We start from the raw sequence: 144,179 nt of genomic DNA, 5'->3' as shown, positions 1-144,179 counted from the left end.
TAGGCAACCATTACAGTTTTTCATGATTTGGAGCATAAAACAGGAACATATAAATATTCTAAATTTTATTTTCATAGAATTTCAATCCTGTACAGTGAATAAGAAGGGTCTCTGTTGGGTCTGTTCTACTGATCAACAAAAGACCCTAGACTCAGAAGTACATTCTCAGAGGCAGGTCTTTCTCAAGTGATACCAGATGTAATGTAATAGTAGCTACTTAATCTGGTCACATTCCTTTGCACTGAAAATTCGGATCAAGCAATCAGTTTCTATAATATGACTAGACTCTGATCTTTTAAATACTTTCTCTTTCAGTGTTTAAGCACATTACTTCTGTCATTTCAAACAACTAAAAAACACACACACAGGAAACAAGCATTTAATGTTTATTGTTGGCACTGTGCTTTTATTTGGGGATAAGATCAACAGTTTCTGCTGTGAAGACAGCTGCTAACCAGAGATGTGCCAAAATCAAAGAGCTCTCAGAGAGCAATTGTTCAATTTAAACTCCATTTCCTCTGAAGTCTGACATGGAAAAGGATCAGCCAGCCACACTTCCATGTTAAATTAGCAAAACACATTTGCATCATACTTTAAACAACTTTTAGCATAAATGAAGAGTTGTGTGCCTGCAACAATAGGAAACTTATATAGATTCATTGGTTTATTAAAACCTTTTCAAGTTCACTGGTACTAGCCTGAAGGGAAAAACCCAGTTAGGCACCAAGCTAGAAACAAGGAAACTGTGAGTTCTAGTCCCGCCTTAGGCACAAAGCCAAATGGGTGACCCTGGGCCAGTCACTCTCTCTTAGACCTGGGAAGGAGGCAATGGCAAACCGCTTCCAAAACTGCTGTCAAGAAAACTGCAGGGACTTGTCTGGACTGTCATCAGGAATCCAGACTGACTCAAAGGTACTTTACACACACACACATGCACACGCACACACACACAGTTATAGGTGTGTGTGTATGTGCATGTGCATGCCTTTCTTTCTCTCTATATAGATATTATTTTAAAAACAGCCAATAGAAGTTACACAAAAACAACAGAATAAGAGTTTGGGAGTTCCTGAAAATGCACTTGTTATTGTAAGGAGAGATATACAGGCAGTGCTTTTCAGGTTGGTTGCCTGCAGCTATTTTCTCTGCTGGAGATGCAAGAAGTTTTTCAGTTCAGATCTTACAGTGCTTGAATTAAACTAATGCTAAGCTGTGATTTCCATGCACAATGAAAACATCAAAGAAATGACTGCTGTTTTCCATGAATCACTTGAAAGTTAAAGTTAGGAGAATTTATCTTATTTATATAGTCATCCTTCTTCAGCCTTTCCATACCTATCCGTCATAGTTGTCCATACATAGTTTTACTTTCTCAGCATAAGTTGTCTTCAGACATTTACCACAGAGACATGTTGAAGCTTCAAACTAATAGTGAGAAAATGCTAGCCATGCACCTTTCTCTCTAGACTTCCATGCATTCATCTTGGAGATCTGAAGAAGAGGTACACTTGCATTGGCTTCAATGTGTGTACCACTCTGAGAAATGAATGAATGAATGAATGAATGAATGAATGAATCTAGCTCTTGGATCATAAGGAGAGCAGTGTTCTGTATGATCCATGTACTTGTGAAACATTAGGGTTGGAGTGCTAGCATTTCATAGAGAAAGTGAAGAAGAGCTGTTTCCTTTTCTGTGGCATCAATCTCCACTCACTGAAAGCTTCTGTTATGTGCCTATTTTTCATGTATAATGCTTTTACCATTGTCCATCTGTACATGACTGAAAATGCCAGATGGTAATCTTGCACTGACAGTAAGAACATAAAAAAAAAATCTTAGAAGTCTAGAATGTTCCATTTTTCTGATTCTTACATACCTCACAGTTTGAAAAACCTAAAGCTAAAGAGACAGAATAAATGTTCCAATCGTTTAACCTAAAATAGTTTCTAAAGCCCTATCTATTTTTGTCAGAGCAATTTGTTCCTGACCTCAAAGGCTGAATAAATGTGGCAACAGATTGTGTAGCAGATTGTAAAGAGAAAGCGGCCTTTCAACTGTAGTGATTAGGATTCTGCGAGAGTTTTTAAAGTTCACTAAACCTAGAGGTAAGCTATACATTTGCATTCTAGGGCCATACTGAATTTTCTTTAGAATGCATACTTCATATTTCTGCATATTTCTGATTCCACACATTTGCCAAAGATCTAATTTTTCCTGTGGTCCATTGGGATCCACACAAAAATCAACATATCAAGATGTGAACCTGAACTTTTTCTCATGCCAGAAACACACTGCAGCTATTTAAACACATACACTTCACCCAGACTTTCATTCACTGACAGCTAAGTGATGCTATAAAGATGCTGGAAATCACTAGTGAGGAGATGGACTCTGCGTCATGTCATTACACAAAGACCAACATCCTCAAGTGTTCTCAGGTGACACTAAGGAGCAAGATATTAATTTGTAGGTTTTAAGGTTAAACATTTCAACCAAACAATTGTGTGCACTATTGGAAAGTAGCACTTATAAATAGCCCACACTTCTCATTCCAAAACTTACTTCAAGAAGCAATGAATTCAACTTATTTACTATATCCCAATGTATCCCAATTTAGAAAAAAAGATTTTCTATTTTTTTAAAAAATCAGTGATCATAAAATGAGCTGTGCTCTAGCTCTTGAAAACCTGTTGTAGCAACATGTTCAATATTTATGGGTGGATTTTCAATATGGTATCTTCTGTATATGGCATTAATATATAGGACAAGACTGAATTGGCATGGCTCCAGTACTGCCTTTGGTCTATTGTGTAATATTGTATACAGATATAATGCTGAAAAAGATATATCTGTGCATTTTGCCTGGACTGCCTATTTGCCCTTATTTAATATGCTTTGGTTGAAAGAGAGCTATTATTCTTTTAATAGTACTTGTATTTACCTTCTGATGGTTCCTTAATCCATTTTAATTGTTTTTGTTCAGTTCATACAACTAGGTGCGCTTGCTCTAGGTGGAAAGTCACAAATTACAGAATACGTTCTCAGAAATTGCTTGTAAGAAGCAAATTCTTCACTAGGTCGAAAATGAACAGTTTTACTGCCCATTACATGGTTAATCTGATTGAAAGTCATACAGCAGCTTCAATGGAATACTGCATTTTGCATACTATCCTCCCTAAAAACGATTGACTTCTATTTCAGACATATGCATGCAAAGTGGGTTTTAAAATTGGATCGTGTGGACACGGGAAAAAGTTCTTTGGATATACACAATTAAAGATTGGGTAGACATTTTAGAGTAAAACTAGCAATAATTCATCCCTCAAAATGCTAACAATGTTGTCTCTACAAACAATGACCATAAACCATCTAAATGTATGCATTTAGTTCAATCATATATCAATAGCTGTTGACATCTGAGAATCTCTTAGTTACTAGAGATAAGCATGATTGAATCAGAAAATTGATTTACAATAGTACTCAATATAATTAAGATTCCAGTCTCACTTATATAGATGTAAGGCCAGTTGAACTCAATAGGGCTTACTTTAAAATTAAATGTTCTTTTCATAAATGAATAAATGTTGACAGTTTAATTAGTTTATTGAATATGTATATATTACAAGAGAAGAAGAAACAGAAATAGTTTCAAAATGATGTGGGTCATCTTTTATTGAATATTATTATCCAAATAACAAATTAAACATGCAATCTTTTATATGCCTAACTAGAAGTATCGCTGATCAGTTCAATAGGATTTTCTCCTAGTAAAAAAATATAGGAGGCTAAAGTGCCCCAAGGATCACAGCCTCTCCAGTGTTGAAGAAGCTCTGGTCCTTAGCCTATGTAGTGTCACAACTTCTAGGGGACATAGCTACTCCATTGTTGAAGCTCTGATCTGGATAGAAGCAAAATTTCATTAGGTGTACTTGGGATAGGTTAGGGGAAACTGCATCACTACATGATATATTACCTTCATAATAATCTCATAGAAAGTTAGTAAACCTGATTTCTTCCTAATGTAACTAATGATAGGATGCTATTCCATCTCCCGTTCTCCCTATTTTGAACACAGCAGCTCCCAATCTATCCTCCCATCCTCCCATTTGTAGCACTGTGCTGGAATCTAGTATATATTGAATGGAGGGTAGAAACTTGACGGCAGTGAAGTGTATTTGCAAGTAGCTATTGTCCAACTGCATTGTAAAAGACTTGTGTTTTTTCTATATAAAACATGGTATAAAGTAGTAAAATTGGGATTTTCTAATAAAGATCAGAAAAGCATGCTTCAGTTCATGGTTATAATACATTTGTGTGTCTGTGTGTGTGTGTGCATGTGCGTGTGTGTGTGTGTGTTTGAGTCAGTGTTGACTCCTGGCAACTGCCTGGACTAGTCCCTGAAGGTTTTTTAGCAAGATTCTCAGAAGTGGTTTGCCATTGCCTTCTTCTCCCTAGAGTTGAGAAAGAGTGACTGGCCCAGGGTCATCCAGCTGGCTTTGTATCTAAGGCAGGATTACAACTCATGGTCTCCTGGTTTCTAGCCTGATGCTGTAACCACTACACCAAACTGGCTCTCTATAATATGTATATTTATATTTAATGATACTGTAAATATAGTGTTATTTATTAAATATGTTAAATGTGCTATAGGAATTGTTTATTTCCACCACCAACTATTTTTACTGACTCATTTTGGAGGACCAATGTTCTTCAAGACACTAGTTTTGCAAAAGGTTTAGGGATGTTGGTACAGGAAGGAAAGATATTTATGCTGAAATTTAAAGGATGTAGATGCAGATTAATACAAGGAATTGTACCAGTTATCTTAAACCACTGCTTTCCCCCAAACAATCTGATTTTGCTGCATGCTTGTTTTACTTCTAAATCACAGCAATCAAAGGAGAAGTAATCAGTCAAGCTAATTATTTACCTCCCTCTGGGTTCTTCCATTATTTTTTGGCCCCAAGGCTTGTATACATCTGTGACAACATCAAAATATTTTCTGAAGAACTGGCATAAGATTTAAAAGAAAAATAGGAAACAAAAACCAAGCAAACACTGAATGGCAAACCTCCCAAGGGCACAATCTAAAAAAACTTAACCAGTAACTCAACTGTATTTTCTTTGTCATAGGATGCTGAGTGTTGTTTTCCCTATGATAAAAGAACTTTAATGAAGAGTTTATACAAGATTGCATAGCTCTCACTTATAAGAGAAATTAATTTATTGATGGAGGGCAAACCACTTGGCAAAAGATTGTCTGGTTGGAATCTTTAATAGCAAACTTTCATCAGACTGATTTTATTCAATTTCTTTTTTGTTTGTTTCTGTTTAGATATCTAAACAGAATGGACCACATGCCCCATTTTCCCCAATAACTTTCTTTAAACTAGACATGCAAGAGGGCTTATTTTTAGCATTCTAAATTAGGGTTTGAATCCAGGAATGAGTCAATAATCTACTGTAGACTATCATATCATCATCAACAACAACATTTCTAAGAGAACATTAATAAGTTGTATATTTACATGAACATCTCTCCAAATATTATCTTCACAATGACAAACCTGTGAGCTGAGGAAAGGATGATAGACAGACAGACAGATCACCTCTGAGTCAGACTCCTGGCGACTGTATGCACTAGTCTGCAGTTTTCTTGGCAAGATTTAGGAGGAGGTTTGCCATTGCATTCTTCCTAGGACTGAGAGAGTGTGACTGGACCAAAGTCTCATTCATATATATATACATACACATACATACATACATACATACATACATACATACACATACACATATATATACACACATACATACATACATACATACATATATACATATACATATACATACATACACATACACACACACACACATACACACACACACATACATACACACACACTCACACATACACACAAACACATACATACACATGCACACACATACATATTCTCAAAATTTGATCAAATTGCTTGAAAACTCTCTTCTTTGACTCCTCCCACAAAAAAGCTGATTTTGACAAAACAGCACATATCAACAATCAGTTGCTATACATCAGATAACTCTAACCAAATGTATTTATCCAGTTGATAAAGTAAACAGACAGGATACCAAATTTATATATTAGCAAAATCACATGAGAAGTTTCTAATTTATCTATAAAACATATAACATGCACACACAGAAGAGTACTAGAATCCTTCCCTAGCAAAATCCCTTTTATAGCTTCAGACCTTCTCATGGTGCAGCCAAGAAGTTATAAAGTCAACTTAGAAAAAAAAAAGAGAAACAAGGCATCCTCGATATTTTCTACAACATAAATGTAACCAAGGGGAAGCACAAAATTATCAATCACATATGATTCAGGGATAGAATAAACATGTTCATCCATGGCTTAAAACTTTGGGGAAATTTCCAGTGAATCATGACCCACTTCAGAATGTTTCAAGGAACAGTATCAAAAGTTTTCTCAGCCTACAAAGAAATAATAGGTGCTGGATGCTATTGTATCTATTTTGAATTAAAACAATTAAACAATTAAATATCAATGGCTGGTTTAACTATGCCTTTTATTAGGCACAGTTGTTGTTTGAATTAAAACAATTAAAGAATTAAATATTATCAATGGCTGGTTTAACTATGCCTTTTATCATAGTTAAGGCTGTATGAATTCAGTTTGAGTGGAAGACACAACTGGCAAAAGAACAAGCTGTAACCTATGGGCCAAGATAGCTGTTCATATGTTGGCACTTATATTGATCAAGGATGTGGGGCTATAACTGGAAAATGTGGGGAAATTCTTGCTAGGTTTAGGAAGGACTGTTATTTAAGCCTCACTGAAACTATGGGGTAGGAATCTAATTCAATAGGCTTCAGCACATGCCTCTAATAAAATAGGGGATTAAAAATCCAATATACCAGTATACTGGGAAGCCATCCATTTACTGAAAGTCACAGTTCAAGAAAGAGGTAAAGAGAAACTGGTAATATAGTTACCTACCTTGATACCTCACTTACTGTGAAAAAGAAAAGAAAATACCACATCATCTGTTGATGAGAAATTGGAGCTACTGTATAAAGTAATAAAACTGTAAAAAGCTGCTGATTAATCAGTGGGGGATTAGTACATACTTTCCTGAACGTATCATAATGAGAGGGTAAGGTATTATATTGTTTAATGTGTTTAAATTGAAAACCCAGCAGTTTACAGGGTTTCTCTCCCCTTTTCCAGTATTATTGCCTCGTAGAATGTAATAGAAATTCTAGTTCATGAATATGAAGAAGTCGAATTCGTATTTTGCAGAACTCAGGAGATAAGTATCATTCAGGAGACAGGCTGTATGTCTAACTTTCTTTCTTAGGAATTTCTGTGGGGGAGGGAGGTACTCTGCCTCTCAAGCCTAAAGGGATGAGAGCAAAAGATCTTAGTAACTGAGGCTAAAACAGCATTAGCCACATGGGAGCAGTCTTCCAGTAAATCCAAACCAGGAAACATCTCCAAAGAATAACTAACTGCCTAGCTGTTTATTAAAATTCAGTTTACCTAATTTACCACTTATGGCAAATTATGCTGCAGTAAAAAACAAAAACACATAAAAAACTTTAAAGTAGTCTGTTTTCATTTCCCTGGCTCTCTGTGTGGACTAAGTGTAGATCAGGATTGAGGAGACTTTGAATTATTTTTTTTTTGACTTTCTGTACTTGTCTTTGCTGGACAATCTTTTTACACACTCTCTACATCTTGAACCCTCTCCATGGCATATGGAGAAGTCCAGACACATGTTCCACAAGAAGGGTTTAAAGAGGAAAAAAATCCAGGCTGGTGTTGTGATCTTGGCTGGCTGTTGTGGTGGTCATTTATTAACTGGAGTTTCTCAGTATTTGTTACCTGTTTGATTCCACTGTGAAGAATTACTAAGCTTTCAGTGAAACCTGAAATGACCAGCTGTGTCATTTAAGGACGGCAGAGAGGGCAGTCTAGTTTCTGTTCCCCACTTTTCAGTTATAATTTATTCCCTAGAAGTGCCTGTTTAATCCTCCTCCTCCTCCTCCTCCTCCTCACATTTCATAATGTAAAACAAAAAGCAGAGACATTTTTTTCTTAGCATCACTTTATTGGAATTACCCAGTCAATTCACACATACACATATACACACCCCATTGGTTGTTAATAGTTAAAACAAATAAGGACCAAGAATATAGGAACAGTAGTGTCCATAGACAGGGGAAGTCTAATGGGGTCAGTTAAAGCATTGTTGTACCATTATGATCCAAGCCATGCCCCTTTTGTACATGTGTCATGACATTACATACATGTCCCAAAGGGGTGGAGTTTGTGGCATAACAGTGTAACAACGCTTTTATCATTTTGATGAAAGTAGCAAGAAACTGTGGATTCTCATATATAGAAAGCTGGTTGCACCCTTCCAAATATTGTGCAGCCTTACCTCCCATCAATTGTGTTTGATTGCAAACAGGCAGACTGGACATTCACTGTAAGGCTATCAGTTATGGCATAAATATGCACGGATATGAACGATTTCACCTTCAGAATGTCTTGTCACCCCAGGCCACATCGACACCTGGGTCTGATTTAAGGAAGTTCTTTATCACTCAACTAAATGGCCATTGAAATGCAACAGAAGAGAAGTATCTTTTTTTCTCTCACTCTTCTGAGCCCTGATGATGGCAAGAGTGAGAGGAACATGTCAGAGATTGCTGGAAAACGTTTGGCCCGAGAGATCAGAAAAATCACCAGGCATTTCTATAAAAATAAATGTATTTACAGAAAGGACAAAAACATATTTACAAGCCCATACTGAGCTGCACTGGATGGAGGCTACAGAAGGGAAGCTGAAACTAGTCCAGGGAAGCTTCCTCTAGGCAAAGCAGGAGCTTTACCTTATATGGTCATGCCTTTTCACCCCCAAAACTGAGGATACTTAAGTTTGACCTGTTGACCCTGCCTGAGTGATTTGTTACCATAGCAACCTTACTCCTTAATAACAACCTGAAATGTCCTAACAGCCAGGAACCACGCTGAGACAAGGAACTGGCCTCTAATGTTTTATTGCTTGTACATAACAGGAATCCTAACAAACTGAAGAAGCATGGGAAAAACCCAGACATATAAACCCCAAAGGTTAAGGCGGTCCCGATCTGTGTCTCTTTGAATGGCTGCCCATGCACATCTCTGGCATTCTCCCACGTGCGCTCTTCCTCAGGGTACCCTTTCCAGTGTATGAAATATTGGATGCCCCTTCACCTCCTCCTAGAGTCCAGAATTTCCTCGACTTCGTATTCCTCCTCCCCCTCCACAATTACTGGAGGGGGGGGGGCATTTGGCTAGCAAGGCTCTGTGAAAGACTGGATGAATTTTCATGGATGCTGGCAGCTTTAAGCGATAAGCCACTGGATTTATCTGCTGTACCACAGTGAAAGGGCCCACAAACTTAGAGTCCAATTTCTTGGAGGGTCTGGTAGAGTTCAAAAACTTGGTAGAGAGCCACATTTTGTCTCCTACCACAATCGCTGGCCCCTCTTGTCTGTGAGCATCTGCAGCCCTCTTGTAAGCACTCTTTGCCCTGTTCAGCTGCTCCTTTAACAACTCCTGTGCAGCTTGTTGCTCTTTAAGAAAATCAGCCACGGCTGGAACAGTTCCCTGCTGGGAGGAGGTGGGCAACACCTGAGGGTTAACCCCGTAGAGCGCTTGGAACAGAGACATCTGGGTAGATGACTGCACAGAGTTGTTATAAGTAAATTCTGCCATGGGCAGCAGGGCTGGCCAATTGTCTTGCTGATAAGTGGTGTAACACCTGAGATACTGCTGTAACCATTGGTTAATTTTCTCGGCTTGCCCATTACTGGCAGGATGATGCACTGATGACAGGTGGATCTGGACCCCTAATGACTGGAAAAGGGCCCTCCAGAACCTGGAAGTGAACTGTGGGCTTCTGTCACTCACCAAGTGATTCACCATGCCCCTATACCTAAAAACGTGGTCCATGAACAACTGCGCTGTGGCTGGTGCAGATGGGAGGCCCTTGCAAGGAATAAAATGCGCCATCTTTGTGAAAAGGTCCACCACCACTAGTATGGAAGTCAGCCCCTGGACCAGGGGTAAATCAGTGATAAAATCCATGGAGATTGTATCCCAAGGCCTACTGGGGGTGGGTAGGGGTTGCAAGAGTCCTGTGGGCTTCCCTGGGAGAGGCTTGGCTCATCTGCAGGTGTGACAAGAAGCAACGTAGCCCTTTATGTCTGCAGCCATCTTAGGCCACCAGTAGTCTCTCAGAGCTCTATGGAGAGTTTTGAAAACACCTCCGTGGCCTGCCGTTTGGTGGTCATGGCAAAGTCTCAGTACTTCTTCCCTCAATGAAGGGTGAATATATAATTGCCCACTATGCCAGAGGATTCCTGCCTCCACATTGAATGGTGAGGCAGTGTCTTGCGGGGCCCTCTGGAGGTCATCCATCCTGGCCCTGGCATATGAGTCCTGTTGCTGCTGAGCTCTGACTCTTGTAAATAGGTCCTCTGCTTGTCTGCCTGCTGCTAAAATCTCTGTTTGGCTCCCCCTCATAGACTGATCAAAGTTGTGAGGTTGTAATATAGTAGCCTGTACCTCCTGGTGAGTGGCGGGGGTTGCCTGAAAGGATCGAGACAGGGCGTCTGCCAAGCAGTTTTGCGCCCCGGGCACATAAGAAATAACACAATTGAAACGGGAGAAAAACTGGCTCCATCTGATTTGGCGTGGGGTGAGGGATCTGGCGTTTTGTAGAAGCTGTAAATTCTTGTGATCGGTGCAAACTTTCACAGGAAGGGCTGCACCTTCCAGCCAGTGCCTCCACTCTTGGAATGCTGCTTTAATTGCCAGCAACTCCTTGTTAAAAATATCATAGTTTCTCTCTGCTGGTGAGAGCAGGCGTGAAAAAAAGGCACAAGGAAGCAATGTACTCTTGGTTTTGTTTGTATATTGCAATAACACTGCCCCAATGGCAATATCTGAAGCATCTGAATGCATTATAAATTGCTTTGTGGGATCAGGGTGTCTTAACAGCAGCTGGGATGCAAAGAGTTGTTTAAATTCTTGGAAGGCTGCTTGCTGTCTCTCCCCCCAAATGAATTTTGATCCTTTCTTCAAAAGCTGTCTGAGGGGTCTAGCCTTATCACTGTAATTTTTTGTAAACCGCCTATAGAAATTGCAAAATCCTAAAATCCTTTGTACCTCTTTAACATTTCGGGGAGGTGGCCAAGTGTCATGTTCATCGTTCCAATGGTTTGCATACATCGTAACGTTTCGCATGTCATGTTTCTGATCCGTGTCTATCACCTGCGGGGTGGAGAATTCCAGCCCTGCCAGGCTGTTATCTTTCTGTTACTCTGAAGGAATGTGTGTTTGGGTTATGACATGTATTCAAGGTTACTTTCCCAGGCAGATGTGTGACGCTTGCCAATGCTGGGAGGGGGTGGTTGCGATGTTGGGGGGGGGCGGGATCGGCTTGGAGGCGAGGGTTTTTAGTTTGTATTTGGCGCGCTTTTGCTTATTCTCAGCTTTCTTCGTATTTGCATACTATCCTTTCAATAAATCAGTTTTATTCACTAAACTCTGGTGAGACTGACTTCATTGGGATAAGGCAATCATTACACCAAGAGAGAATTGCCTGGACCTTAGAAGGATCCATGGATATGCCTTCTGTTGATACTTTATAGCCCAGGAAATGTAATTCAGTTAAATCAAAGGCACACTTCTCTAGTTTGGTGAATAGTCTGTTCTCTCTCAGTCTTTGCAAGACATTACGTACATGGGTTACATGAGTTGTAGCATCCTCAGAGAAAATTAATATGTCATCTAGATAAATGACCAGATACTTATCTAGTAAATCAGAGAAAACTTGATTCATAAATCTGGAAAATATGGCTCCTGCGTTAGACAAGCCAAAGGGCATAACAAGGTACTCAAATTTACCAAACCTGGTGTCGAAGGCAGTCAGATATTCGTGCCCCTCTTTCATCCGGATCAGATTGTACGCACTCCTGAGATCCAACCTGGTAAAAATGCGTGCCTTCTGTAAGCGATCTAGCAGATTCGAAATTAGGGGCAAAGGATAGGATTCTCTTTTCGTTTGTTTATTTAAAAAACTGAAATCGTGGACCACTCTCATGGGTGTCTCCTGGGTTGCAGGTGCCAACGGGTCAGGCTTCTTTGGTACGAAGAAGGTAGGAGCAGACGCTGGGGAAGTAGATGGTCGGATGAATCCCTTTTGGAGATTTGAGTCCAAGTAATCCTTTAAGGTGGCTAGTTCCTTGGGAGACATGGGATATTGTTTCCTTGCTGGAACCCTGGCTCCTGGTATCAACTCAATGGTGCAATCACAGTCCCTATGGGGGGGTAGTGCTGTGGCCTCTTGTTCGCTGAAAATGTCTGCAAAATCTGCATACTTGGCTGGCAACTGGACCCCCCCCTGCTTCCGTGACTGCATTGGTTGCTGGAGAGCATAGAGCGGCTTGAATCTTGTGGTGCTGGCATTCCTTAGCTGGGAAGGAGATTGCTCCTGTAGTCCAGTTCAGCAACGGGTTGTGGATCCTCAGCCAAGGCGTGCCTAGGATTACCGGCACATTAAGCGATGCAGTAACATAAAGCTGGATCCATTCAGTGTGGTCTCCCGTTGTCAGTTGCACCGGTTCTGTGAACCTTCTAATCGGCCCTGCCTTGAGGGGCTGGCCGTCAATGGTCTCCACTTCTATGGGGCATGGCAATTCTCTGGTCAGGATGTTGAAGTCCTGTACAGTCTGCACATCAATAAAATTGGTTGAAGCTCCAGAATCCACGATGGCCTCTAGCTTGATCTGGTGCTCTGGGCTGACGTGCATGATTACGGGTAAGTAGTAAAAGGCTTGCCTGGAATCCTCGGAATGAGCCCTCCTTAATTGATTGATGGTCTCCCTGCTGAGCTCTGTGGAGGGAGACTGATGGAGTTTCCCTGGTTGGAAGCAGAGGCGGAGATGGCTCCTGTTTCAGCTGCTTGCCTTGGGGGTCTTACTGAAGTTGCTTGGCCTCTCGCTGGGCAAGCTCTCACCATGTGCTCCTGGGCTCCGCAGTAGAAACAAAGGGCTCTCTCTCTCCTTCTCTGCCACTCAGCCTTGGAATTCAGCCTCCTGCTCACCCCAATCTGCATCGGCTCCTCTGGTGCTGAGTGAGTGGATGCTACAGAGAGAGCTGGAAATCCTGGAAATGCTCTGAGGGTCCTGTTTCTCCCCGGCTGCATCTGTCTGAGCTCTTCTAGCCTGGCATCTATGACCACCGGCAACTGATATAAGGCTTCTAGGGTAGCTGGTGTTCCCTGGTGCACTAATTCATTCTTAATTTCCTCATCTAGCCCCTGTTTGAATTGGTCTTTTAATGCACTCTCATTCCAGTCCAGATCTCCTGCTAACAACTTGAAATCAGCAATGTAGATTCCCACCCTCTTGTTACCTTGCTTGAGCTTCCAAATTTCACGGCTGGCAGTGGCCTCTCTGATCGGGTCATCAAAGTGTGCTCGGAACCCCGCCAAAAAGTTCTGGTAGTCGTTGAGAATCGGGTCGTTGTTCTCCACCATGGGAATAGCCCATTTGGCTGCTGGTCCCTTTAGCAGGCTTAGGATGAAGGTGACTCTGGTTCTGTCTGTGGGGAACTCTGCCGGTCTGCTGTTGAAAAACATAGTGCACTGTGTGAGAAACATTCTCAACTGTCCTGCTTCTCCTCCAAACTTCTCTGGTAGACTGCCCTGGGATCTCAAGACTACTGGTGGAGGTGCTGCTGCTGCTGCTGGCGCCGGTTGTGGGTTAATCGGAACTGGTTGTTGTAACTGCTGTAGCATGGCAGCTTGTAATGTGTTGATCTGGAGATCTACTTGTTGGTGGTGTTGTTGCAGGGCTGCTGCCAATTGTTGGATGGCGAGCTGCATTTCTTGGTTTTCTGAAGACATTTCCAAATGTCTCTCCCTAATTTCTTGTTCCTCCCTCTTTCGATGGGAGTATGAGTTTGTTAGGATTGATGTCCTAACAGCCAGGAAACACGCTGAGACAAGGAACTGGTCTCTAATGTTTTATTCGCTAGTACATAACAGGAATCCTAACAAACTGAAGAAGTGTGGGAAAAACCCAGACATATAAACCCCAAAGGTTAAGGTGGTCCCGATCCGTGTCTCTTTGAATGGCTGACCAATTCCTCAGTGCTACGCATGCGCTTAACAGCCTGGATGGGAGCCCCCTGCTCGCCATCCTTACTCATGACATGAAATACCAACAGAACATCCAAGTGGTGAACTTACTGAGACTGACACAGATACTTTTACTATGAACCAGTTAGCTCTGTATGACAATTAGTATGACAATTAGTATGACATAGTATGACAATTACACAAGCAGCGTATCAGGATGGACTTGGAATACAAGGAGCAGTCTATGAAACGTTTCACGTTTCAATTCACTCAAGGGTTTTATTGGATGTTCATCAATTTTGTCTGGAGTAGAAGCAAGCATGTGAAAAAGAATGCAAATAAATATAAAGCAGAATAAACCCTTAGTTAAAATTTACTGCCTGAAGCATCATGAATAATTATTCATTATAACAAGATGCAGGAGTTCTCAGAGAACTGCTGTGAGAGATTTATGAGATCCTTTGAAGACAAAATCTCCCATCTTCATACCAACTTGAATGCTGCATTTGAAATGGTGCACACAGGTATCCAGTGCAACAGTCGACCTGGTCTGATTGTTTGGGAACACTTTCAGTGAAGGAGACCTGAAAACATGGAAAAGATATTTGTGGCTGATTGGCCTAATACATGCTTTCTGGACTGAGTGGGTACAGGGAATGATAAATGCATTATTTGCATAAAGGAGGCAGTTGTCCAGCCACTACTAAAGGACCCCTCTCTACTGCCAGAGGTTTTGCCCATGAGTGTCAGCAGAACGGACAAGGGAGTTCTGGGGGGTGGGGGAGATAACAGGTATGTCACAATATAAACTATGCCCCTTTTGTACTTATGTCATGACATTATACTATAATAATGCTGTGACACCAGCATGTCATGTTTTGTCAGCTGGACAAAATCTCAGTTTGCTGCAAGCACATCTCGTTTGCCAACAATCACCCAGACACAAATCTAAATGCTCCATTTTTAGGCAAGGTGCTTCAGAAGGCAGTGGCTGTGAAGCTACAGGCATTTTCAGAGGGTATCAATTATCTCAATTCTTTTCAATCTGGGTTTAGACTTGGCAGTGGGACAGAATCAACCATAGCCATTGTAACAAAATGCCACCTGGGGTACTCCCTTTTTGGAAGCCTGCCATATTTCAGCAGTTTTTGATACTGTTAAACACAGTATCCTCCCGTCCTGGAACATCTCAGCAAACTGGGAGCTGAAAACACTGTATTACACCGATGTCAACTCTACTTAAGAGGAGAGTTTTAGAGACTGGTACTGGCTGACAATGTTTTTGCACCTTGGCAGCTATGCTTCAGGGTACCACAAGGCATAATGTTGTCCCTATTAATATCTATGTGCAGCCACTGAGGGTGGCCAATAGGAATTTTGGAGCTAAATATCATCATTCAGCTTTATGTCCTCACAATATCTGAAACAGAAGAGGATATGCTTATTCTAAATTAGTGCCTAGATGCTGTGCCAGGCTGGAAGAGGGTCAATAAACTGAAATCTTGAATCCTTACAACATAGACACTTTGTGGATAGGTGTTTACTGGGTTCAGGAATGGTGTAATTTGCCTGTTCTGAATGGGCTGCACTGTCAGTAGAAACCTACTACCACCTACAATGTATAACTTTCCCTTTCCCAAGACAGGAATAACCTAACTACAATAGTGCCTAAACAGGTAACCTCATATTTATGTATGGGAATGCATTCTACAATGATCCACCCTTGTACCTGTTCTGGAAGCTACAGCACTAGCTAGACTGCAGGTGGCCATACGGAGTCCTCACTTCATGACTAGTGAGGGTTCAGACTTACGATGGTGCTGAAAAAACTGACTGACAACCAGTGCTCACACTTACAATCAGTGCTGCATCCTCACAGTCAAGTGATCATGATTTAGGCACTTGGCAACTGGTTTGCATTTATGACTGTTGCAGCATCCCATGGTCATGTGATTGCCATTTTTGACCTTCCCAGCTGGCTTCTGGCAAGCAAAATCAATGGGGAACCATGTGATTCACTTAATAACTACATGGTTTGCCTACTGACCACAGTGATTCACTTAATGACCAAGGCAAAAAGGTCATAAAATTGGGTCAGATTCACTTAATGACTGCTTCATGTAGCAACCGAAATTCTGGTCTCAATTGTGGTCATTAAGCGAGGACTACCTGTACATGACACAGTATTGCTAAGTAACTGTACATACTGCCAATTAGCTCCTTAGCCAAGGTTTAAGGCCTTGTTTAATTTATTTAAACTATTTAAGAATACAGAGAGAGATGAGGAAAGATATTTAAGAAAAAGAAATAAAGAAACAAAAGCATATTGTTAATACATATTAAGAAACACAACTTGGCTTTTAAACACAGCATCAACCCCTCAAAATTATATTGATTAATCTTTCCATTACATTAATAAAGAGCTAGCTAAGTAGTAGAGAATGAACATACATTGTCAATCAAGATAGTAAATCTGAAGTGGCTTTGTCTTTCATCATAAAATAATTATGTTTTTTTGCTATGTCCCATGCTTGAGAAATTCATAGGGGAAAGCTACATCTGTCCCCATTGTCATGGTCAGATCATGCCCTGGTGGCCTTGAGATTCTCCTATGCTGCCCCACTCTGCAGGGAGGCAGGACCCATTTGATTGGTCCACCCCCAGCGACTGGTAGACCTGCTAGGGTTCCAAAGGGACCTGGGGGTTATACCTGAGGACCTGCTGCACAGTCCAGCAGAGGCCCTGGCTGCAGCCTGGAATAGGGAGGTGGCCAGAGCCTTGGACAGGATCGTCCCTGTGTGACCTCTCTTGTCCCACCCAACCCAACACTCCCTGTGGTTTATGGAGGAGCTGAGGTTTTTGAAGAGGACTAAGAGACATCTAGAGCACCGCTGGAGGAAGACATAGACTGAATCAGACTGAACACAAGCTAGAGCCACTATTAGGCCCTACCCTGTGGCAATAAGAGTGGTGAAATGTCAATATTTCTTCACTCTTATTGCATCTGCAGAATGCCACCTGACAGCCCTGTTTAAGATCACTCAATCTCTTTTGGGGAAGGTGGGCCCAGTCACCCACCTACAGGGCCATGCAGAGGAATTTTATGAGCATTTGCAGGATAAAATCACTCAGATCTGTTCCAAGTTGGACTCCAAGCAAGAGGCATGGAATGTGGAGATGCCAAGGGAACATACTTATCTAGTTATCGGGGAACAGTTTAATCCTGTTGGACCTGAGGAAGTGGATAGGATCCTCCGGACTGTAAATGCCACCACTTGTCATCTAGATCCATGCCCCTCCTGGCTGGTGAAGGCAGACTGGGAGGTGGCATGTGGTTGGGTCCAGGTGATGGTTAATACATCCTTAAGAGATGGGCTGTTTCCAGCTGCCTTTAAGGAGGTGCTGGTGCATCCCTTCCTCAAGAAACCACCACTGGACCCTACTGTGCTGTACAATTTTCATTCAGTCTCCTACCTCCCCTTTTTGTAGAAGGTGGTGGCATTGCAGTTCCAGAGGGTTCTGGAGGAAAGGGATTATCTAGATCCCTTCCAGTCAGGTTTCAGGCCCAGATATGGGACAGAAACTGCATTGGTCACTCTTATGGATGATCTCTGGTGAGATCAGGATGGGGGCACTGCCTCAGGTGAGATCGGGATGGGGGCACCCTTGATCTTCTTGACCTCTCAGCGGCTTTCGATACCATCAACCATGGTATACTTTTGGGGAGGCTCAGGGAGTTGGGGGTGGGCAGCCTGGTTTTGCACTGGTTCACATTCTTCCTCCAGGGCCAGTCCCAATTGGTGGTGATAGGGAACAAGAGATATGACCCTTGGCCCCTCCTTTGTGGGGTGCCGCAGGTTTCGGTTCTCTCCCTTCTCCTATTTAACATCTACATGAAACCACTGGGTAAGATCATCCATCACCATGGGATAAGGTATCATCAATATGCTGATAATACCCAATTATACATCTCCATCCCGGGTGAGGTAAGTGATGTGGTGACTGCCCTCTCTCGGTGCCTGGGGCTGTGGGGGCCTGGACGGGGAACAACAGGCTTCGGCTGAACCCTGGTAAGATGGAGTGGCTGTGGGTTAATGGCTCCTCTGTATCTGGGAAATTGTCATCTTTAGTTCTGGATGGGGTTGCACTGCCCCAGAAGACCTGGTACGGAATCTGGGGGTTCTTCTGGACTCACGACTCCTGCTCAAAGAGCAGGTGGCACTCACAGCCAGGAGGGCCTTTGTACAACTTTGTGTTGTGCACCAGTTACACCCTTTCCTGGATCAATAAGCCCTCTGAACAGTCACTCATGCCCTGGTCATCTCCCATATAGACTATTGCAATGTGCTCTACATGGGGCTACCCTTGAAGAATATCCAGAAGCTTCAGCTGGTCCAGAATGCATCTGCGTGCACAATTCTTGGTGCCCCAAGATCAGCACATGTGACACCATTGCTGCACAAGCTGCATTGGGTCCCAGTTTGCTTCCGGGTCCAATCAAGGTGTTGGTTATGACCTTTAAAGCCCTACATGGCATGGGGCCAGGTTACCTGAGGGACCGCCTCTTACCCATGACATTGACCCATCCCACCCGGTCATGCATAGAGGGCATGCTACGAACCCCGCTGGTAAGGGAATTTCACCTGGCGGGGTCCAGGAGGCGGGCCTTCTCTGCAGTGGCCCCCACCCTCTGAAACATTCTGCCCCCCGAGGTGAGGCAGAAGCCCCATCACTCCTGACCTTCCAGAAAGAACCTGAAGACTTGGCTCTGCCTCCTCACTTGGGGTGGGAAGGGGTGCAGTTACTCCTGGGGTGGCTGGCACCTTCGAGCTGTCTTCACTGAATTATATCCCTTATGGCCACTTGGATTTTATATTTATTTTTATATTTACAGTATATTTATATCTGATAATTGTATTTATATTTTAAATGTTATTTATGGTTATTGTTTTAATGTGATAGTTTTATTTTAAACTGCCCAGAGTCCCTCTCTTCAGGGGAGATAGGTGGTGGCAAAATTTGAAAAACAAACAAATAAATAAATAGTTCCTCATAAATTAAGAAATTCCACAATACAGGTATAGAATTCAAAATTACATGCACATCTTTAAACCATATTACTCTTCTCAAACCATATTACTATATTTAAGGATATCAAACCAAAATTAGATGATAGGGGAGCAAGATAATATTATAACACGCCATTTCTAATCCCAAGTTAGGTACCTAGAGAGTTGAATGCCACTGAGAGTTGGCTGATTGGAGCAATCTATGGGTCATGTAGGGAGACAGTTCAGTGTAGTGGTTAAGGTACCAGGCCAGAAACTGGGGAGTTCTAGTCCCATCTTAAGCACCAAGCCAGCTGGGTGACCTTGGGCCAGTCACTCTCACTCAGCCCAAGAAGCAGGCAATGGCAAATCACTCCTGAAATTCTTGCCCAGAAAATTGCAGGGACTTGTTGAGGCAGTTGTCCAGAGTCAACACTGACTCAAAGACACACACACACACAGACACACACAAACAAAAGGGGGGGGGGAGGTGGGCCTTATAAATAAATAAATATATGTAAATGTTCTCTCCTTCATTTTCTACTTCCAGCATAATAAAATTCATAGTAAATCATTTAAATATTGTTTAATAACATTAATTTGTTAGTATGGAGCATTCCAAATCTCTATTCCAAAGTTCCTGTAAATAACTAATGTTCATCTTAACAATATTCTTTAATTGTTTAAAAATATACCATAGATTGAGAATCATCCAAAACACATTTCAATGCTGATAATAATTCAAGAGTTTTAGATGATATAGTACAATTGGATCTGGATCAAACTGAAATCAGAAGGTGTTATAACTGGATATCCTTCCATTCTGTAGTTTAACACTATCCATTTTCTTCCTGCAGTAACTCAAATAGCTTAAAAACTTCACTGATAATGGACTTCTGGTGGAGGCATGGTGAGCTAAACATGCCCCTGTGGAAAGTAGAGATGACAACTGTGGCAAAGACTGAAGAATTGGTGACAGATTTTCGTGGGAACCAGAATTATTTTGTCTACTGAAGTCATAACAGAGATTAGAGACCTTATGATTTAAATTGGAAACTAGATGGGACTAAAGATTTCAGGCAAAAGGGGGAGAAAAAAATCCTTGCCTTTGGGATTTACAAAATGACACAAAGCACTATATCATTTGAAATATTAATCTTAAGAAAAATGGGGCCAGAAATTAGTAGCCACAATATCAGCAATACCAGTAATGTTGTCTGCTTCTATGGATAGACTATATTTAAAGGATATAGTTAATGTTAGTGAAGGAATGACAGATATGAAACAACACTTGCTTCATGCAGAAATACTGGAATCAGAAATATTGGATAGAAAAAAGTGTGGATTACAAGACAGAAAAGGCATTTAAAGTGGAAATACAAGTGACAGGCCAAGGGAATGACCCAGATAAGGACTCTTCACTGGATAATCAAAAGAAGCTGCCTGAAGTTTCAAAAATTAAAGGAGAAATGCAAATGATAAACCTAGAGAATGACCTGGTCTTTTTATTGGATTTACTTATTAAAGCCTCGAAGAAGCCTATGCAATGGGACAAAGAAGAACTGAAGAGAGATCAAATCTACGACAATGTTTTAATGAACTAAAGGTTAAGATTTTCAGAGGAAGGAAGGAATATAAAGTTGGTTTATTTGTTCAAGGTTAAAGTAAGACATACTTTTATGAAATACCCAGTTGGGTGATGGTGCCTAGTTTTGTAATGGCATCTAGTTGGGTAATGAAGCATCTGCAAACAACCAAATTCAGAGAGCACCAAGGACTCCACTATATAGAGTTTGCCTCTATTACCTTTTTTTTCCTTCCACTTTTTTAAATTGAATATGTCATTTTATGCTGTTCACATTTCATATTTTAACTGTTTGTAAACCAAGATTTATAATAATTGGAAGCAGTAAATAAACGTATTAAGCATATAATCAATAAATCATCATGTCACATTATGCCTGCCTCCAATCCTTCTGAGATGCTTCAAACTTTTATTTTGGAAGAAAAAACAAAGTCTTCTATATTTATATATTACCAGCAGATTTCTCGCAGCCAGATCTAAGGGCCGGTGAGGGCAGAACCCTCTTAATAAATGTATGAAACAAAAGCAAATTCATGTCAAACCTTCATACTCAATAAGGATGAAGACCCTGACATTTTCATCCAGAACAGATCCATCCCGTAGCCATTAGATCACTGTGTGGCCTAGAGAAAAAGGTTAGTGAATGTATTATGGCATTTATTCAGAAACAGTTTTGTCATCACTACTTCCTGAAAGTAAATAAGATGACCGTGCTCTGTCATCTTCGCTGTCAAATTTATCTGATCTGTGTTCCATAGTTCCCCTGGAGTGTTCATATCCCATTCATCCTCACTATATATAGTGAGACCAGGGCTTTAATAGGAATGCCAGTGATGTGGAATGGAAATAGGGAATTGCACAGCTGAAATACTCAATATATCTGGTTATATAGATAATGGGCAGGAAGGAGCTTGAATGAAAAAGATCTGAACAGAACCCAGGAGGTAGACTGGGATCTTGATCTTAAGCAAAGATGTGCACTAGGTCATTGTTAGTAAATACTAATAATTAAAGACTGGGGCAACAAGATCCTGAAGCTACATGGTTCTATCTATCTATCTATCTATCTATCTATCTATCTATCTATCTATCTATCTATCTATCTATCTATCTATCATTTAAAATTGTCAACGTCATTCCCCTGACCTTGATGGCCTTCTGGAAGGTCCTGAAGATGTGGCTTTGCCATCTGGCCTGGGGATCAAAGAGTGGTGTGGAGCACATAAAATGGCTGTATGGTTCTTGATTTACCATGCTCTCCCAGTGACTGTATGGTTTTTAATTGTTTTAACATTTTGCATTGTTTGTATGGTTGTTTTACTTTTTTGGCATTGTTTATGTTTTAATTGCAAGCTGCCAAGAGTCACAAATGTGAGATGGTGGCTATATAAATTGAATGAATGAATGAATGAATGATAAAAATAATGAAAAATAAATAAATAGTGATATAAGTAGCTATATGAACTACATGGATGTAAGAATGTCAATATTCTCTCCCATGTGAAATTAAAAGATTTCTCCAGTATTTCCTCTTCTGCACAATTCCTGCTGCCCTAAACTTTAAAGTAGCAGGGTTTTTTTTCTATTTTTTTCTTAACAGCCTGCTATTACAGAAGAGGAATATAGTTACATGATTATCACAATAGGCAGGAATAGCTCAGTTTTGCTTTCTTATGCACCCAATATTAATAGCACTACATTTAGAGCTTTTCTTCTTAGGTTTGTGTGTGCTTGTGTGTGTGTGTGTGTGAATGAAATGTACAGCTGGGGATATTTTCCAATTTAATATTGCTGTTGTTATGGGAGATTTTATTCAATAAAACAATTTTCATAATGTTAATTGATAATGTAACAAGTACAAATTAATATTTTAAAATCTCTGCATGATGAGCAATTAAATTGAATTACCTACACAACTGCAAAGTGAGAGATTATTTGAAAATATTAAAGCCTTTTATTGTGACACCTTTCTCTAAATACTTTGGCTTTATTTTATAATCAGCTAGCTAATTTATAAAATAAGAAAATATATAGGTTACCTAAGGGACCGTCTCATCCCCGTTACATCAACCTATCCCACCTGGTCATGCAGAGAGGGCATGCTACAGACCCTGTCTGTAAGAGAATTCCATCTGGCGGGGTCCTGGAGGTGGGCCTTCTCTGCAGCAGCCCCCGCCCTTTGGAACACCCTCCCCCCGGAAGTGAGGTTAGCCGCCTCCCTCCTGGACTTCAGAAAACAGCTGAAGACCTGGTTTTGTCATCATGCTTGGAGTAGGGAGAGGAAGAGCCACTCTTGGGGTTGGTTGATTCCCTAGGCCTGCCGGGGCCGGTCTCATCCCCTTTGGGTTGAATTAAATCTGCCATCATTTGGATTTTATTATATTTTATATCTGTATTTATTGATTATTGATATTATTTATGTTTTTATTAAATTTTAAACATTTTATTGTGAACTCCCCAGGGTCCCCCGCATGGGGGAGATGGGGGGTGATAAAAATATGATAAATAAATAAATAAAATAAGAAAATATTGATATTTTCATTATGTGTGCAACATTCCTGAAATCATCAAGGAACTGAATATAATTTAGACAATACAGTACACAGATCTAGTTTAAATCATTCATTCATTTATTCAAACACCCAAACTCCCATAAATATTATCCAAATCCCTGTGTCAATCTTTTGGACACCCTCAGACTCAAAACTAGGCAAGTAGATTGAATAGAGAGGTAGCAGAAAACCAAAGACCAATGCTCTGACAACAAGGGAAAACCTGGTTGCCTTCTTATTAGGTCTTCCAAGCTGAAAGAAGGCAAGGGACTGGGAACATTATTTGTTGTTTATTCGTTTAGTCGCTTCCGACTCTTTGTGACTTCATGGACCAGCCCACGCCAGAGCTTCCTGTCAGTCGTCAACACCCCCAGCTCCCCCAGGGATGAGTCCGTCACCTCTAGAATATCATCCATCCACCTTGCCCTTGGTCGGCCCCTCTTCCTTTTGCCCTCCACTCTCCCTAGCATCAGCATCTTCTCCAGGGTGTCCTGTATTCTCATTATGTGGCCAAAGTATTTCAGTTTTGCCTTTAATACCATTCCCTCAAGTGAGCAGTCTGGCAACAATTTTAAGTCACCCCTCTGATTTCACTGGATTCCCAGTCTAAGACAATTCTGACTTCTTGTGTTGGTACTTGATTTTAGTAATTGCTAATCACTGGAATCAGCTCTTTCCTTCTTCAATTGTACCCCCAATTTCACACAGAGCATCTCATCCATAGGATAAGATCCTATAGTACCCTATTTGTGGTAACATTGGCTATTTTAAGCATGTATAGCCTACCTATCCTCATTAGTCTACATCTCCAACAAGCTACTCAATAACAACAACTTGACAGACTTCCGGTGGGAACATGGCAGACTGAGCAGCTGTGCCCGTGGGCTTAGCGGGCAGAACTGACAACATGGCAATTTTTTTCCGACTCAGGCAGGTTTTCCTGAAGCCCGAAGTGTTCTCTGGATAAAGGAAAACCCCTGAAATCACCCCATATGTCCTACGGATGGCTGCTTGCAGCCAGAAGATCACAAACAGCATTTCGCATTCGACTGGTAAGAGCTAGCTGGGAGGCTGGGACATCGTCATTTTCCAAGCTGTGCTGTAGCCTTAAAGGGACACTAAGTCCAGCCACCCCATTTCTAAATCACCAATTTATACTTTTTTAAATAGTATACATACCCTAAGAGAAGCTTTCTACAGCAAGGAGAAGCTGGGTCTCTTGGTGCTTATCATTATATTTGGGATTACTTTTCAAAAAATTCTTTTTTAAGTTTTGGAATTTATTTTCCTTCCAAATATAAAGGAGGATTGAGAGTAAACAATTGTCTTCCTGTTATTATTTTGGTATTAAATTTGAAGATATCAGCATTTTTCTACACATTGAATTTGCTGATTTAAACCTTCAGCTTTCTGCTTCTACTTTCCCTTGGGAACTGTCTGCTTATCTCACTTTCACTTTGTATAAACATACTTCAGACCTTTTCCATATCTTCAACTTTCACTGGTTAAGTTCCTAGGGGGCACCATAATCTACTACATGAGACATGGCAGATTTTAAAAAGATTTTTTCTGACTTCCATCAAGATTTTAAACAGATCTTTTCTGACTCCTACCAAGTTTTTATACAAAACATTCAGGACATTGTGGAAAATATGAGCTCTAAAATGTGTCATCTGGTTGGGGATGTAGTGGATGAAACTGAGGAATTCAACAATGACAGAAATGTTTCTTCTAAGAATGAGATTGGGATTTCTCTTGAGATTCCGGATGAAGATTGGATATTGGAGTTGGAGAAATTTAACAGAGAGTGGGATCCGCAACAATAAGTAAAATTGACCTTTTGGTGAAATGCCATGAAAAAGAAGGGGTCATTATATGTGGGAGGCTTTCTGAAGAGAAGTTGGAGTTTTTGAGGGGGGCAGTTGGGTTGTTCAATTTTTTTCAAGAGGAAAGCTCTGTGCACATTGTGGGGATGTGTAAATGGTTTGGTTTATTTTGAAGTGGGAAAAGGGTTCAACAATATTTATCTGGATCGCTTTTAGGGTTTTTAAGGATATGGATTCAGATTATTAGGGTATAAAAATGTTTATTTGGATGGTTTTAAGAATTTGATTTAAGGTCATTTTTTCAACTTGCTTTTATTTTTGGGGTTTATTAAGATTAAGATTATTAAAACTGTTGTATTATTTAGTATAATGGCAGACAATTTATGTGCTTTTTAGTTTGATTTTTATTATAGTAGACAGAAATGTATACAATAGTAGTAGGAAGGGAATAATTAAATAAGTGTGATTTGTGGGGGGGGAGTTGTTTAGGAGGTTTATATGATTTTTTTTTTTTTAATATAAGGTGAAGGAGTAACTGTACCTAGTGAATTTTGCAATGTGCTAAAGGGGAATGATTTATAGAAATAATATGATTTTGGTTTAATATAGAGTAAGAGATTGATTATGGAAAAATTTTGTATATCCTTGCTGTTAAAAGTTGGAAGTCACCTCTTTTTGTAATGTTGAAAAAAAAATTCTTTTGTGTTTCCATACCTTTTTAGTTTTTCTTTTTTTTTGGGGGGGGGGGTTGTAGCTTTTTTCTGTCTCTTCAAACTTAATAAAATTCATAACAAAAAAAAGTAACAACAACTTGATAACAGGAACAGCCTGCCTGCTTCTCTTTCACAGTCAAATTCTAGTTGGTGCTCAATAACATGGCTAATGTGTTTCTCCTAAGGTCTATAACTGTCATTTGGGATACCAAAAACAACTCTATAAAGCCTCAGTCTTAGGTCATCTCTGCAGAGAAGGAAAGGTAGATAATATTTTTACTGCAGGACACATTATCATTTTAGACTTGTCCACAAGGATTTTCTTCTTCTCTCATAAGACTAAAATGCCAGTGACTGCAGTAAATTAATGACAAGATAAATGAAGTATTCTAAGCCCTATATTTCTGTATCAGCAATAGTTTCTGTGTGTTCAGAAGCCCAGAAAAGAGAGGAATATGGTTTGCCACCTTGAGATCAAGTGGTACCTCTCTGCTGATTAAGATGTACTGATTCACATCTTTAGGATGCTGATTCACACCTTTAAGCTGTGAATGCTCCTACAATTTTCGAATCCCAGTGTGAGAATCAGCAGACTCCAAATAGTGTAAATGTCCTTTGCCTTTGACCCTTGTATATGGCTCCTCTTATTACTCCTTTAGTCTTCGTACAGTCATGGCTGTAAACTCACATAATCAACACAACTCACTCTGATCTGATGCAGTGTGAAAACATGCTTTCGGTGCTTTGAAATGTGATTGTCAGCATGTTTAAATCAGCTAAGCCATCTGACTTGTTAAATGTTCAAACAAGTAAAGTGCAGGAATAATGGAGCAATGTACAGTAATTCACTATTAGTATTAGTAAAAACACTATACTATAAAATATTGAAAAGGGATCCCAGGGCCTTGATAGTTGAATGACACTACCTAGAAGCAATTAAAATGTAGAAGCTTGATGACCATGCATAAATGTATCTGCTTATTGCAGAGGCCTAAGAAGCCCTTCCCATTTCTCTTTAATTATATTTCTACTACTACAAAAAGCAGTATACTGTACATGTGTGATTGTGTAAGAGAGAGGGGCAGAGAGTGATGTGTGCCTGAATTTCCATTTCCATCCTTACAGAGACAAAAACTCAGTTATAAGACATTATGCTGAATACAGCAATTATATTACATTAGCCAGATATTCTACGTGTACTGTATATCATGACAATCAGATGCACCTTTTATGAGAATTTGGCTGAACACCCATTTTGTTGACCTAAACATTCATCCTTTTCCCATGTAAGGTGCAGAAAAATGTTCTATAGGCACAGAGGTACAGATGTCTTCGGGAGCTGTCCATCAAAAACTGGGTTCTCCAGATTGAGTCAAGAAATTATCCTTTCCAAGATAAAGCAGCAACAATATGAAGACTGTAACCAAGAAGTTTTCTAGTGAACCTTGTTGTCCCATTGCCTGTCAGAGTTAAGCAGGGCTCTGAGCTACAGTGCGTGTTTCAGTGCTTTCTGCATCTTGGGAAGGGAGTCTTGGGCTTCAGCATGAGACTCAACTATTTCTGCTTCTGGACTCCAAGGAGTAACAACAGAATGTCCGGAACCCAATTCAAGAGCTTTCTGGGTACATATTGATTCCTACTCCCCAGGAAATATCTGTGGTTTCACAATCTAGAAGCAAGCAGACCCTGAAAAACACGTGTCCATTAAATAAGTGGACACCAAAGTGATGTCCTGTCCTACTGAGGGTCCAACATGAGTAAATATTCAGTGAACATTTAATTACTTTAATTACTTAACATGGAAAGCTATCAAACTACCAGCAGTAAAGAGATATTTTAGTCTAGCTATTTCTATTTGGTTTGTGTGAATTATTATTCTGCTTAATGCACATCATTAAAGTTGCATTCTATACACACATTTAGGGATACATACAACATGAACAAAACTTCCTAGAATACGGTCAGCAATGACAATCCATAAGAGTTAGTCAGATAATACTGTCTGGAGATATACAGTGTTTAATTCACATATTAATCTCAGAATATATCATACAATTGTGCATATGCTACAGTTCTTTTGTAGTATAAGTACCATCTGAGCTCAGCTATGAACTTAGTTTGTGGCATTAGGCTAGAGTCAAATAATTCCGGTTAAAAACAGTATCTGGGAAAGAAAGTTTGAACTGCAGAGCTCAGATAAACCAGTATTCTTTACCTAGGAAGACCTCAAGATTATCTGGGAGGGCAAACCCACCCCACTGCCTGAAAGTGCTTCACTGCTTGGGATAATGTTTCATGCTGTAATTCTAATATTTATCCAAGGGGCAGGTACAGAAAGAATAAGAAAAAAAAAGTCTTCCGGTTGGAGCAGTGTCACTCCTGTTAACTTCATTCTCTTGACCTAGATCTATATTGATACAGTATGTCAATGCCAAATGATATAGATTTGCTTTGACAAAGCAATTCAAGCCATGGAGGCCACACAGCTTACTTCACCAGTGAAACTGGTGACCATAAATCACTTCACACAGTGCTGTAGGATGAGGCTCCTTTCAGTCTTTCCCCACCAGCACTGGCTGAAGAGATGGCAGGCCAGATGTTCTGGGGATTATTTGCAACATGCCCTGGAAACACCCGGCCTAGAAGGAGCTCCAGCGTGGGCAGCTTTGGTTCACACTGGGGTCTGCCTGAAGCACATGCCAGAGGTGCTGAGCCTGGGAGACCTTTTGGTCAGTACTACTGACATGCCACCTATATCCTCTCAACTGCATGCCAAAATGGAGAGCAGTTCAGAGAGGACAACTGGTGGTGTTTCCCACTCCCAATCCCTGCAGTCAGTCTAGAAGAATATAGTGTTTAATAGTGTCAAAAGCCACTGAGAATCAAGGAGAGCCAGGATGAACACCACCAACCCCATCCCAGCTCTGCCAGAGATCATTGATAAACGTGATCAGTGCTGTCTCTGTACTATGCCCCAGTCATAAATCCAACTGAAACAGGTCCGGATAATCTGTTTCCTCTAGAATCCTCTGAAACTGTTGTCCTACCACCTTCTCAACAACCTTCTGTAAAAACACAGGCTTACTCTAAAATTGTCAGCCCCACTGCATAGACCAGACCAAGAAATCAACTCAACAGGAAGGTTAAAACTATTTTTACTGAGCTTGGCTATAGTAACGGAACCTTTCAAGTTTGATGGTGCTGTACCTTCTCCCCTTTATTATACTTCTGTGAATTAAGGAGAGGTCTGAATGGCATACAAAGGGTATCTGCCTATTGTGGACTTAAGGTATGCTTTTCCCTTCATTGTTTTGGTAACAGAGCTTTCATTTCTCCATCAAGGCCATCTTCCTTACTCTTTGCAATAATGACTGAACTAACATTTGAAAAATCCTAACTTTTCCCACCTTGAGCATGCTCCAGTTCTCTGGGCTTTCAACTGGCATGGCATTGTTGAGAAGTCTGGGAGATGAAATGCACCCATGTGAAGGTGAGCCCACTTGGGGAAAGTTGACTTAAATAACCAGAAAGCACAAAATAACTGCTTGAATGTTCATAAGTTAGTTGTCTATATCAATATTTTAATTATAGTCAAAATATTTATTTTTATTTATTTATTTATTTATTTATTTACTATCCCTCCTTTATTATTTTTATAAAAAACTCAAGGTGGCAAGCATCCCTAACGCTCCCTCCTCCTCCTGTTTTCCCCACAACAGCAACCCTGTGAGGTGGGCTGGGCTGAGAGAGAGGGACTGGCCCAAAGTCACCCAGCTGGCTTTCAGGCCTAAGGCTGGGCTAGAACTCACAGCCTCCTGGTTTCTAGCCTGTTGCCTTAACCACTGGACCAAACTGGTATGTTTATAAAAAGCTACAAATCAACAGGCATTTCAGCAAAGCTGCAATAATACAATTGTTTTTCTGTTGGGGTATGGGGAAGGGGCAAACCATATGCAACAACTGCTAAGTTGTGTTTGGGGAGGTATTCCAGAAATAAAACAAATATGAGATTTCAGTTTTACTTTTTGCTATCTGAACTAGTCATAATGAGAATCATACTTAAGGTCTATCAAGGTAGGTTGGTAACTGTGGTCATATACATGGATTTTTGTCCCTTTTTTGTCACTCTGAGAGCCCTAGCAGGCACACAGTGAAGAAACTAGATAGGTAGGCAACATGCAATGCACCATGGAATGCTAGGATAATGTAATTAAGACATAAATTGGAATATTGTCACAGGGCTGCAACTGGGGGGGGGGGGCAACCGGGGCACCGCCGTGCTGGTGGGGAGCCTAAATGAGCGCTGGGGGGGCACCAAAATGGGTGCAGAATCCATGTTTGCCCCAGGTGACACAGACCCTAGTTGCGGGCCTGTATTGTCACGCTAATAGCCAAAGAGTTAATTCTAAAAATCAAGATATTAATGTTCTAATATGAGCCTACTGGCTGGCAAAATTTGTTGCAATATATAGAAATCTACCATTTGTTCATACACTTCATAAACAAGCAGAACATTACACAATTAATTATGATGCATTAAACAGTTATTATGGCAAAATGCAGAAATTATGTAAGAACTACCAAACAGGATTCACAAGCTTTATCTGAAATGCTATAGCTTTTTTTTTTAAGAAGAAAAATATATCTTCTTCTTCTTTCTTACAGAGATATGTCTAATTATTATTGAAACAATGATCATCTATACTGTTTGTTTCAAAATGAAAAGAAGGTACATAGATATATAAGTGAGAAGAAAGGAAGGAATTAAAGTTGGGTGGATGTAATAACTCCCTTTTCCATAGATTGGGCTAGCAAAGTACCTTTTCTTTATAGTTATAAAAGAGCTACAATTCTGGGATCTGATGCTTATGCAAAGTGATGAATAGCTACAAGATGGCAGCATCAGTCTTTTCCTGCACAAGCATTACCAAACAGGTATGACATGATCAGAACAGAAGCTTGTACTAAATCTTTCACAGTCTGTTAGGGAAGGGAGCAATGGCTGCTGTTCATATGAACAATTCTTTCACAACAATGGTAAATGTAGGATTCCAACAGATTCCCTTTGTAAAGGAATTTATTTTTTCAGCTCTGTGTTTATTTTCCTAGCCAATTTAGAACTGACTGTCTTTAAATTGCCTTTTCTACATTCAATGCTAGTGTTCACTGCCATGCATGTGTTATCAGATTTCTGTGAACATACACTAATTTGTTCTCGAGATTTTCTATAACACACCAGCTGTCCAGATTTTCTTCCTTGGAAAAATAACTGTTAAAAGTCCAGGATGCTTTGATGATGTATCTCTCCAACAATTAATGGTCAGACAACTCTATCTTGACAGTGGACCATCCATAATATTTTAAAGAAGTAGGGAAAATATCAGATAAGGGAGTAGATACATACCTTCTTCCTTAAAGCTGATAATTTCTGAGTCTCTGTAGGAAATAACAGTACGATTAACAGTTTGGGGGAGGCAGAAACACATAAAGATTTGATAAGTCCCATAGGCTCATCAGATGGAAGAACTGATTTGATCCTTGACTGATGTATTCACGCTATGCTCACACTTATATCAGGCCTGTAAATAAGCTTGAATTTTAGGAAAGACTCAAGAAGGTCTCAGGCAACTTCCTACCTAAAAGTACTAAATTCCAATTTATTACTGGAAAATTTAACTGAGTAAAAATTAATTTTCTTTCCCCAAAAGTTTCTGATACTTTCCAAAACTAGAGGAAAAATACAGATATTTTACAGTGGATTTTAAAGCTTTTTTATCTTTTGCATCTGAAGGACGTTCTGTAATTCCAAATACCATCTGTAACTAGAAAATGCAAACATTTCACACTGAATTTTCAAGTTTCCCCCCCTTATTTATTCTTATTCTGGGACTTTCAGTTATGTTTAGAGGCATGCCTGAATCACAAATGTAAGAAATCAGATTTTTTTTAATTTTAAAATGCCAATTATTGAATGTCATTGCACACACTTTCAACCGTATTAGCTGTTAACAATCTTTCATTAATTTCAGTGAATACATTCATTTTAGAAGCATTAGTTGTCCCCAGTTTTAAAACCAGCATTTTATGCTTCTATGTACTGATGTATATGAGAAAGTGTGCAATTGTCGAAGGCACCAGGGACTTCTCTCCTTCCTGGCTACTTGTTTTGTCTTATTGTTTATTCTATGCATCCTTTATGATGTATTTCAGCAGACAAAACTGCACCAATATCTGCAATTAATTTCTTCTCTGCCTATAGCTATTAGAATAGCAGACATGAACCAGAACTTGAAATAATAACAGCAGGATTGTAGCTTTAATGCCCATTAAGTCTTAGAGAATGACAAATTAAAATAATGTCAAAGGATACAGAAGCTTGAGAGGTTATTAGAGAAGAGAAAGACAAATGAAATCTGGGTCAATGTGGCAACATAATGGGGATAGTGGGGAAAGACATAGCAAATGACTCAACTGGTCCCATTAGTGAATCAGAGAAGGGGTGATTTCCTCTCTACCTGCAAGGCCCTCCTTCCATCCCCTCAACATCTACTCAGGGAAGCATTCAGATGGGGGATGCAAGAGCTACTGAACAGAAAGAGCAAAGTCAAAATAGCACCCTTTGTTGGTTGCAAAAAGGTATGGAATCTACACCAACTCTGGAATTTCGAGGAAGGGTTTAGGTACTACCATAATACTCCTAATATGGGGATGTAGCTAATTCAAATGGTTGCCATGGTTCTTCACAAAATGGTTGCTGCTTTTAAAAGAGCTGTGAAAGGACAGGCTTGCCCAAATGTTAGAAGACATAAACAGATCAATATGAAAAAGGAACACATTTTTCACCAAATATAAAAATCTAGCAAAATTACCTAACTATAAATCTGTTGTGGATGATGAGACTCCAAGGAGACTGAAACTCTCTCATGCTTATACAGATACATACTTCTTTCATTTTAACAGTGTTTAAAAAACATCAAATAATAGGCCATCTCTGCGGATAAAGAGGGGGCCTATGGCTCAATGCTGGGTTTTAGATCCTCCCTTTTTAAACTTGATGCCTATGCAGGAATACTTGTTCCTTAGGTCCATGTCGTTTGCTGACAGGAGAGATGGGATGAGGTGGGAGTGAGGCCAGCATTGCAGGCCACCCTGCCATAGGAAGTAGGAGGAAGGATAGAGAATGCAACCATTATTTCACTACACCAAATATGAAATGAGCATTTGTTACTCTGAACTCCTTTGCTAATAGGTGTTTTTCTGTTTTGCTTCTGGAGGGGTAAAGCTGAGGCAGTTCCAAGCAGTCTAGATATGGACTCTCTTCCATGGGCATACTGAGATGGGATGGAAGGTGAATGGAGGATCAGGAATGAATGAGGGACTATGGAGGAGTGCTCAAGCTGCCTAGTTTATTTATCTTACTTTATTTTGCTTTTATTAATTGAATAACAAAAAGAAAAAAACAATACACAGAAAAGAAAAATAATAAAATTAAAGAAAACTTCAAAAAGGAACAAAATCATCCAGGCATGTATTCATGGCTACGGATGCATATATAAAAATTCTATGTAAACATTTCAATAGGTGGTAACATCCAGGCTGGCTAGTTTATTTGGCAAAGGAAGAAGGCAGAGGTGCAGAATTCCTCCTCCCCTCCAGCTCCTTAAATCTGTTTCACTGAGTGTTTCTGTGAATGTGAATGCCTCCCAATTCACACTTTGTGCCTTCATCTAGTTCTCATCCTGTGGCCACTGTCCAGATCCAACTGGACAGTGAAAAGAATAAATCGAGGCTGGCTTTCTGCCCTTCTGCTCCTGTGCAGTAAGGAGGCTCTACAGCTGTACGGAGTACCACTGATATCCTCATCCACCTGCAGCTGGCCAAGCAAAAGACAAGCAAGTGAGGAAGAAATGGCAATTTCCCCCCTCTCACCGGGAAACATTCTGGTGCAGAAAAGCCCAGCCACCATCACTTGCTCATTTGTTAGCTTTTTCCTGACAGCTGTTTTTGAGGCACAACAGCCAATCAGAAGAGAAAAAGACATGTGCAAACCAGCAGCCAGGGGCAGGGGGAATTTGACATCAGATTAGAAAATAGAGAAAAGCTGGTTCCTAAGGAGAGAAAGCCTGACATGAAACATTACAGATAACTGCTCAGGCACAAGGGGAGATCGGCTTGCATACTTGCCAACTCTCGATGTAGAAAGTTCAGTAGATAACCAGGTATTGAACCCACCTATAAGAAGATATTAAGAGATATCATCATTTTTGCTGGGTTTATGCCTAGTGTTTTTGAGATGTCACTCAAGGAAACATCATCCTATGCTTTTAATGATAAGCACATGCTTGCATTCCACTTGGAGTACATAGTACATAGCAGACAGTTTATAGTGGCAAACTTCATACTGTAGATACTGAGACGTTTATTATCTCTGAGGATTACAGGAAGTTACTGTAAGCTTCTGTAAAAAAACTCTATGAACATGTAGGTTTGTGCCAATACATTTTTCTTCAGCATTAGAAAAATACTGATGGTTGATCCATTAAAGAAATGTAATTCATTTATGTTGATATCCTTCTACAGGGATATCATCCTATAACTTAGTTCAATATAATTCTTTGAGTACAGCTGCAGAAACAGACTGATAAGGCCCGTATGGGATTTGAATCAGCCTCAGCAGGACGTAACATTAAATGCTCTTTTGGCATTTCCAGTATTTAGATGTAAAATAGATAGTAAATTATTTAAAATAAGTATTCATTTTTTCTCTTGCATTAATAAAATTATTTCCACATGTAAAGGTCAGGACACAATCTAAAAATTTAATTAAAATGTCTTTAAGAAAAGGTTTGAAATTCAAGTGTTAACTCTGAGAGGATTGCTCTTTAAATTTTAAAATGTCTCTCTCATTTTTGAACCTCCACTAACAACGCCCATTCATACAATGAAGGCTCAAGGTGTCATAAGTGAGAACTGTCACTCTCCCGATGCTCTGCATTGATGTATCCTGGAATCTGACCATTTGAATGGCTCCACTGACTTCTGCTGATAAGTGTTTCTCACTATCCTCCCGACAACGGTGGGCTAAAAAATATCTATAGGGTTCAGTTATGCATAATTCTATAAATCAGATAGCCCTACATTAAAGATATTGCAATAGCAACTTTTGGACAAATTACACAGTTCTAGTAAAATGTTCAATCTTAGTTCCCTCCTCCTCCTTCTCTAACTGAATCATATTTTAGTATTTTAAATTGAATCATGTTAATTGAATCATGCTTTATCATAATTGGATTAAATTAGTTGGAAAAATATGATCAAGATGAAATGGTAAATATAATGGCAGATAGGTACATCTATTGCATTTATTTGGATCATATTTTCCTATGTTTTATACTGTGCTTGATAGACCCAAGACCCAAACATTATCTCTTTCTCTCCTTGCTTCTTTGGTACATAATCACATTCATCGTATTTTGTAGTTGCAGTATTTCCGCAGGCTGGATCAAACATTCAAATGGTCATATCAAAATCACCCATACTTTTGATCTTCCACAGTTACATCAGCCAACAATTAATAATTACTTAATAATGTATTTTCATTCTTACAATTTTAAATCAGACTTGCTCTATTATCTTCACATTAGGCAAAATGTATAAAATAAACTTAGAATAAGAAAACTATGCATGAAAATGCATATATAGTTTCTGCAGACTTTTTTTTTTAAGTTTCAAAACAATTTGGAAATAGGATTGTATAGACCTATCCATTTTGGTTTTCTCTGTTTTCCACTTTTCCAACCTTTAGTTCTTTCTTTCACAGCAACTTTTTAAAAGCCCTGCACAACAACAACAATAACAACAGTATGTGTTTTGTATACATAACATCATTTTTTGCAAGCTGCTTTTCATTGTACTGTATATTTTTAATGCTTTTAAAAATTCATGTATGCACATTGATGTATTATTTTTCTTCCTTAACATGTGCATTTTCTATGCATTTTAAATTCAGATTACTGTACTGCAAAATTTGGAGAAATTAAAGTTCGCATATTGACCCAGGAAATGCAAATGTGGTAAGCTTTTACCAAAAAGCAACCGAACCAAATTCCTAGTCATCCCTATGCATAAAGAAGGGAATGAAAGCAAAAAAGAAGAAGAAGAAGAAGAAGAAGAAGAAGAAGAAGAAGAAGAAGAAGAAGAAGAAGGAGGAGGAGGAGGAGGAGGAGGAGGAGGAGGAGGAGGAGGAGGAGGAGGAGGAGGAGGAGAAGAAGAAGGAGGAGGAGGAGGAGGAGGAGGAGGAGGAGGAGGAGGAGGAGGAGGAGGAGGAGGAGGAGAAGAAGAAGAAGAAGGAGGAGGAGGAGGAGGAGGAGGAGGAGGAGGAGAAGAAGAAGAAGAAGAAGAAGAAGAAGAAGAAGAAGAAGAAGAAGAAGAAGAAGAAGTAAGAAACCAAAATTGAGACTATGTCCATTCTTATTTATAAGCATAAAAAATTATTTTAAAATGATTACTATTCATCCTTATAATAGACAATAAAGTGAAAATCTCAGAGTGAGTTTTCCTTCCCTTCTACTCTGCTGCATCCACATCCCTAAATCTTCTGCAGAGTATTAGAGGTCTGACTGGGGAACATCCAGAAAACCTCATTGGGAATACTGGCCAAATGTATTTAAGGATGAACACTGCATGGACATTTTCCATTTGCTTTGTCTTTCATGTCTTTCCAATAAACGGTCTTATACTTCAGTAGAGACAACTGCTAGAAAAGGGTTTAAAAGCCAGGCTGTAGGCTGTCTTAATAAGGTAAAGCATGGGCATTTAAGAACCACTAAAGTTCAGAAGATTGTGTGCTACATACTACATAATACAGTGTCTTAAGACTATCCTCAAATAGCCCAGTTTTCTCACAGGCACTTTTCAGACATTTGGCATGTGGGCCAATGTGGAAAGCAAAGTGGGATTCCCATCAAAACTTGAGTTTTTCCTGATTTTGAGCTTCTGCTAGAGGCTCTTTTGAATACTGAACTCAACTGAAGTAATTCATCCTTCCAGTAAGCACACTTTTAAAAATTGTTCTATATATTCCTTTTAAAATATCATGACGGGGAGTTGACAATTTTTTTTTCTGTCAATACACTTTACACAACTAAGAGAGATTCTGATAATGCAAAGACCCACATGTTCATTGTTTTACAGTCTGCAGAGGAGCAACATTATAAGAATGAACTACATTTTACAAGCTACTTTATGGGACTGGGACAGCAGTCAGAAGTAAACAAAAGGTAGTTGATACTGTCAGGCCTAGTCCAAGAACAACAAGGAATCAGTCCAGCCAAACTTCAGTTCTTTATTGGCTCACACTGTATAGACAGAATCTTGCCAGACTAAACCTACTGTACTCTAAACTAAGGGAAATAGCTTGGAGGCTCTAGGGCGTGGCTACTCTGAACCTCTTTGTCTTCCCACATTCCAGTGTCCAGGCTGTGTTGTCTCTTATATCGTTCCCCTCGGAATGTGCTCCCTTCTTCCTGAGAACCAGCTGCATTACTGTAGTCCATCACAGATGCCTTGATGGAAACAGTGAAATGCACTTTACTAGAGAGAATCTCACTTTGAAGAAAGAATAAATGTCAGCAGGGAAAAAGTTGTGTGTGTCATGGATGTGTTTCCTTATTTATAAGAACTTTTTAAACCTATCTTTCAATTTTGGGGAAAATGTATAAAGCAACTAACATTCAATCTGAAATCGATTAAAATGTGTAAACAACAGCAAAACAATTTAAAGCCATCACAGATGGTAATTAAACTTAAAATAATACAGAGAGGGCAGTCAGGAATAATTAGCCTGTCTGTAGCCTTTGCAGCTAAAATAAATGGCTGCTGCAGAAAATGACATTAGGAAAAAGGATCATAAGATACTTCTGATGTAGGAAATTCTATACTTCTGGAGGTTAGAGAATGCCTTTAGGTTAACTGATCCTAACTGCAGCTCAGATAAAAGTGAAACCTTCCCAGCCAATCTCATGAAATGGAAAATGTCATAGGGAGGACCACATTCTCAGGTTGGGAGTTAAAATTCGTGCCATCTGAAGTTCATGGTTCTCCCACTTCTGCACTAAAGATGCTCCTAATGATTACACTCAGTACTAAATCAAGTCTGACATAGGTAAGTATAGTTTTATCCACAAAGTGCCCAGCAATCTGGTCACAATGCATTTCTGAGGGACACTTCATTTAGAAGTTCCAAAGACAGTAGAAACAGGTGAAAAGAAACAAACAAAAATGACTAAATTTCAAGAACCTTAGCCATATTATTTGTTTTGCCAAGGCCAAACTACTCACACATAAGTACATAATAAGTAAATAATTCTGGGCAAGTGAGTAAAATGAATTTTGAGAAGTGTCACCATCTCCTGTAATGACCCAGGGGAGAGGATAAAAAAATACCATTACAGGTTAAGACCAAGTAACAGTATGCGACTACCATTAGAAAAAGATTGCTTGTTATAATAGAACCATTTTAATTCACAGCATCATCTTAGAACGCATATATGTCAGTTAGCTGAGCATTCTGAATAGTTTTTCCAAGTTTTATATTTGTAGTGGGATTTCACTGTTCTTAGGATATGGAAGCATTGCTATTACCCATTAACGTTATAAAATCTCCTCAGTGGTACAGTACTCTATTAGCCAAAAGAAAATGTTTGTGATTATGGGGAGAAATAAATACCCACCTCAGTAGAAAACTAATAACCTGGGACACTAATTCACACCTCTTAGTTGAGGTGCGTCTGGCAGAAGCCAGGTTGAACATACTGAGCCGGTCATTACTGTTGTTGGCCAAGTGTTATTTACGTTTTAGCAGCACTGAAATGCAATTCCCCACAGCACTTTTTTTTAAATACTTCCCATTGAGAAGTATGCTATGTTGGCAGCACACCATTTAGATAAATCTTACTGAATCTGCTGCGGAGCAGCAGAAACTAACATTTTACTAGTGCAATATTATGTTGTGATATTACCATCCACACAAGAATTGCAGTAGCTCTGGATTTATGAAGTATTGACTATAACCTGAACCTACCACAAAAGTAAATAAAACAGTATTTTAAAATAGCTAATGTAATTATGCATGAATTTGCTCTTTTTATTTCATTAAGGAGTGAAAACCAAAATAATGTTGAATTCAAAATTGTTGCTCAGAGAAAGTGAAATCCATACTTCCCTTCCATTTGCAGGACCTTAACCCTATGTTGAAGGGTCAACACTTACGTCAACATTTTACAGTCAGAATTTTTAACTATATATAGATAAATTTTGGTCTAGCGGTTAAGGCAACGGGACAGAAACCAGGAGGCTGTGAGTTCCAGTCCCACATTAGGCATGAAAGCCGACTGGGTGACCTTGGGCCAGTCACTCTCTCTCAGCCCAACCCACCTCACAGGGTTGTTGTTGTGCGGAAAATAGGAGGAGGAAGGAGTATTTGGTATGTTCATCACTCTGAGTTATTTATAAAATAATAAAGGTGGGATAGAAAATAATAAATAAATAAATTTTCATCTTCAGTGAAAGCATTTTCCAAATAATCTCAGATTAGATAGATAGATAGATAGATAGATAGATAGATAGATAGATAGATAGATAGATAGATAGATAGATAGATAATCTCAGGTTTTATATATATATATATATATAAAATCAGTCTTTTTGTCTTTTCTGCAATTAGATAAAAATGTGCCCTCTGGAATTCCAAGTATTTTAGAAAGTTGTTAGCAGTGAAACAATTTAGTTATGTTAAAAGTGCTCTAACATTCTGAATATTAATAGCACTTTTCCACATTTTAAAATATTATGACCAGCAACAATATGAAGCGGATTTATAATCCATTCCTTTGACTCTTAGTGGCAATAGACTGATTCACACATGCAGACCAATCTCAATCTGAAAAAGAATTTTTGCTGTAAAGATTTGAAGCATTACTGAATAATTGCACAAAATTTAATATATTATCCGTATAGCAAAATATCTTGAAACTGATTTCAGAAGAATTTGAGAGTGATATGATTATTGAGGTTCCAATTAATGGTCATGAATGTTTGGGAACTGTGTTAAAACTGAGGAGAGAATACTGAAATAATATTGCATTGATTTCGGAATGAAAATGTTAGGAAAGCAAATATTCTGTATGGTATTTCTGTCTCAGACATCACTGCTCATTTGAACAATATGAAACATTTTTCTGATTGCACTATGTGCACTAAAAACAATACCTGTAGATTAATTTTTAATATACTGTACATTGAACTAGATCTTCCCCATGTGAAATGCAATATTTCAATTGATGATGGGCTATTAGAGTAGCTTTCCTTAAACTGGTGATTTCCAGATGTGTAGGATTTCAACTCCCATTATTTCTAGCTAGCATGGATTGGCAATTGTACCTAGGACTTATAGGCAAGAAAGTCCCCCACATCTGGAGGGCATGAGCTTGGGAAAACATGCACTAGAGTGTTCCACTGAACAAAGTGGAACTTAATCCAAGGGTCTTTCTTCCATAATCCTTTGAGGATAATAAAGCTCGAAAACAACCCCAGAATACTCTTAACACTGCTTGAATTTTTGTGCAATTTTTCTCCTCATCCTTTCTTGCCTATACTTCTTAAATGAAAAGGCTAGCCAAAAATGAGGTAAATTTCAGTAACCAATAAAACACAATGAGGCTTATTTCATGACCTATAGACAGCTGTCTTTTGGCACAGAAAAAGCACATCCCCTTTGGCAACATTCCATCTTTTAAGTAATGCATATGAGTCACCAGAACAATATTGCCCAAATAGGAGCTTATCAAAAACTATTCCTACTATTTACAGCTGCAGTTTTAATGTAAATAAAGTTACTGGCAAACATCAAGCTTTCCCCCACAAATTAATGCTCCAGTCATATATAAGAGGCCCATTTAATTCAGTGGGAAATCTGGGAATATCCAAGGACAGACTAGTACCTTGAATGTATTAAGTTTATAGTGATTGAAATTCAATGAAAATCATATGGCATTTGTCTTTTCTAGCCCACCCACTTCTCTTTAAATTTTGTAAGATGAGATATTTTTTCTTTTAATTTACATGCACAACAATGGCATTCCGTCATTATAAGTTAAAATAACCACCCAGTAACAGACAGCAGAAACCAGTTTTGCTAATCCTGGCTTTACCATGCTATCTCTTGTTCCAGATCCGCTCCAATAAAGCATAAGCAAATAATCTCAGCTATTGATTCATAGGAATCTTTCTCAGTAGAGATGATGTCTCGTTACCTCCAGGAGATAGAGTGACAATGTATCTGGCTCTACAATGGCAAACTATTTCGGATTAAAAAAAAAAAGCTGAAACTTCAAAGAACGTCTTTTACTGGCCTGATTTAATACCTTTCTTTCTGCAATAACTGTGGGAGGTAACATAACATTCCACTTTTGGCAATACAGATTTAGCTTTGAGAACTGAATCCATTATTTATCTTTTCTTGTTTTGTTCTTTATACAGTGACTCAGTAGAAACTCTTTGATTACAGTGTTTTCTGATAGTTTACCAGCTTCTACTGTGTTGCATTTATTAAATGATACCAATCAGGTCACTACTTTAAATGTGATAAAATTTACTGATGGAGCTATTAAAACCAAATGCTAGTATTGAAAGAGAAAGCAACACCACATAATGTACTTGGTTATATGAAAAGCAATAGTGTTGCATTAGATTGCTTATACAATCCCTAGGCAAGAATAAATAACGTTTTTTAAGTATAGTATTATATGAATTATATCATCCTAATGTCAGCATTTAATCCTCAGTCATTTAAACTTAACAGAATCCTAGACTTGGGCCCTTTAGGCTATCAAGCCCAACTCCATGTCAGTGGAAATTAAAGCATCTCAGGCTAACATTCTTCCATCCTTTGATTGAAGGAATCCAGCAAAGGCAGCTCACTATCCCCCTAAATATTTAGTTTCACCATTCATACTGTTAGGACTGTAATTTTCATTATATAATCCTGGGATTCACTGTCTTGGTCACACAATATTCTTACTTGAATCAATGGAAGGGAAAGGATGTTACAAATGCCATAACTCAATCTGCAGCGAAGCAAGAAAGAGTTAAATTTAATCCAGGACACCCTTGCCTGATTTTGTTTTCATACCCTCTGTTGGATGAACTCTAAGCTAGTTCCCAATAGGGCATTTCTAAACTCTCCCTATTTAATCTGTCAAGAATCTATACATTTCTAATTGTTTAACAGTTTTATTGTTGTATTTTCTATTATGTTTGGTTTTACTGTACACTTCCCAGAGTCAGTCTGGAGTTGGCCATGCCTAAATTGAATAAATTAAACTGAATTAAGAAAAAGAGCTGGAGAGATTAAGCAGCTAAAAACCAATGTGCTCCATTACAGAATTCACTACCCAAAGACTGATTGGCTGTAGCATTCAAGCTATGTCTATTGCTCCATGGCCAATTGTGAAAGGTTAATGATGTAATGAATGAGTTTTGCATCTTCTGATGCAAGGATTCTTAGTATTTCCTGGAGACCTTGGGCAGAGATTTTAGTTTCTCAAAAATACGACTGCAGCCCAATTCTTCTGACTGTATGCTGCAGAGCAATCTATATGGAGATTTGACTGATTTAATAGTGCACTAGGTTAAATGTTTCATAGAAACAGGACAATGATTACTTTGATATAGCTTTGTGATAATCCCTTAACATCTAGAAGCAATTTTCTTTTTTACATTATCCTCCTTTTCATGTTTGGCACTCTAAAGTTATGGATTTTTTAATTGTAAGGTCCTTTTGGCAGTATTAGCAAATGGGGGCATAACCTGAAAAGCAAAATTTAACCATCTTAATCCTCAAGGGTTAATAACAAAATGCAAAATTATAGTTAGCACTAATGATGCATAATAACTTATAAAATGCACTAGCTCAAGACATGGCATTAACTCAGCAAAATATTGTTCTCTGCAGGGCTCCGATTCACTCTTGGTTGGAATCCTGGCCTTTCTCCTAGGATAATCTGGTTTGTTCTCCACACTTTGTTCTTCTTTCCCTCTCTCCCAATAGTCACTCAAAGTTCCCTGGTCACTGGGCATGCTCCCTCCTCTCAAACTTTGCTTGGCATCCCTCCCCGCTTTCACCACAATCCAACATCTTTTTTCTAAAGCTGGGTGTGTGTGTGTGTGTGGTATTTTTGCAAATTTTTGGATTACCTGCTGACACATAAATGTACTCAGATGATTTTTCAAATGTGTGGTTACATATGGTTACATATGGTACATATGGAATTTCAGAAATGACAATATATACCTGGGCATAAGCTGCTGAGAAAAAAAAAAAGGAAGTTTATGCCTGATGGAATCTACTTACAACCTTCTCAGAGGCATAACCCAGAGGAACTCTTCAAATGGGTTGTGAATACAACTCCCAGAGGTCATACTGGCTGGAAATGTGGCCATGCTGATGGGAAATTTGGACCCCACACATCTGAAAGGGAACAGGTTGAGGATGATTGCCTTCACTGGATCTAGCAAGGCCCTGCATAATTTCTCCTCCCCTCCTTTCTATTTTATCTTTTGAATGATCAGTACCATGCTGAGAAATTTAAAGCATTAATCCTATGAAGCACAATGTAACTGAGAGAAATTAACTGGAAGAGATGAAGAATGAAATTTTGCACTTTCCTAAAATTGCAAGAATTTCTCTGTACTGAAACACCTAATGATTCATGCTGTAGTTGCTTTGCTTTGAAGCTAAAAGTAAACAAGGTTTAAAATACTGTTCTTTTAGAAAAGCAATTACTTGTGATTTAATCAGCTTGGCTTTTTGCAAAGGGGGGGGGAGGGAGAAGCAGCAGCTTTTTTATGTAGGAGGGCAAAAATGACTCATAAAATGAACCTGCGCATAATGAGGAGGATTGGCAAGGGAGAGCTTGTATTACCATCAAAATGGCGTACACGATTCCAAGAAATATGCAATAAGAGTTGACAGTGAAGACGTGCCAACAGCAAGTCACGTTTGTGATGCAGCCTTCGGCCCTTGAAGGCTTGAGCTTTGTTAAAAGGTAAAGGTTTCCCTTGACGTAAAGTCCAGTCGTGTCCGACTCTAGGGGGCGGTGCTCATCTCCGTTTCTAAGCCTTGGAGCCCGCGTTGTCATAGACACTTCCGGGTCATGTGGCCAGCATGACTCACGGAACGCCGTTACCTTCCCGCCGAAGCGGTACCTATTGATCTACTCACATTTGCATGTTTTCGAACTGCTAGGTGTGCAGGAGCTGGGACGAGCAACGGGAGCTCACCCCGCCGCGCGGTTTCGAACCGCCGACCTTCCGATCGACAGCTCAGCGGTTTAACCCGCAGCGCCACCGCGTCCCTGAGCTTTGTTAGGTTGTCAAAAAAGAAGGTTACTCAGCAGTATGTGGGGACATGATGCCTTGCAGAGTAAGCAGCTGTAGAACCCAATCTCTGCTAAGAGATAAATAGGACTAGTTATTTGGTCCTCTGTTCTGTGAAATTTGGACAATGGGATTCTGACATCGAACAGCTGCTGTAGGTCAAGCGCATATCCAACCTCTTTTCACCTTCAGTTTCTTCACTGACTATAGGACATTGTAGGATACGTTGATGTTTAGTTGAATCTGTTCTTCCTTCCAGGCGCATATATTTCCTGTGCCACTGGCTACTGCAGAACTCCAAAATATAATACAGCCACTCCAAACTTGACTGTTCACAAGCTGATCTTTTCTTCAGTTGCCCCACTCCTTTGTGTAACACCTGTACAAAAGGGAAGAGCCTCAGTCTGTGGTTATACCTATCATTTTGGCCCTGTTGGTCAAAATGAGCTATGTGTTATTGATCAGAATCATTTTGAATTGAAAGGCGGATTACACAACCCTTTATATACAAAAGATTTGGGTATTCCATCTTTTAAATTCACATTCACTGAAAAGGCCAGATTGCTTGTGTCTGCTGTATTCCTATTACCAGGTCCTGCAACAGGATTTCTTGAAAAATACAAGTTGGCTCATCCTAGAGAAGCTGAGTCTTAACTTATCATCCTGATCTTAGATAAGTACCAACAATTTGCCCTAAGTCTGGAAAGAAACAGACAATCTATTAAGACGGTACAATCTGATCTACATGCTCCAGTTAGAATTCAAGCTCTCTTTTCTGATCATCTGATGTTTCCAGACTGTCTCCAAGGTGGAGAGTCTTGCAGTCTCTTGTAGTCTCTTATGGTCTTAGAATCTAATCTGAATGTAATTTGGGCATGAATAATCACAGCTTGGTCTTACATTTTTGCTTCTGATTCATGATCTTAGTAGTATTGTAGCTTCCTTGCAGCAAAGGAAAAAGAGAACTGATCTGGCGCTTTTTCTTGCTTTCTATTCAGACTGCATATAGTGCTGTGATTTATGCTAAAATATTTCCACTATCCTGGCACTTACTTGGACCCAGAGGTGAGAGATGCCTTGATTGTTGGCCCCAGGTGGCTAAGCAAATAAATGGCTATGAAGCAGGGAAAGGAAGAACTGCTGCCATTTCCTTTCATACTGACTATTTTCCAGAAAGATAACAAATGTTTAGGAGCAGGAAAAGAGGAGGAGGAAGAAGGGAATCTCATATTGAGAGACTGTGAAATCTCAATATCTCAATCAAGTTCCCTTTGGAGCTAACAATGGCAATGTTCCTAGTAATATACTGTATGCTTACATCTTTATGTGCATTTATCCAGTGCATGAAGGCCAAATTTATGTCTACCCTGCAACAATTTAATTGCCTTTGGAGCCAAATCCTTTTTCCCTTCCTAGATTTTAAATATTTTCAGTTCTATTTTCCAGCTATCATTAGTTTTCACTAAGGTACCCTCTGTTTTGCCTTCACACCACAGTACAGCAATCTTTTCTATCTCCTTACAAAACAGGAGTTGCATTAGTTTTGCAAAGATCTTTAAAATGCTTTTTTCAGCAACTACATCACTTTTAGGTGTCACACTGTGTCAAGAAAAAAAGCAGAGAGAGAGAGTGTGCATGTGTGTGTGTCTCAGATTTTTCTGTGACAATGTATTTTTAGAGCTCCCCTTTTCCCTAAGAAGTTTTTTTTAATTTTCTCCACCACAGGAAATCTATCTTTACAAGAAAAGTCATTTCCACTTGACGTGTTAACCTCAAACTTCTTTGCCTTTGCCTTCCTGTTGTAGCTCATAAAGGTGCTATATCTAGTAAAATTCTCAGCATTTCTAAATGGAGTTGACTCTTTAAGGGAACAAGAAAAGCAAACCTATTGGATCATCTACAGCAATATCCAAGGATGAAATTGTATAGTTGTTTTGAAATGAATCTCAGCTCCGTATGTATATAGTGTATGTATGTATATATGTATATATTTCATGCATGTGTGAATATATCTATATTTATATCTGTATTTCAGTGTTTAGTGTGCCTCTCTTTTAAATGATAAATATTTTAAGTTTTCTTTGCATAAGAAATCTATAAAAGTAAATAAAGCAAAAATAGTTAGACCAAACCAACAGGCAAAATACAATGTGATAAAAGATCCAGACATTATTCACATCTGAACAAAAGTGCATTCACTGAGACTTCTTTTCTTTTCATATGTGAACAAAGGAAGATCTGCTGCTATAGACAGGAAATTACTATGGTATTAGTATTATATTGGTTTTATTACTAATGTATTCCAACTGAGGATACTATACAGCTAAGATGTAAAAGCCAAGCTGTCAGGGTGACCCGCAGTCCCTAATAGCTAGGACAAAAGTCTCCACCAAATTGTAATTTTAGAAATGACAGAAGATTGAAATTAATAAAACATAGGAAAGAACTCAAAGGACATTAATTAACTAAATTTACATTGAATTAAACTGAAATGAAATTCAGTTGGGGTCCTGGTGTCACTTACTTCTTTATTCCAACCCCACTATTCCAGGGAGTGTTGCTCCAGCCTAAGATTTCAGCCTATAGTAAAATGGATTTCACTTCAGATTTAAATATTAATTAATCTTCTCCCTTTCAGTTCAGTTCAGTAATAGTATTACTGCATTGGCTCATTTCTCAATATCAAGACAGGCTTTCAAACTGGGTCCATTCACAAAAGTTGATTCCTGAAAAACCACAATCACAAAGGAGTGAATAACTACATAGAGTTTGGAATCCTTACCATTAAGATTTAAATGAATTCACTTCCGAACAGAAATGTATAGGACTCTATAAATTGTTCTAGTTTTATTTTTCCAACTGATATGTAAGATGTTACAGATGAATCTTGTTCGTAATCATGCAAACTTCAAGTCTTTTGACAGCACAGTAATTTTAAATGCTGCTGGATTTAAATTCAGCCAGGGTTATAAATTTCCCATAATGACTGATACAGTACAACTATATGGAATGCACTGAAGCCATTCCCGCCTCATAAACTTTAGCAATAAAAGCAAAGATTTCCTAACTGCAACTATGAGAATGCCGATTTCTAAGAGTAATAGCTTATAACTAAAAAGATTGATGGCTGTAGTGGCTTCTTATTAGACCGGCAGTGAGAAGCTGAAAGGCAATTTAAAAATTCCTATAGTTAAATTACTGACATCAGGATATGCATTTGGAGAACCACTTTATGAACATTTCCTCTTGTTTGGAGATAGTCGTATATATTTGCTATTCATTTAGTTTCATTGTTCTTTTATAAAATGAAAAACTGAAAGCAAAAAAAAAGGCGGGTAGAGATAAGTAGTCCTAAGAGAATCCAATATTTGAGGTGAAATACTTATGAAGATATACTTTCCAGAAGATACTGTATACTGGAAAAATATATTGAATTACTGCCTCAGACGGAGAGCTTCCTTTCCCATAATAAGGATTCTGCAAGGAGCAATTAAAGGCTTGAAGGCACCATGAGATTCTCATAAATGCCCTGCTCTGAGACCTTCAGTGAAGGAACACACTGATCACTGAAATAGAGCTCAGAGCCTTGGCAATAAGATAAGACGGAGGGGTAATGGAAAAGTACTGGACTGTACTAGAAAGCGGAAAAGAAACAGGGGGCAGGGGAGGAAAGAAAATAATAGGAAAATAAAATAGGAAGTTGGATTTTTTTCTCACCTGCTTGCCAAAAGATAATTTAAATAGAAAGTGGAAATATTTCTAAGTGGAAAGCTATTTGGTTAATTAACAATATGTGTTTATCCTATCATACTGTATATCTGTTTATCATGTATGTATTTGTTTAAATTTTTACTGTGTGTTAGTATGTGTGTGTATGTCAGGTGGACCAGAAAGGAATCACAACAGGATGAGCTAATTCTACTTTATTGTAAATCTTCAGTGACAGAATCTTGCATACAATTCTCCCACCATCTCCTTTACAGCCCAAGAACTTAGGGAGGGTCCCTTCTGAGCCACTTGTCCCACTCACTATCCAGCTGTGGGCTATGCTGTCTCTTATTTGACCATTCTTAGGCAGCATCTCTGGGCCCACCCTCCCAAGGTCATTCCCACTTACCCTTACAGTATGTGTGTGTGTGTATGAATGTGTGTGTGTGTGTGTGTGTATGTATATGTGTGTGTGTGTGTATGTGTATGTATGTGTGTGTGTGTGTGTGTGTATGTGTGTGTGTGTGTGTGTGTATGTATGTATATATATATATAAAGAGCCTCGTGTGGCGTAGAGTGCTACGCGGCAGTATTGCAACTGAAAACTCTCCCCATGGCCCGAGTTCGATCCCAGCGAAAGGTGGATTCTCGGGTAGCCGGCCCAGGTCGACTCAGCCTTCCATCCTTCTGAGGTTGGTAAAATGAGTACCCAGCTTGCTGGGGAGGGTGATGACTGGGAAAGGCAATGGCAAATATAGTCTGCCAAGAAAACATCGTGAAAGAGACATTGCCCCAAAGGGTCAGACATGTCTCAGTGCTTGCACAGGGGACCTTTCACCTTTTCTCTCTCTCTCTCTCTCACACACACACACACTTTTAATTTTGCACTAAAAGGATTCAAGTAAAGGAAAAGGTGTCACCTCTATCAATTAAGTCAAAAGATCTTAAGGAAAGATTGGTTCTTCTGAACTGAGGTCAAAATCCATAAAATTTTAGGAGGTGGATATAAATGAGCTTTGATGAAACCAGTTAAGAGATGGGTTTCCAACACAATAGTTAATAAATAAATTTCTAAGAGGAAACATAGCTTTCTGTGTTCAGGCCATTATAGCTATGTTATTGCAAACAAACAAACAAACAAACAAAAAACAGAAACCACAACATAAAGAGGGTTTTTTATATATATTACAGGATAAGACATGAGATTTAACCTCAATAAAATATTTACAAAAAGCAAAGAAACGTAAGAAGCTGTATTTGAACTGAGTTGGAAAGGAAGTGGATTCATCCAAGTTTTGGGTTTCTGAATCATGCCTTGAATGATTTTGGAGAAGGCCTGTTTTGGTGTTCAAGGGGTCTTACCCCTATATACAAAGAACCTCCAATTCAAATTGGTTCAGTGGTTGAAATTATCAGAATGATAAATCTCAACAATTATATTTAGTATTTTGGGTTTCCTCACACAACCGCCCTATCTATAAAGCTGCCATCTTAAAAAGATTAGCAATCAAGAGCTAACTAGACTAAAAACAAGATTAAACTTCAGAGACAGATTTTCATATCCAACTCTAAAATATGAATGTTAATATTAAATGGATTTAAATTTCTTTTAAAGCTTTCATTTTCCCCAATAATATTGAGTATTAGCTCAGAAAATAAATTGGTTCTCAGATGCAACTTATTTTAAGGCTATTCAAAGCAAATTAAATGTTGTTTCTGAGAAATCTTGAGTATTATTTCTATTGTGACCTGAAATTCAACTTTACCTAACTCTTCAGCCACTTCTCATATTTTGTGCTCCTGTCAGAGAAAATGTTGTCAAGAAATAATGAGAAGTCAGCAAGAACTCATAATGAGAAAATGTGCAATGCATGGGCACACCCTAGCAAATATTTAAAGATCTCCAACAGAGGACCTCCTCAAATGTTTTTCTGCCAGAGGCAAAGAATAAAATGAAGCACCCACCTTCATTCCACATAGAAACCAACCAGCCAGCTTTGCAGTTGAATCTGATTAACAAAAGGCAGGTTCCTCTGCCAAAACCCAGAGCAGGAGGCTTGCTTAAGAGGTGCAAAACAGGGAACATGGAACATTGTGCTTTGTCTTCTAAAAAACTGATGGAAGTTTCTACAAATTATTGCTACCTGTGATAGTTACTTCACTCTGCCTCATGGTAGAACAAGTCCCAACCTATACATAACTGAAAGGTAAAGTGATTCACTTTCTATGGCTTAAAGCAAAAAACACTCTGCTAGTCAAGTTTTAGCCAGGAATTGGTCTTGGCCTAACTCAACAATTACCACTGATATTATCCACTGATGATAAAAGAGTCGGCGTGGATCCCCAGCTGACTATAAAATGGTACGATGCTTCTGTTTGTCAGTTGCAGGCTTGAGAGAGTTCCTCAGGATATTCTACATCATTATTATTGCACTAAAATGCATAATCTAGAAAGTTCAGATATGTAGGAGGCAAGAGGGAATTGTGGAAGAAAACTTCCAACTAACTGGAAACAAATGTATGTCTCACACCCAGCTTCTTCATCAGTTTTACAAGCTGTATCTCAGTGTGAGAGAGAATTAGTTAATAAGAGAGGAGCCTGTGGAGAAGACTAATATTCCTGACAAGGAAACCTAATAGCAATTTGTAAAACCAAGTATATCTCGAATAAAAAATTAAATTATCTCATAGAATATTTTATTAATGAGGTCAATGTTTTAATACAATTCTATGCTGACCTTATTCCAGAAGAATTTCTAGGTAAGTTATAATCCCCTTAAACAGCTTTAAATAAAATATGACTACCCTAACAAATTAAGGAATCAAAACTTTAAAAGCCTGACAGAACAAAAACAAGACTTCACTTTCTGCCTGAAATATAACAAACTGGATACTAGATGTGCTGATCTAAAATGAATGGCAGAAATGTACACCCCAAGAAATAGAGCATAAGGTAAAAAAAGTCCCACTGGTGCCAAAAGGAGGTTGAAGCATTCTCTCTCTGCGTGTAATGACTGTATTACTCAACTTGCCATTAAATTCGATTCATACGTAAATATGGTAGAAATCCCTTTAATGGAGCATAGCATACAGAACAGGGAAAAAGTTGCGAATGAAAGTTCCCACGTTTTCCCCAAGTTAAACAACCCAATGAGTTCAAACCCCCTCCCTTTCTCAGGCATGCAGCCCCCCTCTTCGTGCCAGTCAGTTCGGTTCCATACAGATGTCTCCAACGGCTCGGCAGCTTGACCTTGGATGCCAGAGATAGTCCAAACAAGATGCTTTCACACTCCTGGCATGTTCCCCCTTCCAATTCTACTGACCCGCAAGTCCCAACACGTGTTAACTCCATTCATGCATGCAAATCCAATCAGATGTTCTGGGAACGTTTGATCGTGGAGCATGACACTGTGTTTGAATATCCCTGAGAGCAAGAATCTGGCCTGAGCAATGAGGAGCAAAACAGATTGCATAACTGTAACCAGGGCCACAACTAGGGACTGTTTCACTCGGGGCAAACATGGATTCCGCACCCATTTTAGCACCCCCCCAGCGCTCACTTTGGCGCCCTACCAGCACGGCGCCCGGGGCACATACCCTGGTTGCCCCCCCCCTAGTTGCGGCCCTGACTGCAACAGAAAGGAGATTTATGTAATGGTGGGCTAGCAAAGTCAAGCACCTAGTTAACTACTTCCTATCTGGAGATCAAAGAGCACATATGTGCCTGGGAAGAAAAGTAAAAAGAAGTGACTTGAAATTAGCAACAAAGAGGGGACACCAAGTAAATTCTTAGCTCTATGTACACCATTCTGCCCCCTCCATGCCATCAGAATCACAGCTCCTACACACAATAGGTGAACATTGCATTTGCATTTGCTCAGCTGACTCTCAAGAAAAATGAAACATGGATATCCAGAATGTGTAGGCATAAGCTTACATGTATGTTAGTCTTACGAGCCACCAACAGGCATATCTTGAGTTTGCTGGTGGCATATCAGTAGTCAGCAGGGACTAGAAAAACACATTTTTGTGACTACAGGAAACACAGTGATATCGGAGCTGGCATATTTCATACAGGCAGCTTGTGACTTCCTTTTGGTTAATCTACAATCATCTTTAAAACACCACAGATCTTCCACCTCCCAGGCTCAGAGAGCTAGTCGTGCATTCCTTGAGCGTCAAGGCGGAGAAGATGAGGGAGATGGTATACTTTACAAAAAGGAAGAATGAAAGAGTGAGAAATGTAAGGCCCACAGTGCTAAGGAGGAATCAGGAAATAGACCAAGCCACAAAATGGGGAAAGGGGATACAGATCTATCCAAAGAGAGAGAAGCCCAGTTATTCGAAGGGAACAAGTCTTCCCTGACCCCTAGGGTCCAGCCGCTGAAGCCATTTTAATACATCTGGAGAGGACCAGTTTGAGAAGGCTGCAACTTTTTAAAAAAACAAGACTTTCAGGAGTCAGAGTCACAGAAAACAGATGGGATGAAGAGAATAATGGTTGTGTAGCATATAGTTGGAGAGGAAAAACTTAATATTCAGCTTTTTTTCAAGCAAACACCTGAAGCTAGAGGCACTTAGATATCCCACTCAAAATCATCATCATCATCATCATCATCACCATCATTTATTTATTTATTTATTTATTTGTCTATCATATTTTTATCACCGCCCATCTCCCCCACTTGGGGGACCCTGGGCGGTTCATCATCATCATCCAGTCCTAGAAAAGAAAAGTAGCAAAGAATACTGAATTCTGGGACCATTCTGTTTTAAATAACATTTGCCCTCCAAAAACATTACTCATAACATTTTCAATCTGGAAAAGCCCACTAGGAGGGGCACCTTTCTGATGTCTTCCCGTGGCATTGAATTGTAGCATCAGAAGCAGCAAGACATGATAGTATTGTGAAAGATGGCTGATGTCCATCAGAAACAGAGACTGTGTAATTAAGGTAAGCCTGCCAAATGAGAATTTCACTCTAAATTAATTTTCCTCCAGTAAAAGCAGAATACACAATCCTTTTTTTCCTAGCACATTTGAGAGAGAAGTGAGCAGCCTTTTAGACTCCGCACTTGAAGTGTTAGGCCTTTGTGCGGAGTCTAAAAGGCTGCTCACTTTCTTCCTCATTTCTGACAGCTGTAATTCTCTGTACAGAAGCCTTTTTCAGTCAGTTGCAGGATGTCCCAAAATAGATTTCCAGTGGAATCTCTGGATCAGGCTTCAGATTGTTGCGAAATCCCTCAGTGGGGCACATTGGGCATCTTCACGTCTCAGAGAAAAGAATCGTGTTGCTCCTCTGCCTAAAATGTGTCATCAAAGCAAATTGTAGTTACCTCACTCAGCTCTGCATAACTCTCAGCTCCACATAAAGGGATAATATAAGTCCTTTATGGGAGAAAAATGTACTAATTCTGCCCTTTTGGAGAGCTAAACACTCCATCTTCTGTCATATTGTTATTTGAGTCATTAAAAAAAAATTCTCTTCTTTTTGCCTCCAATACCTGTGCTAAATGCCACTCACCCAACAAATCTAAATTACATGGTTTTTGGTGGGAAAAGTTCTGCAGCAAAAAGTGTGACCATTTCTATTTCATTTCATTCAAATATTTTGCAGCAGCACTTGATTTTATCATCAGATTAAAGTACCTATTTGTCAGATAAAGAGGTTCAAATTCCCTTATATACTAACACAATAAAACATATAGCTTTATTTATTCTACTCTCTGTGTTGCTTTGACTGAACCACTGAACATATGCCATTTAAAAATTACTGATTTTTTTCCTCCTTTTATCTGAGTGAACTGCTGACGGAGCTCAATATCTATGAGGAACATGCATCAGTCGTGATCAAAAGTCTATTTTTCAGACTTCTACCACTCAAAACTTCAAAATGTTTCTTGCAGTTTCAGCCAAAGGCTGTTGTCATGTTTTTCAGAGGAACTATAATTTCTGTTGCACATGAAAATCTAAGCAGGAGAGCTTTATTTTAATGGAGGATGGATGGACCTAATCCATCCACATTGCTCTATCAGGTATTCAGAGATCAGCAACGCACTTAATTGCTATAAAAGACATGTGGGGCAGGGTAGGGGGCACATTTTATCAGAAATAGACAAGAAACTACTTGGATTGTTGTGGGTAGAAAAGTATGAAATCCACAAGTTTCAGGTCCAGGAGGCCTGCTTTTTTAAAATAATCTATAAAGATACTGTATAGAATAAAACACACTAAACAAAAATTGAGCTTTCAGTTTGTATTCTTCAAGTCTGCATCAAAGACAACAACATAGCAGAATACTTATGTCATAAATAAGCCAGTACATCTCTCAAAAAGACATCTGCTACACAGAGAACAGAAGCCAATGTTCCTTTATTGAAACATGTGAAGAATGGTAACCATATTTTCAGAACGTGACCTTGCTGGCCATCTTCTTAACCAGCTTACTTTGCTGAGTTACTTTTTCTACCAAGGTTAGACTCAATTTGGCAATTCAGAAAACAGAGTGATTCATTCTAAGTTGATTTGGAAATAATTTCAGTTGACTCCAGGCCAAATCCAAAACCATGAAAATCCCCAAATGCTGTTTACTGTTAACAGAAAATCCACAAACAACCACAAGCATTAAAATGCTCTTTTCTTTTTTTGTTCTGAAGCCTATCAATTTCAAGAAAATTAGACATCATTTGCAATGTTGTTGTTCCTTATGTGGAGATAAAGTCTATGGAGTTTTAAACTTAGGGGACTTGATCAGAGTTTTCAAGTGATTTTCTTTTTCCACCCCCCCCCCTTTTATTATGTTGTTATAGATCTTAGTACATTGTGTTGTTTCTATACATTGAAGTTTGTATAGTATGTTTAAAAATTATTAACATTCTATTATTTAAATAGCTTAGAATATTGAGAATAGAAAAGCCATTCTATGTTAATTACAATTTAGGATGGCAATTTTACAAGCATGATTTTTTTTTATCTTTTTTGTCCAAAGTTGAGTATAACTTTGAAAAACAAGTCTAATCTCCTTTATTGTTTGATAGGCAATTCCTATGAAAACAGCATGTTCTGTAGAGCTGCCTCTTCATAAGAAGCCATCCTAAATTATAGAAGAATATGTTGGAGGTTGAAGCATTCTCTGCCTGCATGTAAACATGCCAGGAATCTGACCTGAGCATGATTAGTAAAGGAGAATTTATAACTAGAAAAAAAGATTTATTTACAGAAATACATTATAGGGATAGGCAATACAAAGCACCCAGGTAACTATCTGATCAAGAGTAGAGGCAAATGACATGTTTCTTTAAGTATCTGGGAGGAAAAGCAGAAGGAAATGACCTCAGATTATCATCCTTTTAGACAAAGAAGCATCTTTAACTCTCTATCCACACTGCACTGGCCCCTTGTGGTCAGTAGGACTTGAGATGCCAGAGTCACTTTCATTGGATTTGCACCTCCAACAGAATATTTGGGGTGGGGGCAGGCAGTGGGGGCACCTTTGGATTAGATACCAGTTGGTGGTTTTGGAAGGAAGGGAAATTAGATCTGTCATTCCCACATCTGGTTCTTGTGGGGATGGCTAGGAGAAACAGCCTGCCTTTCTACCGCCTTCCAAACACCTGAAGATCCCATTCTTGTCACTTCAGAGGGAATCCTGCTTTACTTCGGAATATTTTTTTCCTTAAGAATTTTAACTGGGATTTGGCTAAATCTGATGCATATCCATAATACTGAGGATTCTTTCTGTGTGCCTCAAAAGCAACTTACATTCTTAAATTCAGTGTTTTTCTCCATATTTTGGAAGACAGGCTGCCGAAATAGTTCAGTGCAATGCATTACTGATGATAATGTTTATGCAAAATAACATTTTAGAAGCAATTGGAGCTAAATGCTTGTGATTTTCCTAATATACGCTTTTCTCTTTTGATAAATAAATAAATTTGAATGAGATGTAGCACATTTTAACTTTTATGAATTATTAACTCAATAAGAAGCAAGTACCATTTCAATTAGCAAAATACATGTTACAGACAAGCCAAAGAAATTAATTCTACTATATTATTTCTTTAATTAAATACTGAATTTGTGTTTTTTAAAACAATAACAATTTATTATTATTATTTTAATAACTCTAAGAGTTAATTAGTTAGCGTGGCATTTAAAAAATAAACAAGACAACATTTGTTAAGAAGGTTTTTTGTTAGTGCATTTCTATTTACATTTAAATAGAATAATAAATTAAATAGAATAAATAGAATATTAACTTTCTGGCAGATTGTTCTCTTGGGAAGGACAATCTGTTAATGCTGGTTTGATTTATTTTATTTTTTTTTAATTTTCACAACCATAATTTTTAAAAATCTGTTTCTGCATCACTTTGTAAATTCAATAAAAATGTCCACATTAAAATTCATTTATATTTTTGTGAGTACTTTTTCTAATATATGCATTTTTGACACTTTCTTAGAATACTCACTTCCTACATGTGGTTTTCCCTGAAATAATATTTTTGTATGTACATTTCTCCAATAATTTGTGTCATCTGTGTTTGAATTGCAAATGAGGATTACCCCTCAGTGTATAGGTTCAAAAGATGTGAACTGGGTAACTTTATATAAAATTCAATAGAAAATCTACACAGGGCGTTAAGGTGTAAAGTGAATCTATAACTACAGCAACAAAAGTTTGGAAGAAATTAGAGAAAGAGAGAAAACTGATTCTGCAAGTTTGGAAGAAACTGTTGGTATGTTGGTAACTCGACTTCCATGTATGACCCTTGGATGTTAAATGCAAATGCTCTTTTGCCACTACATGTCTGGAAGCAAATTTTAACTTGCATAATGGATTAATAAATTTTATGTTAGTGCTAGATGTTAAAGTTTAATCCTAATTTATTCACACCAAGAATTTCAAAGGGACTTTATTATATCTTCACATAAAGTGGAGGGCAACCTAGACAAGAATAACATGGATCAGCTTTTGCTCACTGAGAAAACGGCATGATGCCTTATGACCATAAGTTGATTTGAAAGATACCAGCAACCTCTGTGGGGGGAGCATATTTTCCATTTCTGCCAGATTCACAATGGTAAAGTGTTCCCATGCTTTGTGGTCAAACTCACTGCACAGAAGTTTGAAAAAACATACCTCTTTTTGACTAGACAATTATACAACTTTTTCTTGAGCTCACTAAAAGAAAATCAGGCAATATGGAAGAAACAACAGCTGAGAAATCAGGTTCTTAAAACTTCCTTAGGCAAAAAAGGGAATACCACCCCCCAAAAAAGAGTGAGCTAGTTTTGAAAGTGTGCTCCACTGATTGTTCTCTAACTAGGACTTCTAGTGAACTGCCTTATATTTGAATAGTCCCCACTGCAAGCAAGGTGCTGAATCTGCAGAGTTTCTTCTCTCATTGATTTGTGAATGACAGGATCTCCATGCAAAATAACCATACCTAGAATCCATTAATTGGGAGGGGAGTGTTTATTTCAGGTGTTCTCTTAGAAAATAGTTTTGGGTGAGCATAAGGTGTAGTGTTTTATGTTTCAGGCTTCATTGCACTGAAGTGATAAGAACATTCAGGCTGTTATCCCATCCATGCTTTTCCATTTCTCCTAAAGAAAACTTGACAGCAAGACAAATGTAGGGCTATCACAAGCCATTATGTAAACAGGAAGATAAGAGTGACTGACAAATAATGTTTTTAATGGAAAAATCTGGTTATAAATATCTCCTGATAAAAACAGCAGTTTGCAGATAAATAAGCTGCATTTAACTATTCCCTGGAATGAAGACAGACGTTTATGAAGAAAATGTGTCTGTGATACATTACAGTTTATTTTTCCTGAAATTCTGCTTCTAGGTTTGGCAGCTTTACTTTGGATTCTGAAGTATTTCTAAACCTTTTTCTTTTTAAAATTAACTCTGCTTTTAGACCACCAACCGTGAACGTCAAGGAAATACCTCACCAAATGATTCTTCAACCTTTGGAAGGATTTCTTAAGAATGAATATTTGAAATCAAATGTAGGCTTTTAATTATTTCCGAAATGATCTGGGGTCCATGTAGCTCTGCCCCTGACATCATGAATCACTTAATTTAAAAACAAAAACACAAGTGCTCTCACTTATATTCATGTGTACAATAAAAATGTCTACAAGGAATGGAAACACAGGAATATCTAACTTATTACTCTCAACATGACTGGCTGTAATCTCTAGGTTTTAGACATTAGCTTTTCCAATTCTATTTGAAGATGCCAAAACTGACCTGGAAACCAACTTATAAAGCATATTGCTTGAGTGGGGCAGGGCAGAACAGAACTGGAGTCTACTTTTAATATGATCTATATTTGTTCACACTCCCTTATCCGTACAATTTTATGAGAGTGTTCTTGACATATTTTCCACAGTTCACATGCAAGCCATTAAAAGGTTGAGTTTCTATGGAAACACATGTTAACAAAAGTTAGTAAAAAGGTGAATGTGAATGAAGTCAGTAACCATTAAAGTTGAATTTACTGAAGAATAATGCATCACAGCTACATAGGGAGCTGTTATACAGTATCTACATTCTCTTTGGTGGCTGTGGCTCTCTGCTTCTGCCATGAATTTTTCCAGCTTATCTGAAGATGCTGGGAATTGAACCAGAGACCTTTTATAGGCCAAGACAAATTAAATTGGCAATCATTTTAAAGTATATGGAGGAATTCAGAACAATTGCAGCATCTGAGTAACAATGACTTCCAAGAATGTTAATTATATGGTTGGAAGTTTTGTCATGTGCATAATTGGCAAAATGGATTAACAACCATACCAAAGGAGCTCCACTACAATGTTGTTTTCATCTTTGTGAGTTACATTTCAATAATGTATAAGATATTTCAAGCCTCACATTATGCAAGGAGGACAAAAGAGAGAGAGAGAGAGAGAGAGAGAGAGTTGCAGCTACTCCTACCACCTTAAAATTATCCTGCAACCATCAAGATAAGTTTGTTGTGAGCCAGTAAGAAAACAGGATAGTCCCTTCATGAGTAAGGCGTTAAAGACCTGGTAGTTCCCTCGGGCATTTGAGCTGTGTGGTTAGGCAAGCTCTGCTGGTTAATATGGTTCTCTTATTCTTTATGAGTTGGATGATGTTATGGCCTTGGGCATTTGGCTTTTGTTAAATATTGTTAAATGGGGGTGCTGGTGGTGCTGGTGGTGCTGGTGGTTTTAACCCTTGTATATTGCCCAGAGTCACTTTTGGGAGATAGGCAACCTTATAACTTGTTTAAATAAATAAATACTGTAAGCAAACAAGCTTCACACTACTTTGGATTCAAACAACTGAGTTTATTATTCAGAAAGCCATTGAACTAATACCCCATGTGGAGAGTATCGTTCTGTTGGCATGCAGGTGTTAAAGCCTGTGTTGCACCTGTTTATTAGCAAAGCTATAATAATTTCAGGCATCTGATAGAACAATATATACAGTACATTCAAAAGCACATCATTTATTTCCACATGAATGTTGCTAGCAATCATATTTCCCATTTTCACTATATATCAGACTTGCACTTTAGTACAGGAATATGTGACCAGATTATCATTCAGGTGATTCTCCCATGCATGGAAATAACTCCACTTTTGTTTAACACAAAGAGCTGACAAACAAAGCAATATATTGGTTCCTTTGATGGAAGGGAATTTGGAAGCATTTCCAAGTGGAGCAATCCATAAAAATTCCACATAGAGTTCATTGCAGAACAGCTTTTATCAAGATGGCTGGATTGATTTTTATCCATTAATTGCTGGATTTTTCTCCACAAATAAGAACTTGGATCATTTACTAAGTCAGTCCCATCCGAGGAAGTGCTTCTAATTTGATAACAAGAGGGGTTGTTCACTAAATGTTATAGAGGTCTATTTAAATTAAGAAAAATATTTCCATCAAATACAAAATGCTTATAAGTTTGATATAATAAAGATTTTTCAAAACACAATCTTACCAGTTAGAAATATGCAGTTTGAAACTAGGTAACAGTGGCATTTTAAAATATATGAACCACATGTTTTGTCATTATTTTTCATGAATACTACAACAAATGTGCCTAAGTACTGAATAATCTTGTGGGGGCATGCTTTTATTTATGTTATTTATGTTATTTCTGTCTGCTTTTCCCTTGCCTCTGGAGACATATCCCCCTTCCAGGTAATCCTTATCTGGAACAGATTAATTGAAAATACAGTAATTAAAAAATGTCATTTTTCTTTCCTGGAGTTTCTATCACGCAGGAGTAGACAGTTTAGTATCCATTTCTTCAGTAGGCTCTTGGGCTAACACACTCAAGGCTAAAGCATCCTTTTATGCTAAGATGATTAAAAGAGAAGTAATCTTTTCAGTAAAAGACTTGATGTTAAAGTAGTCTTCAGTACTAGCACATTTAGGGTGAGACAGCATTTCACAAGATTTCTTAACAAGCTTGTGTTTAGTTTCAAATTACTCCTGCTAATGAAGTGGTGGATAGCTTCTGTCTTTTAGGATCAACCATCAACAGTAAAGGAACAAGCAGTCAAGAAATACATTATGCCACAGACTAGCTCTTGGTAGAGTAGCCATGAAAGCCTTGGAAAAAATATTTCAGTGCCAGGATGTCTCTGTATATCTACAAAGATCAGAATAGTACAAGCCATGGTACTCCCTGTGACACACTATGGAAGAAAAAGTTGGACTTTGAAGAAGCAGGATGGGAAGAGTATTGACACTTTTGAACTTTAGTGTTGGAGAAGATCAATTCCTGAGAATGCTGTGGACAGCCATGAAGACAAACTGTTGAGGTTTTCCTACTAACAGATTAAGACTGCTATATGTGCCTAGTCATTTTGGCCGGGTTGAAAGGTTGTATTGGATTGTCTCCTCTCACGTGCTTCATGCAAATCACCTGGGGGGGGGAGGAAACCTGCCCGGACTTGTTCTCACTTCCTCTTTTTCTCTCTGCCGGCAATGTAGCAAGCAAGGCTTGCTCCAAAGGGAGCTAAGTCCTTTAAATGTTTTGCTTTTATTTTTGTTTTCTGTAAATAAATTATTTTTATAGAAATGCTTGGTGTGTGACTTTTTTGACCTCTCCTGGGCTAAAGGCTTTCCCAGCATCTGCCAACAGGTTATGTGCCCAGTAAACAACGCAGTAAAACCCAGAGAGAAAAGAGAGATCAACTCCACACCTCATGCACAATTTAAAGGCAGGTAGCAAAGACCTGTGAAGATTTTCTTTGGAGCCACCTGGAGATTTTCCAGCAACTGCCGGTCTGCAGGACTTAGAAGCTAGCTGAGGTGACTTGCAAAAGAAGGAAGAAGCCATGGCTACCTCCCAGCCCTCAGCGATGCCTCTGGAGCGCCTATCAGAGACCAACTATTTGAATTGGGCCCTGAAGATGGAGATGTATCTTCGCAGAGAGAATCTTTGGCTGCCAATTGGTGAGCAAAACCCCCAAAATCCCAGTGCTGAATGGCTGAGACAGGATGAGCGGGCTAGAGCCACCATTATCTTGGGAGTTGAGGACAATCAGCTAGTCCACGTGCGAGGCATGCAGTCTGCAAAGCAACTTTGGGACGCTTTGAGAGACTTATATGTAAAGGCAACAGCAGGGAGTAAAGTTACTCTGACGAAAAAGCTGTACAGAGCCTACCTTGCAGAAGGAGAAAGCCTTCCTGAGCACCTGCATTATATTCAGCTGTTTGTTGAGTTGCAGGAGAGAGGAATGGAATTTACACCTCTCACAAAATCCTATATCCTCCTGTCCTCACTAAATGCAACGTGGGACACGCTGATTTGTACCCTGGAGGCTATGCCTGAAACAGACCTCACCCCATCGTATGTTACACAGCGCTTACTCGCTGAATGGGAGAAGAGAGAGGAAAGATTCCCCCCCATCTCTTCTGGAAAGCTGCAAGACCAGAAAATGAGGGAAAAGAAGGGAAAGGAACCTGAGGCCACAGCGCTAGCAAGCCAGTGATGCTTCACTTGTGGTTCAGCTGGACATTTGCAAAGAGACTGTGCCATGAGACCCAAGAGTAGAAAGACAGAGCAGAAGAACACAAGGGCAACACAGAAGAAGGCTCTTCAGACAACCCAAATTGCACAGGTTGCTGAGAAGGGTAATTCTGATGTATGGGTGTTAGATTCTGGGGCCAGTTGTCATTTATGTAATTGTAAAAGCTCTTTTGTGTCACTGTCTAAAACTGAAAGACAAAGTGTATCTTTGGCTGATGGGTCTGTCACCAAAATTATGGGACAAGGTGACTTGTATTTATCCTGCTTAGGAGAAACTGTAAAAGGTGTGTTGTATGTGCCAAATTTACAATCAAACCTTTTATCTGTGGCACAATTGGCTGCAACAGGGTATATCATAACATTTAAGAAAAATGGTTGTGAGATACGTAAACATGGGAAATTGTGTGCTACTGGTATGTTAAAAGACTCCTTGTACATTGTGCAAAATGCAAGGAAGCCAAGCTGCAAGGCTGCAGTTGGCAACACTCCATATCATGACCAATGTGTACACCTGATGCACAGGAGATTTGGTCATGCTAATTTCAAGTATATAGCACAAATGCCACAGCTGTGTGCTGACCTAAAGATAAAACCCTGTGATAAATACTTAGATTGTGTAGTTTGCAAAGAATGCAAAACACTAAAAGCTCCTGTGAGTAAGCACAGTGACAGAGTTACAACTAGACCTTTGGAAATTGTACACTCTGACATTATTGGTCCTTTTGCTCCAAGTCTTGGACAAGCAAGGTATGCAATGACCATCATTGATGATTTCTCAAGATACACATTTATCTACATCTTAAAACATAAAGATGAGGCATTTGAGAAATTTAAAAGTTTTGTGACATGGGCAAATGGAAAATTCCCTAGGCCTGTATCTGCACTCCAATGTGATAGAGGAGGAGAATACCTTTCTCACAAATTCAGAAGGTTCCTAGTGGAAAAAGGGATAGAACAAATTCTTTCTAACCCATATACCCCTCAGCAAAATGGTGTTGCTGAAAGAAAGGGCAGAACCTTGCAAAATGCGATGGAATGCATGTTAAAAGATTCACGATTATGTTTTAAGTTCTGGGGAGAGGCAATATCGACTGCCACTTATGTTCAGAACAGGTTGTATAACTCTATGATTCAGGACACTCCATTCCATTTGTTTTATGGTGTGAAACCAAAGGTAAGCCATCTTAGAGTGTTTGGTAGCACTACATGGGTTCACATTCCAAAACAGCAGAGAAGGAAAGGAGGCCCCACAACAAAGAAAGCCATCTTTGTTGGCTATGAACAAAGCCAGAGGAGCTACAGGTTCATAATGGGAGAGAAATTAATAATTAGCAAAAGTGCTTCTTTTGCTGAACAAAACTGGGGGAGATTAAATTCTAGCTCTCCAGTTGAACTGACCACCACAAGAGAACAGCAAGGACTTGCTGATGGTGATCTTTTGCCTGATGAGGACATTAAACCAGAAAAGCAAACTGAAGATCTGTCTGATGAGATAGATGCTTCTCAGGAAAGTGATAGGAGTCAAAATTTAAGCCCTGTATTACCTCGCAGATCTCAGAGGAGTAATAAAGGCGCTCCTCCATCACGTTTTCAGGCTGAAACAGTAAAGGCTTTTCACATATTCACAGAACCTGAGTCTTTAGAACAAGTGAATGCTTTACCACCAGAGATTGCACAAAATTGGCATTCTGCCATGCAACAGGAATTAGCATCCTTGAAAGAAAATAAAACATGGAAATCTACCTCCCAATGAACGCTGTCTGGGTTGTAGGTGGGTTTTCAAACTGAAAAGGGATGCTGATGGCAAAATCCAAAAATATAAAGCAAGGTTGGTTGAAAAAGGGTTCACTCAAAGGAAAGATTTAGACTTTGACAAGACTTTTGCACCAGTTACTAAAGGTGAATCAATTAGATTACTGTTAAAAGTTGCTGCACTAAAAGGAATGTCAGTTAACCACTATGACATTCAAACTGCATTTCTCTATGGTGATTTAGATCACAAATTATACATGCAGCAACCCCCTGGCTATGAAAAAGGGGAGAATCTAGTCTGTGAACTGCAGAAGTCAATCTATGGGTTAAAACAAGTTGCTATATCCTGGAACCAAAAAGTAGATGAAAAACTGCAGAATTTTGGTTTTGAAAAAGGAAAAGCAGATCCCTGTGTATATATGAAGAAGGACAAACAAGGCTGTATGTATCTGTGCATTTATGTTGATGATTTGCTGCTGTTCACATCAACAGAAAAACAAAGGCTTGATTTTGAAGCCTGCATGAAAAGCCATTTCATATTAAAAAGCCTTGGAGTTGTGACCAATTACCTAGGTTTGGAAGTACACAGAGACAAGGATGGTAGCTTTCTGTTAAACCAACGTAGTAAAATTCAAAAGCTCCTAGAAGATTTTAATATGCAAGACTGTAAACCAGTCTCTACTCCGATAATAGATTTTCAGAAAGATATAGGAGAAACTCAATTAACTGAGGCAGAGAACTATAGATCTGCAATTGGAAGTTTACTGTACATTGCAAATCATTCTCGCCCAGATATCTCAAATTCTGTGGCCATTTTAAGTAGACAGAGAAGCCTACATCTACTGGAAAAGCAGCATTGAAGAGGTTAATGAGGTATTTGCAAGGAACAAAGAATTATTGCCTGAAGCTAAATGCCTCTGGAACTGAGAAATTGCAGGCTTTTGCCGATTCTGACTGGGGAGCAGATGTCAGTGACAGAAAATCCACTTCTGGGATTTTAATTCAATTTGCTGGATCTAGCTTAGGCTGGCATTCTAGAAAACAAACACTTGTTGCTCTTTCCACTGCAGAAGCAGAGTTTTATTCTCTAACACAAACCTGTAATGAGGTTACATGGTTTAAACATTTATTAAAAGACATAGGCATGGAAGTGAACCAGCCTATAACTGTTTATGAGGATAATCAAGCTTGCATTGCTATGGCAAAATCTGAAGCCTGCAGAAGTAGAACAAAACACATCGATATTAGATATCAATATATCAAAGATATAAGCAAAGGAGAAATAATGTTAAAATATTGTGAATCAAAAGACATGATTGCTGATATTTTAACCAAACCTCTTCCTGTACCAAGACACAAAGAGTTGTCAGAGAAGATTGGTTTGCATCTTAATCTATAGTGTAAAAAGGGGAGTGTTGAGGTTTTCCTACTAACAGATTAAGACTGCTATATGTCCCTTGTCATTTTGGCCGGGTTGAAAGGTGGTATTGGATTGTCTCCTCTCACGTGTTTCATGCAAATCACCTGGGGGGGGGGAGGAAACCTGCCCGGACTTGTTCTCACTTCCTCTTTTTCTCTCTGCCGGCAATGTAGCAAGCAAGGCTTGCTCCAAAGGGAGCTAAGTCCTTTAAATGTTTTGCTTTTGTTTTTGCTTTCTGTAAATAAATTATTTTTATAGAAATGCTTGGTGTGTGACTTTTTTGACCTCTCCTGGGCTAAAGGCTTTCCCAGCATCTGCCAACACAAACCAATGGATCATCAAATAAATCAACCCAGAGTTTTCACTCAAGGCACAAATGACAAGGTCAAATTATCCTACTTTGGACACATTATGCAAAGACCTAGCTCTCTGGAGAAGGCTCTAATGCTGGGAAAAGTAGAAGGAAAGAGAAGAAGAGGATGACCTGCAGCAAGGTGGATGGACTCAGTTACAGTGGCAATGAATGCACAGATGGAAGAGCTGAAAGACCAGGTTAGGGACAGATTATCATGGAGAAAATCTATATATGCAGTCACTAAGAGTCTTGATGACACATAATCAAAGATCACTCTAGGCTATAGACAGACTTAATTGCTGGCCTGTCCAGCAGCCTGTAGGATCTTTGATACTTTCCCAAAAGACTATAGTATTAGCACAAGAGGTTTCTCCTGAGGTATCTATACATTGAATTTTCTTTTGAAAGATACTTCAAAGCAAGACTTAAATTTGGATTTTTGGCAGACTTTTAAACCTAATTAGCCAATAGATAGGAAATATTAATCTTTGCCTCTTCTTTGAGGTAACCATCACCAAGCCTACACATAGGTATCCACAGGGACGGCAAGAGAAAAAATGTGTGTTGTAATATTGAGATGCAAACTCCACCCCTTACAAACTTACATGCCACATCAAAGCACAAGTACAAAACGGCCAAGCTAGCATCATAACATCACAACACACAGTTCGTCCTTTTGGCATCACTTGAATTAGTTATGGACACTTATGCCAACAAGTTGTTTGGCCTGAGGTACACAAATTTCATTGCCATTACAATATATTTTGAATTTAGAAATGCAGATAAATTCCTTCCAGGAACATACACCATTTTCCTCTTTTCTCTTTCCTCCTATCACCGTCATAATTTTAATCCAACAGTCTCATTTTCATAGTATCTGAGACCACCTTTACATTATGTTGTATTTCTGGTATGAACAGGGACTAGAGGACCGTTAATTTTCCTCCTTGTTTAAGAGAAAAAGGTTGACTATAACTGAAAATAGGCTTCTCTGACCTCAGTGGGACTTAATTCTGAGAAAACTTGTAGAGTATTGTGCTACTTGGCCATCAGAGTTTGGCATTTCTTGCCATTTATCTTTCTTCTACTTTCTCTGCTTGGTTTAAAAAAATCAATGGTGTGTGAGAAGAAGTTATTCAGACTCTCTTAACCAAGTCTGGACAAAGGATATAAAAATCTGCAATATTTAAGCTGGTTTGATTGAACTAAAAATATAAGGCGCACTGCTCAAACAACATTTCAGTACTAAAAAAAATTCCCTTGGGTTGATTTTGAGATGCCTGTTATGATTCTGACTGAAACATATTTTAATTGCAGTAATGGAATTCCCTCCAACCTCTGTTTATTTTGGAAGAAAGGCACTGGACTGTACATAATGGCTGAAGACACAGAATTGGGGACACGCAGTTCACAAAGCATTCCACCTCTACTCTTTTCCACTGCAACAAAAAAATTGATTTTTAAATGATGGAATTTCATTTCAACATTTTAATTTGGATGGGCCAAAATGTGCCATGGTTAAAACAAGACAAAACAACAACAACAACAAAAACAACTTTGAAAGCAGGCTTCCTCCTGCTAGGTTGTCATTAAATATAAATGAAGATTTGGGATTTAATTTTCTTTATGTTTAATTCCACCCTCCCCCAAAGCCAAATCTCACATTCAGTCTGTAGAAATTATGTAGGAGCTGTCTCTTTAAGATTACATCTGGAAAATGAATCCCTTCAGAGGAGAGTGATGACACTTCCCGTCTTTATAACACAAACTTTCATCTAAATGTGATAGTTAGGACAGAAATACTTATGCAAGAGTCCCTATCCACTCAGAAACCAAACATGTAGCTAAAAATAGTGCCATGTCCTTGCTGCCAAAGCTAGTGACCCAGGGCAAATCTGTTCCAAAGATTCCTGCTTATCAGAGCAGAAAGAGAACCAGTAGTGGCTCCAAGCTACCACTGACGAATTTAATCAAGTTGATTTATACTACAGCTGAAGTAGAGCACTACTACAAAGCTGAGCACAGATACAGGATTAAAATCCCATCGTCATCTTGGCATACTTCATCTAGTGTCCTGCACTGCTTATTTATACATGAAGTCAGCCAAATTCAGCATCACAGATAATAATTGTATTAATCCTTGCCAACATTTTGTGTCTGCCTTTATTAGATTGATATCCTGCCTTTTCTCCAGGAACTCAAGGTAGCTTTCATGGGGATCTCTGCTCATTTTATCCCCCCAGAAATAGTTCTGTGGAGTAGGCGGAGCAGAGTGAGTATGACTGGCCCAAAGCGGCCCTGTCAGCTTCTATGACTGAAGACGGATCTGAACCTGGTCTCCCAGGGTGCACCATTCTGCAATAAGTAGACAAAACCTCTGCAATTCTTTTTGTACAGAAGGTCCTCAAAATACAGGCATTTTTGTACAAGTTTGCCAGGCATATTTTCCCCGACATTCTGAGCTAAGAAACATTTTGAGATGGATGTTGACAGAATCTATTTATTTCTCACCTGTTTCTGCAATGGACAATTTAGTTCTGACATCTTCAGTTTTGACAGATCACAGACCTTCAGTAGAAAAGAAATCCAGTGGGGTAGCACTCTCCAGCATCCTTCTTTCAGTTCACCCAACCTTCACAAAGTGTGCAGTAATTATGAAGGGCTGGATTGCTGATTATTTTCACATGCTATATTGACCTTATGTAGTTGGAAAGGCTATCAGGGATGGCTGCAAAAAAAAATTATTTGTGTGATCATAGCAGCCAGTCTGTATGCACAGAGAAGTCATTTGATTCAATCTTCCACAGGCTATAACATATGAGGAGCAATTACGTCTCTGTAGAAATTACCTCCCTGAAAGACAGCCTATCATGATATAGGTTAGCATAGAGCCCTTATCCCTGAAATGATACTTTCAAAGTTCCATGTACTTGAGACCTGAATGGGTAACATTCTAAGAAGACTTAGTCATGTGTAGACTGTACCTAGCATTGTATGAAGCAGCTGGCAACCTGGCAACTACTTCAGAGAGATGGTAAGAAACTACAGTGTGAATTCTGGGCTCTCTTCTTGGGCTGTCCAGTCCAGTTTGGTTCTTCTCTAGCACTAACCCTCAGTGCACCCTGTAGTCACAGCCTTTCAGTGACCCCACTATATGTGTGTTTGTAAACTTGATGGTTGTGATAAGGAATGGATTTTATTTATTGATTTCCTTAGTCTGGAATTCTGACAGCAAAAAAGGGCCTGGGGTTCAACCATGGAGAAGCAATGCGCAAATGGCTCCTGCAGCACAGTGTGGCATTTTTGCGACTCCAGCATTCACTTGTGGCAAATGGGATCTGACTTGACTTGAGGCAATTCTGCCTTGCTTTTTGTTCATCATCTTTTCCCAGATAATGCCATAAACTGTCAGGCCCATCCATTCCATTCAGCTTCTGTATAGCCTTCAGTGCAGCAGTCAGGGGAAATCACACTGGGCTCAAATTTTGACTCAAATAGAAGCTGTCACACAATCAGAACCAAGGACTAAACAGAAAAGTTACTAAAACAATCCAGTGATTATGGATGGGGACTTCAGTTCATTTTGCAGACTTGGATGTGGAAATTTTCTCAGTTCTCTTTCTAATATGTGTGGCTAGGAGCTTCGATAAAAATAACTGACAATGGAACAGTGGTGGAGCATGCCCATTTTATACATTTCAGTATTTTCTCTATCAATTTACACTTCTAACAGAATGAACCTTTTTTTAAACATTGTCTGGGATGTCCAATAAGTATGGAAAAAATCTTTTGTGAATTACGCTCATCTTAGAATCAGAAGCATACTTAATATCCTTTAAGAATAAGGAGAATTCCAAATTTTTATTCCAATTTTCTTGAAAATATCTAATGTTCGCTTTAACAATAAATTACTTTAGAATAGCCATAAATTAATAATCCTACTAGTCCATGAATTTTTTTTTTCTTAAAAGTTTTAGTTGCTGTTTTCAGGGATATCTGAAAGAGACATGCAGCACAGAAACTCCCCTCTCCACCAGCCAAGGTAGCTCATCTTCCTCTAGAAAAATTGTATTAAAAAGAACTTCTATTTTTTTACTCAAATTATCCCAGATCAATAAACTTCTTCATACCATAATCCAAGTATAAGCACCAACAGAAACAATAATTGCTGGAAAATGAAGTGCTAGGTTGTTTTGCTGCAAAACAAGTTTTGTTAAATAACTTGCATTTCTGCAGTAATCTAGAAAAATGATCACTTCTTTGTGTCCTATTCCAAAGTCCCTGCTTCCTGAGATAATTGCAGAATCTCAAACTGTAGTTTTTAAACTCTAATGGTAAATAAAGCTGGATTTCTACCCAAAATGGAAATTGAAACCCACACAATAAGTGGTTCCAGTTTCCAGTTTTTATCCCTGCTGTGGTGAAAAGATCTCACATGTAATTCTCTCCATAAATACTGCTGGAGACTTATCTAACTCAGCATTGTAAGGAAATCATAAAATCATACATTATTTCTGCAAGGTAGATCCTATAAATGAGTCACTTCATTTTGAACATCTTTATTGACTTTCAACAGTTCCAATATCTGTGACATGTTAATCAGATTCTTTTTTCACTTGAAACAGTTACTAAGGGTTTTAATTCAGCTATCTTCTGATCTAAAGAATCAAGATTCTATTTTATCTCCAAAAAAGTTATGTTTCATTTCATCCACTGCAGGGTTTTTAACACACAAATTCAGACTTTCTAAAAGACTGTGAATTATGAGAAAGAGATAAGCAACTCAATATATCTTCTTTTTGTATGTGTTACTTTCTCTTCTATATTCTGTGGTAGATCAGATCAATATTTTGGCTATTCTTCAGCTGAGAGAAGTTGGTTTCCTTAGATGAGGGGGATGATCCAGGTTTTCTATCTTCTTGACTTTGGACCCATAAATTACTATCACAGATTAATATTTTAAATGAAGAAAGACAAATACAGTTTTGTACTCACTAATTAAACAAAGGGGACGCGGTGGCGCTGCGGGTTAAACCGCTGAGCTGTCGATCGGAAGGTCGGCGGTTCGAAACCGCGCGGCGGGGTGAGCTCCCGTTGCTAGTCCCAGCTCCTGCACACCAAGCAGTTCGAAAACATGCAAATGTGAGTAGATTAATTGGTACCGCTTCGGCGGGAAGGTAACGGCGTTCCATGAGTCATGCTGGCCACATGACCCGGAAGTGTCTATGACAACGCCGGCTCCAAGGCTTAGAAACGGAGATGAGCACCGCCCCCTAGAGTCGGATTCGACTGGACTTTACGTCAAGGGAAACCTTTACCTTTACCTAATTAAACAAGAAAGAGTCAAAAGTTGAGGAGATGGTGCTTTAAAATTGTGAAGGACCGAGAATATAAATTAAACCCAACATGAGGCAGTCCAACACTGGATCAGCTTTACATAGAATGATATATCAGAACTCTTTAGATTTCTGGTTTATCAGTAAATGAGAAACTGTTCAACAGTGCTAACAAACCCAGATAAGTTTATTTCTTTGTTTGTGTTTCTAGCTTCTTCCAAGAGATACACCTGACACAGTCATCAAGAAGTCACTTATCAATGAAGTGAGCATTCTCACTTATTACACAAATTTGCTAAATACCAAAGAATGTAAGGAAATAAGCAGACTCTTTAAAGAGTGACTTTTTTTCCCTTTTCAAGCGATTGCAAGTATGGTATGTCTATAAAAAGTATCAATTTGTTATTTATTAGTTCTTCTTTCTTATAAGCAAAGTCAGGACATATAAATCAAAGCTAGGGACTGAGAAAAAAATATTAGGATTTTAAGGATACCACTGATTTTTTATTAGGAGATGCAAATGTTTATTTAACTATACAGATTTTTGATTATTTTGTGCAGTAATATTTTAAATATATATTAAAAACAACTTCAAATGTTGTAAAAGAATCTAAGCTTTACTTTAAACTATACCTTAGACAAGATTTTCATACCAGATAGGGTTTTTCTCCAATGATTACAACAGATCACATTTACAAAGCATGAAGCCCCTGAATGAATAAATCCTTCCTAATTTCAAATAAATGGGAAGGGGAAGAAGGTTTTTCAAAGTGGCCTTTAAAATATGAACTATTAAAAAAGAAGTATGCCTGACACTTTCTATTAATATTATTCCTTTGCAGAACTAGGTTACTACTGTCAGCATAGTAATCTATAGTTAGAGGACAATGTCTGCCCAGTCTCCGATTAAAAAAGAGCAGGGAAAAATGGGCTAGAAATTTTCCAGTTCACTGCGGGGATGAGGAAGTGAATTTGCCACCTCTGTCTCACGCTATTGCCTCAGGCTTGATGGGAATAAAATCACTTAATTGAAAAATTAAAGGATACATTTGTTACGCTTGTGCATGGTATACCACTAAGTTCTTAAAACAGTTCTTTCTCCTCCATAGTTATACAAATATACACCCAAAGAATGTAATAAAATGCGGCTAGAGCAAGAATTCATGTGTCTGTACAGGTATGTATCAGTTACTTCCTTACCTAACAGTCAGGATGGATACAAATAGCAATGATAAATAAGTAAAATCAAGGAATTGTAGTTTTAGAAAATGTTGATCTGTCTTGGAATAAGATAGCAAAGCACAGCAGCCATCAATTCCACAATGTCTGCGGCTCCTAGAGGAGTTGAAATATACCACTGAAAATCTTTGATCTGTTACTTCAGCACTTCACCCACAAGCAGTATACTTGGAAAACCCCGGAAATGTCATTTCTGGTTGATAGGTACAACTTGAAATCACAGCACTGCGAACTTCCTCTTCTCCAAGCTCAGCATTTTCTTTTGTGGTGAGGTTGGAAAAGGATCAGAAATGTATCAAGTAACTAAGACATAACCTGTAAAAAAAAATCGTTATGGAGTTTATCTAGAGTTAGGCAGCAGTTCAGTTCATGCATCGTACTTGACAAGGGTTCACGGTCCTTTGGAAGAGGTTTGCATATCTCGAAAGCCACTTGCTTTGGTTTTATATCCAGGCAATGTCCAAAATGGACTCACATCCTCCATTGAAATGCTTTGGCTGAAATGCTGACTGCATTCGCCGCTAAACAAAATCAAAGAGCAGGTCTTGTTGCCATCATTCTTGCTTTGCTAACCTTAAGATTTAACTACTAAATTTTATTCTGTATGGGACTCTGAAAACAGTTCAGAAATCCAGCTTATTGATTTTTGTATTTTCAGTTGCTGCACTATTTGTTCTTAGCCTAAGTGCTGGGTTTGGCTATAAAATAAGTCTTAGGTGCACCTAACATCTCAAGATACTTGACTGTCCCACCCCAGTAACTTAGATGCCTTTTATTTTATGGAAAATTTGCTTAGTCTTTATTTGGTTGTTTGTTTGTTTGTTTGTTTGTTCATTCATTCATTCATTCATTCATTCATTCATTCATTCATTCAATTTATATAGCTGCCCATCTCACATTCATTACTCTGAGCGGCTTACAATTAAAACACGCAGTACCAAAAAACACAGAATAAAACAATCATACAAGCAATACAATGCATTAAAACAATTAAAAACAATTAAAACCATGCAATTCAGTCATCAGGAGAATACAGTAACTCACGAACAGTACAACCATTTTATGGGCTGTACTTTGCTCTCTGATCCCCAGGGCAGATGGCAAAGCCAAGTCTTCAGGCTACAAAGAAAAGGGTCTCCCATATGAAAATTCCTGATCTTTGGAGCTATTTTCAAAGAGATTCATTCAGCTACATTCTTTCTGTTCCACCCAAGAAAGCTAAAGATCATATTTCAGAGTTTCTTCAACTTCAATTGATGGATGAAAGAAGGAAATATTAGGGCTGTACAGGGCAGACCCAACTCATTTTGATCAATTGCTTTCCATGCCTGGAAGTCCACTTCTTCCCTCCACTCTGGGGGCCACTCTGCTCTGTAGTTTACAGGCGGGGGTGTGGGGGGCACATTGTTTTGCAAAACTGCTTCAATGGGATGCTTTTCTAAAGAAGAGTTCTCCAGTGGCATCCAAAACCCTTGGACTCTGTTGGCATGACAAGCTTACTCAGCCATCATTTATTGCACACTTAGGCTGGGAATATACAAAGTAACAAAGCAGTGGATTCAAATGAGCTTGGCTAATTTGTTGTTGGGTGTGTCACGCGGTCTAAATGAATTATCATGAAAGAAAAGCAGCATATCTGAGTTAAATTGCATGTTCTTTATCATTTTTTCCCCAAATTCCAACTCCTGCCACTGAAATCAGCTTTCTTGGCTACATGAAATCAAGAAATAAGCAAGTTTCCTGCTGGTGGGGTGGGGTGAGGTGGGGTGGGATGGACAGCATGTGGCTAAGAAAGAAGCCCCTCCACTGAACTGGGTTGGATTAAACCACTGAAGAATTTTTTTCCAAAAATTAAACGGCTATTTGTTTTAAAATATAACTGTTGGGTGCTATTTCTGCCCAAATAACGGTCTTTTATGCCTGAGACTGTAATACAGTTTCTTGGATTCTACATCTGGAGAAAGCACATTTTAAAAGCAGGTGGGTGGATGGCTGTGTAGGAGGCAGAGCAGAAAGACAGTGTGTGTGAGAGAAAGAAAGAGAGAGAGAGAAGGAAAATTCAAGAGCTCTTGGGAATCTGTTCATGAGAAACTCTTACGTTTTTTTGGAAGTTAATATATGTTATGTTAATATCTGTTCTAATTGCTAGGCAATAAACAGCATCCATAGGCTGAATAAATGTCAAGAACAAATTATTCTGAAACTCAGCTGAAGACATATCAGCTACTGGTCTTATAAGAAATGGACTGAAACCTTCTTTTGCTCCTCTCAGGAAACAGATTGCTGTGTGGGAGTCCATTGGAATTGGATGGCCAAGAAATTTAAAGGAGGAGGAGGAGGAGGAGGAGGAGGAGGGGAAGTTGTTTATAACTTACAGATTGTAACAATCTAGAAGTTTCTTAAAACATGGAAATATAAAGACAAATGTACATGATTTATGTAGTTTTGTTTCATATCTTGACTAAATCTCTCTCATATGCTAGACCAGTCTTCTTCAATGTGGTGCCCTCCAGGTCTGTTGGGATTGCCAGTACTGGATTAAAACTTCTGAGGAAAGATTTTTGGGAGTTATTCTATATACAAACATATTCCCTCTGCAACCACATATAAATGACTTCTCATTTATACCCTAAAGCTACATAATAATGGGAACATTTCAGCTGAAACAGATATATCTTCTGTGTTATATAATAAAAGCAGATGCCAACCTACCTAAATCAGAGATAAAAAAACTGCTCTCCCCACAGCAGCTAAAGGCCTATTTCTCACCAAGATAGTAAGTCTGTATCTAGGTGATACCACTGCATTTTCTACAGGGGAGATATCTGACATGATGGAAGGCTCACAAATAAAATAAACAGCAACATGGAAACATTTCAAAAAGGAGGGATCTCCACTATAACCCTCCTTGTTACCTCTTATTTATAAGCCTTTTTTTAATGAAGTATTTCATCAACCGAGCCTTTTCCACAAAACTATACATGAAGCACACCTGCCTCCCAAATTTAAAACACACACACACACAAACACTATAGTGCAGAGCTTTGAACCACAGAACAAACACACGAACTGAACTTCAGGGTTGCATTTTGCCAAATTGAAATTGTTACCCAATAGTAAGTTAAGATCTTTATAATGCCTCTAACTTCTAACATAATGTCTATATGAATGCACTTATTTGTTGTTTTGTTTTCTTGGAGCTAGAAGGGTTCAGTGTGTGCATGTGGGTGTTCCTGAAAGCAGGAATCTGAGCAAAGATTAGCAAAACAGGTTTTAAAACTAAACTAGAAAGGAGATTTTTTTTCAGGAAATGCATTATAGGGATAGGCAAACTACCTAGCTACCTAGGTTAGTTCAGTCCAGAATAAGATCTGAATCAATCTTAAACTCGGTGGGACTTATTCCCAGGGAAACACATCTACGGGACCACGAATACATTAATACAAAACCATTTGGTATGCAGAAGTAGCTTGTCCAAAATGCTATAAAAGAATTCTGAAGATTGAGGTCAAAGAGCTTCAATAAAAAAGAGAACAGAAAATGTTCATCCTCTGACATTAAAGGCTTGATTTTTTTTAAAAAAAAAAGCACTTTAAATATATTTTATCCAATGAGGTTCTGAAGAGTCCTGATGCATAAAAACTCACCTTCACTTGACAGCAACACATCACCTGCACATCCCAGACATCATACTGGAAAGAACTCAGCAAATCTCCCACATGCATGCACACAGCTCCCACTTTCCTTTTGAAGAAACAGATTAGAACAGCCTCAATTTCATAGAGAAAAAACGGCTTAAGAGTAACCCTTTCACTTCACTTAAATTAAAATTATCTGAAATAACGATTTCTTGTAAGATTTGTGAGTCTTGGGGGTAATGAATAGGGCTCTTTCAAATTTGTTTTGGCAAATCATCAAGGATTGACCTTAAAATTATTCACAGGTACCCCTATTAGTTTACATTATACTGTATCAAGCAAAGCATTTCTAGGTTGCATTGGAGGGATTGCAATCAAGTTGGTGCATACCACCATTTCTAGACTTTGTTGTTTATTCGTTTAGTCGCTTCCGACTCTTCGTGACTTCATGGACCAGCCCACGCCAGAGCTTCCTGTCGGTCGTCAACACCCCCAGCTCCCCCAGGGACGAGTCCGTCACCTCTAGAATATCATCCATCCATCTTGCCCTTGGTCGACCCCTCTTCCTTTTGCCTTCCACTCTCCCTAGCATCAGCATCTTCTCCAGGGTGTCCTGTCTTCTCATTATGTGGCCAAAGTATTTCAGTTTTGCCTTTAATATCATTCCCTCAAGTGAGCAGTCTGGCTTGATTTCCTGGAGGATGGACTGGTTTGATCTTCTTGCAGTCCAAGGCACTCTCAGAATTTTCCTCCAACACCACAGTTCAAAAGCATCGATCTTCCTTCGCTCAGCCTTCCTTATGGTCCAGCTCTCGCAGCCATATGTTACTACAGGGAACACCATTGCTTTAACTATGCGGGCCTTTGTTGTCAGTGTGATGTCTCTGCTCTTAACTATTTTATCGAGATTTGTCATTGCTCTTCTCCCAAGGATTAAGCGTCTTCTGATTTCCTGACTGCAGTCAGCATCTGCAGTAATCTTTACACCTAGAAATACAAAGTCTTTCACTGCTTCTACATTTTCTCCCTCTATTTGCCAGTTATCAATCAAGCTGGTTGCCATAATCTTGGTTTTTTTGAGGTTTAGCTGCAAACCAGCTTTTGCACTTTCTTCTTTCACCTTCATCATAAGGCTCCTCAGTTCCTCTTCACTTTCAGCCATCAAAGTGGTATCATCTGCATATCTGAGATTGTTAATGTTTCTTCCAGAGATTTTAACTCCAGCCTTGGATTTCTAGACTGGAAAGCTGAAAAAGCATTCCGGAAGAAGGCAATGGAAACCACTTCTGTACTGCTGCCAGGAATGTCCAGGAAGTTGTTAGGAATCAAGAGCAACTCAAGAGAGTCCTTACCTTTACCTAGAGGAAATCCCCTTTATTATTTATATGGGTTGAACATTATTTGGGAAATTGGGAAAATCACTCAACAAGTCTTGGTAATTATTTACACCATCAGTTTATCACAGCCTTTCTCAGCTTTTTGATCTGGAGGAACCCTTGAAATATTTTAAAGGCCTCGGGGAACCCCTGCACATTCAGGCTCAAATATAGGCCACAAGTTACAAAATTATTATATTTGCTTCATGTGTAGGCCTGTATATATGCACTGACAATGTTTTTAAACTAAAAATAAAATTTAAAACCTATCAGAATACAAGAAATTAGACACACACACCTCAAACTTCCAGATTTCTTATTGCAAGTTACATAAAACTAAAATACTGGAAAACTAAAGTATATCTATCTTTGGATCAGTGGTATCTAAAGTATGAGCATTGCATTGGTTGGGGAAAAAATTAATGTAATAGCAAAGAGCCTAGAAAACTCTTCAATTCAGAACTATTTTATTCAAATATGGGCCCCATTTTCTTAAGGTAAAGCTTTGTTATATTAACAAAGTATTTTCTGATAAAAAAAATAAGTTTATAAATGTTGAGTGAGCAGAACTATTGAATACTGATGTTTAGAATGTTTGTAACAGTTTATATATTTTTCTGTTGGAGGAAACTTCTGAGAGTGCCTTGGACTGCAAGAAGATCAAACCAGTCCATCCTCCAGGAAATCAAGCCAGACTGCTCACTTGAGGGAATGATATTAAAGGCAAAACTGAAATACTTCGGCCACATAATGAGAAGACAGGACATCCTGGAGAAGGTGCTGATGCTGGGGAGAGTGGAAGGCAAAAGGAAGAGGGGCCGACCAAGGGCAAGATGGATGGATGACACTCTAGAGGTGATGGAGTCATCCTTGGGGGAGCTGGGGGTGGCGAAGACTTACAGGAAGCTCTGATGTGAGCTGGTCCATGAAGTCACAAAGAGTTGGAAGCCACTGAACAAGTAAACAACAAAAAATATATTTTTCATCATTTTTCCTTTCTTTATTTTTCTGATCCTGTTTTTGTTAAAAAAAAAAAAAAAGAACAAGTAATGGGGCTATAAGCTTTCTCATCAATGATTCTGCATTGCAAAAGGATTTGTGAGGATTTTTTACAACCCAAATTCAAGTTCATGATAGAATTTTCTCTTCTCTACACTTCTGAAATTTCCAACATAGGATAGTAATTCTTCATACTTATCCAGGGATACTTAGATACTTACTTTTTGAGTAAACATGCATAAGATTGCACATTAAGATTGGATGTGATCCAAACTCAGTGCTAGTCACATGTTTATCTATATTTGGTTCATATAGAATGGATGAAAAATGTCCTTTAAAATACACAGGACTTCACATTCAGAACAAACCCCTCAGAATGCAAAGGTGATCAGAAAACAATCATATGGCCATACAAAGTTCTTATTTATTTTAAAAATATTTATATTCTATCTTTTAAAAAATCCAATACAGTTATAATCTCTATATGAAAAAATATTTTTAAAAATCTTGATTAAAGAACTGGAAACATATACATCATAGTTACAGTGGGGTAAAAGAAATCAACTAAATCATAAAGTATAAAAGTGACAATAGAAGATAAAGCAGCACTTACAGCTAATACCTGATCAAGTATCATAACCCTTTCAGACAACTATTAAATGGTGTTATGTACCAGTGTTTTCCAAGCTGATGTTAATCTATATATTTGTTGGACTAAAACTCTCTTAGCCTGAGACTACTGGCCATGTTGGCTAACAATATGAAGGGCATTTGGTTGAAGAAAGTTATTTATAAAAGGAAGGCCCTTTGAGAAAGAAAGGCATTTAGCATCAACTGGTGTAATAAAAGGGAGAAAGTATTTTAACAGTAGTCCAGATTTTTTAATACAGTGTGCTTAAATGTATATTCTCTTCGGAAGGGGATCAGGAGTCTAGTCAATGATTCTCTCCACAATCATTACAATACACATTTTAAGGTCTGTAATGTTGATTTTAAGATGGTGTGATTTCATGCAAGAGAAAGCAGTCCTTCAGAACTTCTGAGTCAAAATTAAAAAGGTCACCATCAGCACTTTTAAATCAAATTAGGTACGACGTTGGTCACATAATTTTTATATATGGCTTTACTTTAACAAATATCCAGCCGAGAGTGGGGTTTGAGCTGGATCTAATCCACAAGAAAGGGGAAAAGATTTAACCCTTTGTTCCCACTGTCATTCCAATCAAATTGTGGTTACTGTCATTTCACACCTGCAACTTCAGCATAAAGAAATCAAGGATGTTAAACAATGTGTAAACCCAGTCACTAAGATTCTGTGTCCTGAAACACACTGTTCTTGAAAACCAGAGAATGAGAGGAGAGGAGAGCCTAATCTTGCACTGTTTGTTCAGTGAGAGAGAACCAAAATGTACACATCCTTATCAAACTGGCAAAGTTACCTTGGCACATAGACTTTTTTCTTCAGTTTTCTCACAATTTTATCATTCATGATCTTCTGGAGAAAGTTATTTTGTCTACATGCATACTATGAGAAAAGCCATCATTGAAAAATATGTTTTATAAAATGGGATTTACTTAGCCCTCATGTGGGTTATACATAGCAGCTATCTGTTTTCTTTAAATCAATTCAGCTGTTAAATCAATTGCCAATGAAATTTTCACCATAACAGTATTGTTGTTGTTTTATCTGAAGTAGGATTGCATCCCATTAGTATAGAAGAAGATGAGGTTGTAAATAAGTCATTTTCAACACAAGTAGCAATAGAACTGAAAAAATACACCCATATTCACAATGGAAATACCCCCCTGTGGTCTGCTTAACTTCTTTTGTTATGAATCCCATTGAACAGGCACGCTGTACCTAATGTGGAGACTAAAAGAAAATGCATGGAAATACAAGTAGGAAATGAACATACTTGTCAAGCTGAGAACTAATCAGTACTAAAGTTGATTAACACAGCAGCTCTGTATAGAAAAAAGCTCCGTATAGAAAAAATATCTAGAACCAATCTTGAAATGCATTATCATCCATTATTATAACATGTAAAGGTTGGGACTGGGAATCTGCTCTAATGTGGAATGCCACAGATGTTATTTAACATCTGCATTAATTACTAAGAGATGTTCTATGTTAATTCAGGAAGAGATACTGTATAATCAGTATTCTGATGGTGCTCACTGTATATTGCCACCTTAGACTGAACTGGAGATGCTGAAGTAGTTGTGAATCAATATCCAGAAGCTGTTCAAGCCTGGATGGGGAGAAACAAGTCTGAATTAAATCTCCATTATAGTAAAGTTGCTGTAAATTACTAAGCAATCAGGAATATTAATTATGGTGGTTCGCTGCTGACAGGGTTATTCTTCTCCTGAAGAAGCTGGCATGTGACTTAGGGTCCTTTTGGATTCACAGGAAAGCTTTTTACCCAGCATAACACCAGGATATTGTCCTGTTCAGACTATGAGACGGCCAGACAGAATTACTATTAAAATTCTTTATTGAAATCTCTATTTACAATAGCAAAAGTCCTTGTAATAGATTAGGCAATGCAATTCAATCAAGTCCACTCAGGCTGCAAAGGACACTCAGGCAAAGCTGCAGGTTCAGACTGTGGCAAGACAGTGAGGCAGAACTCAGCTAGTTCTCCAATTGAAGCTGCGAGACTTGAAGGAGCTAGAGTGCATGGCAAAGGGGAGGCTTGAGACACAAATCTGTGAACAGGCACACAGGTTGGACCAGGCTGGAACACAGACTCTAGACAAGGCTGGACTGGAGCATCTAGGCAAGGCTCGGCTCTGGAGGCAAGGCTGGACTGGACTGGAGCATCTAGGCAAGGCTCGGCTCTGGAGACAAGGCTGGACTGGACTGGAGCGTCTCAATGAGGCTTGGGACTGGAGACAAGATAGAATTGTGCTGGAGTGACTAGGCAAGGCTTGGAACTGCAGGCAAGGCTGTGCTCAGCAGAAACGGCAAGGAGACGCTCAACTGGAGTGGCTGGTACAGGAAGCAGGTCTGCAATGGCAGAAGGTGCTGGCTACAGGCCAGGCTTCTGACTGGTGCAAGGATTCTTCCACAGGTGCTGTGAGCTCGAAGGATCTGTTGTCTCTGGCAGCTTGCTCTTAGTACACCTGCCTTTTAAAACAATCCTTTCCATGCCTTTTCTTACCTGCAACCAATTGGGCTGCCCTTTGATTCATGCGCTTCTGTGCTTGTCTTTCTCGAGCGCTGATTGGAGGGTTTAATTCTCCCTCCGAAGTTTGTCCAATCAGCATCTCTGATTTCTCCCACTCTGCTGAGTCACTTCTGGGTTTTGTTTCTCCAAGTCCTTCCTGATAAGTTTTGTTTTCCCCTTCTGACTTTGGATAAGTTTCTTTTTCAGATTTCATATCAAGGAATCTCTTTCCAGATATGACTCTGCCTGTCCAATATGATCATCAAGAGAGGACCTGATAAAATCCCCGCTCCCAGGAGAGACAGCAGATCTTCGGTAATAGTCCTCATATTCTACAATATTCTGCCCCCACAAGTTTAGCCATCTCTCAGTTTTTCATTCTGAAAAGTCTTGAAGACTCTTATTCCAAGAAGACTTTGGCCCATAGTATCACTATTAGATGACAAGTATTTATTATACCAGAGGTTACTTCTGTAATGTTATTTTTGTTATTCCTTTTTCTATTTTTTTTATTGTACCCTACCCAAAGTCCTACTGATTGGGACTATACAAAAACTATTGAACAAATAGTTCCCAGCATCTCTATCTATAGACAATAGGTTGACTTACCTTTAACTGTTTTAAACTATAAACTATAGGTTAGAAAACTATAATGTTTTAAAGTAGTGAATTCAATTTTTTATGGATTTTAATAAAGTTTTAATTAAGTTTTAATATATTATTGTCCTATCTATGTGCATGTCGTAAACTGTTTAAAGGCCACAATGGATGGAATGGTGGGATATACGTCAGATAAATAATCTATTAGTAGTAGTAGTATAAAAATAAAAAAAATCAACTAACTTTATCATTTGGCTTGAGATGCCACTTAGCGCTTTCTATAAAGCAAAGTCTGTACACTGCCATTAACTATGTCCCTTCCTAAAGTATTACATACTTGGAGTGGCAAATCAACAGAATGTTCACTCATGTTTTCAAGCTACCCTTGAGATCTTCATCTGAAGTAGCATTCTCCTACATCTCCCAATCTTTTTTTTTTAAGATTGCAGTACATCTATCTTGATCCTCTAAGGTATAACAAGGAAGGATGGTAGTTTAGCAGTACTGTACAGCATATATTATTTTGTGCACAGAAGATCACAGGTTCAATTCCCAACATCTCAAGGTGCAACTGGAAAATATCCTTCTCTCACAGCTAGATAAATCCAGTTCAGGAGAAAATAACTGACCTGTCAGATTAACTTAGGCAACACTAGGAACAGTAAAAAGATTTAATACATCCTTATAACTAACTCAACATCTTCAAAAACAAAACCACAGCAGTGGAAAGGTTTTGTTTTGAATTACTGTGTTTCATATAAATATTACAGCAGACAAAATCTGATAAAGAAATAATGCAGACAGAACTTCACTATGATTCCCACCACCACCATCCCACACAAGGTTTCATTGGAAACAAAAGTTTGACAATGCTATAGCATTCAGTAGTCAGTAGAGGATGTTGAAGAATAGGAAATCTCTGCATTCTCCATGTTATGCTTTTACATGTGCTGTACAAGGTCCAAATCTTCTATCAGACAGATGGTGGTGTCACATGTAATTCCCTCAAGGATCATCACTTTCCTAAATAGAAAAGTTGTCTTTGTTTATTAGTGTTTCTTTGTCATACCTATCTAAACAATGCTGTTTCACTTGACCACCCCTAGATGCAGATTCAAATGTTTTTGGAATTGAAGAAATCTGGGTTGTTATGGTTGCTTTTATCTTGGATCTCTATGAGTGAATTTTGATAAAAAAGCTCTTTTCCATGAATCACATGCCCTATAAATAGATAAAGTGTTTATTCTTTGTGTACGGAAAATGCTTTATCAGTGAAATGGGAAAATATATTTTGTTTGTGAATCCAGGAGAATGTATTGGAACCCCCCTACATTTCTGAAGTCCTGGGCTGATTCTCTTGAAATAGAAGCAGCAAGAACCTAATCCACTGAATCAGTCTCAGTTTTGTGATTATTTTAAAAACAGAAAACAGGCTATAATGATCGGCAAACCATTTCCATATTATCGCTAAGAAAAGTATACTGACCTATCCATGAATTCACCAGGAGCCAAAACCTGAAAGAGACTTTACATTTATCCTTAAAGTATGTAAGAACATAAGAATTGTCCTGATAATTCAGGCCAGGGACCAACTTAGTCCATATGTTACTTCTCATAGTGACCTGGCAGATACTTCCGAAGTGTTCTCAAGCAGGAGATGGAACAATATCCCTCTCTTGCTATTGCTCCCCTGCAACTGGTATTTGGAGGCATGCTGTCTCCAATCTGGAGATAACATACAGTCATGAAAACTGTTGGCCTTAATAGATCTGTCCTTGATGAATTCATCCACACTCTTTTACATCCATCCAAGTTATGGCCATATCTTGTAGCCATTAATTTCCTAGGTTAATTTTGCACTGTGTGAAGAAGGACTGTTCTAAATTGTATTTCATTAAGTTTCACTAATATATCTCTGATACTATGTTTTGCAAGGTGGAGGAACCTTCTCCCTGTCCACTTTCTGCACACCATGCATGATTTTAAACATTTCAGTCATGAACTCCCTGGATGGATGGATGGATGGATGGATGGATGGATGGATAGATAGATAGATAGATAGATAGATAGATAGATAGATAGATAGATAGATAGATAGATAGATAGATAGATAGATAGATAGATATGGTGGGTGGGTGGGTGGGTGGGTGGGTGGACTCTCATCTTATGCTGCCTTTAAGCTCTCATAGATTCAAATTATATTAGTACTGAGGCTAAACAGAAGAATAACCTATCTAAGAATCTAAGTCAAAAATAGCAGTTGAGTTTGAGTACTAAAATGCAAAATTATTCTGACCACAGCTTTCTCCTCTAACAGTGGTTTCACAAAAATGCAAAATAGTTATAGGTAAGAATCAGAGAACTCACATGCATACAAACAAATGTCTCTGCAAACTTTAACATCCACTAAAACCTCCCATATTTTAACTTAGAAAACTGCATAAAAAGTAAGAGGGACTGATGATCCCCCAAAACTAGTCTAGGGGTACATTGGAGCCCCAGGCAAACACATCCTGGGTAATGATTGAATTATTAAAATCAGATAAATGAATTCCACTACAATTTATTGAATAGTCTCCACCTCTCCTCCCCTTCCCAAAATGCCATAGTAGCTTCTGCCCATCCAGAATGAAGTTTTGGATTAACATGGTAAAAAAAATTCAGTCTAAAACTTTCAGCTGACATTCTTTCTCATTAGGAAAAGCACATAGTTTTCACTAACATTTCACAAACAGCATTTGCAGCAAATGTAAATACTCTAAAAAGACCTAATGGGAATACTATAGTAGAGAAAGGGTCACAGTGAGCAATTTAAGTGAATCGCATTTTTTCAAGTCACTGCCATTCAAGGGGAGCCAATCTATAATTTAGGTCTCAGTACATTATTCAAGACTACATACAATTTTGCTTGACTTTATATGCAACAATACTTCCTTTAAAAGGGGGAAAGCACAATGATTTTTTTTTCTGTTTCTAGCTTTGTTTTAGTGATATAACCCATTCATTTTTTTCCCAATTAACATCTGAACAGGTATTAAATGCACACTGTTCCAATTCAATGGCTTAGCATGGTAACTCTAAATGCAGTTGACTCTGGCTCTGTGAATATGAGGGAAATGTAAAGCATTGCACAGTGAATAGCATTGCCAGCTTGCCCTAACGATCAAGTGCTTATCTGCAACATGTTAATCAAGGTTATGAGGGGAGTCCTTGGGGGTTTTACTCTTTCTTCCTCCACCCTTCTTTTGGCTACCATTTCTTTTGTAGTAGTTGGTCTGGTCTACTACAAAGAGATTCCTGAAAGAGAATACCTGAAGGAGACTCCAGCAAATGAAAGAAGCCCTTTCTGCAGATAATGCAAACTTGGCATAATACATTTGTACAATGGGATACATTATTTACAGAAAAGGAAGAAGGCCCTGAATTTATGATAGTCCTTTTAAAAATGAAGAGCAGTTAGAAAACAATTATAAGCATTTCAAAATCCCATGTAATGTCCAGCTTCCATGGTTTGTCAACCTAGAGTTGCATACACCAGTGGAAGTGACCCCTGGAGGATTCTGCCCAAATGTGTGCATGCATGTGTATGTGTGTGTGCACAAGAGAGAAAAAGAGAGAAATCATGTATGTGACAGAGACGTCCTATTTATGTTTATGTGTAAGAGACATTGTGTGCATGTGTGTGTGAGAGAGAGTGTATACGAGTGTGTGCATATATACACACTAGCAGAAGCCACACACTGCAAAAGGACAGGGCCAGAATAAAAGAAGCCATTAGTATTAACTGAATTAATAATTGCTAATTCAAATCCATTGCTGCAATTACACACACCCACACCCACACATACACACACACCGTTCTCTCTCATTCACACAAATCATCCCCCTCTTCTTCTGGCAGGAATAGCTAAAAAAATAAAAGCAGTAGCAATATGGAAATGGGATGGGGGAATGGGTATGAAAGGGCAGAGAAAGGGAGGGGGAATAAAGATGAGATGAAGGGCAAAGTTAGTCATGTAGGCAAGAAAGGAAATCTTCATCTTTAGGAGATGAGTGTCTCCCATCAAATAGGAGTGTGAAGAGGAAGCCACTACCACCAGCTCCTTGAAAAGGCCCACAAGGAACAGAAGAAGACTCTTCCCTCGTAAGGCCTGCTCCCCTCCCTCCCATGGCCTATATTTAACCCAGAAGAAACCTGATGTTGTTAAGGATTAAAATTGTCCCACCCTAACCGACTGGGTTCAGAACTGACTGGGTTCAGTGTTAAGACTGTTATGGAACATGCTATGAATACATGCACTTTCTCGCTGTCCATTGGGATTGTCAAGATGCGCTCTATCCAAATGAGCTGTAGAATTCCTTCTGCAATTGTAATGCCCGTTGTGAAAACCCTTTGCCTACCGTTCAAGTACTGCAATATTACAATACCAAAAGATTTTTCTAATTAAAAATAAAGCTACCATGATACAGGGTTTCAACAGAAGAAAATGGAAAAAGGCAGACCCTCCTATAAAAGAAGAACAAAGTTTACAAAATAGCTTTTAAGCAGTTAGTAGCACTACTGTATGAAACTCTACTTAGAAATAATCCCTGAGATCAATGGCATTTCGATAACCCCTCAAATGAAAATTGGGAGGAGAGTTTTGAGCAGTCATATTTTTAAATAATCAACATTGGCTACAGATGTTCAGATATCACCAGTGCTTTAACAAAAGACTTTGAAAAAGAAACAGGAAAAAAGGAAATAATTACTTTTGAGAGGGACTAGAATTAACTGACATTTACAGCAGGGCTGCCAAATTTCTGATAAGAGAAGAAAGCATTGTTCAAAGGGAATCTTGATGTTTTTGTAGTAGTAAAAGAAGTTTCATCTCCTGCATTATCAGGAGTCAGTTTCTGTGAAAACAGCTTATGTTGTAAAAGCATATCTTGATTTTTTTAAACTTCTGACAAACTATGGAAAGGTAAGCACATACATTCCTGGTTCAAGTTTCATCAAAGACGAGGGAGAACAGTGTTGCAAAGCATTTTGTTATCCCCGTACCCCTTCCCTCAATCACTATCAATGAAATCCCTTGGTAAAATATTGCCTTCACAACAGGAATTTCAATCACTTCACTTTCTCTCCCTTCCTTCCTTCCTTCCTTCCTTCCATTTTGGCCTTTAAATGAAAGAGTAAAAGCAAAATATCACACCCACATGCACACATGTGGCGGAGGGGAGAGAAAGATTGAGTGAAAAAGCACGTTTGTGTAATCTTCTCTGCTGCAAAATTGCTCACAAAGGTTAAGAAGGACTAAATTAACTCCTAGTCACTTTAGAGATGCTAGGAAAACCCATTTTATTTTAAAGATGCAGCAAATATCGTCAGAAGGAATTAGTTTGGAACTGAGATAAGTTGAAGAATGTTGCTAAAAATAGCAAGCTTAGTTTGCACAGGGTTTTTAATCAGACATCAGTAATGAACACACATTAGTACAACGCTGTCCTCAAGTCTGTGATAAATTATTGCCTGTATGTCACTTACATCAGATTTTGTGAAAAATATATCCCTCTGCTTCAATTCTAAATGCAATAGACATTTACTAGCATTTAAAATTAAGACTAAATGAACCTGTCAAGTTCTTAGTTTTGCAAACTTTTAAAAAAAATTGCTTCTCCCCTTATATTTTTTATCTCAAGTGCACATTTTTGCATACAACTTCTCTGAATACATTCATTATTGCAACCAGAAATATACACATTCTTGTCTTCAGGTTCTTTTCAGTCAAGAGGTACAAATGTAGTAAATTCATATAAGCATCTGTATGAATGAATTTCTTATCCATCCCTTCCTAGAAAAACAATAGATTTACAAAGTAAACAAAGTTGGATTAGTAGGATACAAGTTCTCTACTCCACAGAAAGTTCAATTGTTGACGAGCTTCCAGAAAGGAGTTTGTGTACGTCAGTTCACAACTGAGGCATTCGCCACTCAAGTCTCCATTCTGAAGCTCTTCTTACTCCTTTAATACTTTTTAATCAAATCCCTGTTCAGGAGGTATCTAAAAGTCAGTGGACCAGTGGTGATGAGGAGCTGTACCCACTCCCATAATATCATACTTGTGATGTTGTTCAGGATCTCTTGGATGCCAACCTGTGTATGTATATCTGCACATGAAACAGCCTTGCCATGCCTGTGGAAGTCTGCCCAGAAACAGCATGGCAGGTGTGACACCGTAGGACAGGATAATGCTTCTCGCAGCTGCTCCCATGAGGGTTACCAGTTTTCATCATGGCTCAGTAGATTTCTGTATGTTGTTAGAAGAATTCTTTTGGAGGGTGGCCAAAAAATGTCATCACCAAAGGGAAATTCAATTAAACACAATGCCAATATCTCTCATGTGGACCTTTTAAACACTTGCCTTTGATCTCCAGAAACTTGAAGCTTTACTCATTTATGCTACACAGTAATTATTTATGTTCCCTTGATTAGATGATGGCTCTTAAAAGTTTCTGATGATCAGCCTACAGTGCCTCCAAAAAATACCCTACAGTACTTTTCACTGAAAGTATGATAGAAACAAACTCAGATCTGTTATGCACCAGCATAATTAGATTACAAAAGCAGCTATTTGAAATATGTATTAGATCACCTAATGAGAGAAAATGTTTTAGCTTACACAAAGGTATCCCCAGTGATCTTCAGTCATATCAGCATATAAATCTCAGGGACATGACTCATTATAATTTCCAAATAAATGCTGTTACAGTAACTATGAGCAAATATGTTGCCCTATTTTAAACATTTTCCTCTTTTACTAAAACAGTAAAATTATTACTCCTGGTTTCTCTATATCAGTTTGCAAAAGATTGCAGCAACTTTACATATTAATTTCTCTCCCGCCCCCCCAGCGAGAATTGGCCTGCATATCTTCTGTATCAGTCAGAAAGCAAAATAAAAGCTTTATGATGTAAACTGTGCCAAATTTCTCATATCAGAACATTCAGGCTGTGAATCCAGTCTAAGATGAATGGAACCAGGATGGTGGAATAATTGTTTGGGGCAGGTGATTTATTACAGAGCACTAAAGCACTCTCCAAAAAGCACTTCCATTCTGTACATCGTATTGCCCTACTGTTTTATGTCATTTCTCTGCTCCGTATTCATAGGACTGTCATTTTTGAGGATCTGGGGCAACAAAAATTGCCAAAAAGTGAAAAAAATCACAGCCAGTATAAATCAGTTTATGGGGTAGAAAGACTGTGTACCAGCTTAGCCTGTGCTGAGCTGCTTATCTAAGTTGATGCTGGGGTTTGATATAAAATATAATGAAAAAATGACAATGAAATTTAAAAAGTGGAGAAAATACACATACCAGGTATGGCTATAATGCAACCCAAAATGAAGTTTGTTCTTGTTTTCTTAACAGCATTTTGGATTTAAAACTAGTCCTATTAATAAAAGAGAAGAGACATTTTGCTTTATAATAATCTCAAGACAGAATAGATTTTTACAACATGAATAAATAATAATGACAACTACTGTATATTAATATTTCATATTAATCTTTCAGAACTTTAATTCCCAGAATCATTTATCAAAGAATAAGCAATCCCAGTGTAAACTGTGCTACCAGGCAGATTAAAAGCACAAGATAATACCATAGACATTTTATTGCTGGGTCAGTTAGCTGCAGGACCTGTGATACTGTAGCGCCTAATACATGATTCCTGATGACAGAATGGTAAAAAATGCACCTTCAAACTAAACATGATCATCAGAAGGGACACAGCAGCAGAACTGAACAGTTTCCGGGGTCAAACTATGGCTGAGATGTTGGAGGTTGAAGACTCAGGATGCATTTGCACATGGAAACCTGTGTTCATGATGTCATGACAATGGTTTTGAAGAAAAGATTCTACTGCCCAAGAAGCAACCAAGCCACAAGCCAGCATTAGGCAGGTGCAAACCACAATCCTCTGGGTAGCTTTTTGCACATCATTATTTCTCTGTATCAGTCAACTGTGATATAACTTTCCTCACAAAGTTGACATGGAAGAAATGATGATAATATATTTTGCATGTCAAAGAGTGTTCTGACAACAAGAACAAAAGTCTTCACAGGGTGGAAAGTTGTTTTTTTTTTAAGTAGAATTTCAGCAACTTTGATTAAAATATCTACAAAAGATAAATAGATACAGATAACTGGTAATTATTCTTCTCAAGGTAAAATTGGAGGTTTACCTCTCAGCAATTTCACCCTTGAGTCCTAGTTAACTGACAAAGATGCAAACAAGAATTTAGAATAATCTTAGAAGGAACTCAGCAAACGGCACACGTAATGTTCAAAACGTGGTAAATCAAAACAAATACTGGTATAACTGTGCTAATTATCTGGGTACTTAGTTCACTAATCAAATCCCTCCAGAGAAAATTGCTCCTGATGTTGATAAACTGGTGATTAACTATTAAATATTGAGTTACTTGCTCGAATCTGTCTTAGAGATCACTTGACAGGGATTTGTACTGGAAACAAGTGTCTATATGAACCCTTTTGTATGTTCAATGTAGGTAAAGGTAAAGGTTTCCCTTGACATTACGTCCAGTTGTGTCCGACTCTAGGGGGCAGTGCTCATCTCCGTTTCAAAGCCGAAGAGCCGGCATTTGTCCGTAGACACTTCCGTAGTCATGTGGCCAGCATGACTACATGGAACGCCGTTACCTGCCTGCCAAAGCGGTACCTATTAATCTACTCACATTTGCATGTTTTCGAACTGCTAGGTTGGCAGGAGCTGGGACTAGCAATGGGAGCTGACCCCGTCACGCGGATTCGAACCGCCGACCTTCCGATTGGAAAGCTCAGAGGTTTAACTCGCAGCGCCACCATGCTGTTCAATGTAAACACACGTAAATGCTTTTGGAGTCACGTGGTCTTGGCCTGCCCACCACAAAGAGGGTGCAAGAAGCATGTATTGCTTCCCACTTCTCCTGATGAACACCCAGTGAACGTTTACCATAATGCATTCTCTGGTTTTTGAAGCCCACATCTGGCAACTTTGGGACAGCAGAGGAATTGCATTCATTGTGGAACTCAAACTCTGTTTCTGGTCTGAATGTTGTTTCTTGGAAGTGAGGTTCTCACTAATTTGTGTGTAATGAAACAGTGCTTTCTTCCTTATCACATTCGTCATGAGTACTGATGGTGAGCAGGAGGGTACCCCTATCCAGGGGGGAAAATGCATGTGTAGTTTAGAGGCTTTGAACTTTCCTTCAAAGCCTCTAAACTACACATGCGTTTTCCCCCCTGGATAGGGGCACCCTCCTGCTCACCATCAGTACTCATGGCAACATTCCCCATAATATCCATTTTGTGGAAGTATTCCCAGCAGTCTCAATATTTCAGGCATACCTTTTGGCCTTAAAATATTGGGGATTCTAGATATTTTTCAGGGCTTTGTTTAATAAAGTGCTCTAATTCCTAAAAGTTGTGCCATAATAAATACATCTGTCTTTAAGTTACCAAGTTTGGAGACTTTCAGTATTTAACACTAGAATGGAATGGTCTAGCAGTCAGTTAACCCTACATTACATTCAATCAGAATTCATGGAATCCTAATGTCCTTCTGCACAGGGAATTCTCCCCATTTTAAACCATACTCCCCAGCTTTCCTTCTTAAAAAAACGTTCTAATCACTAGCTCCTCTAGAGTGGAGTAAATAAGCAAAAGATGTTGTCATTGTTTTTGCCAATTCTTAAGAAACCCTCTTTCCATGTCTTCAGAGTTGTTAGCCATTTTGTCATTGACATACATATTATCTAGAGAAGTTTTGTTTAAAAAAAAAAAAAACTTCCCCAGTGATAAGTGATTGCTGCCTCCTAAAAAACAATCCAGAAATCCAGTTTCCAGAAAAATAAAAGATAGTAGCACAGATAAGAATTTATAATATTTCCAACCCAGAACTTTTTAAGAACTGTGTTTTTTTTCCTCAGTCTCTAAGTATTTTAAAAAGTTGCCCTACATATACATAAGGTTCACTATGCTGTCCATCATACAAGTTGTGATAAGCCTCCTTAAATGTTGATATACATAAAATATGGGGTATAAATTCAATTGATTGATTAAATGTGGTTGGCCAAAAATTACTGTGTTCTCTTTATATTATGGTATAACGCTCCATTGTGAAGTTATGCTATTTCTTCGGTGTGGTCTAGATAATAGCACCTGGCTATTGATAGTAAGACAATCAATTGGTTTAAAAAGTTGAAGGGTGCCACGAAAAGTATTCATTTATATAATAAATTGTTATCTTCCTCTTCCCTCCAGAATGAGACTTGAGGCTGTAACTTATTCCTTGATCTGTCTTTTGACTGATTTGCTACATCCCTGTCTAATCTGTATGGAGCAAAACTTCATTTTTTTTATCCAGTCCATGATTGACATCAAATATTGGCTTAGTACTTGAACAGTTTACTTGAATTTCAAACCCTGAGGAATGTAGGCACAACGTTACCCAAAGAAAAAGAAGTGGGTATACCTAGTGTACTAATTTCCCCAAATCAAGCATATTTTAGCAAAATTGCTGCACAGACTGATTGATCACTATAACTATTAGAAATGGTGGACTTGTACTCTGATGTGAACAACCCCCCCTGTCATGAGTGCCGTTGAGCTGAAGTCATCAGCGCAATGGCACACATGACAATAGCAAGGAAACAGGAGAAGGGGCTCAAGATAAGTAGCCATCAACTCACAACGACTAACGGCCAACAAACAATAACTAAATGGATCACGGAGCACACCCGAGCCATCAGCGCCAATACAACGGGGATCGCCCAGCTGACAGCAATCACCAGATGAATAGAAAACCCGATGATGGGCGATCCCGGGACGCCAGAGGGGCCTCACAACCCCTCACCCACCGGCAAGGCAACGTATTGGACAAAGGGGGGTGACGTGACCGCGAGTGAGGGGGCGCTGACCGGCGCGGGGTATTTAAACCCCGCACCGGCGCGCTCCTGTCACTCTCAGCTTTTTTCTTCCGACGCTGTAACTGCGCTGTGAATAAACCAGAGCCTGATCCATCGAACCAGTGTCTGAGCATTATTCAGAGGCAGGCAGTGCATGACACCCCCACTACACACACTCATACAAACACACTTTTTTTTTTTTAACATGCACTGAGACATAACATCTGTAGTTCCAGGAACGAGCACACAGGTCCAAGATTGCTGTTGTTCTATAAAATTCAAGAAATGTTAAAATTGCAGTATATTCAGTGATTAAACAGTATGAAAAAAGGGGGAGCTTCATATTTAGGTCAAGTACCTCTACTTCTCACCACCCTTGCTAAAAAAAGATGTTTCCCATAGGTCCCACTGCTCTTCTAGTCATACAGAAAAGTCTAGATTTAATCGCTGTCCCCCTGTCCTCTGTCCTTGGGAAAGATTCCAGAATGAAACCAGGAGAAATGATGCCAGTCAGTGTAGACAATGCTGAGTTCCCTGATGTGGCGTAAGTCAGCTTCCCACATTTTTATTCCAGAACATGGTATCGTTTTCTTAAGGAGCTCATGTGCTTTTGTCAACTTTATGAAAAAGGTGATATTACCAAAAATATCCAATAAGCTATACCCAAGAAAAATAGATAGCTGTGATAGCAGTGTGCACTGTATGAGCAAAAGGCAATTCCACCTCACACCTGGAAAGATTTGTGCAAATGCCTACAAGACTAGCCCCAAATCACTAGAACTTTCACATCTCAAGCATCTCAGGCAGATGTGAATGTTTTTTGGCTGTTTTTATTTCAAATCTATTTCTTTTCTGATTAAAAGCTTGCATATGTTTCCCATTTTGTGGGATCTTTGTGAACATATATCAAAACATATACACACGCAGAAATGAGCTATGAATTTCTGATGCAGAAAAAAAAAAGCTTAAGCTTTCCAGCTTCTGCACCATTAAGATATTGTATCACATGCATATACAGGTCATAATAAATAGACAAATGACTCAGCAAAAGCCCTTCAGACCAAATTCTTAATGCTCCTGTGAATCATATTATCCAGAACAATTAACAGCCTGCTCATTAGGATAAGGCTAACAAGAAACAAGCAATTGATGTTGGGAGAGGGGAGTTGGAACTTATTCACAGCCTCGGTCTCCCTGGGCTCTAAGAGAAGCACTAAGCCATTTTTCCTGCTTTGTGTCTGAGTGTTGGAACGCTGCTTCAATGCTCTGATTTATAGCACACATCCTCAACTGTCTGCTTTTAATTTGCCAAATAAGTTATTTCTCTCTCCTTCTAATGACACAGATGTAAATGTGTCTGAGAAAGCAACATTAAAAGGTGGGAAGAGATTCTGAATCATCCTGTTTATAATGTTGTTTCCCCAGTTCCACACCCAAGACGCCTATGGAGCTGGGGAATGGGGGAACATCCTTTTTCCCTTTTTTCACGAGAAGGGAAGAAACTCTGCCATGTACTTTCTCTCCATTGCGTTCCTCTCTTCTTCTTTTTTCAGGGCCTTATGGGGAAAAAGTGGTAGAATATTTTGACCTTTTCAACTGTGGTTTAAAAAAGGAGAGAGAGGGAATCAGTTCATAGCAAGGCTGCCTGCCCCATAATCCCCAAAACTGGCAGCTAGGCTTGCCTTCCCAAGAGATGCCATTTATCTGATCAGCCACCTCTAAATGTTTGATGTCCATGAAGTCCCTGTTGCATCTGAGATGATAGCCTATACTCATGCCACAAAACAGACAAATCATGGATACCTTGCTAGGGGCCTTCTATGTGTCCCTACCAAAAGTATGTGGAGACTGCCTTCTGAAACTAACCAGGGACATGAAACATATTTATAAATCCATATTTGCTGTATTTTCTCATTGAAATGTAAGTTTACAGCTATATTTCCCTTACCAGAATGTGGAAATGAGTTAATTGCTTCTAAGCTAAGAATTTGAAACTTCTCTTCCACCACATGTTGCTGAACTGCAACACCCTGCATTCCTCCCTGTTGCCTTTGTGGGCTGAACTGAGAAATATCTGGAGGACCCCAGCTTTTCTACTACTATTCTAAGGAATACTAGACACATAAATGTGATATAATGAGCTGCAAAATCTAGCTAGGACATCAAAAAATAAACAATATAATTAGACTTATTGTTTCCATATAATATCTGGTTACCAGGATTCTCCCCCCACCCCTTAACATGTTTTATCTTCTGAATGTATTAGAAAAGTAGTGTTATGAGCAAAAGCATTCAGTAAAAGCCACAATGATGTCACATGCAGCAAACATCAATGTATAAATGATGTAAATGATGTGATTTATGTCAGTTGTCTCATTTTACAAAAAATGTAGAGTATGTCATTCACCTAATTTGCATGATGACCTGATATGCACAACATTTCTTGCTATCTCCCCCTGATTCTCCTGCAAACACCCATGGCTCTGAGTTTGGAAGGTTTTGGAAAGAGAAAGCCTGCAACAGGGTGCATCATGATATTTTCTGCAATAAAATGGTGAAATATGAGCTAAATCACAGTGATCCAAATATACGCCCCAACCACAGATGCTGAGGAAGCTGAAGTAGAGCGGTTCTATGAGGATCTGCAGCACCTACTGGACAACACGCCTAAAAGAGATGTTTATTTTCATCACAGGAGACTGGAATGCTAAGGTGGGCAGTCAAATGACACCTGGCATTACAGGTAAGCATGGCCTGGGAGAACAAAACGAAGCAGGACATAGGCTGATAGAATTTTGCCAAGACAACTCACTCTGCATAACAAACACCCTCTTCCAACAACCTAAGGGACGGCTTTATACATGGACTTCCCCAGATGGACAACACTGAAATCAGACTGACTACATCCTTTGCAGCCAAAGGGGCGGACATCTATACAGTCGGTAAAAACAAGACCTGGAGCTGACTGTAGTTCAGATCACGAGCTTCTTCTTGCACAATTTAGGATCAGACTAAAGAGATTAGGGAAGACCCACAGATCAGCTAGATATGAGCTCACTAATATCCCTAAGGAATATGCAGTGGAGGTGAAGAATCGATTTAAGGGACTGGACTTAGGAGATAGGGTCCCGGAAGAACTATGGACAGAAGTTCGCAACATCGTTCAGGAGGTGGCAACAAAATACATCCCAAAGAAAGAGAAAGCCAAGAAGGCAAAATAGCTGTCTGCTGAGACACTAGAAGTAGCCCAAGAAAGAAGGAAAGCAAAAGGCAACAGTGATAGGGGGAGATATGCCCAATTAAATGCAAAATTCCAGAGGTTAGTCAGAGGAGATAAGGAATTATTTTTAAACAAGCAATGCGTGGAAGTGGAAGAAGACAATAGAATAGGAAGGACAAGAGACCTCTTCCAGAAATTTAGAAACATTGGAGGTAAATTCCAGGCCAAAATGGGTATGATCAAAACAAAGATGGCAAGGACCTAATGTCAGGGCAGCCACGCTCAGAATAAGACTCAGACTCACTTAGAAGGTCTAAGGATTTCTGGTTTTATTTGAACGGTGTGCGTGCAAAGAGAAAGACGGGAATCCTTATGTGGTGACAGGGTGCCCTGTTTATACTTTGCTGGCGGACGTTGTGCTTCTCTACCCTCGGGCCAGGACCGGATGGGTGCTTGAGACCTCAATGCGTCAGCTGATGGGTGATCCCAGCGATCTCCTTTGTCTCCCTGTCTTTGTCCGGACCGGGTGCGTCCCCTGAAGGTGTTTCCTCGATCTTCTGATAGGCGTTAACTACTGCCTGATGGGTGCTCCCATTATGTTGGGCATTACTCTGTGGACATGCGTGCCTGAGGGAGGTGTGAATGCATCCCCGGGGGAAATGGGAAGGCGTTCCCCTTGCCTCTTGATGGGTGCTAAGTTTGGTCTGAAGGGCTTATCTATTGTGTTGGGGGTTCCCTTCTGGATATGGGTGCTTGAGTGATTTAGGGATTATGCTTATCCCTTCCTCTTACCTAATGTGCATGTTCCCCGTTGTGATGCACATATGCCTTGCAACGGGGAACATGACACCTAATAGAAGAAGAAGAGATCAAGAAAAGGTGGCAAGAATATACAGAAGACCTGTATAGGAAGGATAACAATATCAGGGATAGCTGTGGCACTCATTTCACATGCCAGTAAGGTAATGCTCAGGTTCCTGCAAGGTAGACTTCAGCAATTCATGGAGTGAGAATTGCCAGATGCACAAGCTGGGTTTAGAAAGGGCAGAGGAACTAGGGACCAAATTGCCAATATCCGCTGGATAATGGAAAAAGCCAGGGAGTTTCAGAAAAACATCTATTTCTGTTTTATTGACTATTCTAAAGCCTTTGACTGTGTGGACAATAACAAATTGTGGCAAGTTCTTAGTGGTATGGGGATACCAAGTCATCTTGTCTGCCTCCTGAAGAATCTGTATAACGACCAAGTAGCAATGGTAAGAACAGACCACGGAACAACAGACTGGTTTAAGATTGGGAAAGGAGTATGGCAGGGTTGTATACTCTCACCCTACCTATTCAACTTGTATGCAGAACACATCATGCGACATGCTGGGCTTGAGGAATCCAAGGCTGGAGTTAAAATTGCTGGAAGAAACATTAACGATCTCAGATATGCAGATGATACCACTTCGATGGCTGAAAGCGAAGAGGAACTGAGGAGCCTTATGATGAAGGTGAAAGAAGAAAGTGCAAAAGCTGGCTTGCAGCTAAACCTCAAACAAATCAAGATTATGGCAACCAGCTTGATTGATAACTGGCAAATAGAGGGAGAAAATGTAGAAGCAGTGAAAGACTTTGTATTCCTAGGTGCAAAGATTACTGCAGATGCTGACTGCAGTCAGGAAATCAGAAGACGCTTAATCCTTGGGAGAAGAGCAATGACAAATCTCGATAAAATAGTTAAGAGCAGAGACATCACACTGACAACAAAGGTCCGCATAGTTAAAGCAATAGTGTTCCCTGTAGTAACATATGGCTGTGAGAGCTGGACCATAAGGAAGGCTGAGTGAAGGAAGATCGATGCTTTGGAACTGTGGTGTTGGAGGAAAATTCTGAGAGTGCCTTGGACTGCAAGAAGATCAAACCAGTCCATCCTCCAGGAAATAAAGCCAGACTGCTCACTTGAGGGAACGATATTAAAGGCCAAACTGAAATACTTTGGCCACATAATGAGAAGACAGGACACCCTGGAGAAGATGCTGATGCTAGGGAGAGTGGAGGGCAAAAGGAAGAGGGGCCGACCAAGGGCAAGGTGGATGGATGATATTCTAGAGGTGACAGACCCATCCCTGGGGGAGCTGGGGGTGTTGACGACCGACAGGAAGCTCTGGCGTGGGCTGGTCCATGAAGTCACGAAGAGTCGGAAGCAACTAAACAAATAAACAACATGAGCTAAATGATACTAGTGTTAGATGGCTGAATCATATTACCCAAAGAGTTCTTATTAATGGCTCCACTTCAAAAAGGACAATGACAAATTGGAGCACATCCAGAGAAGAACTACCAAGGTGGTGAAGGGCCTGGAAGCCAAGCTCTGTAAGAAATGGTTAAAGAATCCCTACAGCCTACAACTGTAGGCTAAACATACAGTTGTATGTTTAGCCTAAAGTTGTAATGACTGAGGAGATGTATGATAGCACTCTGCAAACATCTGAAGGGTTGTGACCCAGAAGATGAAGTAGACATATTCTCTGTTGCCTCTGAGGGCAGCACCAGAACCAGTGGGTTAAAATGATGAGGGGGCAGGTTAAGATTAGACATCAGGACAAGTTTCTTGCCTGTATGAGCTTTCAGCCAATGAAAGAGACTGCCTTACAAAACGGTGGTTCTTTTTCACTGGAGGTCTTCAAACAGAGGCTGGGTGGCCATTTGTCAAAGTTGTTTTAATGGACCATGTATTGAACAGGGGATTGGACTATGTGACTTTTCAGGTTCATTCTAACTCTATGATTCTATGAGAGAGGATGAATGGAACCTGAGTGATTGAAAATGCTTCCTAGTGGCAAAGTTGCCAGGTAGGGGATAGTCTGAGAAGACTTGTGTTTAATCAGCTAAAGAGTAGGAGCAAACTATGTTGGAATTGGAAACAATTAATTTCAGGGGTGGTAAGACTTTAGAATTTGGTGGACTAAATTAGTTTTTTTTGTTGTTGTTGTTAGAACCTTAGTCCCCCAACCAGAAGCAAGTACAAATGAAGTCCCAGAGGGTTTTTTTTTTTGTGCTTAAAATTTATTTATTATTTGTTTGTTTATTTATCAGATTTATATGGCCACCCATCTCACAAAAAGTGACTCTGGGTGGCATACAACAATACTGTTAAGAACCCTGATGCTTCTGTCAACAGGTTTGGCACAAGATTCAATTCTGTGCTGAATCACTCTTATTTCCCTGCACTCCCTTCAAGCTTTCCTCCATAGAATGGTGAAATTGGATGGATGAGGGTGGATTATTGGTTGTTTTTAGGAATCAAAACATAGGAATTCACCTGCTGGATCAGGCCAAAGCTCCTATTAACCCATCATTTTGCTTCTCCCATTGCCCAACCAGATACTTCTAGGGTGAACACAGACTGATACTCACCTTTTTTGATCCCCTGCAACTAGCATTTGGAGGCAATACAGAGGCATGGTGCCCCAATCCTGAAGTAACATTGGGTTGTCAAGACTAATAGCCATCAATAAACCTGACTGATTGATTGACTGATTTATTATGTGACATCAAGTCAGTGTTGACCCTTAGCAACCACATAATAGATTTTCTTCATGGTGATTTGTTTCTAATCTGGTCTTTCAGGTCTTTCAACAGTGCACCCATCACCACTATAACTGGGTCCATCCACCTTGCTGCTAGTCATCCTCTTTTTCTCTTTCCTTCTACCTTTCCCAGCATTAGGGCCTTCTCCAGAGAGCCCGGTCTTCACATAATGTGTCCAAAGTAGAATAATATGTGCCTCAAGTGAGAAACCTGGATTGATTTGTTCAATGATCCATTTGTTTGTTTTCTTAGCTGTATTCTTAGGAATCTTCTCCAATACCAAAATTCCAAAGTATCAATACTCTTCGTATGCTGCTTCTTCAAAGTCCAACTTTTGTTTCTATAGAATATCACTAGGAATACCATTTGTTGCACAGTTTTGATCTTTGTAGGTATAGATACATCATGGCACCTGAATATGTTTTCCAAGGCCTTCATGGCTGCTCTACCAAATGCTAGTCTGCAGCCTCTTTCTTGTTCCTTTACTGCTGATGGTAGATCCTAAAAGGCAGAAGCTATCTACCACTTTGATGTCTTCATTGTCAGTTGTAAGGCTGATTGTTGTACCAGTTGTCATTAATCTGGTCTTCTTTATATTTAATTGTTATCCCATTTTTCACTCTGCTCCTTGACTTTTTCTACTAGAGCTTTCAGATTCTTTGCATTTTCAGCTATCAGAGTAATGTCATCAGCATAGCACAGGTTATTGATGTTTGTTCCTTCAGTTTTAAAACCATGCTTATCTTCTTCCAGTCCAGCTTAGATAGATAGATAGATAGATAGATAGATAGATAGATAGATAGATAGATAGATAGATAGATAGATAGCAAGAGGGGAGGTAGATATATTTTTTTAATCATATGGCAGAGCAGTTTGGTGTTCATGCTGCTTTTTCTTGCTGGGAAATCCTTGTGAGGTCCAGCAGCCAGATGTGTAGACTATTTAGCTGTGATAAGTCACATTGCCCAGGGTGCACCACAAAGAGGTCAGTCCACATTGCACTGAGTTGGGCTGAGAGAGAGTGACTGCCCCATGGTCACCCAGCCGGCTTTCATGCCTAAGGTGGGGCTAGAATTCACAGACTCCTGGTTTCTAGCCCAGAACCTAAACCACTAGACCAAACTGGCTCAGAGAGGGGGGGGGGGATGATAGATAGAATAAAGGGATAGTATACATCCATGTCTCACTCCTTTGCCAATCTGGAGCCAGTCTGTTTCACCATGCTCTGTCTATAGTGTAGTGACCAGTATGTAGGTATCTCGTGAGGACATTGAGATGTTCTGGGATTCCCAGTTTTTGAAGCACATTCCATAGCTTGAAGTGACTGACACAATCAAAGGCCTTTCTATATTCAATGAAGCACATTCTGACTTCTTTTTGGTATTCTTTGGCTTTCTCAATTATCCAGAATACATTAGAAATAATGTCTTGTATTCTTTGGCCTTTTTTAAAGGCGGCTTGAACATCTGGCATCTCTTTTGCATGTAGGGCTCTAATCTGTATTGGATGATCCTAAGCATTATTTCCTCCATGGATTTATCCAATCCTTTTTTTTTAATGCCATCACCATGTCATGTGTTAATGAATCCCACAAGTTCATTAGGTGCTTTCTTTGGTTTGTCTTAAATCTCCGTCCACTCAGCTTCATTAGATGACTCCTGGTGTTTTGAGAGAGAAAGCAAATCTTCTCCCTCTTAAATTATTCAGCATGAGAAACCCTTCCAATCTGCTGCAAATCACTTTGAACTCTACCAGCAGATCTTCATATAACTTGCCTCTAGAATAGATCTTGATCTACCGCTTGCTCATTCCTAGTATAGATTATACAAAGAAAGGGTGTCATCATTGCTTTTATATTTTCTGTTATCCTTCTGTGTTATTATTTGATGTCAAGAGATAAATTAACACAATATGAATGAGGCCAAATAGCTCTGAGGGCAAGAAATAATTGGATTTTCGAATCTTTTTTTTTAACCTAATCCATTTGGAAGGTAATATTTCAAAATATATAAAATCATATTAAGATTCAGAAATACCCAAAAGTATACTGAATCCATCTGGTTCTAAAGGAAATTAATCTACATTACTTTTATGCATTTTCCAATCCAAAATGACAATTAATAAATATTTTCAGAGCTAATTTGTTATTTTCTGAACAGAATATGTGTGATAGTCCCCCTAACTATTTAGAGAATAGCATCTTACTTGTTCAAAAACTGTTTCTTTTATCAAGTTGGAATTACATTGCGTACATAATTTCCATAAACTGCTTACACAGATGGGAGTATACAAAAATGAATGAAGATTTTTAAAATGAAAGGGTAAAATTAAAATTCTGTCAGTCCTGTGTTGGAGTACAAAGCTTGTCTTAGTAGAGAAGCTCTCAATTAGTGGTTTAATGAGCATTTATTGTTTCTGGTTTTATAAAAGAGCTCCCACCAAAATTACAAACATATGGACATGCTTAGAAGCATAGGTAGCAAGTGTAAAAGAGGGAAAATCAGCACATTCCATGGTAAAAGGAGGAGCTCTTGCTTACTGGGGTAATATATTCCTTACATGTAGAAAATCCCACAGAAACATGAATGGGGATTTTCAAAGCCCAATTTGACATGCAAAGATGCTAGATTATTTGCACAGGGTTTGGTCCCACACCCCATGAAGCGCCACAGTAAGCAGTAACTCATGGAGTGAGCAAATGGGGAAAGCACAAAGTTTGGCTGAAGAATTCAGCTGAGGAGAGGGAAGAAACAGGAGAAGGAGAGAGGAGAGGAGGAAGTGAGAGGAAGGTCAAGGTGGGGGAGAGATTGCTGATTGCTTCCTAAGGGCAGCTAACTGCCTATCGTGTGTCACTGGAGGACCTCAGGTTGCTGACCTAGTTGAGGCACTTCCAGGGGTTATATAATTAAGCCAGCTCCTCTGACAGTGAGCTCACTGAGTGAGAAAAAAGGGAAAGCAAACAGGAATTTGGCAGGGGAACATGGTGGGGGGAGTTTGTAAGTTTGAGGTCATCGGAGAAATAGGAAGATAGAGGACCTGCAGGGGATATGCAATGTTTGTTCTCTTCTCTAAAGATAACAAGAATTATGTAAGCTCTGTCTTCAAAGTGAGTGCCCTTGTGGAACAGAAGATAAGAAGGTAAAGGAGACAGAGTATGCTTATGGAGAGCATAACACCAAGAAGCCTCCCAAAAGATAGAAGGAAGTCAAGCAGAGAGAGAAGAATATCAAGAGGCCCAAGCCTGTGCAGGAGAGCCCTCCTACTCTGGAGCTTCAGAACAGATTCTAGGGCCTTCCTGCTGATCATATTTCTGAAGTCCTGGATAAAAAGCAGCTTCCACAAGCCCCTGGAACTGAAGAAAGGGACTCAGGCTCTTCACAGGAAGGATTCCTGTCTCTGCCCTGAAGAGGAGGAAATTATTTTGCATATGCACGACCAGATATTCTGTACTGAAAAGAACAGAAGCAGAAATCTGTTGGCCAGACAGCCTATCAGGAGTAGTGTGCTGCTTTCCTGGGGCACATATTAAGGCTGTGACTGCCAAGAATCTTTATGCCCATTGACAAATATCAATCCCCATTGATCCAAATGGGAACAAATGACACAGCAGGCATTGTCTTGAAGATATTGCAAGGGACTATGAACCACCAGTCAGGAGGGTGAAGTTGCTGAGGGCACATGTGGCATTTCTTCATTTCTTCATGTTGGAGGATAGGGCCTAGGAAGAGAGAGAAGAATATGGGGAGTAAACAACTGGCTACATAAATGGTACCAACAGGAACAGTTTGAAAAATGGACCATATTTTCAAGGTAAAGCAAGAGATGGGCTGTACCTCACAAGAACTGGCATGGGTGTCCATAGCAACCTGAGGTTTTATCAAAATGATGAAACAGGAGTTGTGATGTCACAATGTTATCCCCACCCATTATGTACTTGCATGTGACATCGTGATGCAAATACCAAAGGGAGGGAGCTTATATTAAAATACGCATTTTCTCGTCTGCCCTTCTCTTTGCTTTCTTCTTCAGACACTGATGAGAACTAGGAATAATGTGTTTGGAAGGCCCCACGCAAACCTGATCTGGAGGGTTTTAAACTGAATTGGGAGGGGGAAGACAGCCCAGAAAACAGTGTGATGCCTGTATCAGGAAGGAGATTGAACTAGATCCTAGGTCACTTCCAGTCCTCACATTTTATTATTCTAAGTTTCTCTGAAAAACCCCATTCTGTTCTGATGATTTAGTTAAAAAGAAGTGGAAAACATTTGGGCTCTCTGTGCATTTATGAGAAAGTAGGCCAGCCCTTGGCTAAATTTCTTTCAACATTCTTCACTTTCTGCAAAAGATGCTGAAAAACAATGCATAACTCAGTACTGTATACAGAAAGGATCTTTCTGAAAGTTTAGGGAGCTGAAGCCAGTGCACCAATGTTAATGGTGCTTGTTCAGTTGCATAAGTATTTCTATCACTTGATTGTCTGTAGCACACATAAACTTCAGTCATGTCAGCAATACACAACTCCCAATACAAGATTGTTCAGTATAATCTAAATATCACAAAATTCATGTTTGTGAGAACAATCCAGTCCAGGTGCCGATCGTGAACCAGACCATGAATTATTGATGTTACATATATGGGTTAAATTTAGAAAATTAAAGACTGTAGATATAAGATTTTACCTGAACAACATACGGTCAGAATATAAGGTCAATGTAAGAAACAGATTTGGTACATTTAATCTATGTGAAAGAGTACCTGAGGAGTTATGGGAAGAGATCATGAAAATGAAGCAGAAAAAAATATTCTCAAATTTCAGAGAAAAAGTTCTAAGTAGCTTTCAGAACAAAATTAATATTGAACATTTTTTAAAAGGTAACGTCAACGTGCATCCTTAATGTACATGAAGATAGCAGATTGTTTTATTTTCTTGGTTCAAAAATAAATATGTACAGAATGCTGGAGAGTAAAAAGATTCATTCTAGGGAGGAGGGGGATGACAACTTAGACAAGATTATGAAAAATAAATACATGTCTATAACAACAAAATAGATATATCAGTGGCCTTTCCATTGGTAATGAATGTGTCATGTTCCCCATTGCAATGTTTGATGTACATCGTAACGTTTCGCATGCCATGGTGCTAACGCGCGTTCCAGTTGGGAGGGAGCTGCTGGGAGTCCTTGTACCAGGCTGTATATCTGTTTTCATGGGGATGGGATGTGTTTGGGTTATCGTTTGTCATGAGTAAGGATGGCGAGCAGGGGGCTCCCATCCAGACTGTCAAGCGCATGCGTAGCACTGAGGAATTGGTCAGCCATTCAAAGAGACACAGATCGGGACCACCTTAACCTTTGGGGTTTATATGTCTGGGTTTTCCCATGCTTCTTCAGTTTGTTAGGATTCCTGTTAAGTACTAGCAATAAATATTAGAGACCAGTTCCTTGTCTCAGTGTGTTTCCTGGCTGTTAGGACATCATTTCTGTTCAAGGTCTTTTTACCCGTTGATTAGCAGAACTCGTTAGGAGCACCTGGGATGGGGAATTTGAAACGGTTATATGGGGGGAGGGCTTACTTTTGCACTGAGGGTTTTAGTTTGTATTTGGCGCGCTTTTGCTCATTCTCAGCTTTCTTTGTACTTGCACACTATCCTTAAATAAACCAGATGTGATTCTAGCTCTTGCTTGTGAGTCTGAGTATAATTTAGGATAGGCAACCATTACATAAAGCTGAGAATCTTTATAATTCCCGTTAACTCCTTCCAAGTATATTCCTTGTGAGGAAATTAGTTAACGATGACCAAACCAAGACCAATATCCGGAGAGCTGGAACCGCAAGCTGGTCCAGCGCCGAAGAGCCCCCTTCCCCCCGACCTTTCGTTCTACCTGAGGGGCTCCAGCTCAAGCCCTGAGCTGGGGGGATCCAGCGATGAGGGAGAACCTAAGGAAGAGGTGGCTGGGACTTCCTGGAAGTATCAGTTCCCCTTGACCCCTGAGGGGGAATCGACCAAAGTGGCCCCAGAGAAATGACCTGACACCTGACGAGGGGAAGAATCGGTGACCCCTGAGAGGATAAGAAGGTTGGAGGCGAAGGTGGAGTCGATGGAAGACCTGTTGAAAACCCTGTCGATCATGATGGGCAACCAAGGAAGCCGCGATGAGAGTCCTCGCTCCCCGCAGCCCTCCCCCCTCCTCCTAGCGGACTGCAGCTGGTCCGAGGCCAGAGACGACATCGCAACGGAGCCTCACCATGAAGAGGGTCCTCTGGGGCGTCCTGGGGCCCTACCGCTCAACCCGCAACTGGGTCCCCTCCAACCGGGAAGGTGGCAAAGGACTTTGCTGTCAAATTCGATGGGGACCCCACCAAACTTTCCTTTTTCATAACCAACACGAAAAACTACATGAAGCAATATGGGTCGTGTTTCACCTCTGAAGAGGCTAAGATATTGGCCATTACCCCTAAGCTGAAAGGCAGAGCAGCAGACTGGTATGTCCAACTGACGGAAGCTGACGCTCCTGAGCTCGGGTCGTTCAACGACTTCATGTTCGCCTTGAAGCTGTTTTTTGAGGACCCCCTAGCCAAAGCCAGGGCTAAGGGCACTCAAGGAACTCATCCAAGGACCCAGGTCGGTAGCCGACTATGCCCTAGAATTTAAAGCTTTGGTGGGCAAGGTTCCCGACTGGCCTCAATCAACACTCATCGAGAGGTTTAAAGAAGGACTTAACTGAGACGTCCTCAGGTGGGCGCTGGGCAGGGATGACCCGGAGTCACTGTACGAGTGGATCTGTTTGGCCGGAAAGGCTGAGCATGCCCAGCACACCTCCATGCAGCCCCTTTGAACCGAGAAAACAACAGCCCTGACGCGGGGACCCCAGAGCAGAGCAACAGCTGCCCCACCAAGCCACTGAGCAGGAGACGAGGAGAAGGATCACCGCTATGCGTGAGGGCAGTGCCTCCGTTGTGGGAAAGGAGGCCATCGAGCCGCTGAGTGCCCGAAACTCAAGTCTGGAGAGCGAGCAACGAAAGCCCCGGCTAAATCGCCCCAGCTGTCATGCCAAATGACTGCATCCAAAGGTGCCACTGACCTGGAAGAAGACCTGTATCTCTATGCAGAGGTTGAGGAGGCTGCAAAAGAGCTGGCGGGAAATGTCAGCCACCTGCCCTGAACTGCGCCCTGGGGCAGGTGGAGGAAGATGGGTGGGAGGACACTATGGTGAGTGCTGATTGCCCCACCCTGGCAGTGAAAGTGAAGCTGGGCTCCCACACCCAAACCACAGAAGTTTGGGCTTTGGTTGACTCTGGGTGTTTGAGATGCCTCATCCACCCGGATCTAGTGACTGCACTAGACCTGCCCAGTTTCCCTCTCCAGCAGTCTTTGATCTTTACCCAGCTAGATGGGTCAACAGCGTGGGGGGGGGGGGGGGTCCAGCAACTCATTTTGCTGGGACTGTAGCAATGCAAATGGGCAGCCACAAAGAGGCTTTAAAATTCATTATTGCACCTGTTGGCGATCCCATGGTAATTCTAGGGATCCCTTGGTTAACTTGGCGAAACCCCTACATAAACTGGCAGCACCGAACCCTTACCTTTAGCTATGGGTTTTACCAAGCCCCTCCAGTGGGGAGACCCTTAAGTGGGGGCGGGGGCAGGGCTGCAATTGCAGTGCCGTGCCCAAACTTACTGCAGCTCGAAGGGCTGCCAGACCACTACTGAGACTTTGCAGACATTTTTGGGGAAATGGAGGCAGACCAACTGCCACCCCATCGCAAAACCGACTGTGCAATCGAGTTGCTCCCCAACAAGCAACTGCCTAAACCGAAAATTTACCCAATGACTAAGAAAGAACTAGAGGCATTGCGTGAGTTCATTGACAAAAACTTGGCACTGGGGTTCATTGAAACTGCCAATTCCCCAGTTGGCACACCTGTGCTCTTCCGGGAAAAGAAAGACGGCACACTCAGACTCTGTACGGACTATCAGGGGTTAAATTCAGTCTCCCTATGTAACAAATATCCTTTGCCTCTAATGAAAGACATGTTAGCCCACCTATCAAAAGGGAAAATTTTCTCTAAACTCGACCTCCGTGAAGCCTACTTTCACATACACATATGGGTTGGAGACGAGTGGAAAACCGCTTTTAATTGCCCCTTGGGCTCCTTCCAGTACAAAGTCCTCCCATTCGGCTTAGCCAGCATACCTGGCATTTTCATGCAATTGATTAATGAAGTGTTACATGATCACTTATTTAAGGGGGTCTTGGTCTATTTGGACGATGTGCTTATCTACTCTGAAACCGAGGAGGAGCATGAATGCCTTCTTAGGCGGGTGTCAGAAAAACTAAGGGCAGCCAAGCTGTATGCCAAACTGTCCAAATGTGAATTTCACAAAACCCAACTGGACTATTTGGGCTATCGAGTCTCTGACAAGGGAATCAAGATGGACCCTGAGAAAATTAGGGCCATCTTAAATTGGGAACGCCCTTGCACCCGACGGCAGCTGCAAAGTTTTCTGGGGTTCAGCAACTATTACCGCCAGTTCATCCAGGAGTTTGCTGAAATTGCCTTGCCCCTCACTGACCTGCTTCGCACAAAAGGGTTGGGGAAAACACGCAAGGTAAAACACCCCGGGGCAGTGTTGAATTGGACTCCAGAATGCCAGGCTGCATTCGAGAAACTAAAGACTTTCTTTACTGCAGAACCCATTCTGCGGCACCCTGATCCTGAACGCCCCTTCGTTGTCCAAGTAGACACCTCTGACTTTTCTACTGGGGCTATATTGTTGCAAAAGGACTCTGACAACATCCTGAAACCCTGCGCTTATCTGTCCAGGAAATTTTCTGAGACTGAGCACCGGTGGCATGTTTGGGAAAAGGAGGCTTTTGCTGTCAAAGCTGCTTTAGAGACTTGGCGCCACCTCCTTGAGGGGGCAGGCTACCCGTTCGAGGTTTGGACGGACCACAGGAATTTGGAGGCTCTCCGCACCCCCTGCCACCTCAGCCCCAAACAAATTCACTGGGCTCAATTTTTCAGTCGGTTTAACTTCCAACTGAAGTTCATACCGAGCAAGAAAAACTTTCTAGTGGACGCTTTGTCCCACTTGCTGCAAGACTTTGACCAAACCCCTCAAGTGGTTGGTACTGTTCTCTCTTTACCACAATTGGGACTGGCTGCTGTCACCCGAAGCTGAACCCGTGCTCCGCCAGCACAGAGCACTACCCCACCCCCAACCCACAGACAGCCACTCTTTTGTCAGTTACAATCCGACTTTCTACAGGCAGTGAAATCTGACACTTGGTTGCTGGCTAATCGAGACAAAGTTTCCTTTAAGGATGATCTTGCATGGGTCAGCCACCGCCTTTATGTGCCTGAAACTTTACATGCTTCGGTGTTGCACCGCTCCCATGACGATAAATTGGCGGGCCATTTCAGTTTTGTCAAAACCCTGCATTTGGTGCGCCGCCAATTTTGGTGGCCCTCACTGCGGCAGGATGTCAAAGACTATGTTGCCTCTTGCCCTGTCTGTGCCATGTCAAAACAAAAAGTGGGGAAACCACAAAGGCTTCTCCAACCTGTTGCTAACCCATCTCATCCCTGGGCCAAGATCTCTATGGACTTTATCGTTGACCTCCCACCCAGTCAAAAGAAAACTGTCATTTGGGTTGTAAAGGACTTCTTCTCCAAACAAGTGCATTTTATTCCATGCGCCTCCTTGCCATCTGCTCGGCAGCTGGCTCACCTCTTTCTATGTCACATCTACCGTCTCCACGGCTGCCCCTCCCGTTTGGTGACCGACCGTGGGACACAATTTACCTCCCAATTTTGGCGGTCTTTTTTGAAACTGATTGGCACCGAACAGGCGTTGTCTATGGCGTTGCATCCGGAGATGGACGGATCTACTGAGATTCTTAACTCCACCCTGGAGCAATTTCTTTGCTCCTACATCAACTACCATCAGGACAATTGGGTCGAGCTCCTGCCCTTTGCAGAAGTGGCTTACAATAACGCCGTTCACCAGAGTACTGGGCAAACCCCTTTTCAGGTTGTTTTCATCCAGGACTTCATCCCCATCCCTGAATTGCCCCAGCCCCCGTCTACCTCCTGCTCGGCTTCTGATTGGGCTGTGCAACTGACTGACTCCTGGCCGGTCATTTGGCAGGCTCTGAGCAATGCCCAGGCTGCCTACAAATGCCACGCTGACAAACACCATTCTCCCCAACACATCTTCAAAATTGGGGATCAGGTTTATCTCTCCACTAAGTTCATAAAATCCCCTCAACCTTCAAAGAAGCTTGCCCCTAAATTCATTGGACCATTCCCCATTGTGGCTCTTATCAATCCTGTCACTGTCAAGCTCGACTTGCCTCACAATTTAAAACATTTGCACCCTGTTTTCCATTGCAGCTTGCTCAAACCAGCCCAACTCTCCGCTCACTGGCACCCCTAACCTCCTCTGCCTGCTCCGATTGTCACTGATGGCCAGCAACACTTTGAAATCAAAGAGGTCGTCGACTCCCGCAAGCTTCGCAACTCCCTGCAGTACCTCGTTCGCTGGAAGCACTTCCCCCCCCCCCTGAGTGGGTGCCTGCTCGCCACGTCAATGCTCCTGATTTAATTTGCCACTTTCACCTAGCTTATCCTTTGAAGCCTGCGTCTTGACTTTTCTTTTTACCATTCATCTTATTGGGATTTTCTTTCTTTTGGGGGGCGGTATGTCATGTTCCCCGTTGCAATGTTTGATGTACATCGTAACATTTCGCATGCCATGGTGCTGACGTGCGTTCCAGTTGGGAGGGAGCTGCTGGGAGTCCTTATACCAGGCTGTATATCTGTTTTCACGGGAATAGGATGTCTTTGGGTTATCGTTTCTGTTCAAGGTCTTTTTACCCTTAGTTGATTAGCAGAACTCGTTAGGAGCACCTGGGATGGGGAATTTGAAATGGTTGTACGGGGGGAGGGCTTACTTTTGCACCGAAGGTTTTTAGTTTGTATTTGGCGTGCTTTTGCTCATTCTCAGCTTTCTTTGTACTTGCACACTATCCTTAAATAAACCAGATTTGATTCAAGCTCTTGCTTGTGAGTCTGAGTATAATTTAGGATAGCCAACCATTACAGAATGGCTGTGAAAGCTGGACTTTGAGAAGGAATTAACGAAAAAAGGCAGTGCCTGTGAACTGTGGATCTGGAATTAAGAGTTCTGCGGAGTCCAAGAACTAGTGTCTCCAGGGTCAATTAACAAGAAGAACCTCACTCACACTGGGCATGTGAGGTGATGTGGTAGAAGAAATTACTTTGCAAGGTTGAAAGAAGTAGAAGTTGAAGATAATAGATAATATGAAGAATTTTATTGAAGAGATTACAGGACAATCCTTGGATGAATTACACATTGTTTGTTGGAGGCAAATTAGTTTGGTGAGCTTTTGTCTATGCAATCACCAGGAATTGAGCCTGATTTATTGGCACCTAGCTAAGTAATCTATACACAACGTCTGGGAGTAAGTCCATCTGACAATACTGGATGCTACTTCTGAATTATACTAAATAAATGCTGGTACTTTTATTTGTTTTGGAGTGCTCAAGCATAAAATAAAGTTGCTAGTGGTTTTTGACATAAACAAAATGATCAGCTCTGGTGAGATCCTAAACAAGCAAATAGTAATGTTTTCTTGATTAACCTTGCTCTGTCCTCAATGGAAATCAGAGATCTTTTCAGTGCAGAAAACTTGCTGGACAATTACCTTTCTAGCACAGAATCACTAATACCTCAATATGTATTCACTCTTTGAGTTTGTCAATCTTTACAGTTTGTCATTCTTTACAAATTCATTATTTACAAATTCCTACCAGGGAAAATCCCAACAAAAATGTTAAAAAGCCACAAAATTCATTAAAGCCATCTGGCTACCATTCTGTTTTCTCAGGCCATGGCATTTAAGTAGTATTTCTTAATTTTGTGAACTTCTCTTTGGCTTATATGAATAGACAAATCCAAACACTCACCTGAACATTGTCAGAAAAGACTACAGTCAGTCAAAGAATTAAGGCTATCATTAAAAGGTTCACAGCTCTTTGACACTTGCAGCGTTTCAGTGCGCTTCTTATCTCAGCCACCATTCCTATTCTAACAGAGTTTAAGAAAGAATTACATTGTTTAACAGTAATAAGATGTCAAAGATGAATTCATCAGGTATACATGAAAAAGACTATTACTGAAAAATCTTTATCCTTCATAGGTTTTTATTACATCAACAAAAAGGCACATCTTGTTCCAAAATCCTTACTCCATGTCTAAACCCCTCTTGACTCCCCTGAAGTCTTTCAAATGAATATTTAATGTCCCTTTTAATGCCAGAATATTGTTGAGTTGTTTCAGGAGAACTCAAGTTCACCTGCCAGCTGGAGCCCCAAATGGTAGTTCTGTGTGTGTCTGTGGGATGAATCAAAATTGAAGAGAAGAGGCTTTATCTTATTGGCCCTGGAATGAATGCACACACCTGATTAAAAGTTGCCCCTGGAGCCTAGGCAGCTGTTCCCATATACTGCAAACACATCTCACCTATAGCTTCTACAGAGAATTCACACAGAAAATTATGTATTACCCCTTGATGAGGGAACTCCTCGTCCTGAAACTACCAAAGGATTGTCATGCATTTTAACCACTGGACTGTCTGTTAGGGAATCTATTCAAATTGTTCCAAGAAAGTACCACAGGTCACAGGTGGTTCAACACGGCATCCATGCACAGCGTTTTTCATGCCTGCCTTCTTCAGGGTTGTCATTACTGAACTTCTTAGCAATGCAGGACAAAACTGAGCTGCAAGGAATTTGCATGGGCAGGTCCTGCAGCATACTTTATCCAATGAACATGTGAGGCAGTAAAGCATCCTCTGAGCAGCTCTAGGGGCTTTTTCACTGACTAAGGGGTTTTCCATACTGCAGTCTTCAGCTGCTTGACTCCCCTGCGTAAACGGGCTGTAAAGAAGCCTGACTTAAGAACTCCCTTTCTAGATTGCAGCCTCATTCTCTGCTTTACCACTGTGATAGCCAGGCATTCTGTTTGGACTGCAGTAAAAATGAACCCTGAATGATTAATTCCTCTGATCCCATCACCTCCCATGCTAGGAAAGGAAGTGCTAATTGCATTTCCTTATGTGGGCATGTCTTTTGAGTACTTCTGGGGAAAAGAAGATGACAGTTCTCCAGTTTTTCCTGCCCCATGGGCTACAGTGGGAAACTTGGCAGAAATCTTGTCCATTCTGAGGGTAAAAAAAAAGCAAAACAAAACAAAGAAATTGAATCTCTTAAAAAAGGGAGAAACAGATAGCATTTTAAGCCTGTCAAAAATCAAGAAAGGACAAGGCAAAAAACCAAGATCCAACCAGCAGCCCAGGACAAAATGGATGTTGAAGGCAAAGAATGGGGAATTGGGGGGGGGGGGGGCATGTCCATCAGAGCATACACCATCCAATTGAAAGAGAGGCATTTGTGCAAGATGGAACCCAGCATAGCAAGTAGACCAGACTGTTCTGTTTGGCTAGTGGAAGGGGAAAATACTACTTCTGATGTGGAGCAAGAAAATGTAAATGGTGTTTACCTTCCCCAGTAGACTAGAGGCAAGTTGAGGATGACATCATCCACTCCTGCTGTCCCAAAATGGTAGGTGGCCTGTCCTTCCCACTGGGGCAATTAGGAAACGAGAATCAGCCTTGAGAGTAAATTTACAGACACAGAAAATACATTTATCTTCATCTACCTGGAAGAAATTTCTGCTAACAATTAAATCTTTTTTTCTTTTTCTCTAAGAACTGTACAAAATCAGTAAAGGTTGAGCTGAGGTTTATTTCACGGCCCCCCCACCACACACCCATGCACACACAGAGTAACTCACACTTCCTCTTTCAGATCACTGCCTTCCCCGCTCCAAGCCAAACATCCGTTGCTATTTTTCTTCTGATTTTCAACCATCACCTCAAGTGAAATATGGAGTGTCATTTTATGCGAAAAGAGCATTTCTGACTGTACTATTTACATAAACTTGTATGCCTGTAATGTGAATGGCTCAAACAGGGAAAAATAGCCAGCTGCCAAATGTACACTTCACCCAGTCATGGCTTTATAGCAAAGGGATCTTGCTTAGTCATGTCATTGTCACAGATGGAGAGCAAAAGCTGTCTGTTTGAATCCTTCTGGGGATGTGAGAAATCTACTCAAAGGCACGCATACGTACACACACACATATATATATAAACAAGGCCTAAGCTCTGGAGCAAAATGTCTTTACTTATGAAACATACCGGTTTCCCCAATCTGACACAATTCTGGGCAGCTTATGAAATAAGACAGTAAAAACAAAGACTACACAACTTTAAAAAGAAAAAAGTTCAGAGAACCAACAACCATCTGATTAATCAAGTTACTGCATATGTTGTTGCTAATAATTTAGAAACATGAAATTTACCATACAGATAAAAGCTGCTGAGGGTTCCATCAGGGCAGATCAGTAGCCTTAATATTCTAAATAAGTCTTGACAGAAATCAATTAATGCAGAAACATATTAATGCAATCCAGATTATTCTTTTGAGGAGGAAATGTATCAGTAGAAAGGGACAGACGTATCACTTATCTTTCCATTTGCTACATTTGCAAATCAGGGAGAGTAGGTGTACGGGTTGGAAATTTGGGGAGGTAACCTCAATATGATACCACTTTGATGGCTGAAAGTGAAGAGGAACTGAGGAGCCTTATGATGAAGGTAAAAGAAGAAAGTGCAAAAGCTGGCTTGCAGCTAAACCTCAAAAAAACCAAGATTATGGCAACCAGCTTGATTGATAACTGGCAAATAGAGGGAGAAAATGTAGAAGCAGTGAAAGACTTTGTATTCCTAGGTGCAAAGATTACTGCAGATGCTGACTGCAGTCAGGAAATCAGAAGACGCTTAATCCTTGGGAGAAGAGCAATGACCAATCTCGATAAAATAGTGAAGAGCAGAGACATCACACTGACAACAAAGGTCCGCATAGTTAAAGCAATGGTGTTCCTCGTAATAACATATGGCTGCGAGAGCTGGACCATAAGGAAGGCTGAGAGAAGGAAGATCGATGCTTTTGAACTGTGGTGTTGGAGGAAAATTCTGAGAGTGCCTTGGACTGCAAGAAGATCAAACCAGTCCATCCTCCAGGAAATAAAGCCAGACTGCTCACTTGAGGGAACGATATTAAAGGCAAAACTGAAATACTTTGGCCACATCATGAGAAGACAGGACACCCTGGAGAAGATGCTGATGCTAGGGAGAGTGGAAGGCAAAAGGAAGAGGGGCCGACCAAGGGCAAGATGGATGGATGATATTCTAGAGGTGATGGATTCGTCCCTGGGGGAGCTGGGGGTGTTGACGACCGACAGGAAGCTCTGGCGTGGGCTGGTCCATGAAGTCACGAAGAGTCGGAAGCGACTAAACGAATAAACAACAACAACAAACCTCAATATATCTGGAGGATGAGAGGTTAGAGGTTAGAGGCTACGTACATGAAATGCTGGTAGACAAGAAGGAGGTTTAGCTCAATACTTGGATAACACATTGATATTAATTGATATTAATTCAGTATCCCTGAATTTATTTATTTTATTTATTTTATTTTATATTTCAAATTTCTATCACCGCCCATCTCTCCCAAAAAAGGGACAAATTAGTTGACAATGGATTCAATCAGTGCACAGTTCAGGAAGGTTAGGAGAGGATAGTAACAGGATACAATCAGCTGAGAAAAGACTAGTTTTAGATGGGTTCATGTCCATAAGAACTATAAAGTGCAGGTATTTTTGCAATTGCCTTTGGTTGTGGTTATTTAAGTGATATCTGTGGCCTGTAATGTCTCAGTTTTAACATGTGCCTGGCAGCTTTAAAAAGAAAAAAATCAATAATTTAATGTATATTGTAATGTATATGCTTGTCCATGTAGAATATAGAATATCTGGTGCGTACAGGCTTACCTAGCATGGAAAAGTATAGAACGATCTCTCTCTCTTGCTCTCTCTCTTTCTCCCTCCATATTGTTTCTTGAATCATTCTCCCTCAAGCAGTTTTTTTAAACCTTATAGTAGGTCTTAGTAACTAGGATGTTGCTACTGAACTCTTAAAAGATCGCAGTGAGAATATCTCATTTCACACGTTCTTGCTTTAATGATGTTTGCTTTTTAAAAAAAAAAAATCCATTCAACCATGTCCAATTCCTGGAGACTGCCTGGACAAGTCCCTGCAAGTTTTCTTGGGAAGGTTTTTCAGAAGTGGTTTGCCATTGCCTCCTTCCTTGGGCTGAGAGAAAGTGACTGGCCCAAGGTCACCCAGATGGCTTTGTGCCTAAGGCTGGACTAGAACACCGGGAAAAGACGGCAGGCCTGTGGCCTGAAAGGTCTGACGACATTAACAGCACCTTTGGCTTAAAAAAACAAGCAGCACATTCTACAATAGGACTTAGCCTTCTACAATTCATCCTGTCCCTTTAACAGCAAAATGACAGGTCGGCATTCAGTATGAAGAATATTGCTGCATTTCCAAGCCACAAAAGTCTGCAAATGATGTCATGTTGTTGTTGTGGAAGGGCAGGGCTGACCAAAAAGAAGGCATCACCTGAGACATGCTGATCCATGACTCCCCCAGCACACATTTGCCTGCTATTTATTCTCTGGCTGTGGGTCCTCAGAAGGCTTGTGCAGACAGATGTTTTAGCCTCCTTAGAGAGTGATGCTTTGAGGAAGCCTCCTCAGAATGATCTATCTAGAGTGAGTGGCTAGGATAATAAGCTGCTCTGGAGAGTTTCACAGTTTAGGTACCATGACATGGATGCTCCAGGTAGTAGGCTGGAAGGGTTGCAAGTAGAGGCTTATCCCCAGTTTACCACCCATCCCAGTATGTAGGCTGTGCCGTGAGCACCTGCCCCTCTGAGTTGAGGCTGCAGTGAAGATCAGACTTGGCTCAGGGCAGTGGCAAGGGAGAAGGAAAGTGTGCTGAAGTATTGTGTCATGGGAAAAAGCCACTCCACTGAAATGAGAACCAAAGCAATGGAGATCTGGGTTTGATTTTCTTTATTAAGATACCTGGGCAGTGATCACTGGGTCCTGGCCAAAGCGAAGTGGGAGCCCAAAGCTTAGGTCAGAGAGGATTATATAGAAACAGAGAGAAAAGATGCTAATCCACAGTGCATAATTAAGTACATTAAATCTTACATCACAAAATGAAGCAAATACTTGGACCAGAACCTTAAAGCTGATGCTTGGTTTTTGTGTTTCGCTGATCTGGCCCACTAAGCAGGAAAGCTTAGTGGTTTTATTTATACTTATGTTTTTAATTATTTTTAATGGTTTTAAGGCTTTGTTTTTAATTGTTTCATTTCTGTTTTATGCTGCCCAGAGTCACATTCTGTGAGATAATTGAGAGAGAGAGAGAGAGAGAGAGAGAGAGAGAGAGAGAGAGAGAGAGAGAGAGAGAGAGAGAGAGGTCCTTTTCCTGACTGAACCTTCTGTTTATTGCAATATGGTGGCCCTGCTTCAAGTTCCCCTTGTTTGGCAGATTTAGTCTCATATCTTCTTATTCACTTCTTTGCCTCGGGGTCAACTGTGGTTAGTTGCATCATCAGAACATCAGAACACATTCTGCAGCCCTTGCTTGTTAATTGTGTACATGGGTGAATATACTACATTCATATTAAAACAGAGAGGATCGATTTCTTGTCTTCTCTACAGTGCCAGCTGAGAATAATGTTCAGGCTTCTAAACCCCACAATTGAAATGCTTGCCTGCTATCAGTAGGGAACTGCTTCCATGCAAGGCAAGGCCTTGGATTTTATGTTCTCAGCCAGAGGCCTGTTGCCACAATTTCATCCGTTTCCTGCACCCAGGGAATTAAACAATTGCTACCTGCAGTGGCAAGGCCACTACTTGACCATCAAAGGGGGGTGACTCCAAAGGGAGGTGCCACTTTAGGAGCCCCTTAAAGCGGACTTTGGGCTAAGGGCACCGCATTCCTATTGTTTATTCATATGTGCATTTTTTGAGAGGGCAAAACTAAGAAAGAACTCTAACTGCTTGTTTGTCATGGCCTGATGTAAAGAGACACTTCAGGAAAATGGGGAATATGGAACACATCTCATTTCCCCTGCTCTTCAGCATCTATTATGGAAAGTCTTCTGGAGCTTTGGAATGGAATTATCATTAGTATTCTAATAATACCAGCTCTACTGCTCCTTATCATCCAGTTTCAAGAAAGCAAAATATATCTTTGAATAATGCAAAACCAGATGAGAGACAGCAAGCTGAAATTAAATCTAGATGAGACAGAGGTGATGTTGATAAATAGAAAATTGGGCTTGAGAAGTGAGATTCACCCTGGCTTGGAAAGGGTTGCATTTGGCAGGCAGCAAGGGGGACAGGTTCTGGGAATGATCTTTGATCGTTGGCTATTACTGGATTGGCAGGTGGCAATTGTGACAAAAAAAACTCCACACACTCATATCTGGTTAGCCAGCTTTGTCCTTCCTGAACCAGTCGGATTTGGAGATATTACCCATGCTTTGATTAATCATGCCATTTCTTGGTTCCTGCAATGCATTCTATGTGGGGTTATTCATGAAAACTGTCTAGAAGTTGCATTTGATACCAAATGAGGCAGATACTGGCTGATAACCAGTGCAAGGTACAGGGATCATATGATGCCTATACTGATCTGCACTGGTTGCCAACTGTTTGCAAGGCACAACTGAAAGTGTTGCTATTGGCCTTTAACAATCTAAACAGCTTAGGGCCTGACTATCTAAGAGACTACTTCACCTGTTATGAATCTGTCCAGCTGTTAAGGTCAGCAAGAAAGGCATTCTAAAAGGTGTCTCTGCTGTCAGAGGCTCATCTTTCTGGTACATGGAAAAGAACCTTCTCCTGTGTTGCTCCCAGGAGTTGTGTTGGCCCCCATTCTCTCAATATTTATTTTATTGTTAATTTAATTTGTATTTTTAACTTCTTATATCCTCTTTTGTTTCAAACTAGATGAGCTGCCATGAGTGTTTGCCAGAGTAGAAAGCTGGGGAATAAATCAAATAATCTGAATAAAAATAAATATGTTCTGTCTAATGATAGCACCTATCCTATGGGATGGTGGGAAAAACTTCTGTTGGAGATCAGAATGAAGGATGTTGAGCAAGAAAGCCTGACTTGATACACGGCTGCCTTAGGAATTCTGCCCAAGAGCAGATGACAGCCTGGGTCTCAATCATTACCTGTAAATTGATAGTTGTACTAATTTAGGAGATGCTTTTTGAGCATTATTCATGCTCAAAATATAAACTATACACTTTCTCTTGCTTGCTGACTCTCTTTCTTGTAATAAGAGCTGGGGCTGTCAGTCATCACAAGCAGAGTCAATTATGGTATTTAAAAGTCATAAAAAGTTCAAAATGAAATATTAGCATTTACACTGAAAGCATCATTCATAAGCTTTTGTGTAATAAAAGATTATGACTTCATTATATATTGTGTAATAAATAAGGCAAGTTAAACAACAGCCAGACTTCAATTAATTTCATATGCACTAAGCATTATTGAACTTAATAAGATTTTGTTCCTTTGCCACAACCAAGCATCTGTGCACAATGACTTTGTCTAAAATGAGATTTCCTTGTATTTCACTGCTTCAGAAATTACTTACTCTCAGCAGAGATACTTTTGATAAATGGCAGGTTTTTAAAAATCAGGAATAAAATTAGCCCTGAAAAAAACTCTTAAAAATGCTATTTATATAATCCTATGCAAAGTTACTCTTGGAAATAACCCTCAGATGTTGTTTAATGATCTGCATATCTGTTGGACAATCTTTCTTTCTTTCTTTCTTTCTTTCTTTCTTTCTTTCTTTCTTTCTTTCTTCCTTTCTTCCTTTTTTCCTTTCTTCCTTTCTTCCTTTCTTCCTTCCTTCCTTCCTTTCGTTTTTACTCAAGGAAATTTCTTAAAGACATGTTAACAGAATAAGATGAATATCACCAGGAATTTGCATTCTGTGCATGACATTAATTTAATTTTCCTCATTTTTCCTGTCTCCCTCATAATCAAATTGAAAGCACTGACATTCTTCTACAGAATATAGTTCTCTGTTGTTTATTGTCTTCATAATTTACTTCCACCCACGGCCACAGCTTTTATCAAAATACTTCAAACTTCTGGAATAGGTTTTGAAATATACAAAGAACTAGGAGAGAGAGGAGCCAAACCTGCTGTCAGAAAGTCTTCTCATTGGAAGGACTATCTTGGATTTGACCCATCCACTCCAGAGGAAAAACAAATAGCAGATGATCCCATTCAACAGCAGCAAAGATGTGAGCAAATACAACTACCATGTAGGTTGATCTCAGCTTTTACTAAATTAGAAATAGCATTTTATTAGCAGAAGAGGCAAGTCATTAGGTATAGGTTATATTTTACAATGTTCAAATCTCTATGGAGAATGCATTTCTTTACATGTTCATTTACACACATGTAATACGTTCTTATGTGGCTTATTATTGCAGGCTTGAGAAAGAGGCAAAGGGACGGTAAGTTTAGCTAGTCTTTGATTTATGAGGCTTTGACATACTACTTTACACAACTCACTTCTTTTGCTGAAATAGTTCTGCAAGGATGATGTTACAATTTCTTCTCCGTTTCCAGCTCCATGAATTTTAACACAAACTAATTTAAACTTCAGCTCCCAGACAAATGCTAGTGTTATATTCAAGTGTTGGGCTGGCACCAGGGAGATCCCAAATCAAGTCTGCCCTCCGTCACAGAAGCCCACTTGGTGACTTTGGGCCAGTCATTCCCTCTCAGGCCAACATGCCTCACAGGGTTGCCGTTATTGAGAAGAATTGGATGAGAGAAAGCAGGTATGCTATCTTGAGCTCCTGAAGGAAAGATGGAATATAATTCTAACAAATAATGATGCACATATTAGAATAAGGCTATCTAATGATTTTTGTTCCTTCTAAATGTTCAAATGGCTCAAAACCATCAAAATTCCATGTTAAGAAAATGTGCAGTGCAACCCTGAAAAGTTCTCTCAGAAATAAGTTTCATTGTATTCAATAGAGTTTAATGCCAATTAAGAATATATAGTATTAAATCTTAGAAATGCCTACTTTAAAATGTGTTTTATAATTTAAGCATAAGTTTTTGTGTGGAAAAGCACGATGTGAAAACCAAATGAAAAGTGTTTAAGGTAAAAAGCATGCAGAAATTGGAAAGTTTGCTCAGAGCTGACTTCATCTAACAAATTTGTGGAGTTTACGTATAAAGCAAAGTTTGGGGCCTGGTTTTTTGATGTTGTTGTTGGTTTTGGTTTCGTTTTTTCAAAGCTTGTTCCAGAATTAATACTATTGTCAATTCAGCATTAATCCTGCATTTATCTGGTTCAAGATACTTGGCAATAGTGTCATTTTTGAAAGAATATAGAGCTGCTGTTGAGTTATTATACTGCATTTGGCTGACAGGAACAAAACCGGGTTTTGCTGGCTTTCCTGATAGCGCACCGAAGTCAGAAACTTTTAAGTTACCCTTTAATCTGCCATATAATCAATCAGGTTTCTGTGGCTCTGCTCTCAGCAAATACAGTGTAAGAGCACATTACAAACACGCATCATTTTCACACTCAGAATCTCGATAGAGGTGGCTCATGTCAGTTTGCAAAGGAAAGATGCTGCCAAGGAAGTAGCAGTCCCATATCTTTTTCTACTGAAAATGAGAGGAGGAATCCGAGGGTGAGAGCAGCTGCCTGCCGCTTTCCATCAGGAAAGCTGGGAATCCCATCTGCAGCAGGAAATAACAATTGTGACAGTGGCCATGGAAGTGAGACTGCAGGAAGATCACGTTGGGATGAATCTTCTCCTTCACAATGTCCTCAGATTTTAAATTAATATTTAGAGGAGCTCTGACTTGGTCAAATGCTTTTGTTTTTAGTCCAAAAGTATTCCTGCAAACTCTGAATTTTTTTTCAAAAGCATCCATAAGCAAGACATAGAAAGACAACAGCAGCAGATATAAACGGCAGCATCCACTGTCTTTATATAAATTAACCTCCAGGACGTCTTCAGAACTTCTGATTGCTCACTGCCAGAAGAAGAACACTTAGAGTCGACAAGAAAAATTGCACTCAAGTTCTTTTTTTCCCCTGTCCCAAGTGGATATGTGTAACATGCAGTTGATGGGGACATTACTTTGCTCTGTGACGTGGCATTCCCATGAGCTGATCTGTGTGAGACAGTAATGCAGTATCTCAGGCTACGTTCCCTGAAAACTTTTCTGGTTTTGTCCAGAAATAACCTTGTCTTTCTACTAGGACTATGCCAAGCCTTGAAAGAGTGTTTCACCTCAACAAAAGCCCCTGTGCAGACTTCTTTGTGGAGTTGCCTCCCCCAGAGATGCTTCTTGTACCACAGCTAAATGCTCTTGTCACTTTGCTTCACCTCTCTTCTGAGACCACCTCCTGCTGTTACAATAGACAAGGCTTCCAAGAAGTACTGGATGAAATTCCTATGCATATGCAACATCTACCCAGACCTCCTCTTTGTCAGAGCTTTGAAGCAACACAAAGTATCTCAATGGGGCAAATCATATCAGCTTTGTCCCTCAGTGAGGTGAATCATATTGTCTTCATGATGTAGAGTGCCTCCTTGAGTGCCTCTGTCTCAAGGAGGTGTTCTACATCATGAAGACAATATGATTCTACCCTTAAACACTTTTCATTTGGTTTTCACATCATGCTTTTCCACACAAAATCTTATGCTTAAATAATAAAAGACATTGCAGGTGCCTCACACATTTTTTTCTTTTACAAGTAGTCCTCATTTAGTGACCACGATTGGGACTGGCAACTTGGTTGTTAAGTGAAGTGGTTGCTAAATGAAACTGTGGCTGTGCTTACGATCTTACTCTACTTCAGTTTTCCTTTGCTTTCCAGACCTGTGAAGGTCATAAATGCAAGGATTGGTCATAAAGTTACTTTTTCATCACTGTCGTAACTGCAAAACAGTCAGTAAATGAGGCAATTACTAAACAAGGACTATCTGTACCTTCTTTCACTATTTATCTGCATGATCTCTGAATGCAAGCTTTCCTTCTGTATCCCTAGAGGCAACAGGAGCCCTTCTCCTCTTCCTCACTATCCATTTTCCCTTTTCCCTTTATTATTTGGGAGCCACAAAAAGAGGCCAGTTTTTATCACTCTCCATGCCTCCCTCTCCACACCACAAAAATATGCATTTGGTTGATGATGCACTGACAGTGATGTATCACGAGGGCTGCCTCTCAACAATATCTTCTTTGTTAAGCTGACTTTCAGAAAGCAATTACAATGCTCAAGGTACCTGAACATTAAAAAGGCTTTTTAAAACAGTGTTTCTCCTGATTTAATGAGGATTTTAGATCATGCCTAGCTTATTTGGCAATGTTTCCTTTCACTTTAGCTTTTAGTTAAATTGTCATAAAGCAAAGAAAAAAAGAAAGTAAGCTTCATGCAACATGCAGAGGAATAACACCACCTCCAGTGATATCAGTCTTGGCTCAGTCCCAGGTTTGTTTTCCTCTGCTTCCTAGTACAGGCAGTCCTTGCTTACCGACCACTTGTTCAGTGACTGTTCAAAGTTGCAGCAGTGCTGAATGAGTGGTATTTAGAACCTGTCCTTGAAGTTCTGGGGGTTGTGCCACCCCCATGGTCAAATGATCACAATCTAGGCACTTGGCAACCAGCTTGAACTTACAACAGTTGCAGCACCCTGCAGTCACATGATCACCATTGGCAACCTTCCCACAAACAAAGTCAACTGAGGAAGCCAGCAGGGAAGGTCACCAGTTGTTCGGGTAAGTCTCCCCTGCTCAGCAGCAGCCACCCCCAGGCCCAAAATCGCTCATATGTGCTGTTGCAGCTGCCTGCACATCCCCTTCCACCCAGCAGCAGCCACTTGCCTGCCTGCCAGACTGCTTGTGAGCCACCTGGAACTTGCCACTTCCTGCTGGCTTCCCCACTGACTTTGCTTGTGGGAAGCTGGCAGAAAGTTGTGAGGAGTTCCATGCTTAATGACCTGTGATTCTCACTTAACAACAGCAATGGGGACTGCCAGGATTGCCATTGCTAAGTGATGTGGTCATGTGAATTGCACTTTACAACCACATCGCTTAGCGATGGAAATTCCGGTCCCAATAACCATTGTTAAGTGAGGACTAGCTGTATATGATCTGGCTGAAGTTAACGGCAATACTGTCCCTATTAGAGATATACAGTACATCTATTAGAAATGACTAGAGTAACACATCATACTAAGCCATGGTTTCTTTCATCATGTTTCTTAACTCATATTGTTTCTTGTATAACCATTGGATCTGTTTATACAGACAAAGCAAAACAATTACATTTTGGCTTAGCGCAATGCATAAACTTAGCCTCTGAGTTGAAGCAGGGTGACCCAGTATCACCTCCTTTCTGTGACCTTGTTAATACAATGTGTTAATCCATGGTTTGTTTAAACATGTTTCCTGAATATATCGTAATTATAACTGGGTTCTCCCAGTCAGTCTGTCTAGCCTGGAACTGCCATTCTTCAGTGCTGTCTGGGTACAAGGCTGGATAGTTTTGTTAATAATAACTACAACTACTACTACCACCACCACCACCACCACCACAACACTTCTCCATTAACTTTTTTTTTGAAAAGCCAATTAATTACTGGACAATTTTTCCAGCATTTTATGCAGTGTTTTCTATTATACCCTCCAACTGTACACACTGACTGATTTGTGGGCATTTTTAAAATGTAAATTTAAAATGCCATCGCTGTGCCATTGCTCTGTTTTTGTTTTGTTTTTTCCCCAGAGCTCCCGTGTTTTCACTCAGGATCTTCTTCCTCGTGTTTACTGCCTATGATCTCTTTCTTTTCAAACCAAAGGAGCATCAGTAATGAACTCTCATTTCCTGCTATGCTTAATGATTGAGTTTCCATCAATATACAGTATATCTTTTTTTTTTAATTACAAAATATCTGCAAGGAACAAGGGAAGCAAATGGAACTAATCAAGGTGCCGTTTATGGATAATCCTATGCAGACTAGAGAGAAATAAGAGATAGAAACTGGAACCCAGAATTGAGGATTATTCTAGGTCTGTGGACCAATGAGAAGGCCATATCAGAGGACAAGTCAGGTATTAGAATCAAAGTACAATCAGAATCAAAGCAAATGAGAAAGAAGGAATCAGAACAAAAGAGAATCCAAAGGTGAACTTAAGACCACAAGTCCAAGCATTCTACATCTTAGGAGGTCTTTTTTGCTCAAGCAAAGCTTTAAAAAATTTCCTGTCTAGAAAGCACCTTTGCTATATGGAGTCAGAGCATATCAGGAATGTTCTTCCATAAGAATCTCCAAAATGTTGTAAAAATAAATAAATAAGTCACCATACTGATTTGGGTCTTAGTTCATGGAGGAAAATCAGTTCCCCTGTAACGCTTAAAGGTTCTTCTTTAATATATTCAGAACAAAGCAAATCGTACAAAATCTGACTCAGAAGCTGAAATCAAATAATTGACTTGGGTTGATTTGGTTTGTACAGAAGCATCCAGATCCATGCAAATGAATCTGATTTTGTGGCATTGAAATTCAATTCCATTTAGAGATTCAACTGAATGTCCTTTAAGTCAAATCTCCAAATCAAATATTCACAAATACCGTAATCAGTGTTGAGAAGAAGAAAAGTTAATGTTCTGCTGTTCTGTGGATGTCTTTATTTTTATGACCATGCAAACTGCATTTGTTAAACTGAGCATAAGCACATCAACATGATATCTTCTTAAAGTGTGGCAACAGAATAGTCACCATTCTATTTTATCCATCATCTTATTGAATGTTTAGAAGGGAGATGGCACAATATCCATTGTGTACAAGAAAAGAGTAAAGCAAACCGGAGAAGATCTCATATCAGACCTGTTCACCTGAGTCTATTTAAGAGTTGCTATGCTGTGCAAAGCCTTTGCAGTAGCTCTAAAGAAGCTGAGGACAATGAGTATTATTTCTCCACATAAAACTCCACAAAGGTTCCTCTGGAGGAGCTGACATTTCCATGTAACTTTGAGGGACATTTTAAAAGCTATATCCAAGGAATTGCAGAAATATTCCTATGCTGCCCTTCTTTTAGGGTAGAATTCTGCAGCACTTTTGTTATTTTTGGTAGAAAACTGTGTGTGTTTTCATGCAATTAAGTCCTTGTGATTGATTTTCTGGTTTTAAGTAGTAGCTGATGCATGACAGGATCATGAAGAGAAAGAAGTGCCTCTCGGTTCTTCCCCTCACTTTTTTCCACTGAAAGTCACACACACATCCTCAACATTATTTTTATTCTTAGTGCACTCATATCTTTTCTTCAGTCATAGTCAAAGCTCTTTTAAATGTTCATGCTCAGAAGAAAAGTAGCTATAATTGCAAGAAGGAGACACTCTAGCCTAACAACTTGCACTGGATGATAATACCCGATGATAAACCCCAAACAATTTGTAATGTGTGCTTTTGTCCTTAACCATCACATTTGTCATCATTTTCACACTGCCCTTTTTGCAACATCTTATTTCCACCTCTTTCACATTCCAGCCAAGTCTCCGCTTGACAGCTCAGCTGTTTCTGAAAAAGTGTGTTTAAAAAACACGGAAATGTGTGCTTCATTTATATGCTTTCCACCAGATTAATGATCAGCCCTACTAGTTAGCAGACCTTCACAGTCTCTACTGAAACTGGTGAAAAGAAGAAATAAAAGCAGCTCTACGGTATCTGAGAGCATATTGGCAGTGCACTCTTCAGCTGCTTCTCTCCTGTACTGATGGCAGCTAGACTCGAAATCAGCTGAAGAAAAATCTCTCTACTCTGGCACCAGTTTGCAAGGAAGTCAGTACAAATGGCAGGCTACCATTGACCTCTTGGGACCCTTCTGCTGCTGCTGGGCCCTACTGGCTTTCAGTTCCAGGAAAGGTGTTAACAAGTAGTTTCCTTCCAGTGGGTAGGTCTTTTTCAGGGGGTAATTGGCGAAGTAATGACGCTGAGTCAACTTTCCAACTTTATTAGCTTCACCATACAAACAGAATCTAGCCAGACTAAAGATTTCTAATTGCACTAATGGGAAAAATACCTAAAGCAGTCTAAGGCGGATCCAGTCTGACTCTCTTCTTAGGCCCATCCACAGATTCCAAACTGTGGGAATATTTATCAGCCTGGAATGCACTCTCTTCTCCCCCAGCCCTGAGCTCCATCACAGTCTTATTGGTCACATAGACTTTTATGGTCCCCAATTTAAGAACAAGTTCTGTTCCTACGTCTGTCCTTAAGTCAAATTCTTACTTTTCCACCAAGTGTGTGTGTGTGTGTGTGCACAGACATAGTTTTATCAATTCCAATTTTATCAGTTTAAGGCTGATGGGGTGGAACTACCAGCAGGCCACATAGCATACATACAGACCAGCTACAAGTACCGTGGTATCCCACAGACACATGGGAACCACGATGAGGAGGCAAGGAAGACAGCAACAATCAAGTACCACCAAAAGATAAGACAGGTCCTAAAAAGCCAGCTCAATGTGAAGAAGAAGATCCACACCATCAACATGTATGCCCTGCCAGTCATCAGATACCCTGCCGGTATAGTGAGCTGGCCAAAGGAGAACATGGAGGCTGCCAATGTGAAGACCCAGAAGCTCCTCACAATGTACGGAGGCTTCCACCCCAAGTCCAACACCCGGAGACTGTACACCAGCCAAAAAGAGGGAGGGTGGGATCTGATGAGTGTCCAAGCCACTGTCCTGGATAAGACTCAGAGCATCCAAGAGTACATCAGTAAGATGGCATCTAAAGATGAGCTGTTGAGAGAATGCCTGAGGCAGCAGCAGACATGGGAGGAAGATCAAGCAGACGAAGTGCCATGGCAAGACAAGACCCTGCATGGGATGTACCATTGACAGATAGCTGAGGTGGCTGACACTGGGAAATCCTACCAGTGGCTGGAAAGGGATGGACTAAAAGACAGCACTAGGCACTGATCATAGCAGCACAAGAACAGGCACTAAGCACCAGATCCATAGAAGCAGGGGTCTACCACACTAGACAGGACCTGAGGTGCAAACTGTGCAGAGAGGCCTCAGAGAGAGTCCAACACACAGTGGCAGGGTGTAAGATGCAGGCAGGAACAGCATACACTGAACGGCACAGCCAAGTAGCTGGCATTGTGTACAGGAACATCTGCAAAATGTATGGGCTAGACCCTCCCAAGTCCAGATGGGAGATTCCACAGAAGGTTGTGGAGGATGACAGGGCTAAGATCCAGATCCAGACAGACAGGCAGGTACTGGCCAATCATCCAGACATCATGGTAGTAGACAAGGACCAGAAAACTGTAGTGGTGATAGATGTAGTAGTGCCAAGTGACAGCCACATCAGGAAGAAGGAGTATGAGAAGCTGGAGAAGTACCAGGGCCTGAAGGAGGAATTAGAGAGGATGTGGAAAGTGGTGGTAGGGGCACTCGGGGCTGTGACCCCCAAGCTGGGAGAGTGGCTCCAACCGATCCCAGGAGCAACATCAGAGCTCTCTGTGCAGAGGAGTGCAGTGCTAGGAACAGCTACGATACTGTGCAGAACCCTGAAACTCCCAGGCCTCTGGAAGAGGACCAGAGGTTGAGGAAGTCACATACCACCCATAGGGGTGAGAAGGGATTTTTTATTTTATTTTAATAATTCACTGATGGATTCTTAAAAAGAAAAAAAGAAAAAAGGAAATCAGGGAAAGAGAAATAGTATTGAAAAATTCTGCTGCATTTCGAATGGGAACATTCTGTATGTCAAGTACAGGCACTATACAGTAAGCCACCAAAGTGCAAGGATTTGCCTAGAACAAAGTGAACTGCCAAGTGCAGACCAGATAGCAACTCTTGAGCCAGAATAAACCAGAAGGCACCACTTTCCACTTAGAGCAGGCAAACATGGGCAGAGGTCATATGTGGTGGACTGGAGGTGGGGAGACATTGATGATGCCAGTCCTTCCCTCCTGAAACTGTTGGTGGCCCATACTCCCAATGGGAAAACTGGGAGGGCAGATATGCCCTGAGAACCAATTTATTCTTATTTTGGCTTCTTTCAATCTCTTTGGGCTACCATTCTATAGCTTCTCCTTGTCTGGCTCTTGCTATTCCTACTTGTTTCTGTATGCTCTGAGCATCACTTTCATTCAATAAAGAAAACAGAAGGAAGTTGGTCACTCCAGAAAGGAATGAGCTTTAGCTATAATGCAAATAGCAATTTTGCTGTGGCTGCTTCCTCCTCTTTTTATTTCTATCATCAGCATTTCTTTTCTTTGCCCAAATCTATTTCATGCCCTATCAATTTTCACCAAAGAGAGATGAACAAAATGAAAGAACGAAAATGACGCAACATAGGCATCCAACCCACTTTGAGAAATAATCATTTGTGTCATTTGCTAGCGATTTGATAATTAAATTGTCAATCTGAAGCATCTAGTATCTGAAATGCAATTCAGGGAACCAAGCCAAATTTTTATTACCAAAATTCAAATCAGTCTTATCAGAAGAGAAAGCAGTTTGTGAGCATCATATCTATTACCAGTCCTGATCTGTGCTCATGCACCCTAGTGACAAATTACAATTAATGCCAGACAAAGAAATAATCCTGCATTTTTTTTCTCTCAATTCTCATTTGATTTGAAAGAATTTCTAAAGCAGTTTTCATCAAAGGAAAAGAGGAATTCATAAAAAAAATTATGGGTCATTTATGATGTTCTTGACTTCTTTAGATAAGAGAATTTAGCAGCAATGCATGTCTATGAATATCCTGTCTTTCACCATACAGTGATCTCTCCCCAGCATGCAATTTCCATGGATTGCCACAATTAAGTAAATCTTAAGGGAATACATATGATGGAAACCCCTATCATGGGGATTTTTCAGCAACAACTCTGCAATAAGCTGCCATTTATACCCAGCTCTATCTAAATACAAAACCCATATTCAAATTTCATTTGATTTGGCTATTTGTTTCTCGAAAGGAAATGCAATATTGTTAAATTATTATTTGCAAAAAGTGTCCCAAGTGCTAAAAGCTCCATAAATTAGTTTAATCATGGATAGAATCAGAGACCATGAAATCTGGGTTTTGCCCCATCACCTCCACTGAGAGCTGCATCAACTAGCAATAGGAGTAAAAAGACAGAGTGAGAAGACTATTTTTAGACCAGTGCTGCAAACATATGCAGGCTGGGTATTAACAGTAAAAAAGAAGCACTGTTAACTGGTTCACTAAGCCCTATTTTTATGGATGAAACAGCAGCCTGTGAAAGTTCACAGTTCAGCTTGAGAAAAATAAGAGTTCATACAGCAGATGTTCCCTTGAATTACCTAAATTTCTAATCAATGACGTGGACAAGTATTCTCACCTTTTTATTAGGCAGTGCATCAGTGGAATATTTTCACTATTCATAACTCTCCCATGACTCCTACATTTTCATCCAGTTATTCATGTGACATTCACAGCCAATTATCTGCTGCTGCTCCCTGAGACGTTCTATAACCTGCCATGAAAAAGACTTGTCGTTTCTATAAGTGAGATTCTTCAAATGGTCATCTGGGAATCTACACACAGGAGTTCTGTCCTTGCAGAGAGACTTGTTTTCAAGAACTTGAAGATCTTGTCAGGAGCCTACATTCCCTGCATCCTTTAATTGTTTCAACACAGGTTTGGTAGAGGAACATTAGGAGGCAAAGCTGCAGAGGTTGCACTTGTTTGCACGGAATGGCTGCCAGTGTTGAGGGCCACTAATGCTTACCCAAATCATAACAGAGTCTTACGTTTATAGGTCATAAGAACAATTCTGATTCTTAGCTAATGCAGCAATTCTATGCAAATAAAAGACCAGTGTTCTTGGGATATCAGTGAAAATACTAATCTGGTGGAATCAAAGAGTTGGAGAAAAGGTGATTGGAACAATATCTTTAGTCAAAATGCTTTGACTAAAAATGAACCAAATGTTTATGTTAAATCACTTGATGGTAGTCTATTAAAATGAAAAGTAACCTAATGAATGCGGAAAGAGCAAAAGCCTACTGTATAATTATGTGCTATCAAATATTCCACTAAAATGATCATTTGACGTGTGTATACACCAGTCTAGCATCTTAATCTGAAGAGAGATTAAGATTAATTTGAAGAGATTAAGTTTAAGATATTTGTACGTAAATTCAAAGGTGCAGATCGAAGTCTCCCAATTAGCATCATCCTTTGCTTTTCTAGTGAAATGGTGAGTTTCATAACCAGATTAAATTCATTTCAACATAAGCCTTCTTTAACCTTCTTTTGAGACCACAACACCCATTAATCATCTAAGTGTAGATTAAGTGTAGTAAAGATAGTAAGCAAAAAACCTTGTGTGCTTCCATGTGGCAAAATATGACTCTGATGAAGAGGAATTTTTCCCATTTTTTTCCTTATCAATCAAGAAATATTTCAAACATGCCCATACAATAGAAAAGGAATGTAACTCTCTTCTTTGTGCTTCTTTCCAACCTGTTTGGGTAAAGGAAGCCATCAGCAGTTTTGGAAATAAAACAATTTGTTTCCCATACAAGTGAACTGTAAATTTTGCGTATCCTTGAATAACCAACACTATTTTCAGTTTCATGTGAATATAACAAAGTGTGTGATTTATCTCTTACCCACATGAAAAACAGATTGCTTGTAAAAATGTCGTCAACATCAAACTTGTATGACACTCAATTTTCAGTATACTTTTTTTTCCCTTGGATTATGGTTTCAGAATATTCAGGTTATAGACAGAAATAATATGAGACAATCATTTGCCTGTCATGGGTTGTGTTGGGGCAGGTACTGAATTATAGAATGTCAGCCACTTTTCTGCCGCAAAAGATGTTGTGACAAAAAGCACAGACACAGGAACAAAGGAACTTCCAGAACAGATTTTAGCACAAAATCTCAGCTACACTACATTGATCTCTTGGATCAAACAGGGCCAAAGCCCTTCTGTGACACTACATCTGTTAATCAAGTCACCAATTCAATTTATCACCCACCAGCTGTGTTATGAATAGCAACTGTTCAGCAGCTTCACTGCCACAGCTAGTTTTCCTCATTTCCTTTCCTTCTGCCTTTAAGTCTTGCTGCCTCCAATGAGGGAATCTATGCTTGTAACAGATGATAACAAGTCAATTGCCCAGGATAGTTTATGCCATAATACAGTAAATGTGTTAGGCTTGAATGTGCCACATGACAATTTATTATTAGAAATAACACATTTTTTCCTGTTGAGATTACAAGCAATAGGATGATTGATAAAAGCTTCTGAGAGCAAAGGAAAAAAAAATGCACTAAAAGAGATACACTAAAACATTTTTTTTAAAATCATCCAATTAATACCTGTATCCTCCTCCACCTGAAGAATGTGTCTCCCTACAGATGAGGGCAAAATAAAAGCCACCACATATTTGCCTTCTGGCAGAAGACCTGAACTTAGAACAGTTAAGTATTAGCATTTTAATGGCAGAAGTGTAGATAAAAAGACTCTTCCGGACATCTGTGCATTGGAGGAAAAAAAGAAAGCCTTCTTCCTACCCCCTTTCATGATAAGACCTACAAAGTACAATTAAAGAAATTGAGGGAAAAAACTGATATCTCATGAGATAATTAAAGGAAATTGCTAGGTAAGAGGCAAAGACCTAGAGCCATCTGAGAAAGATGGGGAAAACCTTGAACATATAAGATTCTAGATTTAAACATTAAAATAATGTTTTACACGTATATTTTGCCATTTCTCCAGGAGCGCAAGGTAGTTATATGGAGATCCCCCTTCATTCAACCCTCCCCAAGTCTGTGGCATAGTCTTGGCTGAAAGAGAATAAATGGCCTGATGTCTACCAACGAATTTCCATTGTGATAGATCTTGACCTCCCGCCGCAATATCTTACGTACTATAAAACTCTTGTTTTAAGCCTTCCTAAAACAAATGTTCCCCAAACCATGAAAAACTCAGAAAACTACTCCAGCCATTATGCAGCTCTCTCTCTCTCCCACCCCTCCCCTTTTCATGATGCAATCCTGCCTGATTTAGTTCTCATAGCAAAGTAGCCTGAGCTGCCTTTAGATTGTCAGGTTCTTAGGTAAATACTTGTTTTATTTTACTCAGGGCTCCTCCACACAGCAATTTTCTCATGGCCTTGAGACAGGAGGAAAGTGTGTGGGTTCAAAAAGTGCTTCCTCCACAGCCTACCCTTGCTGTACATTGGCAATGAAACCAAACATTTCTGCTGCCTGCACATGACAATTCCCTCTGCATTGTAGCCTGCTCAATTTTACCTTCTTTTCCCAGTTTGAGATGTTCTATGTAATAGAGGCAGGTGCTCCTTGCTGCCTGGTCAATATCTCCAAAGGACAAAATCCTGCAGGGAGAGGGTAAAATTGTCCAGGCAACATGGAGCACTTTCTGTTATACAGCAGAACTCAAACACAACTGAGGACGTTGCATTGCTGCCTGTGTGTACCAAAGGGAATATCGATAACTTTGAAGGCAATTTGAAGATCTTATGCAAGGTTAACTCCTCTCCTCTCCCCTCTGATCAAGCCACAAAAAAGAGAGGGGAGAGGAGAGGAGAAGTTCTGGTTTCTCTAGCAGCCAAAGTGAATTTGGCTGATGTAGAGAGTGAAGAGGATGGCCTTGAGAGACAGAGGGGAGAATCATTACCAAACAGATGAGAAGGAAAATATAGATTAAATCCAGGACATGTAGAAAATGTGCATAAATGCCCCCAACAGATACCTCCCTGAATCACATAGTTATGAAAGAGAGGGGGGAGCACAATCAAACATGCAAGAGTATGTTACTATAGCCAATCTAAATACGAGTAGTCTTTAGTCTTCTGTGGAGTTACTTCTTAGTCTAGTCTGCCTCGTAAGGCTGACAGCCACTGAGGCACAGAGCCCAGATTGGATGGGAGAATATAGTCCTCTAATGGGCTAACTGGGGCCCAGCTGATTGCTGATCCCTGAAGATGATTCCTCCATGCAACACAGAATGCCTGCAGGGGACATTTGTTCTGTTTTCTCAGTGAAAACACAACTTGCCAATTGAGCATTTCAGGCCAATTTTAGCCAGCTTCAGCAGTAGGCTAGCTACAAGATGGAAGCTCCATCGTGAGGACATGTCCATAGCAAAAGGTAAGTGGACATCTCTGGGCAAGGGGGAAGTAAGGATAAGCCCTTCATAAGGCATGAGCCATATTAACTTTCAGTTAATATGAATTAACTGAATAAAACAGAATGCAGGCTTATCAGGAGTGAGCAAGCTGCTTAATCTTGTATAAACAAACCAGTTCCTCCTCTTCCAATGAGTCCAGACCAAACTTCTTTTACTCATTCCACTGGAAAGAAGAGCCAAGCCAGGATAATAAAACTGTGTGAAATCAACTAATACATCTAGGATCCATTAATATTGGTCAGTAGTATTGGAATAAAATTGGCTTGCTATTCAATCTCTTGTAAGGTTACTCCCATTTTTTAAAAAATGGTAATGATTAAGAGGACTCTAGGTTTCCAGAACTCTGGAGGTACAAACCAATAGTCAGGTGGTATCTAGAGGACTTCAGTCTTATAAGGGATGGGCTTGTCAGACCTGTGGGTGTCTGTCTTTTTTCTTTATTTCTCTCTGGGTCTGTCAAGTGAAGAGTGCACCAGGCGTGTTTATTGCTTCAGATTGCTCAGAGTGACACCAAGTTTCTACCTGAACACCAAAATAAAAATTTTGGCTGATTTCCAAAGTCCTTCTAATTCACTAGACAATTCCAGTGCCAGCTACAGGTTTTTTTTGGTGGGGGTGGCCTAGTGGATCCCACCCATCCCCTTATTCTCAGCTATCATGAAAAGCCTTTCTCTCTGTTTTTGCCAGTACCCTAAGGTATCTCAGAAGAAAAATGAAACAGCGAGTAAGGAAGACAGCAGATGTTGCTTCTCCTCCTCACTGGTCCTGTCATTCACCCACATTTTCCTCTCTAAATAATGGTAAGGGCCTCTGTGGGAGCACCAAAGGGAACCCTGTTGATTGTTGTTTAAAAACGTAGTGCTTCTGCCTTTTATTGTTACTTGTTGAAATAATCTTAGATGTAAGGGATTTTATTCATTTATTCCCATCATAAAACAAGGAGATTAGATTTTAGTTCATACATGGGAAAACTGATTCAGAAAAAATGGAGAGACAGTTTGAAAATACAAGAAATTAAAGCCACTGTGAATTTTTAATGAGTGGTACCAAATCTTATTCTAATGTAGAAAGAAATATCTTTTAACAGATTTATTATATTGTAGTAGTAGTAGTTGTTGTTACCAGGTTACCTGGAGCCTTCCTATGATGCTTTGGCAAGAACTAAAGCTCTGTGTATAAGGAGCTGTTTGGCTTCAAAGAAGGTTTGAGTAAAGCATCCTTTCACATTTGCTTCACACACACGGCAAATATCATGTTTCTTAGAGTGAAACAAAATGACCACTTTGCTTTGTGTCTCCTGAAACACTTGTAATGGTGCTAGAGGAAGCTAGCTAAAAGTCCATGCCCCATTCCATAAAAAGATGCTGAGAAGAGCAGCAATTAAAGTACAAATAAATTTCAGCAGTGACAATGGGACAGGATCCTTCCATACATCCGAGGGCAGCAGAGCAAGCCACCTAATGCACATCATTCTGCCTTCCAACACCACATGACAACCCAGCAGAGGCTGACTGAAGCATCATTACCCAAACTAATGGTAGGACAGACCCTGGCTTTTAAAATTTCATGGTATTTTTTGATACATTTTACCAAAACAAAACAAAGTGATGTATATTATGTTCACCCTCTCAGAAAAATAATTTAACTGCCCTTTTCTTAGCCAGAGGTCACAACTCATCATCTTACATGACTTTCAACAGTTGCAATTATTTTTCATATAATATGTTGGTTGGATTCCTTTGCCTCCACTGGCATATTCTCCTGTGCCTGCACTATGCAACAGAATAGAATGAACCTACAAAATAGCTGCCACTAAAGTAATAAAAAAGGTATTTGAACAGAATTGGAAAGCATCTGTTTTGCCAAGGAGCCAGGAGCTGAGGCCAGCAAGAAGGCAATCAGTGGAAATACAGCAGTGTTAATAGACCCTTGCCACTTGTCTTTGATTTACCTTAACAAGATCGCATGTGCCATCTTGCTTGGCCCTGTTTTAGAACTGGGGGGAGCTGTTTTCCTTCATTCAGTGGCCAGGATAATTTAAACCAATCTTTGCCAGCCTGGTACTCTCTTGAACTATGGATGCCATTATTTGTAGCCAACATGGCTATGACATCCAGACCATGAGATTGAAACATTGCCCCCTTTTTAAGTGGGTCATACGTGCACTGCACAAAAAAAGGAACAAGGTTTCATTCACACAGTCACAGTTGTCATCCTGACATTTTTGACCTCCGTGGTTGAACAGCCTGCTTTAAACATTGCTGTCTTCTCAGAAGGATTACCTAGGAGGGATAGATGGATTATTTATGGTTTAGATCAGATCTATATGTATTAACTGATAAGAATGTTCCATCCAAAGTCCACATCATTCTATAATTTTTTCAGAAGGAAAAGAAACTGCACTGCATATTGTTTTCATGTATGTACTATATCTGAAATGTATTTTCTCACACACTACTTATTCCTCTGCATGTTAAAGTGTTTATTTTACCTGATGAGTTTTATATAATTGTTCTTTCATTTCTCCTCTTCTGCAGTTGAAATTATTTATAATGTGTCACTGAGATTTTAGAGTTTTAAAGGTTTTTTCCTAGCTATTTTTCTCTCCTTTCTTGAAAAGTAAATATTAGGGAAGGAATTGTGAGTACAGAATGGACCCAATTTATAAAATATATCTTAGATACTCAGAATGAGGGAAATGGATAAACCCAAGGGAAAAAAAACTTCTAAAATACACTCCCAAATGATTTTCTACCATTGCCCATATTGCATTAACCAATTACAACGATTTGGAAGCAAAAGCAAGCCCCACAACAAATATGTTTACAAGGAGTTTCAGACATGGATTCTATGTGTTCCCACTGAAAGGGGATTCTCCAGCTGTACAAGGACAACTCTTTGCTAGAAAGATCTGTGAGAAAGAAATACAACCGGTTCACTTTTTAACTAGTTTGGATTTACTGAATCTATAAGGCAAGCAGAAAAGATTTATATTAGTTACCCATTTTTAAAAAAAATTGTCACTTCAGTTTCAACTTCAACAATACGTATATATGGAAAAAATGCTCAACAAATGGATATTATTTAGCAAAAAGTATGCACACTAGATTAAGACAAATCTTCTGGGGGGGGGGAAAGGTGTATTAAGAAAAATACATATACATATGTTGGGGAAGTGTAGAGATTAGTAGAAATGCTAATCAAAATATCCCCGGGTGATTTATAGAGACATGTCAAGCTGAACAATCCATTATCCGTCCATCCTGGGATTAAATTCCATTGCATGCAGGGGAGTTTATTCCTGGGCTGGCATAAATAAAATGGTGCTTTAAAGATTGGTTTCTTGATCAATAGCCACCAGCTTCTGAAGGAATGGGTAACACAGCGAAATGATGGTTTGTACAACTGTTCTGAAGTTAAGGAGGGAATCAGGTTACATTAAATGAGTAATCTCAAATATTTGCCTAGTAATTGTGTCCAAATACCAGGCTGTATAATGGCTTATCTGATTCATTTGAGAAAGCAAGTGAAAGTTAACCATTTTTTACTGTATTTACTGTTGATGTTATAGATTTATGATCAGTCACAGGATGGCTACAAAATGTCAAGAAGTCCCTTTTTTGTAAGCTTTGGAGCCTTGTGTCCAAGTCATGCCAGATAAATATTTAGGTTTATGCACTGTACACCAGTATTGGGAAAAAAACCCGATTCCACATTTGGGATAATTTGGAAAAGAACAGAAAATAAACCTGTGAATGTAGTGATCCTTTTATGCAGATCCTAATTTCTCTTTGACTTATCCAGTTGCTTTTGAGATATAGTATTTATATGCTTGGGGGTATTCAACCTGATAATTTAGGATTTTCTGTCACTTGGTTGATTACAAGCACTTTTAAGTGTACTTGCCACTTTTACAGAAAATTAAACTACAGCATATTAACTCCCCAAAGCCCGTTGCATAAAATATACATGGAGAGTTTCAGCAAAGGTTCTGGATGCAAAGGCTGATCTGACCTGAAAGGTACTTGTCAGGAGTGGCCCAATCAAATTATCATGTAATAATATTCCATCTATGTAACTCTCCTGACCAGAATTCTCACTGACAAAAGTCCCATTTTGCATAAGAAATCTCATGTGTTGAATGCAGTGGATCCCCAAAATCTGAACTAATATAAAGTGTTATTCAATAAGTTGCCAAGGTTGAGAAACCCTGGTTTAGAGACAAATGGGAGGGTTTACTCAGTTTTGCAAATATACAGTATAAAGTGGCTACAAGTCTGGGCTTTCTTGCTTTTTCTCACAAGAAAACTTTCTCCTGTGCTCACAGCACTGTGGGCTTTTCCTTAGAAGCCGTGTCTCCTCTATAGCAATTTCTGAAATGATCATATGACAATGTTCAGCCTCTGAGGACAGCCAGGAGCTGTTTTGATCAGCTTCCCCCCCCCCCCGGTGAAAGGTCCCCTGTGCAAGCACCGAGTCATATCTGACCCTTTGGGGGGGGGTGCCGCTTTCGCGACATTTTCTTGGCAGACTATAGCAGGGTGGTTTGCCATTGCCTTCCCCGGTGGTCACCTTCCCCAGCAAGCTGGGTATGCATTTTACCGACCTCGGAAGGATGGAAGGCTGAGTCGACCTGAGCCGGCTACCCAAGAGAGAATCCAGCGTCCGCTGGGATGAACTCAGGTCGTGGGGAGAGAGCTTCAGTTGCAATACTGAGGCTTCCCCCCTAGGGAAGGATTAACACCAGATGGACTTCATGCCTATTGGTGATAATCCTACTGTGGATTTGCTAGGAATGAACTACTAAAATTTATTTCCAGTATAAATCCATAGCAAAACTCTTTTTCATCAGTATTGAGAAGGAAATTATCTCATAGGTGGCCTATGCTACTTTGCCTTCCTTCCTTTTCTGGGATACTTTACCATGGGACAGATGATAGCAGATGATGGAAAGGTAGAGTCCAACTGGAGCAACCTTTGAGGCAATCTATATCCTGCCTGGCTTCCTTTCACTACATGGATATTAATAAGAATGGATGCAAATGGCTAATGTGTGGGGAGGCAATTAGCATTTTCTGCTTTTCATTTAATTTCCCTGGAGTCTTCCTGTCAATCTTTAAAATAGTGAAATACAACGCTTTAAATCCTAAACTTAATAGAATGAATTAGGGCCTGCTCTCAAGAGTGAGCTTTACATCTGTACAGATAAAATACACTGAATTATATCTTAAAGCCTGGAAAGCCTTAACTGAATGGACACTGTTTTTAAGAGAAGAGAACGTTAAGCAGAAATACAATATTAGTCTTCAGATACTTGAACCCTTGACATAGGACGTGGATTTCTTCTCTATAGCTCTCAGACAGGACAAGAACCGATAAGTGGAATCTTTGCAGCAGGAGATCCAAACTCAGAATAAGGAGGAATTTCCTAGCCATGGAATCTATTAAGCAGTGGTATAGCCTGCCTCCTGGAGTCATGGGGCTCCATCACTAGAGTTCTCAGACAAAGGTTGGACACCCATTTGTCTGGGATGATCTGAAGATTCCTGCTCTAGGCAGGAATCTTGGTGGTTGGACTAGAAAACCACCAAGGTACCTTCCAATGCTATGATCCTGTAATAAAAGTTTATTGGTGGCTTTTACGAACTCAACCTCCTTAGCACAGTCAAGAATATTCCTTTTCTCACAGGGGTCTCCTGACTCTCCAGAGCAACTTTTTCCAGATACAGAGCGCTGGATGAGAAATGGAATTTCTGCAGGTCAATCTCCACTGATATGATCTTTATTTCTGGAGGCAACTCTTTATTTCTGATTGGAATATAGCCTCTTAAGAGCACTTTAATTCACCAAAGAATACTGAAAGTAAAACAAACTGTATGCATTACATCAAAGCTGGATTAAATATTGCCATTGGGGCCTATACAAAATGCTATTAAACTCCTTCATTCTTAGCCTTGCAGCCTTCCCTGTTGTATCAAAGCCAATACAATATGTTTGCTTGTGATTAAGTGCTGAAGTCACTTTCCAAACAGCAAAGGAAAAGTCATCACATCTTCTCTCAATGTATATTCATTTGGTAATATGGGCTTTACCCTTTTCATTATGCAGAACTTTTCCATAGGTGTGTTGTTGTTCAAAAAGTACCCCTAACTGCTGATAAACATTTCAAGGAGACATTCCATTGGTGATCTATGTTCAAGGAGACTTTTAAAATAAATCTGGTATTTTTCTTCCAATATTTCATAATACTAATGGTTAGCTGTCTTCTCATTAGCTTAAGTGTCTGCTTTGGGAGGAGGAGGTATAATTTGTTTGATGACACATGCATATTTATCAGGCAGATTATACTGAATATTTCACAAGGAGATGTCACGTAATATGTCAGTTAGTTCGAGGGAAGGAATAACCTTGCTCCCATTTGTCAATCACTTAAATGTCTCCCATGTTCTTTTAAAGGGATTACATTTGTCTTTGACAATGGAGTTGAAAGGAGCTATTTGAGAATATCTACAATCAAGATTATGTTATCTGTTTGCCAATAGATTTTTTTAATAGAATGTCATTAGCAAATTCAATTGAAAAACAAGCTGAGCCTTTATCATGCTATGATATTCATTGTCTATGGCTGATACCAGAACCCAGTGAACCTTGGTTGATCCCCAAAACACTAAACAGAGATAGTACTTAAATCAGTCAAGCCACTCTATAGCTCTAATGAAGTGAGATGCAGCTCATGAAAGTTTATGCCTTTTAATAAAACTCATTGGTCAAAAATGGTGCTTCCAGATTCTTCCTGATTTTTTGCTACAATAGCCTCTTTTTCTACTATGTCTGGATAAGAGATGATGATGATGATGATGATGATGATGATGATGATGATGATGATGATGATGATGATGATGATGTTGGCCCACTGGGTGCCATACCAAAAAGCCTTGGGTGACACTTAGAAAATCTGCGCATTGACAAAATTTCCTTCTGTCAATTACAAAGGGATTACTGCTTGGATCTGCAAATACATTACACCAATACAGTACAACATCCTAAGTTCTTGGGAAGAACTTTATGCAAATGAAGGCCAACACCAGTTAAGGAACTGGCACCTGTGATTTCACATTGTGAATAAATCACAAGACTGTAGGCCAGACTGGAAAGCCAAAAATAAATCTTGGAAAAAGGCAATGGTAAATTATTTCTGATTATTACCAAAAATCCTGCATGGACATATCTAGTTGCAACTAGGAGCTAAACTCAACTTTTGAGTCATTTATTTCAAGTGAAGCCCTTGGCAATGGCAGCATAGCAAATAGGACCGTAGCATTCTTCATTTTCATTCTCACATCTATCTGCAATGAAACTAATATACAAACAGACTTTACATATTCCTCCAATGCTTTCTTAATCTCTAAGCTGGCTGCATTCAGCAACTCAGATTCAAGTGGTTTCTGTGCATTGTGACAATATTTATCCCTCTGGTTCCATGACCAGTGTTTGAATTTTAGCTTACTTTCTAGCCGTTTCCTCACCAGTTATGGACATAAGGCAACTCCTTGCACAACCCTGAAAACTGAGTCTGATCCAAAGGAGGATAAGGATTTTCATATTCCACTGATTTCAGTGAGAGAATTTTAAGAATATATGTAAGAAAAACCAGATTCAGTGGGAGAATTAAAAGTCCTTAGCTTTGGTTGGATCATACATTATACTAGCATTTATAGGAGAACTAGGAAGCCCTCTGGAGGTTGAATGTGATGTTATTAGAATGAAAACAGTCTTGTGACTCTATCACACAAGTTCTTATTCAGAAGTTATGTCCACCAATGGGAACAGCTTGCAAATTATGTGCATCCACTTGCAGGTTAGTTCTGGAAATCATGCAACAGGAGTTTCATAATGTTGTTATCAACATCTACTATCTGGCCACTAATATCAGAGATGCAGATCTCTAAAAAAGCACTGAGAGTTTACTTAATTAAAGTCAGCTAGAATAACTGTTCATTACTGATTCATAAATAGGTTTTCAAAGTGCACTGTAACAAATAACTGCAGTAACAGTAGGCAAGACAGGCCATGTAGAATGTTTCTATAAATGCTTCTAGAAGCTCAACAGTACAATAATTTATCTGTCTGCTCAGAAGACAATGCATGAAATTCAGAATAATTTATTCTCAGATGAGTACAGGATTACAGCCTAAATGGACTTCTGATTATCAAAAAGAGAAGTTTGCTTAAAATACATCACTGTCTCGGGTCAGCCCACAACACCATCTAGACTTCTTTATTAATAGAAGGAAAGTCAACAACTGTTTTTTGCTAATACATTCATTTCTAAAGACTTTCCACCTTTGCAGTTTAAAATGGTTTGTGTATCATTCCCTCCTATCTATATCTGTATCTTCAGTCTCTGGGCAGGTAGAATATGCTACCAGATCCTGTGTTCAGTATTGTGGCTCCATGCCTGGAGAGAATTACACTAAAGCTAAAACGTCTTTCCTGAATATTGACGCAGTCTGAATTAAATATTTGATTTTCTCTTTACTAGCTTAGCAAGTCTATTACATAATGAGCATATGTACAACACATGCTTGCAGTTGCCAGCATCAAAGTTAAATATATTAACTATATAACTGGATAAACATATAATTAAAAAACCTTAGCGTTGTTTTTAAAGCAGGGTCTACAGTGGTGATGATGGGGGTGTCCTGTGACTGGCCTGCATTTTTCAATTAACACCTGGAAGACAGGCAGCTTTCCTATTCACTCTTGTTAAGTTATGTGAAAAGAAACTTTTTGCTGTAACCTGAATCAGATAATTATTTCCCTTTTTGTTGTAGCAGGTGCCCAGTGCCTGCTAGACATTTAATCCTCATTAATATCTAACCTTCCTTTGCTGATGCCTAAACTGGGCAACTCTGGGGATGGAGGGGGAAAGAGAGATTGCAGGGTCTTTTGTGCTCCCTGAGCTTGGTGGTTTGCTTGCAGACATTTCATTACCTGACCAGGTAATGTCATCAGTGTTGGTGAGTGGAGTTTGCTCCCTGTTTATCTACAGCGGCTTGCCCTGCCAGTGTTGATGGGGTGTGATTTCTCCCTGATTAGGGTATTGTTTTCTGCTTGATTGTTTGTCAGGTGTTAATTCCTGCTTATTTGGGTGTTGGTTGCTGGAGAGGATGTGTCCTGGTCTTCTTTTTTCCTTCTTAGCTTTTCTATTGTCTCTTTTTATTGGTGTGTAAATGTGGTTTATCTCTGTGTGTCTATTGATGGCTGATGTGTCTGAATGCAAAGCTTCCAGGAATGCCCTAGCATTTTTGGATTTAGCTTGGCCTAGGATGCTCACAGTTTCCCAGTTGAAACTATGGTTGAGTCTGTCCATGTGTTGTGAGATTAAGGAGTTCTCATCATGTCTTCTGACTGCTAGCTGGTGTTCATGGATGTGCTCTGCTAGTCTTCTGCCTGTCTGTCCTACATAGTGGCTGTTACAGTCTTTGCACTGTATGTTGTAGATGACTCCTGTTTTTTCTTCTTGGGCTACTGGGTCTTTTGGATTGCTTAAGATGTTCTGAAGGGTTTTGGTTGGTTTATGGGCTACAGTGATGCACCACGGTTGTAATAGTCTGTTGGGTGTTTCTGAGATGTTTTTGATGTATGGGAGTGTTATCCTTTTCATAGCTTGTGTTGGTTGTGCTGTGGTGGGTTGAGTGGTCAGGCACTTTTTGTTAAAGTTGCATGGTATCCATTTTGCTGGAAGATGTTATATGGGCGGCCTGTTTCCTTTTTCTGGTGTTTTGGGTTGCTACAGTTTGTTTGTACTCATCTGAATAATGTTCTTACACAGCTCCTCTTGTGGGAGGTTGGGTTATTTTGTAAGAAATTACAAAAAATTACTAGTTGGGTAATGAAACATCTGCAAGCAAGCAACCAAACTCAGAGACCACCAAGAACTCCACAGTTCAACCCTGAGCTACAGATATTCTCTTCTTTTGGAGAGGTTGCAGAGCTATAAAACTTTCCCAACAAAAGCAACCCCTTTGTGAGGCAAATTCTGGGGACCATCCTCGCCACTCAGGCTCACTGTGGGAGATGGAGGAGGGGCCCCTGGTGCTGTGAGTAATTAATGGGGACAATTTAAATAAAGATGATGCTGTTTGTTTTG

The sequence above is a fragment of the Candoia aspera genome, chromosome 2, assembly GCF_035149785.1.
Source record: "Candoia aspera isolate rCanAsp1 chromosome 2, rCanAsp1.hap2, whole genome shotgun sequence".
Taxonomy (NCBI): domain Eukaryota; kingdom Metazoa; phylum Chordata; class Lepidosauria; order Squamata; family Boidae; genus Candoia; species Candoia aspera.
This window is presented reverse-complemented; position numbering follows the sequence as displayed.